Below are 140,751 nucleotides of genomic sequence, written 5' to 3' on the forward strand. Positions count from 1 at the left end.
CCCCGCCCCGCCCCGGCCATTCCAATGCCCCCCACCTCTGGAAAAGCCGAATTGGGATTCGATCCCCAGCCAGTTGCCGGAGTTCCGGAGTTCCGGAGCAGCTGTCCCAGACTTGGGGGGGAGGGGGCCAGGAATGCTGGGGCTGAGGCCTGGTCCGCCCCAGACAGAGCCGGCTCTGAATTCTGGGAATGTTTGTGCAGCTGGAGCCCATTAGGGGAGGGAGCTGGGCCGCTTATTAATCCCAGCCTTGTTCCCCGGGAGGGGCCAGGGCCCCCGCACACGAGTGGTGGGGTAGGAGGCTCTGCTACAAGCAGGGGTTGGGGAGGGAGCCTAGGCCAGCCCCCAGTCCTCAGCCCCCTGCTCGATTGAGTCTCAGACAAGAACTTGGAGATCTGGACCCCCACACCTCCCTTGCGAGGTGTCCATGTGCGTGTGTGGATGGAGTGTGGGCACTTAGAGGGGGACCCGTGGGGGCCATGGTGAGGTTTGACAGAAGTGCTCCTACCTGGGGAGGTGGAAGGCACCCAGGGGTCCTGGGATGGGGTGCTGTGTCCTCCTCAGAAATCCTCACACAGCCCTGCAGGAACTCCCGCTGGCTGGCACCCTGGCAACGAGAGAGGAGGAGGAGGAGTGGATGAATTGCTGTTGCCCCAACTGCTTAAATGTATGCACAGAGTGGGCTGAGGTGAGAGTGTAGAGACAGCCACATGGGTCACAACCTGCCACAACTCCAGGGGGTGCCATCTACCAAGGAGACAGAGGTCCCCAGGGAGGAATTCGGCCCTGTGTGACCCGCTTAACTACTGTAGGGAGCCTGGGTCCTGGTTTTGATTAGCTAGCACTGCTATAGGTTTACAGTACCCCAAAGGCCTGGCACAATGTTCCATCTCCACTGATTAGCTGTGGGGCCTTGGATGCATTTCTTACCTTTCTGAGCCTTACTTTCTTTACCCTCAGGTTGGGATAGGGTCTGTCCTAAACACCTTGTTATTATTGTTGCTTAGTCACTAAATCATGTCTGACTCTGCAACTGCATGGACTGTGGCCTGCCAGGCTCCTCCATCCATGAGATTTCCCAGGCAAGAATACTGGAGTGGGTTACCATCTCCTTCTCCGGGGGATCTTCCCCACCCAGGGATCGAACCTGAGTCTCCTGTATTGGCAGGTGGATTCTTTACCACTAGGGTTATCTGTATAGGTCATGTTCCTTTACTTGTCCGTGTATCCACCCATTCATCCCACAGACTTGATGACTACTATATGTCACGTGCTCTGCTGGTTACCAGGGCCACAAAAGTGAATAAGGACCCTGACCGTTAGGAGCTCATCCTTTGGGCTTCCCAGGTGGCTCAGTGGTAAAGAATCTGCCTGCCAACACAGGAGGCACAGGTTCAATCCCTGATCTGGGATGATCACACATGCCATGGTGTAAGCCTGTGCACCACTCCACAACTACTTAGGCTGTGCTCTAGAGCCCAGGAGCTGCAACTTCTGAGCCCTCAGGCCGCAACTACTAAAGCCCGAGAGCCCTAGAGCCTGTGCTCTGTAATAAGAGAAGTCACCTGAACGAGAAGCCCAAGCACTGCCACTAGAGACTAGCCTTCACTTCCCACAACTAGAGAAGTCTTCACAGCACTGAAGACCCAGCACAACCAATAAATAAACGAATATTTTTTAAAAATAGAAATGAAAGGATTTAAAAAAGCTCATCCTTAATAGTATGGAGTGGGGTGGGGTTAGTCACACACACACACACACACAGTGTGAATGTGGACAGTGCTCTAACTCTGTGCAGAAGGGAGTGGAGGAAGAGGCACTCCTAGCCAGCCTGTCACCTGTATGTTCTTAGGATGACATCTGTGGAGGCGCCCAGTACGCTGTGAGGGCCAGCACAGTGTGGAAAGAGACTGTGGCAGGATCCTCTGCAAGAGGACCGAGGTATCCTGTATTGACTGCTGTCACTCAGATCCCACCACATCGCTGGCTGGGGGCTTGGGGTCACTAGATGCACAGGATGATAATACCAGAAAGATTCCGGAACGAACTCTACTCGAACTTTGGTAGGGAGCTGTGACAAAAATTTCAGCACCCTCTTTAGCGAGCAGAGAGGAAGTTTCTGTGACTGATTCCTTAGAGGGTGGGTTAGCTTTGATGTCTTTACTGAACTATCATTGCAACTTGTCATGGGAGATGGTGGGGAGGGGCTGGAACAGATGAGTGAGGGAAGGTCACTGGGGGACAGCGGCCTGGGGAGCTTTGGGGAGGGGTCATCTGCCTTAGAAAATCCCCAGGCCTCGGCCAAGGGAGGAAGGTAGGCCTCTCCTCTCCCTCTTCTTCCCCACAGGACTTGCTCGGTTCACAGGGTCTGCAGCTTAGGGAGGGAGAGCTCACTTCAAAACTGAGAGAATTTCTCGGGAGGGCTGGTGGGACAGGAACCACCCAACATCAAGGCTGGTTTATGAGTGTGACAAAAATTTGGAATCTGGGGATGGGCAAGGAGTGGAAACAGCTGTCACAATTCCCGAGTCCCAAAGCCATGGCCCAGTGACTCCAAATGCCACCAGCCATTCAGGGCAGAGATAGTCTCCAAACTGAGTGCTCCTTATTCAAGGGCCTCTGTGCTCTTAGGTCCCAGACCACATAGCAGAGGGACTAATACCAGGCTGTGTCTGCTGAAGAGAATCATGAAGGTGAAAGGAGGCCCACAGAATTCTGGAGAATCATTTCCTGTTTTCAGGAAACCCCAGTCTCATAGGGGAAATGGCCCCTGCCCTTGGGGAACTTCTATTCTCATGAAAGGGAGACATCATTTGTCCCCTGGGAACGCCTAGACCGATGGTAGAGACAGATCATCTGTCCTTGGGAAACCCCCAGTCTGATGGTGGAGGCAGTTTATATATACATATATTGCCTGGAAAATTCCATAGACAGAGGAGCAAGTCAGGAGCAAGTCCATGGGGCTGCAGTGTTGGACACGACTGAGGACACACACACACACTCCTCAGACACAAAAAGTTATAAACATGGAGTGAATAGGAGATGACCTAATGAACTTTGCATCATTCATGGGCAGTTAGGAGTAGTAGAATGAGTGATGGGGGAGAAGAAATGTGCCATTAATTCAAGGAAGACCCTGTGGAATGAAGTGCTCTTGGGTCGCTTAGGGGATGGTGCTTTTCGATGCACAGTTGCCTGGACTCTCTCTCTGCTTCTGGGAGAGGGTTGTAAATTGTCCAGACTGAACCGGTTGATCCCTGAGATCCCTTCCAGCTCTAACAGCCTAGGCTTCCTGACCCCAGCCCTCTCACCCCAGCTTCCTCTCCCTCAGAGCCTCCCACGCCCCTGCCCTTCTTCCCCGCCTTCCATTTGGTCTCTCCTGAGGCAGGTGGCCCAGCCAGCTGCTTGGCCTGTGTGGAGATGCGATCCCACCCACAGTGTGGGGTGGCTTTCAGTGGGGGTGGGCTGTGACCTGAGGGGCTGACAGCTGGGTCTAGGGCTCAGGCTGGAGGCACAGCGGGCGAGGACGTGGCTCCTGACAGTTTTCCCCAATACCCTCAAGAAGGGGAGGTCTGTGGGGAAGGAGAGGAGGGTTTGGGAGATGTCATGGGTCCAGGCTGTGGTAGGTCCGGGAGCATCATTGGGGAAGAACAGGTTGAACTCCACTTCCCCGGAGCTGGGGGACGGTGGGGGAGAGTTGGGCCAGGCTGGGCGGTTGCTGCAGCTGCTGGGTGTGCTTGCTGTGAGGGAGCTGGGGTGTGGGGGTGCGGTGTGGATTGGAAAGGACAGCTGGGTCTGCCAGGAAGCCCCGCCTGACACCCCTCTGGAGACACTTCCCCTCCCCCACCCCACCCCCACACGGACCAGGATGGGGCCCCCACCCAGAACAAGAGGCCAGACAGGGGCTGGGGAGAGACTGGGGGTAGGGTTGGGCCTAAAACAGCCATGTTATTTCCATCTCTGTGCCTTTCCTTCAGAAAGGCTTCCATGAAGAGTACCCAGCCGTAGGTGATGGCTGGATGGCTGACTGGATGGTCAAATGAGGATTTAACTCCTCACTTCCTGCCCCTCTACACCGCTGGTTCCTAAACTTCAGCCTGAGTGTCACCTGATGGGCCTGTTAAAATACAAGGCCATAGTGGTCATTCCCTGGTGAACCAGTGGCTGAAACTGCATGCTCCCAATTCAGGGGATCTGAGGTTCAATCCCTGGTCAGGGATCTAGATCTGGCATGCCGCAACTAAGAGTTCGAATGCCACAACTAAGACCTGGTGCAGCCAAATAAATAAATATTAAAAACAAAATGAAACATGATGCTGGAGAGGCCACCTCACCTCAAGATTTTGATTCACGAGGTCAGGAGGTCGAGGGTGGGGGCTGGGAATTCCCAACAAGTCCCTGGACCCTGCTTTGGGAAGCACTCTGTTCTTTCTCCCCCCACCCCCCACCCCTGCCCCCCAGCTGCTCAGCTGTCTCATCCCTTTCCCAGCCCTGCCGGCTGGCCCCGCCCACCCCCAGCACACCCACCCCCAGCACACGCCATCCCAGCTGTTAGGGGCTAAGCACAGGGCTGGGGTGGCAGAGGGCCAGAGTCAGAGCTTGTGGGAGGAGAGTGGATAGAGCTGAGCTCAGCCTGGCCTTTTCCTTCTGACCCAGACCCTAGCAACACTCAGAGGGGATTCTCTATCCCCTCCTTTCTGCTCTTCCCCAGCGCAGTGACCTTCCACCTGTGGGGGCCCTGGACCAAACATCACCTCTAGATTGCACAGTTTCCACTGTCTCCCAGATCCCTGCACTCAGTTCAGTTCAGTTGCTCAGCTGTGTCTGGCTCTTTGCGACCTCATGGAGTGCAGCACGCCAGTCCTCCCTGTCCATCACCAACTCTCAGAGTTTACTCAAACTCATGTCCACTGAGTCGGTGATACCATCCAACCATCTCATCCTCTGTCGTCCCCTTCTCCTCCTGCCTTCAATCTTTCCCAGCATCAGGGTCTTTTCAAATGAGTCAGTTCTTTGCATCCAGTGGCCAAAGTACTGGAGTTTCAGCTTCAGCATCATTCCTTCCAATGAATATTCAGGATTGATTTCCTTTAGGATGGACTGGTTGGATCTCCTTGCAGTCCAAGGGACTCTCAAGAGTCTTCTCCAACACCACAGTTCAAAAGCATCAATTCTTCGGCGCTCAGCTTTCTTTACGGTTCAACTCTCACATCCATACATGACCACTGGAAAAACCATAGCTTTGACTAGATGGACCTTTGTTGGCAAATCCATGCACTATTGTTCTTCAAATATGTGTGGTTGCTGTCGTGGTGAAAAAAACATAAAATCATTTAAGAGTCTTAATGAATTTTCGTTTTCTTAAATTAAAAAAAATTATTCATATTTATAAACCATGTTGGCATTTTGTCAAGATGAATGATCCTTAACACAGTCTAGGAGAGCATGCCCAGCTTGCTCCAGCCTCATCTAAGTTCCCTCTTTCTCCTCACCATTCAAGAGTTTCTTCAAATATAGGAAAGGACCTCCCTCCCTCTGGCCCCAGGGCCTTTGCCTACACTGTTCCCTATGCCTACAACAATACAATAATGTCTTACAGCACACCCTCTCCCTCTGCTCCTTGATCTGGTTAACTCTTACTTTTCCTTCAAACCTAGACTAAGCACTTTCTTAGTGAATCTTTCCCATCACCGACCAAGTAAATTCCCCCATTAGAGGCTCTCACCATACGTATGTATATTCCTTTGTCTGAAGCCCTCAATGATGTTTTTCTTTTTTTGCCACGTGGCTTGTAGGATCTTAGTTCTCCTACCAGGAATTGAACCTGGGCCACGGCAGGGAAAGCACCAAGTCCTAATGACTGGACCTCCAGGGAACTCCCTTGTTTTAATTTTACATTATGTATGTGATTTTTATTTTTTTTTATTAGTTGGAGGCTAATTACTTCACAACATTTCAGTGGGTTTTGTCATACATTGATATGAATCAGCTATAGAGTTACACGTATGTATGTGATTTTGATTAATTTCTGACTCGCCTATCAGTCTGGAATTTTCATGAGGAAGAGCCTGTTTATTGTAGTTCTAGAGCCAACCATGGTGCCTGGCACAACACACTGACACTGAAGTCGCTCAGTCGTGTCCGACTCTTTGCGACCCCATGGACTGTAGCCTACCAGGCTCCTCCGTCCATGGAATTTTCCAGGCAAGAGTACTGGAGTGGTTGCCATTTCCTTCCAGGTGTTTAATAAGCATCTGATAAGTGATAGTCAGTTATCAACAGATGAAAAGCCCCTCCATCGCTGGAGGCACCAGCCAGGGGCTTCTTAAGAACAACCGGTACACCTGTACTACTGCTTATCAGGATTTTCTGACCACCTGTTCTCATAGGTGGACCCTGGTCCTGACTTCTGCAGTGGAGGTGAAAGAATAGCAGAGGTGATTGGCAGGCAGCCAGAGTAGTAAGAGTGGGGAGGAAAAGAGGAAGTTGGAGGGAGAAGGGCAGAGTGGGGAGAGAAGAGAGATGGAAAGGAGAAAAAAGATCTGAAGAGAAGCAAGAGGACAAAGCCCTCTTAGGACAAAGTGAAAGGAACAGAATTTCCAGAGATCAGGATGGGGTCACGAGGTGGGGTCAAAGGGGTGTCATTTGACTGCCTGGCTCTGTGACCTCCTCCACCCTGCTCAGTCACCCTCTCTCTTTCCTCATCCCCTGCTCCCTCCCCCTTTGCCCCAGGAGCTGAGCTAGTTTATTTTGCTTGGGAAGGCTTCCTGAAAGGGGAGCCTGGTTTTCCTGACACATGAAAAGTGTCTCAGACTGCCATCTGACCCTTCCTGCAGAGTTTCAGCTCCGGGGAGTTTGTCTGACATGCAGTCACACACGTGGACACACACATATATCCTGGCACACGGTATGCACAGGCACCCAGGGATCCCAGGGTAAGTCTGGAAGTTGTGTGACCACAAATGTGTATGCACACAGGCACCCACTCGCATATAGGTAAGAAGTAACGTACATAAATCCAAAGCATATCCCCTACATGGGTGCCTGATGTCTGTGTTTGCATGCTCAGCTTGTAACCTCACTCGTGCATGTGTGCATGCGTACTCAGTCGTTTCAGCCGTGTCTGACTCTTTGCGGCCCTCTGGACTGGAGCCCACCAGGCTCCTCTGTCCATGGGATTCTCCAGGCAAGAATACTGGAGTGGGTTGCCATGCCCTCCTCCAGGGGATCTTCCTGACCCAGGGATCAAACTTGTGTTTGCTGCAACTCCTGTATTGCAGGCAGATTCTTTACCACTGAGCCACCAGGGAACTGTTAGCCCAGATACCCAGTGTGCCCATTTCCACTCTTTGCTGTACTATTGGTGGTGAGAAGAGTTAGAGTGATGGACACATGTGGTGTGGCTGGCAGCATGAGTGGCTGGTGTGGCCCGGGGCCAGCTGCTGCCTCTCCCTGAGTCAGAGGAGGAGCTGACCCAAGAGACCACCCACTGTGTTGGCATGGGTCTGTCCTCTGCCTGTGGGTGGGAGGGAGGATGTTTGTGTCCTCAGGGTTCCCTGACTTCAGGCTCTTTTGGTGTCCTTACACCATCTGTACTTCCATAGAGGGTCCCTGGGGATTGGAAGGGAGTTCTCTCTGGTGTGTGTGTGGACACACACACACTTACGCTTGCTGCCTCTCCCTAGCCTCATTCTCCCCTCCTTCTCTGGGCACCTAGCCCCAGGGCTCTTGGCATCTGAGAAGAGCCTTTTCTGGGAGTGGAAAGCTGAGGGACTGCTCTGCCCTCTACCAGATAGAGGACATTGCAAAAATAACCTCAGCATCTACTACATCCCACTTGCTAGGTATTAATATTTCATGCACCATATCTCATTTAATACTTCCAAAAAGCCCATGAAGAGTCTTATCTTCTTCCTATAGGGACGGGAAACTGAGGTTTCGGGGGGTAAAAGTTACAGCTCAGGAGGCCAAGAGCAGGGATTGTTCCCAGGTCTGTCTGCCACCCAAATCCCTGGTCTTGAACCCTGGGCCATACTGCCCCCAACTTTGCTTGCCTCACCCTGTCTTTGGCTGAGAAATACCTACTTCAAAGGCTTTTCAGGAAGGAACTGAGATGACTTCTGTAAAATGGGCTAGCACACTGCCTGGCACTTGAAAACTCAGTTTTCTTTCTCCTTTGGGTTCCTATTTGGAGGAAAGGGGGACGTGAAACACTCCCCTGACCTGTGGGAGGGGACTTTGGCAGCAAGGAGTGAGGTGGACAGAGTAAGTAAAGAGGTAAATTAGAAGCGAAGTCCTCCCACCCGCCTCTCTGAGCTCTGGAACCTGGCCCTCGTAGGAAGCTAAAGAAACCAGGTTTTTGTTTTTGTTTTATTGACTGCACCCTGCCGAATGTGGGATCTTGGTTCCCTGACCAGGGATCAAACCTGCAGCCTTTGGATTAGAAGTGCAGAGTCTTAACCACTGGTCTACCAGGAAGGTCCCCAAAGAAACCAGTGATCACCATCCCACGGCCCCAGCACTCATCCACACCTACCCACCCTCCACGGGGTGGGGGGACACAGCTAGAGAGGGCGGGGAACCTCCCCACCCACAGCTGGTCCACCTTCTCTCTGACACCCAGGGGAAAAGGAGGCATTCCCAGACTCTCAGACAGAAGGAGGAAGGGGAGGGGCTGCGGGGAGGGGAGGAGGGGCCGCCACACAGTGAAGCCTTTGTGGGATTCCCAAGCGTCGAGGTGGAAACACTTCATCTATCAAGTGTGTTTGTCCCTCCCTGGGGAAGGTGGAAGCAAGAGGGAGGGAGGAGGGGGTGGAGGCCAGGAATCGCCTAGGGCTTAGGGCCTGAAATAGGAAACACCAGTGTGTAACTCGAGTCGGTGGGGAGGGGTCGGCCCAGAATCTTTCTGGAGGAATGGACCTGTTCTTGGCTCCTGGGATTCCCATTGGAGGCTTTCCCTCCCTTTCTCCAGGCCTCTACTCTTAACTGAGCAGAAACTCACACACCCGTCACTCCGTCCGGATCCAGTGCTCTGTGCTCGCCCTGCCAGGCTCTGTAGCTCCCTTCCCTGCATCCCATCCCTGGCCTGTCCCTTGGTCCTCCCAGAACTAGCTCCACCCTCCCTTCCCCATTTCCCACTACCCTAAGCCGGGATCCCCTCCCGCTTCCTCTGGTAGTCCAACCCCTGCTCTGCTTGAGCCTCTGAGACCCCTGTCCATGTCACCTGGATCTCCCTCACCCGCTCTTCAAACACAGCCTGACCTCCCTCCACCCCAAACCGGTCCAGGACTCCTCACTCAGTCTCCTCTCTAACTCTTGGCACATTCCCTGCCTCTGTGCCTCGACTCATGGCCCTGACCCACAAGGTGATGATAACAAGGATGCTGGGGCTGCACGGAGAGTCTCTGCCCCGGGAGCCTTGTGATGAGTCTGTGATGATTGTGGAAGTCAGTGCTATTCATCTGCTTATTCAAGAAGTATTTATTGAGCACCTGCTACATGCTAGATCCTCTGCTAGATGCTGGACATCCTTCAAGGACCTCACAGTTAGTATGCGTCACTCCTCAGCTCTAGACAAGGGGGTCCTTTGTTCTGGGAGCCTCCAGGTGCTCCCACTCCACAGAGCAAAGAGTCCATGAGATGCACATACCCAGAGTCTACACGGCCCCCTTTACTCTCTCTTCTAGACCATTCTCTGGGTTCCTAGCCAAACACGGTGTGGAACCGTATTGAAATCTGAGTCAAAAAGAAATCAGTAATACTGAACTCATCTCTTCTAAAATGTTTGATGTTTTGTTTATTTTGGGTCATTTATATTAATTTTTTAAAATATTGCCTTAATAAAATAAAATAAAATATTGCCTTAAAATATTTTAAAAATGTATCCTCAGGGGCTTCCCTTTTATAATTTTATTAATTAACTTTTGGCTGCGCTGGGTCTTCATTGCTGCACGTGGGCTTTCCCTAGTTGCATTGAGTGGGGGCTACTCTTCCTTGAGGTGAACAGGGCTTCTAACTGTGGTGGTTTCTCTTCTTGCGGAGCACAGGTTCTGGGCGCACGGGCTTCAGTAGTTGCAGCACACAGGCTCCGCAGTCGTGGGGCACAGGCTTAGTTGCTCCACGGCATGTGCAATCTTCCCGGATCAGGGATCGAACCCGTGTTCCCTGCATTGGCAGGCGGATTCTTATCCACTGCACCAGCAAGGAAGTCCATATTAAAATATTATTTATTATTAATGAGTTTTATGTCATCCCTTAAATTTTGTACCTGAGCTGAGGGCCTCACTGATCCTCAGAATTTCCTATCTAAGTGACCCCAGACTGTTTCCAAAGCCTGTGGACCTCTTTCTCCATCCATCCTACTCACTGAAGACAGGCCAAGTGCAAGTGCATATACGCTCAGGGCTGACAGTGGTCAAGGGCAGGCTGGCTTTGGGAGTGGACAGGGTTTGCACATGGGGGCTGGGTAGGTGTCCTCACCTGAGTGGAGCAGAAAGGAACTGCTGGCGGGAAGAGAAAGTGGGTAGATGTGGAGGGGGTGGTGCTACCACATTCTAGCCCTGAACTCCAGTGATTCTGAAAGCAGATTTGTCAAAGTAAGAGATAGATCTTTTTAAACATTTGATGTATAACTTTTCTTTATTAATTTTATTTAATTAATTTCTAATTATATAATTATAATGATATATACTATCAGTTCAGTTCAGTCACTCAGTCGTGTCTGACTCTTTGTGACCCAATGGACTGCAGCACGCCAGGCCTCCCTGTCCATCACCAACTCCCGGAGTCCACCCAAACTTATCTCCATTGAGTTGATGATGCCATCCAACCATCTCATCCTCTGTTATCCCCTTCTCCTCCTGCTTTCAATCTTTGCCAGCATCAGGGTCTTTTCAAATGAGTCGGCTCTTCGCATCAGGTGGCCAAAGTATTGGAGTTTCAGCTTCAAAAATCAGTCCTTCCAATGAACACTCAGGACTGATCTCCTTTAGGATGGACTGGTTGGATATCCTTGCAGTCCAAGGAAGTCTCAAGAGTTTTCTCCAACACCACAGTTCAAAAGCATCAGTTCTTCAGCACTCAGTTTTCTTTATAGTCCAACTCTCACATCCATACATGACTGCTGGAAAAACCATAGCCTTGACTAGATGGACCTTTGTTGACAAAGTAATGTCTCTGCTTTTTAATATGCTGTCTAGGTTGGTGATAACTTTCCTTCCAAGGAGTAAGCGTCTTATAATTTCATGGCTGCAGTCACCACCTGCAGTGATTTTGGAGCCAAAAAAATTAAGTCAGCCACTGTTTCCACTGTTTCCCCATCTATTTGCCATGAAGTGATGGGACTGGATGCCATGATCTTAGTTTTCTGAATGTCGAGCTACTATAATTATACATATAATATAAATTATAATTATATAATTTATAATTTACAATGTGTTAGTTTCAGATGTACAGCAAAGTGCTTCAGCTACACACCTACATCTATCTGTTCTTTTTCCAGTTCTTTTCTTATTTAGGTTACATAATATTGAGCAGAGTTCCCTGTTTTACAGTGGGTCCTCAATATAACTTTTAAATATTTAGAAATGTTTTGTTCATGGCTTTTAAAAAAATTATTTATTTACTTATTTTTGGCTGTGCTGTATCTTTGTTACTGTTCGGGCTTTTCGCTAGTTGCGGTGAGCAGGGGCAACTCTCTAGCCGTGGGGCATGGGTTTCTCGTTTTGGTGGCTTCCCTTATCGCAGAGCAGGGGCTCTAGGGCACATGGGCTCAGTAGTTGTGGTTCCCGGGCTCAAGAGCAGTGATACACCTGCTTAGTTGCTCCGCTGCACGTGGGATCCTCCCGGATCAGGGATCAAACCCGTGTCTCCTGCATTGGCAGGTGGACTCTTTACCACTGAGACATGAGGGAAGCCCCTGTTCTTGACTTTTTATTGGTTCTCTTGCCCTCAGCCCCACAGATGTTAAGGGCAGGCCTGCTTACAGGGAGGGCAAGTGGGCAGACAAAAGTTATCGGGATGAAGTAGACCAGCCTGATCTCACTTCTGCTCAATGCCCACCTGTGTACCTTTACTCCTGTCCATCCCACCACCAACTTCCTGCCCACCCTTCAAATCCCTCTCCTCCCTCTGCAAAGTCTTCAGCGATTCCTGCTGTCCTTGGTGCCTTCCCTCTCCTTCCAGCTGTGTTATTTACTCCCCATACCACTCCCCGAGTCCTCCTTGCCCATCCTGCCTGATATCAGTCCTCCAGAAGCTATTTTGTGCTGTCATCTAACTGTTAGTGTACGTGTGTGTGTATGATGTCCTGGGTTATCAGTGTTTTAATGGTGCTGAGGATGTACTATTTTACTCTTTAAGTTCCCTACAGTGTTAGGCTTTGGAAAGAATGAGTTTGGAATTAACCAGAGACCTAGGGTTGATGCTGGCCTTACCCTTTATTAGCTATATGACCTTGAGCAAGTTAACCTTCCTGAGTCTCATATTTCTCCATATAAAAACAGGATAATAAAACTTGCTTGGCAGGGTGTTATGAATACAAGAGGTAATCTATATAAAGGGCCTGATAAAGTAAGCAGTCAATAAAACGTTAACCATAATAATTATACTATTACACTTAATATATTATTATATAGTTTACATGTATTATATGCCTGCTATTATATTGTTCATAGGACAATTATAATGATATATTATTAAAGGCCTTACATAAACTCGATGACTGAATGGGACGATCGGGAGATGCAAGAAACCTAAGTGAACGGAAAGGGAGCTCGTCTAGCTTGAGGCTTTCCTGCCTCCGAGAGACTGAGGATGTCATCTGGAACTGGGTTCCTTTGGTAAGGGGATCCTTGGGACCCATGATTGCTCTCTGGGCATCTGGCATAGAAGTGAGACATCTAGGGCTCAGAATTAATCCTTCCACGCGGCTAAAGCCTCTTGACCCCACACTTCATTTAGTTACACAAGCCACACCCTTGGCACAAGCCTGTCCCTGCCCTGTTAGCAGAGGCAGCTGAGTACCAGGCACCACCTCCATCTGCCACGGAGTTGGCCAGTCTTCCCAAGTGAGTCCTCTGCCCCAACACACCCCAGAGCGCCTGCCTAGGAGTAACCACAGGAACCAAGGAGTAGGGGGAGCAGGAGACGTTGGATCCCAACGCCCAGGACCACCCACCCTGACCTCCTCCCCTGTGATTATTAAAAACATATTTCCAAGGGATTAGCAACTATGCCAGGGATGCTGATCGCTAACCCTCAGTCCAACCAATGGTTTTAATCACTAACTGCAGCCACATTAACATTACTACCTAATGAGAAGTCTGCAAGGCGGGGTGGGCAGAGAGTGGGTTGGAGAGGGAGACACCTGCTAGATGGCTGAGCCAAGGGGCCACCCTGGAAGAGAGTGGCTCAAAATGGCATTCCGCCCCCCGCCCCAAGTCAGAAGACCAGCTCCTTAGGACATTAAAGACACTGGTTTGGGGATGGGGCGCCTATCTCCAGGCATTCTGTATTACCACATCTCGGGGGAATCACGATTTAGGCTCCCTGTGGGAGCGTCCACAGGGCAGGGCACTCACCTGTGGTCAGCCAAGTTCTTAACTGGGGCCCCTGTGAAGACCTAGCTCTTGGCTCACAAGTGTGTGCAGAACGCGGGAGATTCAGACCCAGAGACTTTGCCATTGTCCCATGACAGGGATCCTAGTCCACTCCTAATGTTACCTCCACCCCTCCCAGAGCTGGGATCCCATTTTTAGCTTGTGATTGTGATGGTAAAGAATTTGTCTAGTGTGGGGGTGGGGGTGGGGTGTGGGGGGATGGTGGGGGTGGGGTGTGGGGGGGGTGGGGGTGTGTGTGAGGGTGGTGGTGATGGCTAAAGGTGACCATTGGTGCACTCAAGATAGTTCCTTTTGTGACAGCAGAGAGGAAGTTAAGAAGGAAGAAGGGCATAGCCTGGGTTGATGAAAGGAGAAAAAAGCAGCATTCAATGAGGAGGTGGAGGGGGAGTAGACAGGTTAAGGAGGGTGTGGAGATGCCTCCGGCTCTTAGGAACACCCTAGGAAGAAGGTATTTGACTCAGAGAGGACTGTCCTTGTAGCTCATGGTTGTAATTTTTTTTTTTTTAATAGAGGTAGTTTCTTTTAATTACTTTTTTGGCTATGAAAACATCTTACTTCTCTCTCTCTTTTTCCTGTGGGATGTAGAATCTTAGTTCCCCAACCAAGGATTGAACCTAAGCCCTCCAAAGTGAGAGTTCAGAACCCTAACCATTGGACCGGCCAGGGAATACCCCTTGTTGGAAACTTTTATGTTCAACAACTGCTTACCAAAAAGTTGGCCCCCTTACTGTCTGTCTTCTTTTCTTCCTCTCTCTGTCTCTCATCTTTGTTCATGATCTAGCAAACAGCTAAGGCCTGGAGTTGGCTTCCTCTTCACTGGGTGCAGATTTTTCCGCAGGGTCAGTCCTCGGAGCTCTACCTCCATCCCTTGCATCCTTTGCTATCAGCTTCCCTGAAGGCAGCGCCTCCATCCACCACCCAGACAGAGCATCCCTCTTCTGTGTGCACACACCACGCCAGGCACTGGAGAATGGACCCCAGGAAGGAGGGGTCCTACTAGAACTGGCAGGAACTCAGAAGGAAGGAAGGTGCAGATTCCAGAGCCCAATGGAGCCAAGTGTCAGTCAAACTGCTGAGCACACGTTCAACCAATCAGATTAAAAGAAAAACTGGAGGGATTCTTTAGAAGATGGCAAGGAGGTGTAGAGGGAGCTGGGGTCCAGGCCCAGGCCCAGAGGGACTAAGATGGGGAGGCGCAGAGTGGAGAACTATTGGCTTGGAGAGAGTCCGTGGGTTCTTGAGGTGAGGGCAGGGCTGGGATGGGGGTTGTGGGAGGTGGCATAGACTTGATGCCTAGAAGGCCAGACTCAAATGTCTGGCATAAATTTGAAGGGAATGGAGGCTTCTCTGTGGGCCCCTGGGCAGGTGAGAAGGCAGCTTGCCTTTGTGCTCTCCCCAGGCAGAGGCAGGCGTATGGGGGGATAGCGTCTGGGGTACCGTTGTTGTGGACACCGTCCGGTAGCCCTCCACCCAGGCCAACCTGCTGTGTCTATAATCAAGAGCCCCAGCAAGCCCTCCTGTGCCGCCACACACAGCCAGTAACAGAAGACCCATCTCTGAAATAAACACCATATAAGAACAACAACCCCCAGAAACTCCAAAGGGGCTTTGATGTTGGGGCCAAGGGTTTTGACTAAACAAACTGGAAGCGATTTAGGCCAGAGAATGCTGGCGGCAGCTCTGAGGCGGCAGCACTAGGGTATTGAGTCAGGTCGCCAGGAGCTAGTAGAGGACTCTACCCTCCCCACCCCCAACCAGCCACGCTGGAACCTCAGAGACCAGTGCAGAAAGGCGAGGGTGTGTGCTGTCTCCCATCTTCCCTCCTTCCTACTGCCTGAGGGGCTGGACCATTTAAGAACATCATCTCCACCCAGCAAATGCTGGGCTGTGAAGCTGACCCCGTGAAGTCCTCCCCTCCTCACACTCCAGCCCCAGCACACACAGTCACTGCCCTCCACTTCCCCCGCATCCTCTCCTCCTCAGCCAGTCCTTATCTTACATGTCTTTATAAGGAACAACTGATTCCAGGAACAAATCTTGTCCCAGTCTGAAAAGTCCCTGATTCCATAACAGCCACATTGCTCTGGCACTGAGGAGGGTTGAATCCCAAAGAGTTGGCAGTTCAATCCTTGGACAATCAGCAATCCCCTAGAGGGCAGAAACTGCAGGAGGGCAGAAACTGCATCTGGTTCATCTCTGTGTCCCCCATGCCTAAGAAAAGAGAGGGGTTCAATCCCTGTTTGTTGAATGAACAAATGAACGATCCCTTGGGGGAACCACAGAGGGTTAAAGTCCTGGTTCTATTATAAGCTTCAGTGTCCTCTGCCAAGAGGTATTACCCAGCTCATAAGTGGTTTTATGAAACCATACATGCACACACACACATCCATATACATATACATACAGACAGACAGACATACTATTGATACAAGAACTATGTAAAATGTGCAGCCCAGAGTCCAACATGCAGCATGTACACAATGGCGGGGTGTAAATGTTTCACAATTCAGGTTACTTCCTTACCGGTCTGTATCTCATTTGTAGCCAACAGAACCTACATTTGTGAATCTGCACAGAAGGGCTCAGAAGACTGGAGCTGGTAAACTTTTCAGGGTGGTGATTCCAGCAGGAAGGCAATGCTAGCTCCCTCCCCTGCCCAACCACGGAAACGTGGAGAAAGCTGAACCTTTTTGGACTTGTGTGGTGACTTTCTCTATTAGAGAGGTGAGGGGGAGGGGCTGGGGTTTCATCTGTACCCCTTAAATGAGACCCTCTGCTCCGTAAGATGGTCCCCCTCTGGCCTCCCCTCTGACTTTACTCTGGCTGTTTCTCTCCCTCATATCCTCTCCCTGAAGGCCATCTGCCTTCCTGCCTTTTTTTTTTTAATCTTAATTATTGTTTTACATTTAATCACCAAGTCTTGAGTAATAGGATCCTAAAGAGCTAGTGAGATATCCCCAGGCTGGATTGACTCTCACAAAGGAAAAAAACAAAACAAGGGAGCCACTCACAGAGAGCCAGACACGTGCTTACACACTTTCTCTCTCTCACACACACATACACAGAGAGTCCTATACACGAAAACAAAAAAGTACAGGGAACATGGGCGTGCCACACAAATACACAGGCACACACACTTAGATATGTACACACACTGTCTCAAACACACGCCTACACACGTACATTCGCTACTAACAAAGAAACTCCAAAAAGCAGCGCATGCACATGCACACACACACACGGACTTACAGGAGGCCCGATGACTGTACTTCAAGCTTCACCTCCCAACCCAAGCCCAAAAATCTGTCTCCAATTATCTGGCCCGTGTTGGGAGCAACAGGAAATCCAGAGCTGCCTCTGTCTTCTGGGGGAGATGCCGGGATTTCAGCCATTTCTCCATCTTTGGAAAACAAAAGCCTTCTGGTCTTGCCTCCTTCTCCCTGCTTCCAAGGCAGCTGGGGCTAGAAGGGTGTGCATGTGGGTGGGAGGGAGGGTGTAAAACTGAGCCTAAGAACCTTTTGGGGAAGAACAGCCTGGGAAAGTGGCCAGGGGTCTCTGAGCTCTGAACACGAGCCTTTCCAACTTCCCCCAAAACACTGAACAGGGCAGTTGCTTGGCTCAAGGATAAGGGTCTACAGTGAGGACCCTGGAATCAGCAGTGACCCCAGGCACCAGCCTCCTGCAGTGACCAGCACAAGAGTGCAACAACCACCAGACTTCCAATCAGAAGACCTGGGCTCGAGTCCCAGATCTGCAGCGAGCCAGCTGCCAGTGACTTCACGCCTCAGAATCTCACTTAGAAAATGGGGGTAAGACAGCGGCATGCCTTACGGGGTGGTTGCGAGCAACGTGAGCTGGTCCAAGTGCTTGTGTGGCTGTTGGCTATGAGACGGTGCCCCAACCTGTGTGAGTGGCATCTCCTCCCCAAATAGAAAGCTGTCCTTGTCTTCCCCAGATACATTTGGCCATTCCCACAGAAGAGAAAATACGTTTTCAAGAAACCAAAGATTGAGACTTCCCTGGTGGTCCAGTGGCTAAGACTCTGTGTTCCCAAAGCAGGGGCCTGAGTTCTATCCCTGGTGGGGGAAATAGATCCCACATGCCACAACTAAGAGTTTGCATGCCTCAACGAAAGATCCCGAATGCTGCAACAAAAATCTAAGGTCCCACTTGCTGCAGTCAAATAAATAAAATTAAATATTGAAAAAAACACATTGGATCGGCTTCTTTATCTCTCTTCCCTTATTAGTCTCCCCATCTTGCAACTTTCTTACTTGACTGCACAACCCACCCCATTGGATTTGGATATCTTGTTTTTAAAGACACCTAATCCAGGGGCCCCTGGAGGAAAGCGTGGCAGCCCACTCCAGTGTTCTTACCTGGAGAATTCCCATGGACAGAGGAGGTTGGCAGGCTACAGTCCATGGAGTCGCAAAGATTTGGACAAGACTGGGCACAATCCAGCAGCACCTTCCCCTAATTCAGCCCAGGGTTAATTTCCCCAAATAATGGACACTCTACCTAGCTTTGCTTAGGGAAGGGTTAGAAATCATTACTACATAAAGGCGATAGTTCCCTCAATGGCTCTAATGAAGGAACGTTTGAAACTGTTTGTTTATTTGGTTGTGCCAGGTCTCAGTCGCAGCATGCCGGATCTTTTGTTTTGGCATGCAAACTCTTAGTTGCAGCATGTGCCATCTAGTTGCCTGACCAGGGATCGAACCCAGGCCCCCCTCATTGAGAGCATAGAGTCTTAACCACTGGACCACCAGGGAAGCCCCAGGAAGGGACTTTTGAAGGACTCTTGCCACCATCCCAACCACTCTCTGGAACTTCAGGGCTTTGTAGGATTTATACTGCTTTGTAGGATTTAAACATACTGCTCTGGGAAATACGATTTCATTGTTTTCATCTAAGTTTCTCCACCAGACAGGGAGCTCTGGGTCACCTTCTCAACACTCCAAGCATGCCAGGAGAGTGGATGTGTGATGTGCTAGACTTGCAAAGGGAAACGGTTCAGCGGCCCCTTCCCAGGCCCCTGGGATGGGACAATCTTGTTAGAGACCCAGACTCCAATGGGTGCTCAAATAGAGGGAATCCGAAGCCAATAGAGTAAGGTATAAAAGGAAGACTTTTCTCACCTCTCTTCTTTATAGCGTGAACAATCTTCCCTGGTAGCTCAGCTGGTAAAGAATTTACCTGAAATGCAGGAGATCCTGGTTCGAGTCCTGGTTTGGGAAGATCCCTTGGTGAAAGGATAAGCTACCCACTCCAGGATTCTTGGGCTTCTCTCGTGGCACAGCAGTTAAAGAATCTGCCCGCAGTGTGGGAGACCTGGGTTTGATCTCTGGGTTGGGAAGATCCCCTGGAGGAGGGCATGGCAACCCACTCCAGTATTCTTACCAGAAGAATCCCATGGACAGAGGAGCCCAGTGGGCTACAGTCCATGGGGTCACAAAGAGTCAGACATGACTGGGTGACTTTCACTTTCTTTCTCCTCTCTCTTTTTTATATCATGAACAATCTAATGGGCTGATTCAGTATTTAAGAAACAGTCTGATGATGGGAAAGAGAATGTGGGGGGAAAAGAGAGGAGTGAGAAGAAAGGTATGTGAGTACCACAAGGTCAAGGAACAGTCTTGAACATGGAGAAGAAAATTATGAGAGTGTCCCTTGGGGGGCTGGGGTGGAGCCGCTTGATTCTCACTAACTCCAGAGCTGGGGTTTGGGTCCCCCTAGCCAGGCAACAGAGCCCAAATCTTTGGGGGAGGAGGGGTCAGGAGCTCAGATATGCCCCCCTCCTCTCTTGAAAAGCACAAGAGGACACCTTTCCTTGCCTCCTGCAGGCTCCCAACACATGACCTTTGACTGTGTAGGGTCAAGGGGCGTGAAATAGTCCAGCTCAGGAATGAGAAGATCCCAACCCTGCCTGCCCAGCCTGGCCCTCAGAGGCTGGCTCAGGGGGTCCACCCACAGTCCGAGCGGCCCTCCTTTGAAGGCCGGGCTGAGAGGTTCAGCTTTCCAGACTCTGGCGGCGGGAGTGAGTCACGGTCTAACAATGTGATCTGTCAAGTGCTGCAGCTCCCTGGGCTGCTTGTACCCACAGCCTCCCGCCGCCCGGATCCTCACGGGGCGTTCCTCAGTCTGAAAAACTCAAAGATCGTGTCTTGGCTTTTCTGTGCCCCCCACCCTCCCCCATCCCAGCTCCAGTTATTACTTTCCAGAGAGCCCATCTGATGGGGACACCAGCCAAAGAGATGGGTCAGAGGTGGAAAATGCTGGAAATATGGGGCAACTTTTCCAGAATTTGAGTCCAGACTCTTAGGGAGTTAAGAATTAGGATAATGGACTTAGAGTCTGTCATCCAGAGTGAAGTAAGTCAGAAAGAGAAAAATCAACATCATAGATTAATGCCTATATATGGAATCTAGAAAAATGGTACCCACGAACCTGTTTGAAGGGCAGGAATAGAGATGCAGATGTAGAGAATGGACTTGTGGACACAGAGGGGCATGCGGAGGGTGGGACACATTGGGAGATTAGAATTGACATATACACACGACCATGTGTAAAATGGTGCACATTTTATCTAATGGCTAATGGGAAGCTGCTGAATAGCACAGGGAGCTCAACCCAGTGCGGGTGGGATGGAGTGAGGAGGCGGGTCCAAGAGTGAGGGGAGGAGCCTGGTGGGCTACAGTCCATGGGGTCGCAAAGAGTCACATGACTGAGCGACTTCACTTTCATAGCTGATTCACGTTGCTGTGTAGCAGAAATTGAGACAACACTGTAGAGCAATCATACTCAAAAAAAAAGAAAGAAGAAGAAGAAGAATTAGGGTGAGGGGAGTGCAAAGAAAAAGGAACTGAGTTAGTCTGGGTGGCAAAGAAGGCCCAATTAGTCTGCTGCTTGATAGGAGAGGTTGAGTGTCTTGTATACCAAAGCCCACTGAACGGTACACTTTGAAAAGGGTGAACTCATGGTATGTATCAATATTTTACATATATCAACAAAGCTGGTTTGTTGTTGTTTCCAAAGAGTGTCTGAGTGGGAGGCAGGTGAGTCTGTCTCCAGAAAGAGGTAATGCTGTCTGTGCAGGGTAGGTAGGTGGGGGGGAGTGGATGAGAAGGTTAGGAGGACGTGGCTGCCTCTGGCTTCAAGTGGATCTGGGCTGGACTAAAGCAGTAGCATCTATGCCGAGGGGATAGTTGGGACCAGTCCCTGCTCATGGGGATCCAGGGCCCATCCAGAATGTGTCACCCCTACTATGAGCCTTCAGTCTCCATGCTGAACACCCTGAAACACCACCTCCCCAGTGACCCCTTCCACAGACTCAGATAACACTTTAGTTTCCCAGCAAACCTTGAGCTCCATCTGTAGCAAACAAGGGGTGCCTTTTTACCTCTTTGGGGGCTCATTATGTTGTTACTTTTTTTTCATCTGCTTTATTCTCACTTTTCATTTATGCTAGCTTACATCTTCTGTATCATTTTTAAAAAGTTATTTATTTTTGACAGCACTGCATGGCTGGTGGGATTTTTAGTTCCCTGACCAAGTATGGAACCCAGGCCCTGAGAGCACAGAGTCCCAAACACTAGTCCACCAGAGAAGTCCCTTCTGTATCTTTTAAGCCTCTTGGAAATCCATTACCCCCAACAAGGCAGAGCATACATACCATTTTTAAGAGTACAACTTGCAAAACACCCTCAGGTACATTTTCTGTTTTAGGGTTAAGAATAGCCTATGTGGAAGGCATTAATAGAGAAGGTGAAGCTATTTCTATTTTTAGGTTAAGAGAGATGAAGAGACTTGGTCAGGGGCATCTGGCTTTTGGATGTGGAGTGAGAGCTGAAACTGGGGTCCTGGAACTCCAAGGTACCACTCTTTCTTCTGTGGAAGGCACCAGAAGAAGCCGTGGAGAAGGCCAAGTTGTCTTCCTCCAGCCTGGCCAAGGCACACACCTCCTCCAAGGCACGCTGACAGGACTTTTAGCAGAAAGTGCCCTGGCCCATGGGATTTCTCCAGTTGGTGCACCGGCTTAGTTGCCTCAGGGCATGTGGGATCTCAGTTTCCAGACCTGGGATCGAAACCATGACCCCCGCATTGGCAGGCGGATTCTTAATTCACTGGACCTCCAAGGAAGTTCTGCATGGAGTCTTTTAGTTTAGACATGCTGGATCTCCCATCCTTGGGGCATGCAGGATCTTTAGCTGTGGCATGTGGGATCTAGTTTCCAGACCAGGGATTGAACCCAGGCACCCTGCATTGGGAGCAAAGAGTCTTAGCCATTGGACCACCAGGGAAGTCCTGAGACCCCTTTTAGAGGAGAGTCTGAAGGAATGACTGAAGATAACCGGGACAGGAGCCAAACTCTTCCCATTTCTCATACTCAAAGTGGAAAAGAGAACCTGCAGCCTCGAGAAGGGGCTCCTCCCATTTCAGCACAACTCAGCATACTTGGGGGTTCACAAAAAGGGCTACACCTAGCTCTGCTTTCCAGCACTTGCTCTGAGGTGGGGTGGGAATGAGGGTGCAAGATAGAGCATCATCAGAGACACATAAACAGTCTGACTGGGGAGCAAAGGGAAGGAGAGAATAGCCTATTACGGATTTGAACGGGAGTCTTTGGGGGCAATTACATCTGAGAGGGAACTGGGTGGTTATGTAAGCTTTATTTTCTTTCAACTTTTCAAAACTTGATAACTTCTACTTTTTGTTTGTTCATTTAAGTTTGAAAATATTCTTTCTTTTTATGTTATTGAGGTAAAATTGATATGTAACATTATATAAGCTTCAGGTGTGAAAGTGCAAGTCACTCAGTTGTGTCTGACTCTTTGTGACCCAATGGACTGTAGTCCACCAGGTTCCTCTGTCCATGGGATTCTCCAGGCAAGAATACTGGAGTGGGTTGCCATTCCCTTCTCCAGGGGATCCTCCCAATGCAGGGAGCAAACACTGATTTTCCTCATTGCAGGCAGATTCTTTACTGTTTGAGCTACCAGGGAAGCCCCTTCAGGTGTACAACAAAAATAATTTGACATCAGTATGTACTACAAAGCAATCAACGCCAAAGGTCTAGTTACCCCTCCCCCCATCACCATCATACAGTTGACCTGCTTCACTCATTTCACCTTCCCCCAACTCCATTCCCCTTGAGCAACTACCAATCTACTTTTGTATCTCTGAGTTTGGTGTTTTCATTTTTTGTGCATTTGGGTTTTTATTTGTTTGTTTTTTGGGTTTTGCTTTGGCCACACTGTAGCACATGGGATCTTAGTTCCCCAACCAATGATTGAACACCTGCCCTTTGGGTTGGAAGAGTGGAGTCCTAATCCCTGGGCCACCAGAGAATTTCCTGTTCATTTGTTTTGTTTTTTCTGATTCCTTGTAGGAGTGACATCATGTTGAATTTGTCTCTCTTCATCTGACATACCTCACTTAACATAATACCGTTAAGGTCCACCCATGTTTTCACAAACGGCAGGATTTTGTTCTTTTTTATGGCCAAGTAGTATTCCATTGTGTGCGTATGTGTGTGATGACCTCCTTGTCTATTCATCCATCCATAGACACTTCAGATGTTTCCATATCTTGGCTATTGTAAATAGTGCTACAGTGAACATAGGGGTGCATATGTCTTTTCAAATTAGTGTTTTTGTGCTCTTTGAATGAATACCCAGAAGTGGAATACTAGATCATATAGTAGTTCTATCTCTAATTTTAATTTTTTGAGGAATCTCCATGCTGTTTTCCATAGTTGCTGCACCAATTTATAATTCAGCCAACAGTGCATAAAGGTTCTCTTTTCTCTACATCCTCTCAAAAACATGTCATATCTTGTCTTTTTAAAATAATAGTCATTCTGACAAGTGTGAGGTGATATCTCACTATGGATTTGATTTGCATTTCTCTAATAATTAATAATTAATGATGTTTTCATGCATATTGTTGGCTATGTATATTTCTTCTTTGGAAAAATGTTTATTAGATTCTCTGCCCATTTTTTAAATCAGTTTGTTTAGGTTTCTTTCTTTTTTTTTTTTTTTTTGCTATTGTTGAGGTGTATGAATGGCAACCCACTCCAGTACTCTTGCCTGGAAAATTCTATGGACGGAGGAGCCTGGTGGGCTGCAGTCCATGGGGTCGCGAAGAGTCGAATATGACTGAGCGACTTCACTTTCACTTTTCGCTTTCATGCATTGGAGAAGGAAATGGCAACCCACTCCAGTGTTCTTGCCTGGAGAATCCCAGGGACGGCGGAGTCTAGTGGGCTGCCATCTATGGGGTCGCACAGAGTCGGACACAACTGATGCAACTTAGCAGCAGCAGCAGCATGAGTTCTTTATATATTTTAGATAGTAATCTTTTATCAGATATATGATTTGCAAATATATTCTACCATTCAGTAGGATGCCTTCTGTTTTTTTGATGGTTTCCTTTATTGCACAGTTTTTACTTCAATGTAGTCCAGTTATTAAGGTTATGGTTTTTCCAGTAGTCATGGATGTGAGAGTTGGATGGTGAAGAAAGCTGAGCGCCAAAGAATCGATACTTTTGAACTGTGGTGTTGGAGAAGACTCTTGAGAGTCCCTTGGACTACAAGAAGATCCAACCAGTCCATCCTAAAGAAGATCAGTCCTGGGTGTTCATTGGAAGGACTGATGTTGAAGCTGAAACTCCAATACTTTGGCCACCTCATGCGAAGAGTTGACTTATTGGAAAAGAACCTAATGCTGGGAAGGATTGGGGGCAGGGGGAGAAGGGGACCACAGAGAATGAGATGGCTGGCTGTCATCACTCAATGGACATGGGTTTGGGTAGACTCCAGGAGTTGGTGATGGAAGGGAGGCCTGGCGTGCTGCGATTCCTGGGGTCACAAAGAGTCGGACATGACTGAGCAACTGAACTGAACTGAACTGAGTCCAGTTATTTAACTTTATGTTTGTTTTCCCTTGCCTTTGTAGTCCATGAATATATTGCTAAGATCAACATCAAGAAGCTCCACTTCTGTTTTCTTCTAGGAATTTTGTGGTTTCAGGTCTTACATTCAAGTTTTTAATCCATGTTGAGTTGATTTTTGTGTATGGTGTAAGATAGTGGTCTAGTTTCATTCTTTTGCATATGTCTGGCCAGTTTCCCCAACATCATTAATTAAAGAGACTGTCCTTTCTCAATAATACGTTCTTTGCTCTTTCATTATAAATTCATTGATCATATATGCATGGGTTTCTTTCTGAGCTCTCCGTTCATTTCCATTGATCTGTATGTCTGTTTTTAATGCCAGTACTATACCATTTTGATGACTATAGCTTTGTAGTATAGTTTGAAATCAGGGAGTGTGATACCTCCAGCTTTCTTCTTCTTTCTCAAGATTACCATGGCCATTTGGGATCCTTTGTGGTTCCATACAAATCTGAGAATTATTTGTTCTAGTTCTGTAAAAAATGCCATTGGAATTTTGATAATGATGACTTATACTTTTTTAAACAAAGGGTGGAGTGCGCAGAGAGAGAGAAGAGGGCATCAGTGATGGAAGGAAAACAAAGAGGAAAGTGTTCTAGGCAGAGGAGGACTGCCAAGGGCACAGGCAATGCAGTGGAATGTGGGCACACTTGAGAAACATTGAGTAATTCTGCTTGATTGGAGCATGAGGTAGTGGAAAAAAGGACTGGAAAGGTAGACTGGAGCCGTATCAAAACAGAGGCCCTTAAATTCCAAGCTAAGGAATTTGCATTTCATTTAGTAGGCCATAGGGAACCCCTACAAGTGACTGGCTTAGAGAATGGTTTGGGAGGAAAACTCTGGCAGCTAAACGTCTCTGGAGGTCTCTCTCGTTAAGTTACTAGAGAATGATTCAGGTTTTTGTGAGGTTGCTGTTCTTGGGAACTGGAAGGCTGGAAGATATTCGTTTTAAATGCCTATGTGATGATTCTGCCTTTATTCTAATGAGAGATACAAAGATGAACAAAGACACAGACTCTAGCTGATTCCTAGCCTTGTGGAGAAAGCCGACAGAGGAGCAGTTACCCTGCAATGAGGTCGAGTGTGCTGGGACCCCAACAGAAGGAGGATGTGGGAAACAGCTCAGAGGTTTCTCTCCAAGATGAGAACAGTGATCCTAATGTCTTATCTTCCCACTTTAGTCTAAATAGTCCTATTCCTGGGCTTCCCTGGTGACTCAATGGTAAAGAATTCGCCTGCCAGTACAGGAGACACGGGTTCCGTCCCTGGTCCAAGAAGATCCCACATGCCGTGGAGCAACTAAGCCTGTGAGACACAACCACTGAGCCTGTGCTCTGGACCCCGGGAGCCCCCACGACTAAGCCCATGTGCCGAAACTACTGAAGCCCACGGGCCCTAGAGCCCAAGCTCTGCAACAAGAGAAGCCACCACGGTGAGAAGCCTGCACACAACTTAGACAGTAGCCCCACTTGCCACAACAAGAGGAAGCCCATGCGCAGCAATAAAGACCCAGTATAGCCAAAAATAAATAAATAAAATTATAAAAATAAGGAACTAAATAGTCCTGCTCCTAAACATATTTTACATTTAGGGGGCACCTAGTCTGAGTCATGAAGCAAATAACATCTGCTGAACGAACCCAGACAAGTGTCCAGGTGCCTGCTCCCTGTCTTCCTTTCTAACACCCCAAAGTGTTAGGCATTGACGAACCCACTAGACTGGGTGGGTCTGAGAAGCCCAAGGACTCAGGGTTAACTCTGACCTCAAGACACATGTCCCCCACCTCTCAGCTTTGCTTAATTGGGTTACAGGAATTAGTCTCGAGAAACAGAGAAACTACATTCTCCTCACTCCTAAGCCTCTAAAGAAGAGGTCAAGCGAGGTCGCCCCTGCTTGACCTGGTGAGGATGGCCAAGCAAGGAAAATAGCTTCTTGGAGGATATGGTAGGGCAGGCCAGTGCAGGGCAGGCAGGAGAAAACAGTGGAAGTTGGACCAGGGAGAGCTGGAGGAGGATGCTCCAACTCCAGGCCTAGCACACAGGAGGCACCCGCTAATTTTTTATGGATTGCATGAATGAATCTCAGAAGTCAGAAGGCACTCATTTTCAGAGAAATGCAATTAAATTGCAGTGAGAAACCATCTTTCACCTATGGGACAGGCAAAGATCAGAAAGCTTGAGAAAATCCTGTGTTAGTAAGAGTGTAGGCAACAGACCTTTGCATGGCCTGCCCATGCAGCCATAAATGGGTAGTTTCTGTGCAAGGTGAGCTAACAATATAGATCAACATCACAAATGTGTGTAATTTGCAAGCAGGCAATTTCACTTCTGGAGATTTATCCTGCAGACATACAAAGTGTGCAAAGTGATCTGGGAACAGTTGCTTCTAATTGCATAAGATAAAAAATAACAAGGAGCTGACAAAACTGATGATGGCTTACCCATCCAATTAAGTACTGTGAATGATGATATGGACTGATTTGCAAGATAAATTACTGCAAAAAACTAGAGGATGAATAGCAGATGTAGCAGGGTAACATTTGTGTGAACAATAAAAAACAATGTGTGAATGTTTGTATGCTCTCATTTGTGTGGGAAGAAAAATACATATTTGGTTATATAAAAATAGAATACTTTGAGAAGGGAACAGGAGAAAACTTCCTGGGTTTGCCTCCAGCATGGTTGTCTGGGTAGCTGGGGAGCAGGTACATCGTACACATACTCATCTGTACCTTTAAAATTTTATACTATGTGCAAGTAGTACTTACGAAAACATTTTTAATATAAACAAATTAAAAAGAAGAGAGGGAGGCTTGCGGCTGTTTCCTTCAACAGGGTCTCCCGGGGCGGCACCGTCCCTGTGAGTTGGTCTACAGCGCCGCCTGCTGTTGTTTGCAAGCAATGCAAAGTGGGTGTGGGGATGACCCGCAGGGAATTCTGAGGGAACACTGGGATCTCTTTAGAGAAACACAAAGAAGAATAGATATTGAAGCTGCCAGAGGTGAGAAAGGACAGGCTATGCCCTTTGGCATCTGACGTATAATAGGAGGGGCACCGGGAATGAGCAGTACTGGGTTCAAGTCCTGAAGCTGCCCTCGCTGGCTGTGTGCCCTGGGACACCTGACCTTTTTAAGAAGTCTTAGCTCTTGCCCCATAAATTGGGCTAATAATGTCTACCCCTAGGGTTATTGTGAAGATCAAATAGTTACGGAATGTGAGCAGTGGTTTAGAATTGGAAAAGTGCTATAAACATGCTAAGGGATTATATTTAATTAGCCCTATTGGTTTTATGAGAAAATAGAGGCAGTTTAGGGCAGTGGTCAAGACAAAGGACTCTGGAGCTAGAACTGCCTGAGTTGTAAGCCCGGCTCCACCATCCCCCAACTGGGATGATCTAGGATAAATTACTAACTTTGAAAACCTCCTGATTTTCCATCTGTGAAATAGTGTTAAAATAATATTTTCGGATGGTTATTGTGACAAGTGGATAGGTGTTTCATTTGGTACCATGCCCGGCACACAGTAAGTGCTAGCTAGGCATCTGCTGTTATTGATTGCTTATAAACTTTCAGTTGTTGTTTATAGTCGCTAAGTTGTGTTCAACTCTTTTGTGACCCCATGGACTCTAGCCCACCAGTCTCCTCTATCCATGAGATTTTCAGGCAAGAATACTGGAGTGGGTTGCCATTTCTTCCTCCAGGGAAATCTTCCCCACCCAGGAATCGAGCCTGTGTCTCCTGCATTGGCAGGCAGATTCTTTACCATTGAGCCACCAAGGAAGCCCATGTACTTTATGTAGGTGCTTTATAAATGCTAGCTAGTCTTACCACTTTTTTATGTGAAGAGCCTGAGGCTTGGAGAGGGAATGTGACTTGCCCAAGCTGCTCAACTAATGAATAGTAATGATTCCAGAACCTTCCGGGCATAAGTACTCTAGAGGGCATTTTCAGGTGGGGCTGTATTTAATCCCAGCAACCTGAGTTAGAGCCAGACTGGAGAGGGGATGGAGGTTGGGGGGACCTTGAAGAAGAGAAGCTTTAGTGGGAGGAAAATGTGGAGAAGAGGAGGACTTGTGGGGAGACCCAGGGACATGTTGTGGCAGGGTCTGTAAGAATTCAGCAAAGAGATGTAGCACTAATAGAAAACCGAGTGGGAATTAGGAGTACAGAACACTGGAAGGACTTCAGAGGAGAGGATCAAGGATGAGGGATTTTAAGCTAAGTTCCTGGGGGTGGGATGGGAACTGAGAACATGATGATAATCATCCTCACTGGGAATAAATATTTCTGAGAAAGGCAACACGATGCAGTAGAAAGAGCGCTAACAAGTATTTGTTCCTCATCTACTCTGCCGTGCTATCAACCAGAGAGTAAAAAGACTGCTGTTTGCTAACTGGGTGCCCTTAAGCAGATTATTAAGCCTTCTGAGCCTCTGTTCTCACAACAGGCATCATGACTTGACTGGTAGGATTCTCATGAAAAATGAAGCTAACAAAAAATAGAGTTCTCTATGATCCAGCAGTCCCACTCCTGTGCACATATCCAGACAAAATTATAACTCAAAAAATTACTTGCACCCCTATGTTCATAACAGCACTATTCACAAAAGCCAAGGCATGGAAACAGCCTAAATGTCCATCAACAGATGAAGGGATAAAGAAGATGTGGTACATACATAATACAATGGAATACTACTCAGTCATAAAAAGGATGAGATAGTGCCATTTGCAACAACATAAATGGACCTAAAGATTATCATACTAACTGAAGTAAGTCAGAAAGAGAAAGATAAATAGCATATGATATCACTCATGTGGAATCTAAAATAGGACACAAATGAACTGAAACAGAAACAGACTCAGACATAGAAAGCAGTCTTGTGGTTGCCAAAGTGAGCAGAGGAGGTGAGGGAGGGGTGGACTGGGAGTCTGGAATAAGCAGATGCAAACTATTATATAAACAACAAGGTTTATATAAGGAGGAAGCCTGGCGTGCTGCAGTTTATGGGGTTGCAAAGAGTCGGACATGACTTAGCTACTGAACAACAGCAACAACTGTGTAGGAACTCTATTCAATATCCTGAGATAGACCATAATGGAAAAGATTATGAAAAAGAATGTGTATATACATATAGCTGAAGCACTGTGCTGTAAGCAGAAATTAACACACCATTGTAAATCAACTATACTTCAACAAAATTAATTTTTTAAAATATTAAGTTAGGCAATAATGAGCATGAAAGTCACTCACAGTGCCTGGTAGCCTGTGGGTACTCACAGGTGTTACCTGTATTTGAGTTGAGCCACGCTATGCAGGAGACTGAGCCAGGCCCTGTGAGGTGCACAAGAAACCTGAGGTGGGAACTTTGTGGCCAAAGGGCTTAGAGTCCAGTTGGAGAAACAGGACAGATGCATTAAAGATTTTAAAACAGAAAAACAGTCAGCATCATACATTTCAAGGACTGGAAAGGAGCAGCCTCCACCACGGGTAGGGCCATTGAAGGGGGCTCCCTGAAGACGTGTAAGGGAGACCTTGAGGGACCTAGACAAGTGGAGAAGGAGGTGGGACAGCTGAGATGGAGGAGAGCAGGGGAAGGTGTGGGACAGGCGAGCAGTGAGCGGACATAAGTGTTTCCTGAGCATCTGCTCCATCAGGGGCTTTCCTGGATCTAATCTTGCGGGATTCTCACAGCAACTTGTGAGATACTTATCTCTCTCATTTCATAAATGAGAAATGCTGAGAGTCAACAATAACATCACTTGCTAATGGTCACCCTTAGTATATGGAAGAATCAACACTCAAAGTCAGACCCTGACCACAAAATCCACATAAAGGGATAAAAGCTAGACTATATCAAGGGACTTCCCTGGTGGTCCAATGCCTACGACTCCACTCTCCCAATGCAGGAGGCCTGTTTTTGATCCCTGGTCAGAGAACTAAAGATCTTGTATGCTGCAACTAAAAAAGATCTTGCATGCTCCAACTAAGACCTTGTACAGCCAAATAAATAATTTTATTTTTAATTTTTTAAAAAAGAATCAAAGATTGGTGTATGTATGAGGGAGACAGAGTCTTGAGCAAGGGCGGGGCGGGGGGCACTCCAGGTAAAATTGAAAGCACCCAGGACCTAAGGAAGAAACATAAGATCACATAAGGGAGCCTTGTGAAGGCAAGAGGGTGCCAAGATGAGGCTGGAGAAGTAGAACAACCCTGCCATGCACACCCTTGTATATCACGTTCAGAACTGGAGCTTGATCCTAACTTAAGGAGAAGCCAGTTTAAGCAGGGGAGTTACATGATTCAGCTGATTTCTCAGAAATTTCATTCTGGGGTGTTGTATGGAACAGGGTTGAAGTGCCCAGGATGGAGCAAATTGCAATTGTCTTAGAAGGCTGGTGACGATTTGGATGGGGCTGGAAGTGTGCCTTCCCTGGAGGAGGGCATGACAGCCCATTCCACTATTCCTTCACGGAGAATCCTCATGGAGAGAGGAGTCGGGCGGGCTGCAGTCCATGGGGTTGCACAGAATCAGACACAACTGAGTCGACTTAGCACAAAAGCCCACAGAAGTGTGTCTTAGGAGTAGCAGAATGGGGTCAGTCTTGATGACCAATTGGCTATGAGAAGGGTAAGGAGAACATGTTGTCAAGGTTGACAGGAAATGTCATTTCTGAGATGGAAGGACTGAAGGAGGAGGAGATTTGGGGCAACAGGGGATAGATTGGGGTTTACAACAATGTGGGCCAAGAGAAGGCTCTAATGTCAATTTGCTTTGAGACTGTTCAATCCTGTTATGAAAGATAAGTGTGTAGTATGTAAAACACGAGTGAAATATCTTAAGATGTTTTAAGGATCGATAATTAGCTAGTAAGCAAAATGTTTGTTAGAGGGATGTAGGCGTCATCATTAGCACATAGTTAAACAGCAAGTAAAACGTGTGTGTGTGCGCGTGTGAAATGTAGATAGGAATTAGTTCATATTCATTTATTCTTTCTTTGAATTACTAAACTATAAGAACCTGAGGGCAGAACCATGTCCCTTTAGCGTATCAGTTTTTTAGACTTTTGAAAACCATAACCCGGACTTCCCTGACAGTCTAGTGGTTAAGACTCCATGCTTCCATTGCAGTGGGTGTGGATTCAATCCCTGGTTGGAGAACTAAGATCCCACATGCTGCATGGCAAGGCAAAAAATAAATAAAATAGATAAACAAAAGCCATAACCCACAGCAAGAAATATATCTTATGTATGTTCCAGGTAACATACATTTATAAAAATATATAAGTGCATTGGGCTTCCCTGGAGGCTCAGACAGTAAAAATATATAAGTGCATCAAAAGTTTCTCAAGGCAATATGTACTTACTCTTCCTACTGGTTATGCACTCTGATCTTTCCTATTTGATTCTCTTCTATTTTTTTTCCCAACAGAAGATCTCACGTATTTATTACTAAGCCAAAGTGCTAGTGCAGAAACACTAACACAAAGAGAAAACTCATTTTCCCAATAAAACATGTCCAGCTGTTCAGAAAGTAGTGATGTTCTCAGAGTAATATGGTAAGATCTAAGTGACCTCGTGTGTGCTCAGACACTCAGTCGTGTCCGATTCTTTGCAGCCCTGTGGACTGTAGCCCGCCAGGCTCCTCTGTCCATGGGATTTCCCAGGCAAGAATACTGGAGTGGGTTCCCATGTCCTCCTCCAGGGGATCTTCCCAACCCCAGGATCAAACCCACATCTCTTACCTCTCCTGCATAGGCAGGCAGATTCTTTACCCCTAGTGCCACCTGGGAAGCCCCAAGTGACCTTGACACAAGCATAAATATGCATGCCACCTCATGTGCAAGGCTCCTTGGAGACCCAGCTTGGTTCTTCTCCAATGTCTTCCCTTGGAGTTGTACCTGATTCTGTTACCAGTTTTGATTCCAATTCATTGGGGAAAGCGACGACTTTGCTTTTATTTCTTGGACAGGAATCACTTGATCCTGAACGTCTTGTGAGAAGACATGGTGAGGAGCAAATTCAACCACACATAGGATGGCAAGGAAGAGAGGAGGAAGCAGGTAGGAGGACGTGTGTAGAACCCATTTTCTTTTTCAGTGCTGATTACATCTCTAACTGATTCTACAACTCACTAATGGGTTGTGACTTGTGGTTTGGGAAACTGCTAACAAGTGTGTAGGGCTTCCCTCGTGGCTCAGTGGTAAAGAATCCGCCTGCCAATGCAGGAGATGAAGGTTTGATCCCTGGGTTGGGAAGATCCCCTGGAGAAGGAAGTGACAACCCACTCCAGTATTCTTGCCTGGGAAATCCCAGGGTCAGAGGAGTCTGGCAGGCTATAGTCCATGGGGTCGCAAAAGAGTCAGTTGCAACTTAGCAACTAAACAATAACAAGTGTGTGAAAAGAGTGAAAAGCTGAGTCTGAACCCTACTTCAGCCATTTGCTGTATGACCTCAGGCAAATTACTTTGTCTCTCTGGGCTTCATTTTTCTGACCTGGAAAATGAGAACATTGGACCTAATGGTTTTTTATCTTCCTTCCAGCATTAAGGTCTTTTAGCTCATTACTACTCCCAATACTACACACATATTCCCACCCACCAAATACACTCATACATGGCCCCCAGGATTGGGTTCCTGTTATTACTGACAGAGTATGTCACCTAGGAAGCCAGTATGATGAAGGGTCATCTAATAAAAATAGTTATTGAAATTAGTGTCTGTCTAAATTATCCATGAAGGAAAAATCTTATAGCCATTTTACAAATTGTCAGCACATTTTTTTTCTTATTTTTTGGCCATGCTGCTTCCCTGACCAGGAATTGAATCCATGCTCTCTGAAATGGAGGTGTGATCGGTGTCTTAACCAATGAACCATCAGAGAAGTCTCAAATCGTCAGTGCATTTGACCAAATTTGGTCATTATCATTACTCATTATCTCTCCAAAGTCTTTATCATGCAGCTAAATAATAATGACTTAATAATTTACAGCAAACTGTAACCTTTGCTGACAAAGATCTGTCTAGTCAAAGGTATGGTTTTTCCAGTAGTCGTGTATGGATGTGAGAATTGGACTATAAAGAAAGCTGAGCGCTGAAAAATTGATGTTTTTGAACTGTAGTGTTGGAGAAGTCTCTTGAGAGTCCCTGGGACTGCAAGAAGATCAAACCAGTCAATCCTAAAGGAAATCAGTTGGAAGGACTGATGCTGAAGCTGAAACTCCGATACTTTGGCCACCTGATTCAAACAACTGACTCACTGGAGTAGACCCTGATGCTGGGAAAGACTGAAGGCAGGAGGAGAAGGGGATGAGATGGTTGGATGGCATCACCGACGCAATGGACATGAGTTTGAGCAAGTTCCAGGATTTGGAGATGGACAGGGAATTGGCGTGCTGCAGTCCATGGGGTGGCAAAGAGTAGGACACGACTGAGCAACGAAACTGAACTGAACTGTAACCATGATATCATAAAAAACTTCATCAGGTAAGAAAGATCGTACCATCATAAATCTCCTTTGTTGAACAGACGAGGAAATGTACTAGGACCAGGTGTATTGCAGGTCTCAAATTTCACATGGGTTGCTGAGCGGTGTTGCTTCGCCGTGAACCCATGCCTCCTGCTTTCACATCTGGGGCCTCTGTCTCCTGAGAACACAGATCCAGGACCACACCAGCCCAGAGGTGGGCTGTCTTTCTGCACCTGTCGGGGTGGGGGGCCCGGGGCCGTGTGGTTAAGATTTGCTGATGTACTATAACTCTGCCTTGCAGTACTCTAAGCCCAGCTGATTGTTATCCCATTTATTTTTCTTTCCACTTTAAAATGTGAATTTCTTCTGAGGGAAAGCCAGTCCACATGTTTCTGATTTGTTTACACTTAATTTCTCCAAATAGTGCTCTCTGGCATCCTGGAGCTTCACACCTTTCTTAGACAATGCTGGGTGAGCAGATGGAGAAGAGATGGCACTCCCAAACATCCCGTTAGGCAAATGATGTCTCCTGGGCTTGCAGCTGAGGCTGTACCTGGCTTCAGCTGCAGATATCAGCTCCAGCTCTAGCCAAGGAGACAGTTAAAACAGCTGGGCCAGGGACTTTCTGGTGGTGCAGTGGCTAAGACTCTGCGCTCCCAATGCAGGGGCCTGAGTTCCAACCCTGGTAAGGGAAGTAGATCCCACATGCTGTTCCCAAGGTCCCCCGTGCCACAACCAAGACCCAGCACAGCCAAATAAATAGAAAACAAAGCAAGCAAGCAAAAAACAGCTGGGTCAGCCAGCATGGGACTCCATTCAGAACACAGAATATTATGAAGCAAGGGTGACATTGATCCCTGATAGCTTGGCCAGGGCATGAAGTAAAGTCCTGTATGAAGAAGAGGTATTTCTTTGGTACTCCTTGGCGGTCCTAATCATATACCTCAGGAGGAGTGCTCAGATGTTTCCTCTAAGCAAACTTGACTGTAACAGTGGAAGTGAACTGGGATGGGTAGCCATTCCCCCGAAGGAGGGTTGATCTGTGGGGACAACACAGCATGCTAGAAAGTGCTAAATAGTCAGGGAAACCTGATTTCCAAGCTTGAATCTGACGTTCAACCCAGGGACTTTAGGTGAGTTACTTTACCTCTGTGGATGTATGTCATCAGTAAACCCCCACTGCAGATTGTTGTAAGCATTAAATGAGACAATGTGTATAACAGGATAGTAAATAGGCACCTAATAAATGGCAGCTAATGGTTTCATATTATCTGAAAGTAAAAGACTGTATGTTTAATTCCCTCTTAATTCTCATTTAAATCATGCTCCGGACAGCCTCCAGGCACCCTACTGAGGCCAATATGGAAAATTTTATAACAATCAATCAACAATAATTTAATGAGAATGTGACTGTAAATCCAGGGCTGGATGCTCTGAGGGTGAACTGGAGAAGAGAAAAAAAAGTGGGTTTACAAGGTTATTGAGGAGTTGCTTGAGAAAAATGTCACAGATGCTTGAGAAAAATCACAAAGCAGTTTAATAGATCAACAGAATCCAAGTTGAGTTTGGGAGGCTGGGGATGAAGAGGCAAGCTGGGGGGATGCAGAAGCATGCTGGAATAAGGCCTTAATCGGGGAAGTCTTCTCCATGATCCTGAACTTGGGCTTGAATTTTAAGCTTCCTTAATACACAGTAGACAGGAAATCTGAGGTTGTATAATAAAAGATCAATTTTTTTGTGTTAAGAATTTATGGATGGGGGAAGGAGGGAAAACTGCTTAGTAGGATGGGGTTTCCTTTCAGGGTGATGAAAATGTTTGGGAACTATTTAGAAGTGGTATTTACTCAACAATGGGAATCTACTAAATGCCACTGAATTTTTCACTTTTCATTGGTTAGTTTTATGTCATATGAATTTCACTTCAATTAAAAACATATGGAGTTATAACCTAAATGAGAAAAGAATTTGAAAAAGAATAGAAACGTGTGTGTATATATATATATATAGCTGAATCACTCTGCTGTACATCTAAAACTAACACAACATTGTTAATCAACTATACTCCAACATAAAATAAATTTTTTAAAACTTGCAGAAATAAAAACTAGTATTTTTAAAGGTGTAGCCCTACCAGATGCTAGAATTTTTTTTTTTTTTTTTTTTTTTTGCCACACCACACAGCTTGTGACATCTTATTGCCCCTACTATGCTCCTGGAAGTGGAAGCCTGGAGACCTAACCATTGGACTGCCTGGAAATCCCCTAGAAAATATTTTTAAGCTATAGAAATTAAAACAGTGTGTTATTGGCATGGGAATTAAACAGTAGATAAAACAAGGGAACAGAACAGAGTCCAAAGTAGACTCAAATGGCTCCCCTGTCCATGGAACCCTCCAGGCAAGAATACTGGAGTGGGTTGCCATTTCCTTCTCCAGGGGATCTTCCCAACCCAGGGATCAAAACTGGGTCTCCTATTTTGCAGGCAGATTCTTTACCATCTGAGCCACCAGTGAAGCCTATTTGGGAAATTAATATTTGCTAAATAAGACAGTAAAAATGAGGGCAGAAAATATGGATTATTCAACTGTTCAATAAATGTTGTTGGGACAAGTGCTAACCATTTGGGAAAAAAATTAAAGCTAGACTCATACCTCACAGTTTATACCAAAATGAATGCCAGATGGATTAAAAGATTAAATGCAGAAGAATGGAAGTGTGAGAGTTCTGGAAGGAAAATACGGTAGCACTTTGTATAATCCTAGGGTGATGGGTCTCTTTTTATAGGCTTGACATGAAGCCCTGGAACAACAACAAAAAAAGGATTGATCAATTTGACCAAACACAAAAAAACACAGAAATGAATATAGAAATTTCTGTATGTTCTATATGGCAAAAATTACTATAAACAAATTTGAAAGACAAATGACAAATTGGAAGAACATTTGCAGCTCATATGATAGGTAACTAATTTCTCTGATATAGAAAAAACTTTTACAAGTTAATAAGAGAAAGCCAATCATTTCTATTGAAATGAGTGTAAGAGAGAAATGAGTGTAAGAAAAACTGAATGGTCACAACATATGAGAATATGTTTAACCTTATTAGTAATCACAGAAATAGAAATAAACTCAACAAGGAAAGTATATTTATTGCTGACCAAATTGATGAAGAAAAAAATTATTCCCAGGCAATAGATCATCTCGGCATTTTTGTAAAGATATGAAATAGTATATAAAACTTTCCTGGAGGGCGTTTTGACTTGTTTATCAGTATATTAAATGAACTTGCTCTTCAACCCAGAAATTCCACTATTATGACTTTACCATTGAGTTAATAAGCCAAGTGAACAAAAATAAAACATGAAAATTGGAGGGAAACCTAAATGTTAAATCAACAGAAGGCTGACCCATACTACTGGAATAACATGAAGTCATTTAAAAAGACTATGTTGGGAGAGGGGTAAAAAAAAATAAAAAGACTATGTACCTTGATATAAGTTGTACCATGATATTGGCTGGAAAAAGTAAGCTGCAGAATCATCTTACACCTTACAATGACCTTATTTTTGTAAAAATAAATTAAAAACTGTATATTGCTTGCTTTTTTTTGTTGTTGTTGTTATCAAAAGTAAAAAGTCTGAAAGGATACATACCAAACTATTAACAGTGGATACTCCTAGAAGGGAGTGGGAAAGATTGGGGGAAGAAACTTACCTTGTATATTTCTATAGTGTCTCAAAATGTTTTACTTTTATAATCAAACAAATATGAGGGTTAATTATAAATTATAGAATATTTGTATAAGGGAATGCTTCAAAGGACTATAGATATTTAAGGGTAACTAGATAGAGACATAGGAAGATAGATAGATACCCTTCTAAGTCTATAGAGAGAAAGATATCCATAAACTATTGTCTGATGAAAATGGGATGCATGCTCAGTCACTAAGTTGTGTCCGACTCTTTTTGATCCCACGGATTATAGCCCACCAGGCTCCTCTGTCCATGAGATTTTCCAAGCAAGAATACTGAAGTGGGCTGTCATTTAGATAACAATGTGACCTGATCTCTTAAAATATTTTTCAAAGAAACAATATAGTAACCAAAATCCCCAAAGGGAGGATAAAATTTTTATAAATTCTGAATCTAATGAAACACATGTACACAAAGATGTACATGAATGTGATAGCATATGAACTCGCCTACATAAATTGTGAATTGTAATTTCACAATTGTCAGAACAGAAACTAAAAATAAAAATAATCTTTAAGCACCACCTCATGGAGATAGTATCACTACCGTTTTCAAATATGCCCCCAGTGTTTCTATTTTTGTGATCTGGGGAAGACAATTAGCATGCATGCTTGTGTATGTGTGTATTCGTGTATGTGTACACATATGCATAGAAGACAAAGATTGACGGCTTTGACAGTATGATGGAATTTCTAGGGATATTTTTCCTTTTTCTTTAACCTATTTGTCTAACTTCTTTACACCAAGCAGTGTTATCTTTGTAAACCAAAAATAAACATTTCTAAGAAAGAAGTGAAAATTAAGGTAAAATGTATATATTTCTTCAGTTTTTTTAGTAACTACTCCTAGCATGGGCAATTCCTGTAAATGTTTTCTAATAGTGCACTGGTCAAAGAATACATCAAGGTCATGATCCATACAACTCCCTTCTCCCTGCCCAGTGTTTGATATTTCCCTAGAGCCAAAAAGAAAGCTCAACAAACAAAAATAAATAATCAAGATGGGGGGTATGTGAGGCTGGGCGTACTGGGTAAACAAAAGAAGTTGAACTCTCCAGGCGCGGTTTGATCTTAATATCCAGTGGGGGTGACCTGCAAACCACATCACCACAATCCGCCTAATTCCCTTTGAAGATCATTGAGCAGTGCTCACTAGTACAGAAAATAGCTTCCCACTGGGGCTAATCACCGGGAGCCCTCCTTTCTCCTAAATCAGGACAGATGACCAGACAAAACCACATCACACGTGGGCAAGTCCCACCCAAGTACTGTTAATTTGAGGATTTTATCTGTACACCAAAACTGCTCCAAAATTGGTGGAATTTATTCCACTCACAAAAATAAAGTTAGTTAGGCATAAAGTTAGTAACTAAAATATCAAGATGATCCATTAAAAAGTGGGAAATTTTCAGGAACAATGGAGAGGGGGAAAGAGAGAATTTTTTTTAAATTTAACATTTATTTGGCTGTGTCATCTTAGTTGTGGCATGCAGGGTCTTCCTTGCATCTTGTAGCACATCGACTTTAGTTGTGGTACACAGGCCTAGCTGCTCTGAGGCATATGGGATCTTGGTTCCCTGACCATGGATTGAACTTGTGTTCCCTGCGTTGCAAGACAGGTTCTTTTTTTTTTGCAAGACAGATTCTTAACCACTCGACCACTAGGGAAGTCCCTAAGGTAGAAATTTTTTTTACCAGTCTTGATTTTTTTTTTTTTAAGATGGAAAAAATTTTTAAGGTGGAAATCTTTTATACCAGTCTTGATTTACTCTACATAATACCAAATAATTGACTTTGATTTTCAGTTCAAGAGATCATTACTTCTCTTTTCTTCTAGTAACTATAACTAGGTTTCCTAAATCAATCAGCTGTTTTTATATTGTATGCACGTTAATTTAGTGGGCAAAAAAGCCCCCCAAAATTATAGTTTGTAGGAAAAATTATTGTCTCAGAGTCATACTTATGTTAGCAATTGCAACTGGTCTTGTGAGCATTGGTGTAAAATCCCTACCATTGATCTGTACCACATTAAAAATTATGATCTTCAGCAAATCTTTTTTTTTAAATAATTTATTCATTTATCTGGGGCTTCCCAGGTGGCGCTAGTGGTAAAGCATCTGCCTGCTGAAGCAGAGATGCTTGAGACATGGGTTCCATCCTTGTGTCAGGAAGATTCCCTGGAGGAGGTCATGGCAATCCACTCCAGTGTTCTTGCCTGGAGAGAGGAGCCTGATGGGCTATAGTCCAGAGGGTCAAAAATAGTCAGACACAACTGAAGTGACAACACTCACACTTTCCCTTACTTATCTTAGGTTGCTGTTCGTGGGCCCTCTCCAGCTGGGGCTAGTTGGGGGTTACCCTTGGCTGCAGTGCACTGTAGTAGCGCCTCCTGGTGTGGAGGGGCACAGGCTCCAGGGAGTACTGGGCTCAGCAGTCGCCTCCCAGGGGTTCACTAATTGTGGCTCGCAGGCCCTAGAGCACGGGCTCAGCAGTTGTGGCCTATGGACTTTAGTTGCCCACAGCATGTAGAATCCTCTTGGATCAGGGACCAAACCCATGTCCTCCATTTTAGCAGGCAGACTCTTGTCCTCGGTACCACCAGGGTAGTCCAAACCTTTTTTTAAAAAAATTATTTTTACTTGTTTATTTGGCTGTGTTAGGTCTTAGTCGCAGTTGTGGCAAGTGGGATCTAGTTCCCCGATCATGGATTGAACGCAGGACCCCTGCACTCTGAGCGAGGAGTCATAATCACTGGACCCCCAGTGATTTGGAAGTTCCTCCAGCAAATCTTCAAGAAAGAAAAAAAAAAACCCATGGAAGATTTCATTCTTAACCACATTGTCTCCACATATGAAGTCTTTACTTTCCATCCTTATTCCACACCCAGTTTCATGCAGCCTCAAAGCTATGCTATCTTTTTTCAGGAGTGGAGAAATTGCAGAAAGGGCTGCTAAAACATTTATTTCACAGCACAGTTATTATGAGTAAGTTAAGTTTCTGGTTATATAGTTACCGTGACTACTCTCAGAATGGCCATGATCTCTCCCTCTTACCTGAAAGGTTGCAGGAAGCCAGGCTTGTCTGTCTTTAAAATGCAGAAGCTAAGAAGTATGGGGTTTTATTTCCAACTAGGAATCTTGCAAAACTGAAGTGAGATCTGTGGTGGGATCAAAGTCATAATTATCTCAACTATTAGGTGAGCAACTCCCATCAGGATATTTCCTAGTTTTTCATCCTTAGACCAGAAGAGGTAAAATTGCATAACGGGTAGCCTTTTGTATATGATGATAGTGTTTAGTGTAATAGACACTTGTTTTCTAAAAGTGTAGACAGACTTGCATTACTCTGTCCACATTCTCTCATCTACTAACACTTTGAATATATTTTAAAAACAGCTGGCTGGCATTATGAAGACACGTTGTGGTTGAAGAGCAGTGATGTTAAGGGAAAGTTCTAGTCCTCTCAGCCAAATGAACACTGAAGAATATCCATCATTTGAAATCAAGCAGACTTTTGCTGAGAAGATTGTTCTAAGAGCAAGAAGGATACAGTCACTAGCAAACCATGTTGATTTCATTATCAAGGAAAGCATTGGGAGGCTGGAGGTCAAAGTTCTGGTCCTGGGACTGCTGTTAACTGCTATGTGGTCATGGACAAAGCAAATCACCTCTCTGAGCCTTGGAATAAGAGGAGAATAATACCTTTTCTGATCTCAAAATTCCCTGACCAAAGCTCTGGGAAGCCCTGGTCTCAGCTGAGGTAGTGTTTACTGTGATAATAGGATGGTGAAATTCTTCTTGATCTGGCTTACAGGGAGCAAAAATAACAGCAATCAAATACATCCCATCTGTAGAGAAAAGGGAATTCTCTTACACTGTTGGTGGGAATGTAAATTGGTGCAGCCACTATGGAAAACAGTATGGCGGTTTCTCAGAAAACTAAAAAAAGAACTTCCATATGATCCAGCAATCCCACTCCTGAGCATATATCCAGGGGAAAAAAAATGTACCCCTATATTCATATCAGCACTATTCACAATAGCCAAGATGTGAAAACAACCTAAATGTCCATCAACAGATGAATGGATAAAGAAGACGTGGTACATATGTACAATGGAATATTTCTCATCCATAAGAAAGAACAAAATAATGCCATTTGCAGCAACATGGATGGGCCTAGAGATTATCATGCTAAGGGAAGTAAGTCAGAAAGAGAAAAACAAATACCATATGATATCACTTATATGTGAAATCTAAACTATTACCCAGGAACTTCCCTGGTGGTCCAGTGGTTAACACTCCATGCTTCCACTGCAGAGGGCACAGGTTCCATCCCTGGGCAGGGAACTCTGATCCTGCACGCTATCAGTGTGGCTAATAAATAAATAAATAGTAAAGTAAATAAATAAACAAAATATGACACAAATGAACTTATCTATGATACAGAAACAGACTTTTGGTTGTGGGAGGATGGTAGGCATGGACTGGGAATTTGAGGTTAATAGATGCAAACTTTTGCATATAGAATGAATAAACAATAAAGTCCTACTATATAGCATGGGGAACTATATCCAATATCCTGGGATAAACCATAATGGAAAGGGATCTATATGATGCTAAAACATCTAGGTAAAAGATGAAATTGTATGCAAATGAAATATTTGGTACGATGTATGCTTTAAAATTTTGGTTTCAAAAACTTAAATTTTATCTCTTAAAACAAAAAAAAAGTACTGTGAATTCCCTGGTGGCCTAGTGATTACGGTTCCGGGCTTTCACTCCTGTGGCCTGGATTCAACTTCTGTCTGGCCAGGGAACTGAGATCTTGCAAGCCTTGAGGCACAGTCAAATAAATAAACACATTTCAAAAAATAACAACAACAACAACAAAAACTGTACTAATGTAGTCCCATCTGACCCACATTTTACTGATGACTTCCAAAGAGATAGCAGCACTCTGCTCCATCAGTTCAGTTCAGTAGCTCTTTGAGACCCCATGGACTGCAGCACGCCAGGCCTCCCTGTCCATCACCAACTCCCGGAGTTTACTCAAACTCATGTCCATTGAGTCGGTGATGCCATCCAACCATCTCATCCTCTGTCGTCCGCTTCTCCTCCTGCCTTCAATCTTTCCCAGCATAAGGGTCTTTTCTCAAATAAGTCTGTTCTTCGTATCAGGTGACAAAAGTGTTGGAGTTTCAGCTTCAACATCAGCCCTTCCAATGAATATTCAGGACTGATTTCCTTTAGAGGAAAACTACTACGTTGCATAGTAGGAAATTATCTCAGGGATCAATGATGATGATTACATGAATAGAAAATTATGAGATTATTAAGAGGCTTAACTACAGACTGAGAGTTAAAGTGACTGTGATCTTATAAACATCCCTTTCTTCAGGAGGCAATCTTTGTGGGAAACGTGAGTTTTGTCTTTTGGGGTTTTTTGGTCCCCCTCCACCCCACACCCACCACACATGTGGGATTTTACCCTGACCAAGGATCAAACACCTCTGCTGCAGAAGCGTGGCGTCTTAACCACTACACCACCAGGGAAGTTCAAATAAACGTGAGCTCTAGAGGTAGCTCTGGTACCACGCACTCTGTGATTTGGACTTCTCACCCATACACGTGCTGCTGGAGAAGATTCTTGAGAGTCCCTTGGACTGCAGGGAGATCAAACCAGTCAATCCTAAAGGAAATCAACCCTGAATATTCATTGGAAGGACTGATGCTGAAGCTGAAGCTCTAATACTTTGGCCACCTGATGTGAAGAGCCAACTTATTGGAAAAGACCCTGATGTTGGGAAAGTTTGAAGGAAACAGTAGAAGGGGATGGCAGAGGATGAGATGGTTGGATGACATCACTGACTCAATGGACATGAATTTGTGCAAGCTCCAGTAGTTGGTGATGGACAGGGAAGCCTGGTGTGCTGCAGTCCATAGGGTGGCAAAGAGGTGGACACGACTGAGTGACTGAACAACTTGTACATTTGAGGATTTAGTGAAATGATCTTCAAGGGCCCTTACAGACCTAAAATTCTGTAATTCTATGGTTCTAGTAAGTTGAATTGTTCTATATTCTAATTCTGTGAAAAATAAAAATTGTTAACAAAGCTTTCAAGAAGTAATTTTAATTATATATTCTTAACTCTCCTCAATCTTATCTATAACTCCAGTGCTGTACAATGATTATAAGAATTTAGAATCTATTCTGAAGGCATTATAAGAGGGCAAACCTTATTTTATGGTTATCATAATTCCATTGTTGGGTATTTTAATTGCATAAATATTTGCTAATGCATAAATGGTATATAACTATTTCCATTTAACTACCATATGGAAATAAGTGTAATACTCCATTACCTACTCACTCTGATTAAATGAATCTCCCCTGGGGAATTCAACAAGTTTTTATTTCTGGCAGTTCATTAACATTATTCAATCTTTGAATGATGAGGACAAAGATTTACTGTTTCTAGGTTAGAGAGGGGGATGTGGAGTCAGGATAACTCAAGAGTTGGAAGGAAGTTTAAAGGTTATCTAACTAGACCCTTTATTTTACAGATGAGAAAAGTGAAACCAAGAGAAGATAAAAGCCAGAAATTTGGTGATCATCTTGGACAAGAGCTAGATTAGGAACTTCCCTGGTGATCTGGTAGTTAAGAATCCACTTTGTGATGCAGGGGATGTGGGTTCCATCCTTTGTCAGGGAACTAACATCCCACGTGTTGTGGAGCAACTAAGTCCAAGCGCCACAACTAAAGAATCCATGCACCACAACGAAAGATCCCAAGTCCCACACCGAAGACCAGACACAGCCTGATAAATAATAAATAAATAAATAAATAAAATCAAACACCAGATCACTTGATCCCTCAGCTTATTTTCCAACAGAAGCCCTTGATAGATTTCCCTCTTGGTGCCCAATATTTAAGATAAATTAGATAAGAAACGCCAGGTTTTTTTAGGGTTCATCTCACACACTAGTAAAGTAATGCTCAAAATTCTCCAAGCCAGGCTTCAGCAATATGTGAACCGTGAACTTCCAGATGTTCAAGCTGGTTTTAGAAAAGGCAGAGGAACCTTGCAGTCCAAGGGACTTTCAGCTTTCATTACTTTGTTGGCAAAGTAATGTCTCTGCTTTTAATCAAATTGCCAACATCTGCTGAATCATCAAAAAAGCAGGAGAGTTCCAGAAAAACATCTGTTTCTGCTTTATTGACTATGCCAAAGCCTTTGACTGTGTGGATCACAGTAAACTGTGGAAAATTCTGAAAGAGATGGGAATACCAGACAACCTGACCTGCCTCTTGAGAAACCTATATACAGGTCAGGAAGCAACAGTTAGAACTGGACATGGAACAACAGACTGGTTCCAAATAGGAAAAGGAGTACGTCAAGGCTGTATATTGTCACCCTGCTTATTTAACTTATATGCAGAGTACATCATGAGAAATGCTGGGCTGGAGGAAGCACAAGCTGGAATCAAGATTTCTGGGAGAAATATCAATAACCTCAGATATGCAGATGACACCACCCTTATGGCATAAAGTGAAGAAGAACTAAAGAGCCTCTTGATGAAAGTGAAAGAAGAGAGTGAAAACGTTGGCTTAAAGCTCAACATTCAGAAAACTAAGATCATGGCATCTGGTCCCATCACTTCGAAATAGATGGGGAAACAGTGGAAACAGGGCTGACTTTATTTTTCTGGGCTCCAAAATCACTGTGGATGGTGATTGCAGTCATGAAATTAAAAGACGCTTGCTCCTTGGAAGGAAAGCTATGACCAACCTATACAGCATATTAAAAAGCAGAGACATTACTTTGCCAACAAAGGTCTGTCTAGTCAAGGCTATGGTTTTTCCAGTAGTCATGTATGGATGTGAGAGCTGGACCATAAAGAAAGCTGAGAGCTGAAGAATTGATGCTTTTGAACTGTGGTGTTGGAGAAGACTCTTGAGAGTCCCTTGGACTGCAAGGAGATCCAACCGGTCCATCCTAAAGGAGATCAGTCCTGGGTGTTCATTGGAGGGACTGATGTTGAAGCTGAAACTCCAATACTTTGGCCACCTGATGCGGAGAGCTGACTCATTTGAAAAGACCCTGATGCTGGGAAAGATTGAGGGCAGGAGCAGAAGGGGACGACAGAGGATGAGATGGTTGGATGGCATCACCGACACAATGGACATGGGTTTGGGTGGACTCTGGGAGTTGGTGATGGACAGGGAGGCCTGGCGTACTGCGATTCATGAGGTCCTGAATATGGAAAGGATTCCTACCTCTTCTTATCCATATCCAAGGGCCTCAGTTCAGCTCAACTACAGAATCTAAGACACTTGTCTAGAAGAGAGAGTTCTTTTCTTTTTCCTTAAAATTTTTTTTTAGATGTGGACCATTTTTTTAAAGTCTTTATTGAATTTATTATGATATTGCTTCTGATTTATATTTTGGTTTTTCCCCCCAAGGCATGTGGAATCTTAGCTCCTTGACCAGGGATAAACCTGCAGCCCCTGCATTGGAAGGCACAGTCTTAACCACTGGACCACCACAGAAGTCCTGAGAGAGTTCTTAAGTGAACAAAGATATAAGACTCCTTCTTAACTTTGAAAATGACCTGTGGTTGAAATGGGGAGCAATACCTCTCAGTGAGGCCCCTTTTAGTCATTGATATTCACTTCATTACAACATCCAGGGAGCTTGCTTACAAACTAGCTCATATTGGAAAGTTAAACAGTCATAGGTGTAATCCATAGAGCAAAGAAAAAAGGAATGAAGGACGAGTGAGAGAGAGACATACACAGAAAGAGAGAGATACTTGGCATTATACATTTGTCAAAACCCACAGGATGCACAACACCAAGGATGAATCCTCATGGAAACTGTGGACTTTGGTTGACAATGACGTGTCAGTGTAGACCCATTGATTGTAACAAATGTTCCACTTTGGTATGGATGCTGATAGGGAGAACATTGTGCATGTATGGGGACAGGGAATATTTGGGAACTCTCTATACTTTACATGCAATTTTGCTGTGAACCTCAAACTGTTTTTTAAAAAATAATGTCTAGGACCTCCCTGGTGGTCCAGTGGTTAAGAATCACTGTAAAAGCAGTGCTAAGGGGAAGGTTCATAGCATTACAGGCTTTCCTCAAGAAACAAGAAAAAAGTCAAATAAATAACCTAACTCTACACCTAAAGAAATTAGAGAAGGAAGAAATGAAGAACCCCAGGGTTAGTAGAAGGAAAGAAATCTTAAAAATTAGGGCAGAAATAAATGTAAAAGAAACTAAAGATACCATAGCAAAAATCAACAAAGCTAAAAGCTGGTTTTTTGAAAAAATAAACAAAATTGACGAACCATTAGCAAGACTCATTAAGAAACAAAGAGAGAAGAACCAAATTAACAAAATTAGAAATGAAAATGGAGAGATCACAACAGACAACACTGAAATACAAAGGATCATAAGAGACTACTACCAGCAGCTCTATGCCAATAAAATGGACAACTTGGAAGAAATGGACAAATTCTTAGAAAAGTATAACTTTCCAAAACTGAACCAGGAAGAAATAGAAGATCTTAACAGAGCCATCACAAGAAAGGAAATCGAAACTGTAATCAGAAATCTTCCAGCAAACAAAAGCCCAGGACCAGATGGCTTCACAGCTGAATTCTACCAAAAATTTAGAGAAGAGCTAACACCTATCTTACTCAAACTCTTCCAGAAAATTGCAGAAGAAGGTAAACTTCCAAACTCATTCTATGAGGCCACCATCATCCTAATTCCAAAACCAGACAAAGATGCCACAAAAAAAGAAAACTACAGGCCAATATCACTGATGAACATAGATGCAAAAATCCTTAACAAAATTCTAGCAAACAGAATCCAACAACATATTAAAAAAATCATACACCATGACCAAGTGGGCTTTATCCCAGGAATGCAAGGATTCTTTAATATCTGCAAATCAATCAATGTAATACACCACATTAACAAATTGAAAGATAGAAACTGTATGATTATCTCAATAGATGCAGAGTAAGCCTTTGACAAAATTCAACATCCGTTTATGATTAAAACTCTCCAGAAAGCAGGAATAGAAGGAACATACCTCAACATAATAAAAGCTATATATGACAAACCCACAGCAAGCATCACCCTCAATGGTGAAAAATTGAAAGCATTTCCCCTGAAATCAGGAACAAGACAAGGGTGCCCACTCTCACCACTACTATTCAACATAGTGTTGGAAGTTTTGGCCACAGCAATCAGAGCAGAAAAAGAAGTAAAAGGAATCCAGATAGGAAAAGAAGAAGTGAAACTCTCACTGTTTGCAGATGACATGATCCTCTACATAGAAAACCCTAAAGACTCTTCCAGAAAATTACTAGAGCTAATCAACGAATATAGTAAAGTTGCAGGATATAAAATTAACACACAGAAATCCCTTGCATTCCTATACACTAACAGTGAGAATGCAGAAAGAGAAATTAAGGAAACAATACCATTCACCATTGCAACAAAAAGAATAAAATACTTAGGAGTATATCTACCTAACGAAACAAAAGACCTATACATAGAAAACTATAAAACACTGATGAAAGAAATCAAAGAGGACACAAACAGATGGAGAAACATACCGTGTTCATGGATTGGAAGGATCAATATTGTCAAAATGGCTATACTACCCAAAGCAATCTATAGATTCAATGCAATCCCTATCAAGCTACCAATGGTATTTTTCACAGAACTAGAACAAATAATTTCACAATTTGTATGGAAATACAAAAAACCTCAAATAGCCAAAGTAATCTTGAGAAAGAAGAATGGAACTGGAGGAATCAACCTGCCTGACTTCAGGCTCTACTACAAAGCCACAGTCATCAAGACAGTATGGTACTGGCACAAAGACAGAAATATAGATCAATGGAACAGAATAGAAAGCCCAGAGATAAATCCACGAACCTATGGACACCTTATCTTCAACAAAGGAGGCAAGGATATACAATGGAAAAAAGACAACCTCTTTAACAAGTGGTGCTGGGAAAACTGGTCAACCACTTGTAAAAGAATGAAACTAGAACACTTTCTAACACCATACACAAAAATAAACTCAAAATGGATTAAAGATCTAAATGTAAGGCCAGAAACTATAAAACTCCTAGAGGAGAACATAGGCAAAACACTCTCCGACATGAATCACAGCAGGATCCTCTATGACCCACCTCCCAGAATATTGGAAATAAAAGCAAAACTAAACAAATGGGACCTAATGAAACTTAAAAGCTTTTGCACAACAAAGGAAACTATAAGCAAGGTGAAAAGAGAGCCCTCAGATTGGGAGAAAATAATAGCAAATGAAGCAACAGACAAAGGATTAATCTCAAAAACATACAAGCAACTCCTGAAGCCCAATTCCAGAAAAATAAATGACCCAATCAAAAAATGGGCCAAAGAACTAAACAGACATTTCTCCAAAGAAGACATACAGAGGGCTAACAAACACATGAAAAGATGCTCAACATCACTCATTATCAGAGAAATGCAAATCAAAACCACAATGAGGTACCATTACATGCCAGTCAGGATGGCTGCTATCCAAAAGTCTACAAGCAATAAATGCTGGAGAGGGTGTGGAGAAAAGGGAACCCTCTTACACTGTTGGTAGGAATGCAAACTAGTACAGCCACTATGGAGAACAATGTGGAGATTTCTTAAAAAAAACTGGAAATAGAACCGCCATATGACCCAGCAATCCCACCTCTGGGCATACACACCGAGGAAACCAGATCTGAAAGAGACACGTGCACCCCAATGTTCATCGCAGCACTGTTTATAATAGCCAGGACATGGAAGCAACCTAGATGCCCATCAGCAGACGAATGGATAAGGAAGCTGTGGTACATATACACCATGGAATATTACTCAGCCGTTAAAAATAATTCATTTGAATCAGTTCTAATGAGATGGATGAAACTGGAGCCCATTATACAGAGTGAAGTAAGCCAGAAAGATAAAGAACATTACAGCATACTAACACATATATATGGAATTTAGAAAGATGGTAATGATAACCCTATATGCAAAACAGAAAAAGAGACACAGATGTACAGAACAGACTTTTGGACTCTGTGGGAGAAGGTGAGGGTGGGATGTTTCCAGAGAACAGCATGTATATTATCTATAGTGAAACAGATCACCAGCCCAGGTGGGATGCATGAGACAAGTGCTCGGGCCTGGTGCACTGGGAAGACCCAGAGGAATCAGGTGGAGAGGGAGGTGGGAGGGGGGATTGGGATGGGGAATACATGTAACTCCATGGCTGATTCATGTCAATGTATGACAAAACCCACTGCAATGTTGTGAAGTAATTAGCCTCCAACTAATAAAAATAAATGGAAAAAAAAAAAAAAAGAATCTGCCTGTCAGTGCAGGCGGCACAGGTTTGATCTCCAGTCCCAGAAGATCCCACATGCGGCAGGGCAATGAAGCCCAGGCACAACAGCTACTGAATCCAAGGGCCCTAGAGCAACAAGACAAGCTGCCATGAGAAGCCCGAGTACTGCGACTGGAGAATGCCCCCCACTTGCCGCACCTAGAGAAAAGCCTGTGTGCAGCAATGAAACCCAGCACAGCCAATAAATAAATAAATAAAAATTTAAGAATAATGTCTATTAAAAAGAGAGAGGAAGGGAGAGAATCAAGTCATCAAGCCAGATAAGCAGTGGGACTCCAAATTGGAGGTAAAAACCTTGAAACAGAGGTAGAGCTTTACAAGTGGGGAACCTCCCTTACTCCGCCCTCCAAAGCAGGAGTCAAGGAAGTAGCTTGTCTATGTTTGAATTTTGTAGGTCCCCTACGAAAGGACAGGCTAGAGAACTCTACCTACTTAGGGATCAGTTCAGAACCTGAACAGAATTTAAAAGCTTTTGCAATAAAGCAACTGTTGAATATTTCCCGGCTCTGACAGGTTTTGATAAGGACCCTCAACATTATTTAAGACAATGGTTTGCAAAATATCCAGCTTTCAGGTTGACCTGTCAGTAAGTATGTCCTCTCATGGTATTTTAGACTGCACAAATAGAAAGCAAGACAGATAAAATAATATAGGAAATTCAGCTGCTGAAAAATTGCAACAAGGAGGTGGGCTATGTGTTTTCAGAAAGATTCTATATATTCAGAATCTATTTCCCACCTCAATGGTATATAATCATCCAATTTGAAAACCACGTCTTTCAGGAATGTTTTTTAATTTTTTACCTTTTGGAAGGAAGCTTGCTTGCAGCAGTATATCACAACGCAAAGCTTTAATGGATTTTTAAATGCCCAGATTAAGAGAGAATGACCTAGAACCCTATCTAACTGAAAGGGGAAAGGCAGAAACAATGAATCTTTTTAAAGTTCTCAAACTCTGTGGTCTAAATTAAAACTGCGGGTCTTAATTAAAAAAAAAAAAAAGAAGAAGAAGAAGAAGAAGCTGTTTTCCAGTCCATTGGTGTCAAGAGATCCTTCATTCTATATCTGGGGATCCCTCAAATTTGGGAGTTTCCATGTTACAGAAAAACATCTACATCTGCTTTATTGACTGCACCAAAGCCTTTGACTGTGTGGATCACAACAAAATGTAAAAGCAGAGAAGACATAAAACAATTATTTGAGTATTTCTAACTTCTTACTGTAGTCTGAGGTTTGTATCTATATTTAGGCAGTTGTGAAAACAATCCCATCTACCTCTCAACACACCCATTCAGAATGAGATCTTCCAAAAAAGAAATGCAAGAGATGAAAGAAAGAACTAACTATACACTAAATACTTGTTTTTAATCCATAACCAAAATGATCCCTTTTCTAATGTATTCACTTGAGTTCAATGGGGTGTTTCACTTTCCTGTAACCTTCATTTCCAAAACAAACCATATCAATACTAAATAAGACAATACAATCTCAAAAAAATGAGCAAAGGATTTAAATAAATATTTTTCCAAAGAACATACACAAATGGTCAATAAGCACATGAAAAGATGCTTAACATCATTAGTCATAAGGGAAATGAAAATCAAAACCACAGTGATATGCCATATCACAACTTCTTGAAAGGTTATTAAAAAAAAAACGGAAGGAAAAATAACAACTGTTGGCAAGGATGTAAATAAACTGGAACCCTGGTGTATTGCTCTGGGGGTGCAAAATGGTGCAGCTTCAGTAGGATAGTTTGGTGTGGAAAATGTTGAATGGAATTACCATATGACAGCAATTCCACTCTTAAACATATATCCAAAATAATTGAAAAGGGAAATCAAATAGACATTTGTACACTAATGCTCTTTACACCATTCTTCATTACAAAGAAAAGGTGAACACAAGCCAAGTGTCCATCAATTGATTAATATTATTCAGCCATAAAATGGAGTGAAATTCTGACACGCACAACATGAATCTTGACATTGTGCTAATGAAATGAGTCACGAAAGGACCAATATTGTATGATTCCACTTATATGAAGTAATTAGAATAGGTGAGTTCACAGTAACATAAAGTGGAACAGTGGTTCCCAGAGAGTGGAAGGAAGGGGAAATCGGAGTTATGTCTTTTATTGGGTACAAAATTTGTTTGGGATAATGAAATATTTCTAGATATGGATGGTTGCATAACATTGAGTATAATGTCATTGAATTAAACATTCAAAGGTGCTTAAAATGGCAAATCTTATGTCTATCTTATTACAATAAAAAAGATACATAAGAGGATTCATAGTTTTGCAAAATCATTCTGGGTGTTATGGGAGAGAGACAAAACAGTATGCTCTAAATGTAAGGAGGGAGTAAACTCCAGGTTAGCAACTTTAAGGGTGAGGTAGGGAAATAAATATAATGAATTGGTACAGCCAGGTCAACTAACAAGCTTTCTTAACTCAAAGCTGAGTTGGGATCCAAAATAACCATCAGGGCAATATGGGCCAAAAAGACATGTCCCCCTATCCTATTTCCATTTATGCTTGAGTTAAAAAAAACACCTTCCACTTTATTGCTTCTCAAATTTTGATTTTAAATATACATGCCCTAAAGGTGGTAACTGTGCGTACTTTGATCATCTTCAATATTTCAATGCACACAAAATTGTTTAGCATTTTCTGGGGACAAAATCTTGAGATACCACATCCTCGAATGGGACCATCTATGTGAACGGCTTATTTGGTACAGGTCAGAGTGAAATTTGTTCAGGGGTTCCATAAGCATCAAAATGCCTTCACCCCCATCGAAGCGTGGGGCCTAGGACAGAGAACAGCTCTCTTCCTTCTCAGAAGGGACTTTTCCAACAACCCCCAACTCCTTAACGGGTTCCTCACGCTCCGTAAACGAGCCCAAGCCTATCATTCTCTGAGGCTGCTCCAAAGGATTCTGGGAGTTAGGGGCAGGACCAGGGGCAAAATGAAATGTTGGAGCAAGGTGAACAGCCGGTAAGTTTAGGATTATCCGCCGGTTGCTGAGCGACTTCTCAAATCTTCCTGACCACTTCCATCACTTCTCCCACCTGGTAGGCCCGAGCTCCTAATCCTCCTTCCACGCCCCGCCCCTCAGCTGCTCTACTAGCCAATCATCAGGCGGGTGCTTGACAGACTGGGCCAATCCCGAACACGTTCACTTTGAGCGGGAAAGGCTCAGAAACGCAGAGAGAGCGAGGTCGCCGTAACGGCTGGTTCTTGGCCTTGTCTCTAGTGGGTAACAGGTCTCGGAGGCCGCCGCCCATTGGCCGGGCAGCGGGCCAATGAGGGGTGCGAAGCCGAAGACGGGCCTCCCAGGAGGGGGCGGGGCGGGCCCGTGCCGGGTCGCGTGCTGGGTCGCGAGCCCCTGGTGGGCAAAGTAACGGCCTCTCCCCAGCCTCTCCCTCCCAGCTCCTGCCCCCGCACCCACAGACCTGCTCCAGGCAGCGCCCGGGGCGGAGGCAGCAGCGGCGGGGTGCGGGTTGAGGGAGCTGGGCCTCGACGCCCCCCCCTCATCCCCGTACCCCAGGAGCTGTGCCTAGTCCAGGAGGGGCTGGGAGGCCCATGGAGGTGAGCTGCGGAGACCCCCGCCCGCCCCCTCACCCCCCAGGCCTGAGGGAGGGACTTGAGGTAACTGGCGGGGACTGTCGGGGTCTGGGTGGCGGCCGGGCTAGGAGGACGGCGACCGTGAGGAGAGACAGAACGGGCGCGTCCCCGGACGCGTGTCTCTGAAGCGGCGGGGCTGGAGAGGCCTGGTCGCAGGCGAGGAGCCCCGACGGGGCGCCCGGGCTGAGCCGCGGGGTGAGCCTGGGGCTCGGCGGCCGATGGGGTCAGGGCCTGGGGACGCGCTGCGGGCTGACAGAACTGGCGGCGAGGCGGAGCAGGTGACTGACCGCGACGCGCAGGCTACCGCTGCCTCCCCAACGTCGGGCCGCGGCGGCGCTGAGGCGGAGGCCGACAGGGAGGGCCCGTCAGGCGCGCCTCGGGGTCCGGCCGGAAAAAGGAGAGGGAAACCCGGGGGCGGAAGCGCGGGGTCCCCAAATGAATGTTCTGGGAACGGATTCCGGGTGGAGTTAGGCGCACAGCCGACGTAGAACCGTAGAAGCCGTCGTCCGGCCGTATCGGTCCGGCTCTGCCCTGCGTGACATGTCTCTCCTGTTTCCTATCCCCGTTTCGTGCAGCCGAAAGTCGCGTTCCGTGGAGGTGCGAATCGCTGCTGGAACCTCAGTGCGGACGCCAGCAGTCGACTAACAGATGTCTTCAACAGCGTCATGCTGACGGGCTCCCCTTCCTTCTATGATTGCTACAAATCGCAGGTCCGTTTCTCCGCTCTGCCCTTTGTTAGAGGATTTATTCTCCTTCAAATGCAACCCTACGCCCTGCCCATTCACGTTGGCGTTTAAATTGCTCCACGTTTAGGACCAGACAATATTTTAAATAGAGTTTGTAGAATACAAACTGGTTTTGAAAGCAAGTTGAGGAATAGATTTTTCATTGGTTCTTGCTTTTGCCTTGTCCTCAGCGTGACATGATGACAGAAATGTAAGAAAATCCGTATTTGCTTAGACCGTAAGATAATTTTCCCTTCCAGCATTTATTGGAAGTCGGTGCAAACATACGTTTGATCATTTAAAGGGGAAATTTTTCTATACTTTTTTATTCTCGGGCTCTGATAATGTCTTAGATGACGTGGTACCTTTTACCTCACCTAAAACATTTAGTTTTGTTAATCGTGTTAAATTAGCTTAGGATAATATGTCATTTTCATTTGAAATTATTTAACCAGCACATCGCTGTTGATATTGTTATATTTTGAATTACAACAGTGTCCTGAAATAAATAATTTTATTTAATTCACATGACAGCCTTGTATAGTATTATACCCATTGTACAGATTGAGAAACTGAGGCCCAAAGAATTTGACTTGTGCTGTAAGTGACAAAACCAAGTTGACTCCAGGTCTTTTCACTGCAAAGATCAACATTCCATTGCTCTCTATAATGTTTACCTGACTACTAAAATTTACTTGGATTTAATTTCAGTTGATTAAGCATAGCAAGAATAAAGTGAGACATTTTGCAATTAGCTAGACTAATTAGTGTACCAACCCTAAGCATTCACATATTTAACTGCCAGAAATGTTTTGACTGAAGAGTATCTAGATAGCCACCACATTACTTTAGTTGCTTGTTTTATCCTAGAATATTAAATTTAAATCAATCTTTTAAAAGGATTTAATTTTTCTAATACTCAAATATTTAAAATATAAAGTATACTTGAAATAATACTTTCTCAATATATTTTGTTTCAAATACTGTTTACCTCATTTGATATTATATAATCTGAAAATGCATCATGTCCATGAAGAACAAAAATTTAGGAATGTTTTGATCTAAACATGCTTCATCTCTTTTCACATCAATTTTGATTGTGAATAAAAGCAATTAGAAAATATTTTTAACCAGGATTATATACCTTCTATATTTATAAGAAAATACCTTTTCTACTGTGTTTTTGTCTGGATATTTATAGCTATTACATCTTGGGTTTTAGTAGCTCCTTATTTGGAGAGTTAAAAATTGTGAATCTATATTTTCAGACTATTTTAAGTATTTAAAATTTGAGGTGCAGTATTTTCATTGTACTTGAATCCCTTTTTTGGAAGAAGACAGGACTTCAGATAATTCATTAAAATCTTAAAACTCAAACCTTTTACCTTATTTACTCAAAATTCATTATAGAAGTATAAAGAAAAAAAATGAACTCGTTTTTTCTTCTAACTATAATATCTTTAAATTTCTTAAGATAAAATATTTTTTGTATTGTCTCATTTTTATACTTCCTCTTGGAAATAAACTAAGCTGAAAATTAAAGATATTGTTTTCAAAGGCCCTAGTGTAGGAGTAAGACGGCCTTGAGTTTGGGTTTTAGTTTTGTCACCTCTTAGCTCAATAATTTGTAGCCTCATTTTTAAACCCATTATAAAACACCCATTTTCTCATTTTTAAAATACAGAGAATATCCATGTCGTAAGGTGACTGAATACACTGTGTGGAATTTCTTTGAAAATTCGATGTAAATGTACATTCACTTGTTTTTCACAGATTGGGGACATTAAGACTGAATTTTGTAAATGATTTATTAAAAATAATACTAAAAATAACACAGCTATGGTCCACATAGTGCTCATCTGCTCAAAAAATTAAAACAGCAATAATTATAGGTGTTCATGTCCTTTCTCAGGGATAAGCAACAGCTATTGGACAGGGGCCATATCTGCTGAGTGGCTGTTTTTGTAAACAAAATTTTATTGGAATAGCCACAGCCTCTAATTTACACATTGTCTATAGTTGCTTTGGTGCTAGGAGTTTCAACAGAGACCTTAACACAGTAAACCATAAAATATTTATTATCTGACACTTTATAGGAAAAAATTGCCAACTCCTACTGTTAAAGTAAGCTTAAGTGGCTAAGTCTATATTTGTCTCCCAACTTTTACACATGTATTATTTCCTCAGATTTCTTATTATTTCACTAATATTCTGTAATAAATGTAGTTTTGATTATATCTGATATACAAACATGCCTTTAAAATTTCAGAATGAAGATAGTGTTGACCTAAGGCAGACCTATGCTCCACTTTCTTCATCAACGGAATATGCAACTTCTGTAGATTCTTCACTTTTCTATGCACCATGGTCTACATATGGAGATGATATTAAACAGCCCTCTAATTCTCAGATCAATGTAAAGAACAGGTAAATTAATAAATTAGATTTCTCAGGCTAAACAAAGTGTTCTTAAGTTTGATTATGTGGGGACCTAGTTGTATTAGCTCTTTGTTCCCTATATCAGTATTTTTATGTTATGACATTATAATTTTATTTAACCAAACTTCTAGGAAATCATAAAAGTTATGTGTCTATAATTTTTTCTTGCTACTTTCTTTCATTAATTAGAAGCAACCCTGAGTACATCTTAAGTTCCTCTTTCTAAAGATAGCATATAAATGAGTTAGAATTTTTCAATCTATTTTTTAATCCAGTTCTAAATGTTCAGTAATTCTTGCCTTACAAGTATACAACAAACAGGATTTTATCAAATGTAAGATACTTATTTTCTATTCAGTTCCACTAATAATGAGGGCTAACTCTATGTCAGATTCTCTCCTATTGGGGATATTAGAATTAACATGGCAAATATTATTCCTGCCTTTATAGATCTTATAGTAATGGTGATGATTATGATAACTTGCCAGGTAAGGTCTAATGAAGAAGTATAAAATATTATGGGAGCTTATTGCAAAGAGAAGCTTAAGGGAGTGACACTACCTTTATATTAATTATAATAAGGAAACAGTTAAAAGAGACTGATGTGTCTTTACTAGGAAATAATTATTTTTAAAATCTACTAATTAAATGTTAAAAATTTAGAAATTAGTTTTAAGTTCTCTAAAATAGATTTTATTAGGTGGACTACATAACTCCACACAAAAAAAGCATTTTTTTAGTTAATACATGTTCATTGAAAAACTTCAGACTTTATAGAAATACATAAAGGCAAGCAGAAGTTTACCTTTACCCTGCCTTTCTACCTTCCAGTAAAAACTATTAACAGTTTGATATATATTACATTGAATATTTTTCTAGATATATATTAACATTATTATACAAAAAGTTTATATCAAATATTTTTGAAATAACAAAATGTAGTGGGAAAAGTATTAGACTTGTAGGTAGACCATTTATTCAACAAGTATATAGTAAAGCATGGCAAATGATAAACCTTTGCAAAATTCAAGTTTTTTAATATCATGATTGTTTATTCAGTTTAGTGATTACTGATACCTACCTTTCCTTTGTTATGAAGATCAATGAAATATTTGAATGTTACACAAGTATAAGGTATTTTTATTTCTGAAATGTCCTAACACTATGAAATGTTAGACATAAAATATTAAAAAACAAGAAGTTACAATTTAAAAACAACATATTACTTCTAGGAACAAATTACCCAAAACCCATAAGAGGTAAAAAGGGACCAGTACATTCCATCTCGTTGTTTTTTACATTTTGTTTTGTTTAGATAGTGTTGGTCACTAGGTAGGATTTGATCTAGATGGAGCACCAGTCACTTCTTTGGCAAAGACTTGGGGATATCCCCCAAATCTTTTACATTTAAGGGCAACTGCCGCATTCTTGTGATATTTAGGATGACCATATCACTGTACTTTTTAATCCAACTTTTAGTATAAGAGTCACAAAAATAGAGTAGCAGGTTCATATGGTTTTCAAATCACAAATGAAAAAACTTAGCAAGTGTCCATGTAATTATGTATAACAGGACTAGACATGCTTTCAGAAGCAGCCATGGTACCAATCATGTCTATAACATCATAGATTAGAGATTTATATCTTGGTCACCTAAAATGAATAGCATGTGTTTTGGAGAAGTAAGAGGTAAGCATTCATTGAGAACTAGACATAAGATTTGGAATGAAGGAGAAATATTTATGTAGGATAAACACTATGCTAAAGTGGAAAATATTCTTGAGTTCCTATTCCCTCTTTAGTTGAAATGAAGGTATAGAGTTAATCCAGATATTTTATAGAAAAATAAGTCAGAATAAGTCTGGAAAAAGAAATCAATATATTATGTTTCAATAGGAGCAAAAGAATTTACATGTGATATTCATTTATTTTTAGGATTCAAACAGAAAGAAATGACTATGGTAGTGAAACAGACTTATATGGACTTGTGTCTAACATTTTGGAAGAACAAGATAAATCACAGCCATACTTTGCTGAGGGGTTAGTATATTATATAACCTATATAGTGTGTAATAAACTTTTGAATTTCCAGGTACTAGGTCTTTAACTTTTATTTTTACTTAAGAGAGGATCATCTGACATTCGACATCGTAATTCAGATATTTGTTTCTAGGAGCCTTAATTTTCCTGAGGTGCTTGCCATACAATTGAAAGTTTAATTTGCTATTAAGAACTTTCATTTGAAAAATCATTCTTCCATAATTCAAAGCTATTTCCCTTGAGTTCATGAGCTAAAATTTGGCTTAAAGAGTATAAATTCCAACAACTTTTATACTTATACCTCCAAAAATAAAACTATCATTGCTTCTGAGTAGAAATATGTATGGATTTTATTCATATAGTAAAAACTTTTAAAGTACGCATTAATTGTTTTGCTTGGGTGTAGAAGCCATATTATCCAGATTCCCTATTTCATAAATAGGGAAATATGTAGCATACATCTAACCAATGAAAATGTTTTCATTTCAATGAGAGTACATCTTTTTTAATTACAAAAATTGTGGTCAACAACACTTTTGTATTAACCTTATATAATAATGTAAAAAAAAACTTATCTGGTTTCTACTTACTATATGTAAACCGTTCATGTAAGACTATGCAATCACCAGCCTCAGGCTTTAGTTTATGTCTCCTCGAAAAGTATACTGAAGACATATTAAGACTAAAATGCATATTTATGCAGCATATAGCACATTTTAAGTGACAGAAGGTTATTTGGATGTAATGGCAGCTTATAAGCCAAAGTTGGAAAGGATTAGAGAATAGTGAATGGGGCAATATAAATGTTTTGAAAGCCTTTCCTCCCTTCTCCACTAAGGAAATAAAGACTTTTAAAATCTGAATTGTAATTAAATATATTTGCTTGTTCTAGGACCTGTTCCTCCAATTTAAAGTCAGTTTGGCCAATGAACACAAGCAGATTTGCAGATCACCATGACCTCTTAACAGAAACCAAAAGGCCAGTAGATACAGCCATCTCTCAGCAAGCTTTTTATACTGGTGAATCTGTGTCAACAGTGGAAAAGCAGTACCTACATAACAGTAATCTCATACCACAACAAAAAATAGATGAACTTTATCATGGATTTACTGGTTTAGACCTTGAAGAACAATGGATGTACCCCTCACGAAGTGATCATTCCAGCTGTTACAATATTCAGACAAATGAAACAGCTAAGACAGCATTTCAAGAATATCCATTTATCAAAAATTGTTTTACACCACAAACTGGTCTGTCTGACATCATGAAAGAATCAGGAGTTGATACTTACTCTTATGGAAGAGAGAAAATATGTGCTAAAGGTCTTGAAGCACCATTACAGCAAAAGAGGGCAGAGATATTTCTTTCCCAATTTAATAGGTACAGTGAAAATCCAGATTATTGTAGATACCCAGAATATGCTCATCCTAATAAGGCTAAGCTGAGTAAGTGTTCAAATTTTAGTGTCCAAGATGGTAAAAAATTAGCTAGTGCCACACCTGAAGCACCAACTGTAGAAGCAGACACCTACACCAAGTTATTTCAGGTAAAACCAACAAATCAGAAAAAAATGGAGGAGACAATACCTGACCAGCAGAATTTCACATTTCCAAAAACTACACCACATCTGACAGAAAAACAGTTTGGAAAGGAAGCAGCATTTACTGCTGATTTTGGCTTAAAATCAGAATATGGACTAAAACCTCATACAACTTGTCCAGCTAATAATGATTTTGCTAATGTCACAGAAAAACAACAGTTTACTAAACCTGACCCCCCAAATTCTGAGTATTTTAAATCAGTGAATTTACTAGCAAATTCAGCAACATCTTCAGGAGGTATCAACTTAAACAGACCAACATGGATGAATGTCCAAACAAAAAATAACACTCCTATTCTTTATCGAAATCAAGGTAACTTGATGAAATTAAATTCTCATTTAAGTGCAGCTTCAAAAGGTTCCAACCATTCTTCAGATTTCCCCCAACTATCATCTACAAATTTAACCCCAAATAGCAATTTATTTCAGAAGTATTGCCAAGAAAACCCTTCAGCATTTTCTAGTTTTGATTTTGGTTACAATGGTGCAGAAAGAATCCAATCTGTCAATCACATGGAAGGACTGACAAAGACTGGAGAAGAAAATCTCTTTGAATCTGTTACCGATAAAAAAATAAAGCAGCCAAATGGATTTTGTGATAACTATTCAGCTCAGCAGTATGGGATCATTGAAAATGTAAACAAACATAATTTTCAAGCTAAGCCCCAAAGTGGACATTATGATCCTGAGGAAGGGCCAAAGCATTTAGATGGCTTATCTCAAAATACATATCAAGATCTATTGGAGTCACAGGGTCATTTTAATAGCCACAGACAAGGAAGTGGAGACAGCAATATTAATAGCCGTGTGAATCGCACACAGGTGTCATGCTTTTCTAATAATTATATGATGGGAGATTTAAGGCATAATCAGAGTTTTCAACAACTTGGTTCAAGTGGGTTTCCGCTAAGATCCACTCATCCATTTGGCCATTCAGTTGTTCCACTGTTGGATTCATATGATTTGTTTTCTTATGATGACTTAAGCCATTTATACCCATATTTTAATGATATGATGTATGGTGATAATTCCTTTTCTGGTTTCGTGCCAACTTTTGGATTTCAAAGACCAATTAAAACCCGCAGTGGACCAGCCAGTGAACTTCATATTCGTCTAGAAGAGTGCTATGAACAATGGAGAGCATTAGAAAAGGAGAGAAAAAAGGTAACACAAAACTATCCATTTAGGCATAACTTAGTATATCCCCTTTGCCTATTTTCATTTTGTTTACCCTAGTGTAGTTTAAGAAAGAGTACTTATTTTTAAGTTGAATTCTTCTATAATGTGTAGTATTTGTTAAGTCCATGACTATACAGAATTAATTAGGTGACTTAAAGAGACTAAAAATGCTTGGGGCTTAAAAATTTTTTTAAGTTTATTTTGCCTGTTAGGTAGACTTTTTCCTTAATGGGTTGAAAGTTTATTTATTTGAATTTTCTAAGTATTAAACTATTGGAGTGTTCAGGTATTTTATGCATTAAGTGTGACAGAAAAGTACATGGTACTGTGGTTTATATTTATTGCCTTTTGATACCAAAACAGAATTTTTATCTAAAGGAGTAATTTTCAATTTTCTTTTTAGGCCTATGAGAAATATTATTCATGATTGAGTAATATTTAGAAAATTTAGTATCTAAAAGTTATATAATTTTTTTACAGACTGAATTGGCCCTTGCGAAGAATTATCCAGGGAAAAAAGTATCCAGTACTAACAATACTCCAATTCCACGGCTGACCTCCAACCCATCTAGAGTTGATCGGTTAATTGTGGATGAACTTCGAGAACAAGCCAGAGTAAGCTGTGAAAATATCCAATAGCAGATTTTTTTTAACTGTTTGATAAAATTTTTAAGTGCCTTAGCAAGTTAGAGTTCTGAAGGATTCTTAAATCACATTTATGTGTAACTCTCTGAAATGTATTCTTTCCCATGTTTGGACCTAGAACTATTAGTTATTTCGGAAGGGGAAAATAGCCCCACTCAGTCATTAAAATAGTAAGTTTAGTAATCTAAGAGATTCCTCTTCAAGAAATCCAGATTAGCAGTGGAACTAATCCACAAAAGAAAAAAAAATTTTAAAGCAAAAACCATTTTGAATATTATTTATAATATATAAAATATATAAAATAATATAATAAAGTGTCCCATTTCTTAATCACAAACATTTGTTTTCTAGCTTCACGAAAAAGCTTTGCTTATATTATACAAGGTAGTAAATTAATAGGAAATTACCTTATTTCATTTTCTTGACCCTGTTCTCTTGAGTTATTTAACAAACATTAAGTATATCTAGCAATGTATTAATTACTAATAAACTGAAGTATGTAAGTATATGCATAATTTTATAAAATAGCCTTATTTTGGAAAAGTAGTATATCACTTCAGATCAAATGTAAAGAATCTTGATGTTAATTAAAAATTATTTTCCTATTATCTCCTTTGTAATTTCAGAATTTTCTAAGCAACTGTAATAGAATAGGGTAGTTTTTTCTTTCTGACCTTCCTCTTTTAAAAACTTCTGTTTTCTGGTACTTCCCTGTGGTCCAGTGGCTAAGACTCCATGTTCCCAATGTAGGGGGTCCTGGTTCCATCCCTGGTCAGGGAACTAGATCCCACATGCTGCAACTAAGAGTTCTCATGCTGCTCTGAGGATTCAATATGCTGAGTGCTGCAACTATGACCTAGTGCAGCCAAATAAATAAACAAAATAATTTTTAAAAACTTCTGTTTTCCAGGTAAAATCTGATAACAATTCCTAGGAAAAGGCATGCAGTGAAACAGATTGCATCTATGATTGAATAAAAGCCATTTAAGGAATTAGAAAAAATCAGCACAATAGAGTCTTATTTTATTGATCATTGGTTTCTTACCTATACCATGCTGTCTTTAAAATACAGACATGAAATATTTCAATGGAAAAGTATTGATTTTTACCTAGCTTTCAGCCTTGATTAGTTGTAATTTTTAATCAAATTCATAAATTTGTACAATGGAATTTTATCAGTGGTGTGGTCAGATATAGCCAAATGTTATAAAAACTTAAGTCTTTTTTTTAAACTTCCAAGTTAAAATTTTTCTCAGTAATGCATTTCTAGGCAATAAATCAAAGAATTTCTAATGTATTAAGAAATATACTTTTTCCAGCCCTACTTAGGCTTCACCCTGGTTTAGCATATTTATAGCTGTTACAATAATTTTGTTTATATTTAGCAACATTAGACTAGTAATATACAAAAGGCAAAAATATTTTTATGTGTACTACTTCTAGTTTGCTGGTTTTATAGAATTCTGAAAAAAATCTTTTAAGTTTATTAAAAATCACTTGTGTAAATTTTTTCTTTACACTTATTCAAAATGACTATCTTATTTTAAAAATATATAATTTGTAGTTCACTGGAGTTTTTACTGTGGTATTTTTTTCTTGTGTTGTCTTATTTTCCCCCTCAAGAACTGGCTGGTTGTACAGTTGGGAGGAAAATATTTATTTATTCATTTATTTTTGGGTGGGGTAGGAAAATATTTAATACCTGTACTCTTGTGTTTTCTCCATGGGCTTGAACTGGCATGGACTTATACCAAAGAAATTTGGTAGGAGTGTGAGGTTAGAGGCAGTCATTCAGGTGCTTATTAATTGAGAGATGTTTTTCTGCTCTTTCCAGTTACTGAATTATGTGAGTTTTAAATCATTTGGCTCCCAAAGTCAGTTACTGTATTTATTAGATGTTCAAATCCTATCTACTCAAAAGTTCTCCTTCCTTACTCCTTCCAAGTTTAGAATTTGAAATTTTAGGCATATACAGCTATGAAACATACTCCCCTTACAGATCTAAGATATATAGTGCCCTTTTTAAAGCTTAATTAACCAGAAGATTCTTCTACCACCAGAAGATTAAGACCTCCTAATTTTCCCTCGCAATTTTGACACATATAGAATTTATTTTGTTACTTCAGCATAAATTTAAGTCAGTATTTTCTGGATTATGGACTCCTTAAAACTAACACTAGCCAATATTATTTCTGACTTCCAAAAGAGAGAATATTGAAGGCCCAGAAGGGAATTGTTGAGGTCAAGATTAATCAGATCTAGAGACTGATTAACCCTTTTTAGCTCAGTTTTTTTTCTTTTAACTACAGTAACTCCTAATAATGCTCTTTTGGCAGGCTATTCTGTTTACCAAAAAGAATGTCAGATTTTATATTGGCACTTACTGTTAATAATATGGATATATTTGAATGTTTGACTTTTTCATTGTTGCTTATTCTCAGTAATTGACTACTTTTAAACCGTCTAGAATTAACATATGTACAAAAGACGGACCTTCCATCCTTGTTTCCCCCAGCATGGTGTCAGGATATAGTAAGCTAGTGAAGTGAAAGTTGCTCAGTCGCGTCCAACTCCTTGCAACTCTATGGACCATAATAGTCCATGGGATTTTCCAAGCCAGAATGGGATGGGTAGCCTTTCCCTTCTCCAGGGGATCTTCCCAACCCACGGATGGAGCAGGGGTCTCCTGCATTGCAGGCAGATTGTTTACCAACTGAGCTATGAGGGAAGCCTAAACATTTACTTATTGCTGAATGAACATTATTCCTCTCATCTCTATTCTGCTTCATTGAAGATTTAAGTTAATGACAGGGCAATGTAGTTAAATGCCTCATCAAAATTTAAAATGTTTCCCTCAGGTTGTGACTCTACTGGGCAAAATGGAACGTCTTCGAAGCTCTCCCCTTCATGCTAATATCTCTACAGCTCTTGATAGGCACTTGGAGTCCATTCACATTGTACAGTCACGTAGAAAGGATGAAATTGTTAATGCTTCAAATCGGCAAAGGCAAGGAGTTCCTAGATGCCAAGATGACAGAGGTACAAACATTAATGCATATCCTTTTGATAAGGCAGAGTTAATTTGAATTTAACAAAATCAGATTCTGAAGTTAAAATGGTTGGATTTCTAACATTTACACTTATCTAAAGAATAAATTGTTACATGGTGCCTACATAATGTACTCCAAAAGTGAAAATGAAAATACTTTTATCTATTTTGCTAATTTTACCCATTTAATTGTAATAACTCTGTCAAAGTCTGTTCTACCCAAAGCATAGTCATGGTCATATAAGTCAGAAATAAAATACAAGTGTAACACTTTTTTTTACATAAGTATTTATATTTAAGGTATAACACTTTTAAATATTAAGTACTTTGATTAGCTCAGTCAATAGCCATCTTTCTTATATAAAAAATAATGTTTGATCATTTAGAAGCACAGACTGGGTTTTATAAAAGTTAAGGAGTACTTAAATGATATTTAATTTGAACTGACCACAAATGTTTCTTTTTTTTTTTTTTCAAATATTTCTTTTACAGATGTTTTTGCGCTTGCTTCAGCAATTAAAGAGATGTGTGTAGCTACTCGGAAAGCGCGTACTACCCTGTGGTGTGCACTGCAGATGACCTTGCCAAAAACAGCCAGTACAGCTGGCCAAACAGATGTAGAAAAGGCTTTACAAGATATAGTAAACTGTGAAGATAAAGTCCATGAAAGCCTAAATAGTAGCAATCCAACGAACCAGAGAGGTGAAGCAAACAAACATTAAGGAGATGGCAGCAGAAAGAAGATTAAAAAGCTGATAAGTAAATGTATCAAGACATGCTAAAAAATTTTAATGAACTTGTCAGACTTGAAAATTTCATTACATTAATTGTCTTTCAGATTTAAAGTTAGTAATACCTTAATGAAGTCTAACTTCTATTTAAAAATCTATTTGGAATGAATCAGATGTAGTTGAAAGTGAGTCGAACGTAAAGTTGACTATTCTAGGGCAACTAGGAATTCCCAGGTAGTCAAAGATAACAAGTTTAAATTAAATTTTTCCTAACAGCTGAAATATTGCTGAAACTCATTCTGCAGTGCAGGGAAATGCAAATATGAAATTCTTCTAGAAGATAAGTTTCATTTAGGTCTGCCTTAATAAGTATAATTCCAAATAATGAATCTTAAGTGACTGTAACCCAATTATGGCTACAGTCTAGTAACCAAAACAAGTTTTGATTGTGATATAAGAATGTTTTCCTCACAAAACTGGATAATACCTAGGGAACATAGGAAAGAAGGATGAACCCAATATTCATGTAAAAATTTAATATTTAAAATACTACCATATTTATAAATTTGAAATCTTAGTGCCTAAGTATTTGGAGGGAAGTGCATCTGATTCTCCTAAATTAGTGATAAAAGTGCCAGTGTAAAAACCATGCAAGTTACTGAATATAAAACCTGTTCAAATCATTTGTGTATATTATTTAAATTTTAATTACACTATCAATTATTAAATATTTCCAGTTTTAAAGTATTTTAATTGAATCAAAAAACAAAACATTTCTTTTACCTGGATCTTTTAGACTTGATGCATAACTAAAATAATGACTATTGTTTTAATACCCTTAGTTTGCTGCCTTTTTGAGGGTATCACGAAGTTCTAAAATGTATTTTTTAAGGTTAATCTTTAGTTTAGTTTGCAATTGGTTCGTGTATATTTTGTGTAGTTGTGTTCATTAGTTTGCTTCTGAATTTTTTTAAAAGAGCTCTTGAAAGCTTGGCTTTTTCTGTTTCTCATCACTTAATATCTTTGTATGGAACCCAAGTAATTTATTCAGTAATATGAAATGTTGGTATTATGTGACTCAGAAGATCTTGGGTTTTAACATTTCTAGCATGAGTTAAACTATAATATAATGTACTGATGAAATTTAATTGAACTACCCTTGACTAGAAACACTAATGTTTTAAATGTTGGTGTTTTTCTTAGTTTTAGAAATCCTGGTATTAAAAAAAAAAAAAAAAAAAAGAGTGTAATCACACCACATAAATTTTCTTTAGATGACGTGCGGAAGAAACTGATTGAGAATGCAGGAGTAACTGTAGGGAGAAACATTTTGATCACTGAAATGCCTTAAAACTACCCAAATGAATTACATTGAGGGTAGTCAAATAAAATAGATCATCCCACCACAGTCACTGCATAGAAAGTGGTTAAGTTTGATATAAGACATGTTGGATGTTATGGAAACAAACATTGTACTGAATTTAGTCTCTCAAGAAAAATAAATTGCTTTGTTGAAAATAGTTTTTTTTATGAGTTTGTATTAGTTTCCAACATTGAGTCACTTGTCAGAAAACCAATTAAGTTTCATTTAACTGATAAGAACTGGTGCTAAGTTTTAAACTTCATTATTAACACAAAAATGTTGGTAGATAATAAACCAACACCATTCAGATTTCCTTGGATTTAACCTGACCTCCTTCAAATAAGAAATTTTTGTTCTGCCTTTGTGTTAATCCAGGAAAACCATAGTAAAACTTCCAGGGAAACTTTTACATACAGTGGTCAGAAATGAAACACTATTAACAAAAAAACACACAAAAATTATTTGAAATTTTGTTAATCAAGTCACACTGCAGATAACTCTCAAATTAGTTGGTTGTCCCTTTCTACTGAATACCCTCTAATGGATGGTTCTTACATATTATACTTCTGAATTACAACTTATGAAAGTGTTCTAAAAGTTATAACAAGATTTAGTTTGATCAAACTGATGCTTCCATCATTTCTAATCCAAAGAATTTGGAATACTCAATTTTATTTTTAATAGAAAAAGCAGTTTTTTATAAAGGTGGTTGAAAATTTAGGTACCTTGAATTATACCACTGTCTTTCCCACTTGAATAGTCTGGTACTGTAAGGTTTTAGAAGGTTGGGGAATTAATGACTGAAATTTCAAATTTGGCCTAACATGTCCATCATATTGTAGAAAACACAGTTGTTTAAAATTTGCCTTTTGCCTTTTTCAATATTGAACGTTTTAGACATAAAAGGTTTATGCACCTGAGTTATGTGGATAACCTTGAGTGAGTGAGTGAAGTCGCCCAGTCGTGTCTGACTGTTTGCGACCCCATGGACTGTAGCCTACCAGGCTACTTCGTCCATGGAATTTTCCAGGCAAGAGTACTGGAGTGGGTTGCCGTTTCCTTCTCCAGGGGATCTTCCCAACCCAGGGATCGAACCTGGGTCTCCCGCATTGCAGGCAGACGCATTACCATCTGAGCCACCAGGGAAGCCCGTGGATAACCTTACTCAAATCCTAATAAGTTGATCTTTTTCTTCTGTTTAGTTCAGGTGTACATTTAACTGTGACCTAGTTAATCGAGTCCTGGAAGAATGAACTGACTACTCTTAAAACAGATTGAAACTACTACCCTTCAGGGTCTATGGATATAACCTGACTCTGCTTCAGAGACCAAAATCAAGGTGAAAACAAACCAAAAATCCCAAATAAGGGTTATTAAAACAGGCTCTCTCACATGCCATCTCTAGCCACAGCCACATATAAAAGTAAAATGCCAGCAGTACTCAGATTTCAAAGCCAACCTACTGTCCAAAAAAGAAGGTAATCTTTCTGATCTCCTAATATCCAACCTCACAGAAAGGAAAACTGAGGCAGAGAACTTATGGATTCCAGGAAGAGGGTCTACTAGCAGAAGAGATTATTGGGCTAATCAAAACGTAAGTAAAATTCAAACACATTCCTAAGGGACTATCCACACAGAAGTCACTTCCAGCTGGAAGGAATCAGAATAAATCAAGATACTGATTTAAATAGTTTATTTTTTAAAAAGCTGGTTATTTTTTTTAAAAATTTTACAATGACACGGTTATAGGAGTGTATAGAGGTGACACGTCATTTCCTTAACCATGTTTTTTACCTTCTGTGGAACAGTAAAAATTTTTGTTAATCTCATAGTTAATGGTATAAAACAGAGGTCAGCAGACATTTTCTCTGAAGGGCCAGGTAGTAAGTATTTTATACTTTATAGGTCACATAAGGTCTCTGTCGCATGTTGTTTCTTTTACAACCCTTTAAAAATGTGCGATCCAATGTGCTCAAACCATACAAAAACAAACGACCAAATTTGGCAGTAGTTTGCCCACCCCTGGTATAATGTATCGACTTTCTGTCTTGACAGAGAAATTGCTCTCTTCAGGCTTCTTGACAGTCTGCTTCCTGAAGTAGAGAAAGGGCTACTTACAACCAAATGTGGTTTGTGACAAAAGTAGAAATGGAGGAGAGTTCCTACTCACTTTCAACTCTCCCAAGCAGTTTTTCCATTCACTCAGTCATTCAATACATTTTGTTGAGCACCTACTATGTACACTCTTAAATATCTTTGTGTTAGCAGAGATTTTCAGTGTTTTTCCTTCAAAGGGTTTCTCTAAACCTGTAATTATCAGGTCCTTGTATTAGGGCAGATCAGGGTTAAAATCTCTACTAGCACTCAAGAGGATTCATGATTATAAAAAAATGAATCTAGCTAATGATGATTCCCTGCACTCAATACTGACACATCCTTCTTAAAATCACAGCCTAGATGAGGAAAAATATATAACTATCTCTTACTAAAAGAAACTTTGTTTCCTATCATAGGCTGAAACTTAAAAAAAAAATCTCATATGCAGAACATCCACCAAATAACCTTTTCTTATTTTCCTATTTTGTTGCCATGTAACATAAAAGTCGATCCGGGCAGGGCTCTTCATTAGCTTCCTATTTCAGCCATAAAACCATTTATTTAGATGTGAATAATACTTCTGAAGCAATTGACACTCCTACAATTCATCTCAGGGAAGGAGTGGTCATGATTCAGCTCTTTCAGGACAAAAACTCAGCTTTCTGAATATTCCTGCTGTTTATCCAAGGTAAGGGAAGACTTTTTTTTTTTTTTTTCTTTTTTTTTTCTTTCGAGGGGAAGACTTTTTAAAGTGGTCAAAAGGAGTACAGGACTTCAGTATTAAAATACAGAGGCTGTCCCCATCCCAGATCTTTGGTTCAGACATCAGCTACAATAACATGATTACCCACACCACACAGAGACATGGCACATTTCGTAATTAGCTAGAATTGTGATTTTCCTTGTGACCATGTAAACAAAAGGGGAAATGCCTTGGGAAACTACCTGGCAATGTTCTCTCATTTCTCTTAAATACACAAATGCACAACCAGGTCTCCCTTTGACCAAGTTCATTAGGAGAAATAGAGTGGACCAAGGTTATCGCTTTCGCTCCCCTCTTTGTGTCCTTTTCTTTTCCTTTTCCTTGCGTTCCTGCTTGGCTAGTTTGTCTCTCTCCCTCTGCAGCTTGTCCTGTTCCTTCTTCCTCTGGGACTCATCCCGAAGCGTGTCTCGCTCCAGTTTTCGGGCATTGAGGACATCTTCCACATTGGTGTTTCGGAACAGAGCTACAGGTGAGTTAAGGGATAAGGGTTCAAGTCACACAGGTCTCAACTCCTGCTCTCCTCATTCAGGCCAAGTTTCAAATACTCTCTATCTATCCCGCATCTTTAAAAACAAACAAACAAACCAACTTTATGTTTATCTTTAGTCCAATGGAAAATCCTACAACTGCCATTAGTAAAAAAAAAAAAAAAAATGAATAAAAATTTCATTCAGACTTGCCTAAATCTGAGTATAAATATTTTATAAAAATGAAATTTCATTCTAGAATAAGTACTCATATCATTCACTGGCAGAATATTGTTGGAATTTCCAGGCTAGTTTTAGTGCCTAGAGTATTAAAGTAACTGGCAAAATTTTCCTTTACTCAGCACTATTAAATGCTTGAAAAGAGTTAAGAAAGTTGTTTAACCTTACTAAACTTTACCAATTTGCTTCTTTTCCCAGACCACTAAAGCTTAAGTGAAAATCATGTTCTAAAGAAGTAACTTTAACCACAGTTAGAAAATAGCCAAAAAATTTGCCTCATTTCTTGTGACTTTAAAACATAACCTGTTACTACCAGACAAGCTCCTTTTTACTCTTTCCACATAATTTTTTTCTGCTTTAGTGCTTTAAAACGAATAAGTTTCCCTGAAATAACCCCTTTCTCAGAAAATAACCTCCCTTTCTGAAAATCCACCTTACTCCTCACCTTGAAGAAGGTGGATTTCTAAATCCACCTTCTCAATAAGCTTCTTATAAGTGCTTATAAGGTAGGGACTTTCTATAGCATGTTTCAATTTGTCCATATTTTCACTTAAAGTATTCAGTGCTTTTATTCTCTTCCAGTGAGTTCCCCAGGTCTTTGAGGACAAGGACCAAAATGGCAATATTATTCTAACTGCTTGCACATTGCTGGGAAACTCAACACTATACACAAGGAGTACAGATTCTCATTTTCCCTTAGAAATCCTTTCTCTAAACTAACCCCTTCACAGTTCATGTCAACATATTTTCTTTGGGGGGAAATTACTGCTAAATTGACTATTTAGCAGTGCAAGGACTGGGGCTCATAATGTTGACCTAACATGTGTTCTTGGAGGTAGAGGGAGCCCCCAGCAATGACAGCGAAATACAAACTGACCCACAAGAAGATCCTATGGAGCAACACCTGGAGATGGACACAGAGAAGGATACATTTGTCAGAACCAATGCTCATCGTGGTGGCGCCCGAGTCATCCTTCTCATCCGCTTCGGTGAGTGGCGTTAAGGAAAGTCAGATATAAAACAAAGGTTAGCAAATCCCATCACAACATCAGAAAACAGTGATTAAGCTGACGGGAAGGAAAGCAGGCTTCATGGAAGGACTCTGACAGGGATGTGATGGTAAATCCAGGAAAGTCACCTTTAGAAGTCTCAACTTGGGAAAGACTGCTCAGAGCTCCTGTAAGATCCTTATCTGTTAGGGTCTGAAAAGAAACTGAAGCTGGTCTGGGTGGACTGCCACATTACCTGGGAGCCAGGGGGTGGTGAGATGACCTCTGAAACAATGGTTCTCTAAGTGTGGTTCCCAGAACTCCCTCAGAGCTTTTGAGAAATGCACACCGTTGGGCCCCCCTCTGTATCTACAAAATCCAAAACTCTGGGGCACAGGGCCCAGCAATTTGTGATTTAACAAGTCCTCCAGGAGAACTACTGCTTAAAATGTTTTTTCTAGCCCAGGAAATGAGATTTCTGTCATTGGAACCCCAGTTCTGCCAAACCTAGCAAGAAAAATCACGAGAGAAAACAAGTTGACCCCAAAGAGCCTAAGAATTCTTTCCTAACCTAGTGATTAAATAGCAAACATTTCTGATACAACAGCCACTCCATTCAAGCAGGCTCAGTAAGCTAAGTATTCCCTAAACAAATTTCAGATCCAGGGTTAGAACCAAACCTGGTTTCAGGGAACCAAACCTGTTCCTACCAGCAACACTTTCTTTTTACATAGTCCTCACTCAAATTCCAGGTTTATTTTCGTGTCACTTTTATTAATTACATAGTCACTGGAATATCACTCATTCATCTCTTATTGCCTCCATTCCCTTATCAACTGTGATAAAAATTACAAAGATGTATTTATACACATAACACTGTACTTCATAGAAAGGTATTATACAAATACGAAGAATCATAATTGTAAATCAACTATTTCAATTTTTTTAAAAAAGAATCATAGCTAGATCTTATTTTCTGAAAACACAATAAGAAATGGTCCATTCAGGCATTATTTGTTTCACACTCAAGTTTTCAAGAACATATACATTGCAATAGTCCAGTATCAACCATTCTAGCATCATTCCTCATGCCCACAAAGGGCTACAATCTCTGCCATTTCAGAGGAGAATATTAAGCTCTGGTGGGGTGGGAGTGGAGGGTGTACTTCCCTTGTGGTCCAGTGGCTAATAATCTGTGTTCCCAATGCAGGGGGCTGGGGTTCAATGCCTGGTCAGGGAACTAGATCCCACATGCTGCAACTAAGAATTTGCATGGTGCAACTAAACAAATCTCACATGCAGCAACTAAGACCTGATGTAGCCAAAGAAATAAATATATATATATATATTTTTTTAATAAAGCTATAGAGGGGGATTGGCAACTTCCCAGAGTTCAGTGAAAATCAGCAAAGGCTTTTGACTTGAGCCTCAGGGAATGGCGCCGAGACTCCAGAAAGGATATTCCTCTTCATCTGTCACATCAGCATACTGGGCCAGAAGGGCAGCTTTCCTCTGCTTCTCCTCTTCTGACACCATTCTGGGCTTCACCACGATTTGTGCCTGCTTCTCAATGAGGGTGGCAATGGCCTGGACCTCATCTGGGAGGTGGTGGGAGGGAAGAGGGGGACAAGGTTGTATGTGAGAGGAAACATGCTTCCAAACCACCAGTCCACCCAGGCAGTGCTTGGAGCAAAGGCAACGGCAGCTGCTGACTCCTGAGAGCCCTGGGGTGCAAAGGAGGTGCCTCGGGGGCCAATGAGAAAGGCAAGGAAAGGCCATGCAGGCCAGGCTTTAGGTCTCATATCCATCTTCAATCAGAGCAGCCCTGCTTTTACTTTTATTATATACTGAAGTTCTGCTGCTTTAAGGAAGAAAAAAAAAAGTTGAAAAGTACTGCATTAGAACCAGAGAAAATCAAGCCTCCAAACATGCAACTTTCTCTAGTCTCAAACCAGAAGCCTAAGGAGGAATCTAGCATTAACTTAGGCTGGTCTATCCCATATTGATAATTATGCCAGGTGAAACTTAGATTATTTTAAAAACAAAATTATCTTTTGACTTCTCCATGCTCAAAGAAAGGAGGCAATGATATCAAGCAGTGACTCTCATGCCTGGTTGCATATTAGAATCATCCGGAGGAGCTTTTGAAAAAATAACAATGCCTGGGTCCGCACCCCAAAGAGGTTTATATAACTGGCCCATGGTGCGGCCTGGGCACTGGCACTTTTAAACATACAGCAAGCGTTTCCAGTGTACAGCCACGATTGAGAACCAGCATGTGAGTAGCTCAGAATAGATTCTATTCAAGTTTGGATTTCTGTTTTGAGCTGTCTGTCGCTGATTTTTCATCCTAATGGGATCATCTCTTTCATTTGAAAGGATGGAGGGTTTAGCTGAATAAAGCAAAAGACCAATCACAGTCTGTGTTATGAAATGAGATTATGAAAAGGGTGGGAAAATATAGTTGACCCCACACCTGCAGAGCAAATATACATGGGGGAGTGTAAAAAGGAAAGAGAAAGAAAAAGGCAAGAACCACAGTGAAGATACCCATGGTGAGCTGAAGTGGTAAAATATAAAAGAAAAGAAAACCAACCTTCAGTTAAAAAGTTAAACTAAGCTGCCAAGTGTTTACCGGTTTAGCTCACCTGAGGAAAGCTAAAGACTCTTAACAACTGTACAGAAAAACTGGTTGGAGGTTAGACATAAAAACTCCAACTCTACCTTCTTTTTTCACTTTGGTGACAACATTCTGAGTTTCTGACCATCGTTCCACAATCTCCTTGCAGATATTAAGGAGGGAATCTTCTTCCTGGTTGAAAAAGTAGACCAATTAATTTCCTGAGAGCCCTCAACCTAATGCAGAAGGAAATGGCAACTCACTCCAGTACCCTTGCCTGGAAAATCCCATGGACAGGGGAGCCTGGTAGGCTACAGTCTATGGGGCCCGCAGAGAGTCCCACACTGAGGGACTTCACTTGCACTGTCTCAACCTCATCAAATCTACACAAAGGGCAGAGCTCCCCCAGTTGGTGATGGGAATAAATCACGGGGCAGGTTTGGGACCCACAGAATAGAAATGAGGATTCTCTGCTGAGGCTCCCAACACAGGGAAATCCTATGAGTCACAGAAGCCACACCTGCTAGAGCACCCACTCCATCCTGCCAAACTCCAAAGGAGAGAATTCCCACCAAAATTCAGGGCAGTCCTTCTGCTTTTGGAGCAAAAACTTGCTGAGTCAAAATGCTCCTCTATGAAATCTTCCTTGGCCAATATACTCAATTCAGTACATTCTCCAATGTACTCACTGATCCATCATAAAGAGAAGTTAAGTGAGTAGATGGTCTCCTATCCAGCCATCACTCTGTCCATTTTACATAAGCAGACATACTCTGCACACCAATCTTCCTCTTTAGCATGGTATGACAAAAAGGATGTTGGCTTTTGTGTCAGACTTAGTTAAATTCAAATCCAGATCTACGAGAAAGTTTCTTTTTGTAGAAAAAGGCTGGTATATGAAAAGCTGCCACAAAATATAACACCCTGCTCACTAAGCTCATTGTGATAATAATTTCGTGAGGTATGTAAATCAAATCATTATAATGTACACCTTAAACTTATGTAGTGCTGCATGTCAATTATATCTTAATACAACTGGAAGAAAAAAAATGTAACATCCTACTTAATGTAATGACCCTACTTAAAATTGCTCACCCTCCATTCTACTCCCAATTCTCTCACAATGCTTCTTTTTATCCTAGCACTAATCATTTTCAAATACCCTAGATAATTTACTAATTATGTTTTTCTTTACTGGAATATAACCCCTCGAGGACAGGGATTTCTGTCTGTGTTGTTCCCTGAAGTACCCTCCAAGCACTTAGGGCAGTGCCTGGCAGAAGAGTAATCCATCAATAAAAATTTGAAGAATCAATCAATCAGCATAAGTGCAATCAGAAGGAATATAGAGGATGACAGGAAGCTTTTCTTTACTGTCATTTTCCCCCAACCATATATTACTGTTCTTAAGTCTTACCTCAAATTGTTGCTGATAAGCTTCGAAATTCCTAGTAATGAATCCTAGCCCAAAACAGTGACTAATTTGGCTATCTTTTGTTTTCCCTAAAATGGGATTCAGTATACTAGTTGGGAGCTTTTATACCCAGCCCAACTGACTAACAGTAAGTAGCGCTATAAATGATGTTTGGTGTCTACCATATTCATTGGCCTTGCTACTCTATAAGGTTTGCTCCCAAGTTGTTTCATGAACAGGACCCCTGTCTCACCATATTGTTCCTGGCCAATTTTTTTCAAAGTTATTTTCTACACAGGAGGGGCTGGGGAAATTACAAGAAAATTAAGTAGGGTTTGTGAACTGGGTGGGGGGGTGGGGGGACAGGAGAAGGAAAGTCACCTTAAAAGTGAGTTTGTCTTGGAACTTCCCTGCTGGTCCAGTGGCTAAGACTCTGTGCTCCCAGTGCAGGGGGCTTAATTTCTGTCCCTGGTTAGGGAACTAGATCCCACAAGCTGCAACTAAGAGTTCACATGCCACAATTAAAATGATACCCAAGCCTCAACTAAAAGTCCCATATGCTGCAATGAAGATCAAAGATTCTGTGTGCCCCAATTAAGACTCAGAGCAGTCAAACATATATATATATTTATATTTATATATATATTTATATTATTTTAAGATGCAATTATTGGGAGGGGGGATCGGGATGGGGAATACGTGTAACTCTATGGCTGATTCATATCAATGTATGACAAAACCCACTGAAATGTTGTGAAGTAATTAGCTTCCAACTAAAAAAAAAAAAAAAAAAAGATGCAATTATTTTAAAAAGTCTCTGCAGTTTATGCAAACAAGAGATACAAAAAACAAAACAAAAACATATCTGGTCTAGATAACTCTTCTACTAAGAGACTGTTAATAGTCTCAGGCAAAATTCAGGTCCACCTTTATTGGCAGACATACAGTTCTAAGTAATGATACAATAAAAAGAACAAGTCAAGGAGCTGTACCAATGAGTACCCAAGTTACTTGAACTTCTTTTTCATGGACTCTTTAGGAACTTCCCAGTGGGAAATTTTTTTAAGCTAACTTAATTTGTTTGCCTCCTATTCTTTCCAATTACAACCTGCAATGTAAGGATTCAGGAAAAGAATTTATTCCTCTGTGTTGTATTTCCAGCAAACTTATGAGTTGCATCACAAACTGTGTTAAGGCTTTCCCATTTATAGGTCAGTCTCATCAGAGCAAGTTCTGGAATTAAAAAGGGGGCCCTTGCCAGGAGGCCCTAGGACAGCTGCACAAGTGTTAGATTTCAACCATGTTGAAATCAATGAACTGTATTTTCACCAAATAGTGTAAGTAGAGATGAAGGCAGCAGAAACGGTCAGGTTGGAAAAGTGTGGACATCTTGGTGACTTACTACTTAAACACAGTTTAAAGCACACATTTCTGAAAGCCTGGATCTGCTTCTAGGAGGCTAAGTATCATGTTTATTTCTCTTAATTAAAACTCTGATCTCTCTTATTCCTCCACCCACTCCCCCCAATGATTACTGCATTTCTAAATATAGTAAAGGATCGAGCCCAAATTTGCTTCCATTCTGCCTAGGCATGAAAAGACCTCTACTGCCTAAACTGATCTTTTTTGGAATCCTACCTCCAAAGTAGGAAACCAAGAGGGTACTTCCTGCGGGCTTTTGTCAGGGGCTCTGCCTCCTAAGGGTCGCAGACATCCCAGAGCACTTAATATCCCCCTCTCAACACTGTCAACGGACGGTAACGAAATTGGTTGGTAGGCGTTTATGATACAACTCATTTCAATGCCTTTGGAAGAATACTCACCCAGCTGACCTACAGGCACCTACGAGGGCCTTGTCCTCAGAAATAAGAGAAAGCCTTTCCTCTCTCTGCACCTGCAACCTTCTGGCTCCCAAAACCCTGGATGAAAAGGAGCTCCCTGTCCCCGAGGCCCAGGGCTCAGAAAATTATTCCTCTTCCAGGTGAGACCACTAGTCCTCTGGGACACTAGGTAGGGGAAAGGTGATACGAAGTACTAACAGGAAACGGTTTAAGAAGCTAAAGGAATGTGTCTGGGCTTCTCACCAGGAAAGCAGAGAGAATACCCTGCAGAGCATCCAGCTTCTCTTCTTCCTCCTCCTCCTGCAGGACACCCAAGATGTAGGCGCCATAAACGGCTCGGTCCACTCCCAGCGCCTCCAACCGTCCATCTAGCCACGATTCAAAGCCGCTGCCCCCTCCATCTCTCTCGCTGGAGGCAGCAGCAGCCACTGCGCTGGGCGCCGCCATCTTGGGGCCAGGGACCTGCCAGCCCCCAGGGCGCCTACCGCAGTGCCTGTCGGGCCGCGCCGCGGGCCCACTGCGCATGCTCAGAAAGGAAATCCACGCCCACGGCACGCCGGGCTTGGAGCCCAGTTGACCCGTAGTAACCTGCTGGTGCGTTTTGTACCTTCTAAATAGAGCGCATCCTGGCTTATGCACGATCATGCGGTCTCTCTGGAATCCTGGCAGGTGAGTATTCTTAACAGACTCTTTTTTACAGTTGGGGAAGTTCAGTGACTTGGCCAAAGTCACGCGGCTACTAACTAAACAGGACTGGAACTCAGCTTCGATTCCAGCGCTTTGACAGGCCTCACCAAGCCGCCCTTTCTCGCCAATCGTAGAAAGCTAAGCCTCCCGCTCCCACACAGCTTTCAAGGAGGAAACCGCCGGCTCTGTGGAATATGCACTATGGCTATCAACTGCCACCTGGGCCTTTCCAAATTCCCCCCGTCCCCCCCCCCCCCCCCGCCCCATCCAAACTCAAGCTGCAGAAACCTTCCCTGATTCCCAGCAATCTGTGTTAAATTAAGGCCTCTCCAAAGTGCTGCGGTTGCTTCTCTGCACCTAGCATGCTTGCTTAACGCAGTACCGGACACATAGTGGGTGCTCAATAAATGAACTGGCAACCTCCAGTCGTTTCTTTCATTCACCCAGTCAACACTCACATAGAAATATCTTCGAAGAGCCTTCTTTACCCATTTTCAAGCGTTATCTAAGAACTTTTGAGGCATTGCTGCAGCTGTTGCTAAGTCGCTTCAGTCGTGTCCGACTCTGTGCGACCCTATAGAGGGCAGCCCACCAGGCTCCCCTGTCCCTGGGATTCTCCACTCAAGAATACTGGAGGGACTTCCCTGGTGGTCCAGTGGTTAAGACTCCGTGCTCCCAATGCAGAGGGTCCAGGTTTGATCCCTGGTCAGGGAACTAGATCCCACATGCTGCAACTAAAGAACTCTTACACCACAATGAAGATTGAAGATCCCACATACTGGAACTAAGACCTGGTGCAGCCAAATAAAAATTCTTTAAAAAATAAATAAAATACGCAAATTAAACCTGTAGTGAGATACCATGTTTTCTTCTCAAAGTCTGATAATACACAGCATTGGTCTATGACTGGGTGATATAGGCACTAGGAAATGTTGCTGCAGCAGATAAACTGGTAGAGTTTTGCTGGAGGGCAGTCTGAAAAGATCCAACATTTCTCCTTCTGGGAATTGATTATAATATATGCATCTGTGCAGAATGACATTTATAATAGGATATGGGTTGCAGTGACGCTTATTGTAGTGAAAGAACAGAAATAGTTTACATTCTGTCTACAGAAGACTGACTCAAGCCACAGAAACAGGGATTGTGCAGCCATAAAGGTGGAGGAAGCTCTTGATGTACTGACAACAAACTTTAGGATACATTGTTAAAGAAAAAACGTGAGGCACAGAATAATATGTATTGTTTGCTACCATTTGTGTTTAAAAAGAGGAAGGATGGGGAGAAATACATACACATATGTGACCTGGCATGTGCATAAAATATCTGGAAAGTTACACAAGGGAATGTGAAGATGGTTGTCACTGAGGAGAACTCAGGGAGACTTGTTCTAAAAGTATGAGCTATTGGGATTTCCCTGGTGGTTCAGTGGTTAAGACTCCATGCTCCCAATGCATGGGACACAGATTTTATGCCTGGTCAGGGGACTACAAACCCACATGCTGCCCAATGTGGCTGAAAATTTTTTTTTTTTTTTTTTTTTTTGTGGCTGAAAATTTTAAAAAAATAAAGTAATATAAAAAATAATGTTATTTCTTACATTAATTTACCTTGCATCTTTTGTTTTAAATCTCCTTTGCTTCCTTCCCTACCCAGAGGTAACTTCTGTTCCTGAACTTGGCATTTGTCTTCCTCTTGAATGTTTTTAAACATAGTACGTATTACTGCATATGCATATGTAATATGTGTGTATCCACGGGTATGTATCCATAAACAATATATCACATTGTTTTACATGTTGGACATTTCTTTCTGCAGTATGCTTTTTCCATTTAAGATCTTGAAAATATTTTCCTGTATTGATACCTGTAGCTCTTATCCATTCATTTAAACCACTGTGTAATATTCCATTGCTTGAATATAGCCCAGCTGATTCATTCGTCTGCTGATGGGCATTTAGATTATTTCCCAGTTCTTCAAACAGTGCTTCAAGTCCCATTCTTATATGTAATTCCTTGCCTGCCTGTGAAAAAATTTCTCTGGGCCAATGAGCATCAAACATTTTTGCTACATACTTTTAGCAGTAAAAATATTTTTGCTTTGCATACCTAGCATATGAATATATATTTATGAATTACATAATAGTGTAAACCACTATACAAAATTAGTATGTCCATCATAAGATATATAAAAGGGAAACTTAGAAAGGGTGGTTAAGGACTTCCCTGGCAGTCCAGTGATGAAGACTCCACGCTTCCAATGCAGGCAGCCCAGGTTAGATCTCTGGTCAGGGAACCAAGATCCTACATGCCATACGGCACAGCCAAAAAATAAATAACAAAAGGTTGACTTAAAAGAGAAATAATATGTTATAAATATTTATTTGTTTGTAGTACCAAAATACTTAGTGAAAATAATGTGGCTGAATATGCTTCATTCCTTTCCTACCTTATTACTATTTAAAATTTTTGATTGTAAATGCTCATAGCATAAAATTTACCATCTGAACTACATTCAAGTGTACACTTGAATAGGGCAAAGGATTCATTACTGGCAAGAGTTCCTCTTGAACTTCAGTGATTTTTCTCAACCATTGGCCAGCTGACTCCTCACTGAACCTGAAAGTTTGTACCTGGAGTGTTCACTTGTGTGTGTCATTCGGACTATTTGTAATCTTAACTTTGCTTCTTTGGACAAATCTTATTAAGCCTCTTATTCACTTCTGGGAGTTAGGAAAATCCAGATAGCATAATCTGGAAATTTATCTGGGGATGTGTAAATTGTGGAGAATATTGTAAAACCGACTCACACCGAACTCTGCAGAGAAGACACAGACAACCTGTCTAGGTAGGAAGCTCCCTTACCCTTTACCCAGATAGCTCAGTTGCTTTACTGTAAGCCGGAATCTCTGACAAGAGCACGGGAGGACACCAGTGTTAGCCTGCTTACTAAAGATTATTAAGCTTACTTGTTTTTCTCTTAAATAAAAAAATATATTCAGGATTTCCCCGGTGATACAGTGGATAAGACTCCGCCTACCAATGCAGGGGACACAGCTTCGATCCCTGGTCCAGGTAGATTCCACATTTTTGTTGTTTAGTGGCTAGGTTGTATCCTCTGACTCTTGTGACCCCATGGACGGTCCATGGGACTTCCCAGGCAAGAATACTGGAATGGGTAGCCATTTCCTTCTTCAGGGGATCTTCCCAACCCAGGGCTCGAACCTGCATCTCCTCCTTTGCAGGCAGATTCCTTACCACTGAGCCAGCCAGAAAGTCCAGATATCACAGGCAGCTAAAGCCTGAGAGCCACAACTACTGAGTCCATGCTCCAGGGCCCAAGAGCCGAAACTACTGAAACTCCTGAAGCCGAACTAGAGCCTGTGCTCTGCAACGAGAGAGGCCACTGCAATGAGAAGCCTGTGCATAGCAACCGAGACCCAGCACAGCCAAAAGTAAATAAATATGTAAATACTAATGCTTTCTTTTGGCACCTCTGTGAATATCTTGTGTCTGAGGGGTGCACACCCCTTTCAGAGACCAGGATATATCAAGAAACAGAATTGCTGGGTTGAAGGGCATGAGCCTTGCTGGCTACCACCATATTGCTCTCCCAAGTGCTTGTCCCAGTTTACATTCCCTTGCCTTCATGTTTTTACTAAAACTTGCTTTTAATATAGTTTAAATTTTGCCAGTGAAAAGGGTGTGAAAGAGCTTCTAATTGTTTAATTTGCATTACTAGCTTAGGCTTAATTTGCATTTAATTACAATTGAGTCTGAGCACTTTTTATATGTTTATCAGCCATTAAAATTTCCTCTTTTTTTTTTTTGTTTCTTTTGTTTATCTGTTTGTTTGTTGGCTGCACCAGGTAGAATCCGAGATCTTAATGACCAGGGATCAAACCTGTGTCCCGTGCGTTGGGAGCTTGGAGTCTTAACCACCGGACTGCCAGGGAGGTCCAAAATTACCTCGTCTTTAAATTGCCTGTTTATATCCCTTGTGGGTTTTTCTATTAGATTATTTGTCTTTGTCATGCTCATTTGTAGGAATCTACTTTTTCTTTCCTTTTTTCTTAATTTTTTCATTGATCTTATTAATTTTTCTTAATTTCATTAATTCCTATCTTTTATTATTTCTGACTATCCATAATCTTTGGGCTTACTTTTCATTTTCTGACCTCTCAAGGTGAACACTTAGCTAATTCATTTTCACTCTGATTTTCTAATATAGCATCCACATTTAAGGTCATACTTTATCTCTACTTTCTTTAGCTGAATTTTACAGCTTTTAAAACGGAATTTAACAGCTTTTGATCTATAGTTTTTCATTGGTGAGGTTCTAAATTTACTGCAATTTCCATTGTTTTATCTTTCTATCATGACTTATTTAGAAATGTGGTTTTTAAAATTCCAGAGTAATGTGTTTTGTTTTACTCTTTAAAAAAACTTAACTTTTTGTTATTGATTTCTAACTTCGTTTTGTGGTCATAGGATGTGTTCTGTATGACACTGGTATTTTGGCATTGGTTGATACTGTAGTGGCATAGTTCAAGTCAATTTTTTTAACGTTCCATGTACTTGAGAATATTTTCTAATATTTATATATTAAAATTTGTTAGTTATATCATTGAATCTTTTATTTATTTTTTAATTTATTATTTTTTTTTTGTCCTCCTGGATGGTGCATGGGATCTTAGTTCCTCAACCAGGGATCAAACCCTGCATTGGAAGATGAAGTGTTTACCACTGGACCACCAGGGAATTCTCCTCATTGAATCTTTTATATGTTACTAGTCTTATTTTATTTTTGTTTCATCTATCATCTATTTTTAGGAGAAAAGTATCTTAAAATTTCCTTGTATATTGTAGATTTTATAGTTTTCCCTTCCCTTTCTGGCATATTTTGATGTTGTTAGAGTCATATAAGGATTAGGTTATTTAGTCCCTGGTAAACTGTTTATCATCAAAAATGACATCTGTATTCCTAATAATCCTTTATCTCTCAAAATCTATTCTGTCAGATTTTAATATCACTGTATCAGATTTCCATTTACCCTACATTGAGAAGCAGCAGAAAACAACATGAAGAACATGGATTCTGAAGTCAGGTTGCTAGGGTTCAAATTCCAGCACTAACACCTTTTAGGTATGTGACCTCAAGCCAATTTTTAACCTCAATATGAAATGGGTTTAGTTACTACCTACCTCAGAGGATTGTTATGAAGATTAATTACTATTTTTAAAGCACTTTGAATGTTATAGTATGCATTCCATATGTATTTGTAGCATTAAATAAATAGATATATGTGCATCCCTTTTCTGTGTCATTATTTTATAGATATTTGTCTAATAAACATCATATAGCTTCTAGATATGGTAATGCTTCAGTAAATACCTCTATTACAGAAGTCATATCCTGTATGTATGAGTGTATCTGTAGAAGAACTCCTAGACACAGGACTGCTGGGTGGAAAGATACCTGCATTTATAATTTTCCTACAGCTTGCCAAATTGCCTTACACAGGAGTCTGGTACAAACCCTATGTAAGGCAATTTGGCACTCTCTTGAGAAATTGATCTTCACCAGTCTGTTAAGTGAAAAATGGTATTTTGATATAGATGTCATTTGCATTTATCTTATTTTAAGTGAGGTTGAGCATATTTGAATGCCCTTTGTATTTCCTTTACTGTGATTGTTCCCATACCCATTTTTCAATTGGGTGGTTGATCTTTTCTGGATCTATCTGTACAAGTTTTTTAGATATTGAAAAATCAATCCTTGCTCTATGGTATGAGCTGATTTTTCTTCTAAGCACTTCCCCTCAGGAATCAAAAACAACCAGAAAGAACAATTTGAATTACTATCTCAAAATATTTTCTGCCAAGTTGTAAATATTCTTTCCTAGTGGCTCTGATGGTAAAGAGTCTGCTTGCAATACAGGAGACCCAGGTTCAATTCCTGGGTGGGGAACATCCTCTGGAGAAGGGAATGGCAACCCACTCCAGTATTCTTGCCTGGAGAATTCCATGGACAGAGGAGCCTGGCAGGCTATAGTCCATGGGGTCACAAGGAATCGGACACAACTGAGTGACTTACACACACAGTAAAAGCTACCTTTTTCTGTTCACAGACTTTGCTAAACACATCTTTAATCTTTAAAACCTCACTGCCTGGTAATTATTATCTTCACTTTACAAATGAAAAAAAAAAATGAAGATCAGAGAGATTAATTTTTTTTCACTCATTTAACAACATTCATTAAGAATGTACTACATCTTGGGACTTCCTTGTTCATCTACTGGCTAAGACCCCATGCTCCCAATGCAGCAGGCCAGAGTTCGATCCCTGGTCAGGGAACTAGCTCCCACATGCCACAGATAAAGACCCTGAAGATCTTGTGTGCTGTAATTAAAACCCAGCACAGCCAGATAAATAAGTTAAAAAAAAAAAAGAATCTACTACATTCTTACTTTGGGGATATAGCAGTGAGTAAAACAGAAAAGGTCCTTGTTCTATAAACTTAACCTTCTAGGGGGGAAATATAGACCACAAACAAGTAAACTACCTTTAGGTTGGGCAGTCTCAGAAGTCCTATCTGAAAAAAATGAGATTTGATCTGATGCCTAAAAGGACAGAGAAGATCTGGGAAATGGAACCATTAATGCAAAGGTCCTAAGGCAGGAATGAGCTAGGTTTGTTCAAGACTCAGAGAAGTTTGGTCTGAGGAGCAAACTGGGAAAGCCGCTGGCCACTGGGAATTTTTTAAAAAGGAATTTGATCTGATTTTGTCAGTGAAGATAAGGTTAAGTTCTGGTTTTAGGCCCTTTTCGTTTTTGTTTTTTGGCTGCACAGCTTTTGAGATCTGAACCCGGGCCCTGGGCAGCGGCAGGCCGGAATTCTAACTACTGGACAGCCAGGGAATTCCCTCCCTTTTACATTGTTTAAAATGGAGAATCCCAAACAGCTTTTTTGTTTATGTGTACATTTGTTAATCTATTGCTGTGTAACAAATCACCTCAAAATTTAGGGACTTAAAACAACATTAATCATTTATTTTCTCAGTTTCTGTGGGCCTGCAACTTAGGAGCAGCTTGGCTGGAATTTTTCTGACTTGGGGTCTCTTGTGAGGTTGCAGTCATCTGAAAGCTAGGCTGAGACTGAAGGATCTACCTGCCAGATGGCTCGGTCACAGACGGGGAGGTCAGGACCAGCTGTTGGCAGGAAGCCTCGGTTCCTCTCCACGAGGAGCCTCTCCACAGGCACACTTGAGTGCCCTCATGTTACGGCAGCTGGCTTCCCCCACAGCAGGCATCCAAGAAAGAGCAATGAAGATATTGAGATGTCTTTAATGACCTTGCCTCCAGAGTCACACATTATTATTTCCCCAATACTCCATTGGTACAGGGGCTCCCCAGTGGTCCAGTGGTTAAGAATCCATCTGCCAATGTAGGGTAGATGGGCTCAATCCCTGGTCTGGAAAGATTCCACTTGCTGCAGGGCAACTAGGCCTGAATGCCACAACCACTGAGCCTGTGCTCTGAGCTTGTGCTTTATAAAACAAACCTCCACAGTGAGAAGCCTGCACATCGGAACTAGTGAGTAGCCCCTACTCACTGCAACTTGAGAAAGTGTGTGCAACAGTGAAGACCCAGCACAGTCTAACATAAATAAATAAATATTTTAAAAAATACTCTATTGGTATATAGCCTCACTGGATGTGAGTATGACTAGCGGGGGGCTTCCCTGGTGGTTCAGTGGTCAAGAATCCACCTGCCAATGCAGGAGACTTGCAGGAGACTTGAGTTGGATCCCTGGGTCAGGAAGATCCCCTGGAGAAGGAAATGGCAACCCACTCAAGTATTCTTGCCTAGGAGATCCCATGGACAGAGGAGCCTGGTGGGCTACATTCCATGGGGTGGCAAAAGAATCAGACAAAATTTAGTGACTAAACAATGACTATCCGTAGTCAAGGATAGTCATTGCAGGCCATCTTTGAGACCAACTACCACCATGTGGGTATCTTTAAATTTGTACTAATAAATATATTTTATGTATTTCTGTATATACTTATAAAATCATATTTGATGTTTACCATATTAGAAAGTAAAACAAGTTTAAAATGCACTTATTCATTTAAAAATAAGCCCACTGTGTGTTAAGATAAATAATGCATTTTCTTAAGCACTTAAAAAAAAATTTTTTTTGACAGGTACACACTACGATATTTTTGAATTTATTTTTGGCTGTGCTGGATCTTTGTCGTTGCATGTTAGTCTTCTCTAGTTGCGGAGAGCGGCGGCTACTCTCTAGTTTCAGTGCACGGGCTGCTCACTGAGGCGGCTCCTCTTGTGGAGCACAGGCTTTAGGCACACGGTTTCAGCAGTTGCGGTGCTCAGGCACAGTAGTTGTGGTGCAAGGACTTAGTTGCTCTGAGGCACATGGGCTCTTCCCGGATCAGGGATCAAACCCACGTCCTCTGCCTTGGCAGGTGAATTCTTATCCAGTGCACCACCAGGGAAGTCCCAATGATGCATTTTTGATGGAATTAAAAGAGTGGCATTATTTTACATTTCTGCAAATGTTTTAAATATCTGCTATAATGAAAAAGTGCTAGATTCTCATTTTTGCTTTTGCATACTCTATTGAACATTCATGACACAATGAGAGCAAAAATGTATAATGATGTTAGCATCATTGTAAAAAGAGTTTCGACCTCATGGAACCTTCTGAAAGGGCTGAACCACACTTTGAGAAACTTGAGCTAGATTCTGGTTGTTGTTGTTTAGTCACTAAGTTGTGTCTGACTCTTTGCGACCCCGTGAGCTGTAACCCACCAGGCTCTTCCATGGGATTTCTCAGGCAAGAAATAGCTGGAGTAGATTGCCATCTCCTGCAGGGGATCTTCCCGACCCAGGGATCAAACCCTGCATGTCTACTGCAATGTCTACTGCATTGGCAGGCAGATGCTTTACCACTGAATCACCTGGGAAGCCCCAGGTAATAAATGATGCCCAAATATCAGTAGCTTACAACAACAAAGGTTTATTTCTTGCTCATGCTACGTGGAGAAGGAAATGGCAACCCACTCCAGTACTCTTGCCTGGAGAATTCCATGGACAGAGGAGTCTGACAGGCTACAGTTCATGGGGTCGCAAAGAGTCGGACACGACTGAGCAACTATCACTCATGCTACATGTCAGTTATGGCTTGCCCACGGTTCTGTTGCAAGTCTTCTTCACCAAGGAACCCATGTTGACAGGGTACTCTCTGACTGGACATTGCTAGATAAGGGAAAAGAGAACTTGATAAACCAGCCTGGCTTTTAAACTTATTCTTAGAAGTGATGTGTCACTTGTTTTCTTTTTTTTTCATCAGCCAAAGCAAGTAACATGCCCAAGCTTGGGTTCCCCAGGAACTCAAATCTTCTGCAGGGAGAGGCCCCACTGGAAGGGAGACAAGGTGTTTGTGGTACATACACTTCTACCATGGGTTTAATGAACAATGCTGGTTGCTCATGGAAAATGGATTATATTGGGAAGAGGTAGGAAGCTATTTAAGCATAGAAATATGTTAGGAATTAACTGCAGTACTTAGGGCAAGAAATTAGTGGCTGGGTCTGATTTAAGAGGTACTTCGGAATTGGTAGAATTTGTTTTGGGAGCAGGGTGGGCGTAAAGGAAAGTTCTGAAAGCTAACTTAAAAGTTTTTTTTTAATTTTTTTTTTTTTTACAACATAGGTTTGAACTGAGTGGATAACGAGTTGGGATAAGGATAGGTGAGGAGGTTTTTTTTTGGGGGGGGGGCAGTGGAACAAATGTTGAACTTGTTAAGCCTGAAGTGCATGGTCTTCACCTAAATGGAAATATCCAGTAGATACTTGGCCCTATGTCTGGAGATCTGGGGAGAAGTCAGAACTCAGGCTTTAACACAGAGCTGAATTGTAAAGTTATGGAGTTGGAAGAGATCTCCTTGGGAGACAGTGTTAATAGGGAAGAGAAGAGGGCTAAAAGCTAAAGCCTTGGTGCACACCAACATTTATAAGTGGAAGTGGCATCGGATCCAGCAAACGAGATGGAGAAGGAGCCCATTGAGGTAAGGTGAAAATGGGTAGAAATGGAAGCAAAAGGAAGAAAGTGTTTAAAGAAGGAGGAAGTAGTCTGTTTCAATGTTCTAGAAGTCAGCTAGGGGAAAATGGAAGTCACAGTTGGCTGGGTAAGTACGGTTTTGATGGAGAGGTGAGAATCAAGCTCTAATCAGGAGAACTGGAGAAAACATGCAAGTGAGGAATGGAGCCACCACTTTTGATTTTTTTTTTTGTTTTTTGGGTGGGTGGATAAGTGGAAAATAAGGGGAGAGAAAAGATGTGAAGATGAAATTCTATGTATGTGAAATCTTTATGTAAACTGTAAACGCTCTATCTATAAGCGTTAGGTTTATTTTGTTATTATTGAACCCCTAGGAATTTCAAACTAGCACAATGTGAAGAATCACTAAGACGCTACTGCTAGTCCCCAGCTCGCTGGCTATTAAACCCCAAAAGATCTCAAGCCTATGAAAAGTGGACAGATGAAGAGACAGAAAGAGCAGAGTGAAAATTGAAGGGGAAGAGAGAGGTTGGCCTAGCTAATATTGTCCTCCGAGGGCCTCCGTATGGCAGTCTCACAGCTCTTACGTAATTTTAGGGGCGGGGCAAACAGGAAATTTAAACCGAACCCGCGGTCGAGGGCGCCTAGAGAATATGCTGTAGTTGCAGAGAAGCAGTCGGTGCACGGGAGCCTGAAAGAGCCCATGGAGCCCGCGATTGGGATACGGTGGCCTTGAAGGAGTACGCAGGCCGGGAAAGAGCAGAGAATTGGAGGAGGGATCCGGGAAAGGGTACGGATGCCGAAAAGCGGAAGAGGGGATAAGAAGGAAGGTGGAACGGGTCAAAGGAGTTGGAGAGGGGTTCGGGTTTGGAAAGTGGGCACAGGAATTGGGAAGCAGATAGGTTACGGGAGCTGGGGAGGGTAGAGGGACCGGGGAGGGGTCGTAGGAATTGAGGAGACATAGGTCTAAAGGCGCGGAGGATCTGGGGGAACAAGAACCTGGAAGGAGGCGCGAGAGTTGAGAGGGGGTGTGGGTTGGGATGGAGTTGAGTCTTGGGGTTCCCGGGAGCCTCGATGGAAATTGTGTGCAGGATTTGGGAGGTTGGAGGAGGGGATGATGGAAGGTCGAAGATTAGTGGAGGTGGTTCACCTGATGTTTTGTCTTTTTTCAGGCAACGATCGCCTTCAACTGGAGAGTTCAATGGATGAGAGTAAGCTATGGGCTCCGGACCCAGGTAGGTAACAGGGCCAAAATGAGGGTTTCGAGGTCACAGTTGGTACTCCTGCCACAGAGTCTTTTGGGAAGAAAAGGCCGAGAAATGTTAGCTCTCTTGGGGTTTTCTAGTTTGTGTGTGTGTGTGTGTGTGTGTGTGTCTGTGTGTGTGTGTTGGGAGGGGGTTGTTTGTGTTGAGGGATGTCATGATAAAGGTCAAACAAGAGTTTTCCCTCTGATATTATGAACAGATGGGGAGTCAGGATGGAGTAACTTATTAAACCTATATTCATGGTTAGTTTTACCATAAAATTCTTAAATTTATTGATAAACTTAAAGAGCCCCACCCAATTAGATAAGTATTTTAGCACTAGTCACTTCTCTCAATGCTCCCTTCTGCCCTCTTAGTATCGTCTAGTTTGAGTTCTGGATTTTTACAGATATGCCATTTCATTGTTGCCTTTTAAATGGTGATATATTTCACTAAATTATTTACTCTCCCTTCCCATGTGGTGTTGCTTTCTTCTGGCTCTAGTTCTCTTTTTGCTGATGAACTTCCTCCAAGCATATTTTCAAAAGGGGGCTTTATGTGATAAACTTTTTGAGGCTTGTATGCCTGAGAACATCTTTATTTCACTCTTGTATTAAAGTTCTTGAGTCAGTTTTTTTCTGTTCAACACATTGAAAAGTGGCAGTGGTCTCTTCTTGCTAAAAAGTAGATGTTGTTGAGAATTGATGTCAATCTGATTCTTGTTCCTTAGTGTATGACCTGCTTTTCCCTGTAGAAGATTTTAGATTATTCTCTTTGTATTTGTTCTTAACATTCACAATAACATAACTGTGTTAATTTCAGAGGGTTTTAGTTTTGATAAAAATGAAAATACAAGAATTGAAAACATGCAGGTCAAGAAGCAACAGTTAGAACCAGACATGGAACAACTGACTGGTTCCAAATTGGGAAAGGAATATGACAAGGCTGTATATACAGAGAACAGCGTGCAAAATGCCAGACTGGATGAATCACAAGCTGGAATCAAGATTGCCAGGAGAAATATCAACCTCAGATATGCAGATGACAACCCTCTAATGGCAGAAAATGAAGAAGACTAAAGAATCTCTTGATGATGGTGAAAGAGGAGAGTGAAAAAGATGGCTTAAAACTCAGCATTCAAAATACTAAGATCATGGCATCTGGTCCCTTACTTCATGCCAAATAGAAGGAGAAAAAGTGGAAACAATGACAAATTTTATTTTCTTGGGCTCCAAAATCACTATGGACGGTGACTACAGCCATGAAATTAAAAGATACTTGCTCCTTGGAAGAAAAGCTATGACAAACCTAGAGAGCATATTAAAAAGCAGAGGCATTACTTTGCCAACAAAGGTCTGCATAGTCAAAGCTATGGTTTTTCCAGTAGTCATGTAAAGATTTGAGCGTTGAACTGTAAAAAAGGCTGAGCACCAAAGAATTGATGCCTTCAAACTGTGGTGCTAGAGAAGACTCTTGATAATCTCTTGGACTGCAAGGAGATCAAACCAGGCAATCCTAAAGGAAATTAACCCTGAATATTCATTGGAAGGACTGATAAGTGAAGCTGAAGCTCCAATATTTTGGCTACTTGATGCAAAGAGCTGACTCATTGGAAAAGACCCTGATGCTAGGAAAGATTGAAGGCAAAAGGAGAAGGGGGTGGCAGAGATGAGACAGTTAGATAGCATCACTGACTCAATGGACATAAATTGAGTAAACTCCATGAGATAGTGGAGGACAGAGGAGCCTGGCATGCTGCAGTTTATGGGGCTGCAGAGTCAGACACAACTTAGCAACTGAACATCGACCATTCATCTGCAAGTGATTGTGCACATTGCTCTGTTTTTTAAAAATTCTTATTTATATATTTTTGACTGCACTGGGTCTTCTTTTCTACTCAGGCTCTTTCTAGTTGCGTCCAGGAGGGTCACTCTAGTTGCCGTGCACAAGCTTCTCATTGCAGTGGCCTCTCCTGTTGCAGAGCACGGTCTCTAGGGCATGCGGCCTCTAGAGCACAGGCTCCATAATTGTGTCTCGGGCTCAGCTGCTCCAAGGCATATGGGATCTTCCTGGATCAGGGGTCGAACCCATGTCTCCCGCATTGGCAGGTGGATTCTTTACCACTGAGCCACCAGGGAAACCCTAGCAGGGATTACTTTTTAATGTTAATCTCTGTTGGGTGATGGGGATAGTGGGTTCTTAATCCACATGACTAGTATGAATTTGAACTCCAGTCTCTTGGGAGGCTTGTACTTTGGATTTTCAGTGAAGATTTTCCTTTCATGTGGAGCCCAGGCTAAGGTAGGCAGTATTCCTTTTTTGTCTTTTCTAGTGGATGGATTCTTTTCTGGCTTCCCTTTTCTCCTAGATTCATGCAGGAGTTCCCAGTCCTCACTCCCCACTTGAGGCTTGCATAAGACCTCATCTCTAGGGCTCTTGTGGCTCTTCAGTCCCAAGCTGTTTGCTTTTAAGTCCACAGACTCCCTCAGGGCAGTCAGCATTCACTTTCACCACTGTGGTTTTCAACTTTCTCATCATTTGGGGCACTTTTGTTGTCTTCTTACTAATTTTGTGGACTTAGCAGTTAGATAGGATTGGTATTTCTATTTCAGCTGGTATTTTTAGATACTTGTGTTAGGAGGGCTTTTAGGTAACCTGCTCTCCAGTATTACCTGAAATGAAGCCAAACTCCTCTCTTTGTCTGCAGCGTCCTGAAATTTCATGAATAGCGTGCCATGGGACTTCTTTCATTCATGGAGCTAGCACCTGGTGGAAACTTTCAACCTGGAGGCTCATGTTCTTTAGTTTCTTTGTGTGGATTACCACATTTTATCCATTCATTAGTTGATGGACAGAAGAGTTTTCTGTTTCCTGGCTATTATGAATAATACTGTTGTAAATATTTGTTTCCGGGTTATCATTTTTTTCTTTGAATGTATACCTAGAAGTATAATTGCTGGGTCCTATGGCAAGTCTCTGTTTAACTTTTTGAGGAACTGGCAGACTTTCCCCATTGGCTACACCATTTACATTCCCACCAACAAAGTATGAGGGTTCCAGTTCTGTGGGTCCTCACCAACACTTGTTATTGTCTGTCTTTTTTTGTTAAAGCCATCCTAGTGGGTTTGGCATAAGATCCCATAGTTCAGAGTTTAGAGCACTGGTCTTATAAACCAGGTGTCGGGAGTTCATATCTCGCTGGGGCCTGCTAAGCAGTTCTCTTATTGGGCTTGCCTCGTGGCTCAGATGGTAAAGAATCTGCCTGCAATGCAAGAGACCTGGGTGGGATCCCTAGGTTGGGAAGATCCCCTGGAGGAAGGCATGGCAACCCACTCCAATATTCCTGTCTGGAGAATCCCCATGGACAGAGGAACCTGGCAGGCTAAAGTCCATGGAGTCGCAAAGAGATGGACACGACTGAGGGACTCAGCATATGGACAGTGGGTTTCAAGTGGTATCTCTTTGTGGTTTCAATTTACATTTTCCTAACAAGGCTAATGACCTTGTGTATCTTTTCATGTGCTTATTGGTCATTTGTATACCTTTGGAGAAATGTCTATCTGTTGCTTATTTTTAAACTGAATTTTTTTTTTATTATTTGAGGTGTTTTTTTAACTATTGTGTTTTTTTATATCCCTTATCTTCAATTAATTATTTTATTTACCTGCTGTTCTTCTTTTATGTTTCTGGTATGCTCCTTGCCTTCTTGAGATATTTATTATGCTTTAAAACTCTTCCTTCTGTCTGGTCCATTACTTATGACAGAAGGACAACCTATGCCAGAGAAAGCTTCTTTTATAGTACTTGCTTTCTTCGGTTGCCTCATACTTTCTTAGAAGCTAATGTTCCCTCGAGACTGCTAGCCACTCTAATTGATAATGTGCTCCTGGAAGGAAGATGTAAAAGCTTAGGTTCTATGTTATGCTCCTCCTTTGAGTTCAGGGGTTGGGGTTTGGTTAGAGGAGGAAAACCACCCTAAGGTGGGGAGCCCCTGGTTCCAATGTGGGCTCAGTCACCACCACCCCCCTCAATACATGTCTTTGCATGTCTTGCAAATACTTATTTGCAAGAGCTGCTGTTTTCCTTGAGTTGTAATTTCCTAATTCACCAAATGAATAGTGAGAAGGGAGGAAAGTTCATTTGTGCCAACCAGCTCACTGACCTCCTTGACTTCACAACTCCCCTTGACCCTGACCTTTTGTTAACTGCTTCTCACACACACACACACACACACACACTCACTCACACTCACACTCCACCACTGCCCTGATATTACCCTACTGTCTCTGGTTGGTGCTGGACTGCTTACCTGCACTGGCTACAGGCAGGCAGGGACCCGCTGAGCACAACTAGAAGCTATTCTCCAGTCTCACCCTCCTGCGAGTCCCGGCACTCTTCCGCTCCAGGTGTGCTGTTCACCCAGCTCAGCGCCGCCCGCACCCGCACGCCAGTGTCTGACTCTGCCGTTCATCTCATCTAATTCCTTCTTTCTTCAGAGATTTCCCTAGGATTAGGTCCTGTGGAGAAAGTTGTAGGCCTGTGTGAATGTCAAAAGGGCTTACTCTGAGAAAGCCCTCTATACAAATATTGAATCATTATGTTGTATCCCCTGGAACTAATATAATGTTGTATGTCAGTTAGACTGCTCAATCAAAGGAAAAAGAGGACCTTCCCTGGCGGTTCAGTGGTTTAGACTTCACCTCCCAATGCAGGGGTTACCGGTTCAGTCCCTGGTTGGGGAGCTACGACCCTTCATGGCTCACCTTCTGGAGAAGATGGCCTTGGGGAGGGACCCAAAATGGCTACAGTTAGAATAATGCCCTGGCCTGACATCCAGCTGGTATTCCTGGTATGGCTGGATCAGATGTTTCTGGCCAGTCTCCATCCTGAGTGCTTATTAAGTATTTGAATAGCTCCTAAATACCATTACCTGACACCATTTATGATATTTTACTTATCCCATATCGACTGCCCATGAGAGTGGGTGTTTATTATTACCACTATTTCAGAAATGAGGAAATAGAGACTGAGACATCCTAAGTGAGATTACTGTGACTTCAGGGTTGCACAGCTAGTAAGAAATGGAGGCAGGACTCAGAACAAAGGCCCTTTCTGTTAAATGCCAAGCTGACTTTCCAGTTTTCGGTCTCTATATACCTAGGACTTTTAGGAAAGGGGAGGTTTACAGGACCAGAGGGTGAATGCTTGAAGGTCAGATGCTAGCTGAGGATGGGAAAGCAGGATCTAGTTTAAGCATTATGGGAATGGTAATCACATGTAAGTCAAACATCTCTTCCCAGGGACTCCTTGGTGGTGCCGTGGCTAATACTCCAAGCTTCCAATGCAGGGGGCCTGGGTTCAGTCAGTGGTCGGGGAACTAGATCCCACATGCCACAGCTAAAGATCCCACCTGATGAAACTAAGACCCAGTGCAACCAAATTAAAAAAAAAAAAATCTCTTTCCCAAGTAGTTTTCTGTCTAATGGAGACCCAAAGGAGTGAGTAAACAAGAATGTGAAGCTGAAAATACTACAAGGACAGATAATAAGTAATTTGTAACTCAGAAAAAGAAAAATAGTATCTCATCAGGGCAAGCAGGGTTTAACTAAAGAGGTCCAATTAAAAGCCTGGCTGGATGGTAGATAGAAGAGTTGCAGGAATTTATAGAATCAAAGAGTTTTAGAAAATTTTTTAAAATATCAGGTCCCGGGGCTTCCCTGGTGGCTCAGTGGTAAAGAATCCACCTGCCAATGCAGGAGACACAAGTGTGATCCCTGATCTGGGAAGATCTCACAGGCCTCAGAGCAGCTAAGTCCGTGCTGCACAAATATTGAGCCTGTGCTCTGGAGCCCAGGAACTGCAACTGTTGAGCGCATGTACCACAACTATTGAAGTCCACATGCCCTAGAGCCCGTGTTCCACAACAAGAGAAGCCACCGCAGTCAGTGTCTGTCCTCTTAGTTTTGTCAGGCTCGTATTCTTATTTACTCTTTCCTTTGAGTCCACCTCTGACTTCATTAGACCAGGAACCATTTTGGGAAGAGATTTTTTTTTCATTCAGTTCAGTCGCTCAGTCATGTCCGACTCTTTTCGACCCCATGGACTGCTGCACACCAGGCTTCCCTGTCCATCACCCACTCCTGGAGCTTGCTCAAACTCATGTCCGTCAAGTCAATGATGCCATCCAACCATCTCATCCTCTGTTGTCCCCCTCTCCTCCCGCCTTCAATCTTTCCCAGCATCAGGGTCTTTTCCAATGAGTCAGTTCTTCACATCAGGTGGCCAAAGTATTGGAGCTTCAGCTTTAGCATCAGTCCTTCCAATGAATATTCAGGACTGATTTCTTTCAGGATTGACTGGTTTGATCTCCTTGCAATCCAAGAGACTCTCAAGAGTGTTCTCCAACACCACAGTTTAAGGTTCAAAAGCATCAATTCTTTGGCGCTTAACTTTCTTTATGGTCCAAATCTCGCGTCCATATATAACTACTGGAAAAACCATAGCTTTGACTAGATGGACTTTTGCTGGCAAGGTAATGTCTCTGCTTTTTAATATGCTGTCCAGGTTAGTCATAGCGTTTCTTCCAAGGAGCAAGCATTTAATTTCATGGCTGCAGTTACCATCTGCAGTGATTTTGGAGCCCAAGAAAATAAAGTCTGACTGTTGCCTTTGTTTCCCCATCTATTTGCCGAGAAGTGATGGGACCAGATTCTATGATCTTAGTTTTCTGAATGTTGAGTTTTAAGCCAGCTTTTCATTCTCCTCTTTCACTTTCTTTCTTTTTTTTTCTTTCACTTTCATCAAGAGTTTCTTTAGTTCTTCTTTGTTTTCTGCCATAAGGGTGGTGTCATCTGCATACCTGAGGTTATTGATATTTCTCCCTGCCCTCTTGATTCCAGCTTATGCTTCATCCAGCCCAGCATTTCTCATGATGTACTCTGTGTATAAGTTAAATAAGCAGGGTGACAATATACAGCCTTGATATACTCCTTTCCCAATTTGGAACCAGTCGGTTGTTCCATGTCTGGTTTTAACCGTTGCTTCTTGACCTGCATACAGATTTCTCAGGAGGCAGATCAGGTGGTCTGGTATTCCCATCTCTTTAAGGATTTTCCACAGTTTGTTGTGATGCAGGAGACCCTGGTTCGTTTCTTGGGTTGGAAAGATCCACTGGAGAATGGAAAGGCTACCCACTCCAGTATTCTGGCCTGGACAGTTCCATGGACTGTATAGTCCATGGGGTTGCAAAGAGTCGGGCACGACTGAGTGACTTTCACTTTCACTTTTTTCATTAATTAATTAATTTGGCTGCCACTGGATCCCTATGGCATGTAGGATCTTAGTTCCCCAACCAGGGATTGAACTGGTGGCCCTTGCATTGGCAGGCAGACTCTTAATTACTGGACCACCAGGGAAGTCCTGATAGTTCATTGGTTTTTATTGCCAAATAGTATTCCATCATATGAATATACTGCATTTTGCTTACTGTTTTATTCACGTTTGAATTGTTTCCACTTTGGGGCTACAGTGAATAATGCTGCTATGAACTTTATCTGGATGTATGTTTTCATTTCTCCTGGGAGTATGCCTAAGAATCCAGTTGCTTATGTTAACTCTATACTTAACCTTTTGAGAAACAGCTGCACTGTTGTCTAAAGTGGCTGCACCATTTTACCTTCCGAACATCCATGTATGAGGATTGGGTTTCTCTGCACCTGGGCCTCCCAAGGGCAGGAACCTCGTGTCCACCTTGGTGCCCAGGGCCTGGCCAGGCACCACACAGGGGCTGTCAGCAGTGAAGGCTCCTTGACCCCCAGGGCTCTCTCTTACCTCAAGCTTTTCACTGTCTTCCCCTTTACTGCTGTTTTCTAGGAGCTCAGCTCGGAGTTTCCAGTTGTCTGGGAAAATGCCAGGAGAGCTCACCAGATGCCAGGAGGCAGCCCTTTTCTGGAAAGTCCTTCTACTTGGATCTGCCTGCCGGCAAGAACCTCCAGTTTTTGACAGGGGCCATTCAGCAGCTGGGTGGGGTAGGTAACCTGCTTCTCCCACGTGCCTTCGTGGATTATAGGGCCGGAGCTGGAGAGGGGTTCTGCCTGTGACTTCCAGGTATTTTCAGGGGTATCACTGCATTTTCCAAAGCAGCTTAGATGTAAACCATTTTTTAAAAGTAAAGTTAATTTTTTTTCCTAATTAAAAAAGTAATTTCTGTTCATTCTAGAATTCTGGAGAACTGGAACAGCAGAGTGGCACTGCTAAGGAGTGGACTTGTGGGGATAGGAGAAATGTGTGGCCATGAAATCATTTATCTTTTTGCCATATTACAGAAGGTAGACAGACATACTCCTTCAACCTATAGCTTTAAAGATTTTTTTAAATTGTAATAAAATTTATATGAGATAAAATATGCCTTTGTAACTGTTTATAGGTTCATTCTTCTTAATTTAAAAAATGTTTTATTTTATTTTTTTAAAATTTTTTCTGCCATGGGTCTTTATTGTGGCACACAGGCTCAGTAATTGCAGCGTGTGGATTTAGTTCCCCAACAAGAGATGGAACCCATGTCCCCTGCATTGTAAGGCAGATTCTTAATCACTGGACTACCAGAGAAGTCCCTGTAAATTAATTATTTTTAAATTCATGGACATTAATTACATTCACCCTGTTGTATAACCATCACTCTCTGTTTCCCAAACTTTTATCACCCCAAACAGAAGCTCTGTAACCTTTAAGCAAGAACTTCCCATTTCACCTCCCCCTACCTCCCCAGAATTCACATCTACATTATGTTTCTGAATTTGCCCATTCTAGATACCTTGTATCAGTGGGATCACTGATGTTGGTCCTTTTGTTTCTGGTTTATTACACTTTAAGGTAAAGGTTTCAAGGCTCACCCATGCTGTACAGTAGATCAGAGTTTCCTTTCTCTCTCATGACTGAACAGTGCTCCACTGTATGGACAGACCACATTTTGCTTATCCATTCATATGTTAATGGACACTCAGTTTGTTTCTGCTTCTTAGCTATTATGAATAAGGCTGCTGTGAACATGGGTAGACAAGTGTCCATTCGAGTCCCTATTTTCAGTTCTGTTGGATGTATACCTCGGAGAGGAATTGCTGGGTCATGTGGTAATCCGTGTTTAGCTTTTGAGGGACCTCAGCTTCTTTTTTAAACCTAAGTGCCAGGTTTCTCCAGTCATACTCAGAGAGATCATCCATCCTTCCTTTCACAGGTGTGCTGGAGCTGGCTGGTCCTGGCCCATGAGAACCAATTGTTAGCATCTCTTTCCAGTTCCACATTCAGTGATGTCATATGGCTACCTTGAAGTCAGCCCCAGTAGTGTTTTACCCCACAGAAACCAGCAAACACTACAAAGCAGGGTTTTGGGGTTTTTTCCCCTTTCACCCCGAGTCCGGCATTAAGTGTTTGCAGCTCGCTGCTGCTTATTTCCATCTTTTCTTCCCCCAGACATGAGGTGTGTCATTGTGTTTCCAGCCCTGTTTTGGGTTTCTTAGGATGAGTCAGACCCTCTCAGTGTCATAAAGGGCTTGCAGGTAAGATGAGTGGATACTTATGCAGCTGAGTAATATCCAGAACCCAATTTTATTTCAGGCTCCTCTTGGTAGTGTGGTCAAGATGACAGATGCAGCATCTGGATGGCCTGGTGCATCGTCACAGCAAAATCACGGCTTAGGCAAGCTCTTGATCCTCCAGTCCCATCAGTGTGCTGTCTCTCTGGGCAAAGCCTAACTAGTCAAATATCAGAGCCCACGAGGCTCTGCTGGGAGGAGCTACAGTTCTGGAGTCAAGAACCTCTGTCCTGTACATAAGCCTTATTATATTTTGGAATGAGGTCTTCTCCGGGGCCCAGCACAGGATTGCATCTGGTCTATTTAAGGACTTTGATTCTGGAGCTTCTGTGAGCCAACCTGATTTCCTTCCTCGACCTGTCAATATTGATGATTCTACTTCTGCCTTTTAGGTTTCAGCCACCTCTGTGATCTGGTTTCAGGTAATTGAGGGTTTTCTGAGCAAAGAAGTAAGTTACATCGTGTCCAGCCGCAGGGAGGCGAAGGCCGAGAGCAGCAGGACAAGTCCCAGAGGCTGCCCCAGCCCCAGCGAGGTCACAGTGGACACACCGCCGAAAGGCAGCCGTGCCAGGCCCGCACAGAAGGCCATGGACCCAGTAAGAACCTCGTGGGGCGGGAAGGGTGTGTCTAATAAACAAAGGAAGTAGGCCTTTGTGAGCCCGCTCTGACAGTTTCTGGTTTTAGTTTCATCTGGTTTATTTTAATCTCTCATTTGAATTCAGGGGCTGAAACTATCTTATCACAGCTCTGGATCCACACACCTCAGCAACATGCTGTCCCGATGCCCTCCCTTCTGCGATAAATATTCACTTTTTCTGGGACTCCAGAGTCTGAGATACAGAAACAGTAGGGGAGGACTTTCCTGGTGGTTCAATGGTTAAGAATCCACCTGCCATTGCAGGGGACATGGGTTTGATCCCTGGTCCAGGAAGATCCCACATATGACGGGGCAACTAAGCCCATGCACCACAACTACTGAATCTGTTTTCTCTAGAGCTTGTGCTCTGCAACAAGAGAAGCCCACACACCACAACTCGAGTAGCCCCTGCTTACCACAACTAGAAAAAGCCCACGTGCAGCATTGAAGACCCAGCGCAACCAAAAATAAATAAACATTTTTTTTAAAAAATAAGAAAAAGAAAGAAACAGGAGGGGAATAAACCAGAGAGGGCTTGTTAGGCTTGACCGACACTTGTCTGCTGGGGAGTGCGAGCTTTTAAAGAGAGATCTAAAAAAATAACAAAGAAGAGAGGTCTCAGGACCTTTGCAACACTTGACCTCGGGTGAATTCAAAATGCCGCTGCCCAGGCTGCAGCTCCCTGTGAGTGACTCAAACCTGAGGTTGGCTTTGCCTTTACCTCTGGAAGCTGCTCCCAGCTTTCCAAGGGACATGACTCCCAGACGTCCTGGCCAACCCCTGTGGAAAAGTGTTTGTGCGCAGGTGGTCTCCACAGCTCCCCCATCGCTCCTTTCTTCCACCAGGTGCCTCTGAGCAGAGGGAAGGAGCTCCTGCAGAAGGCCATCAGAAACCAGGTGAGCCGAGGGGGCCGGGCTGGAGGCCGGTGTGTCTGATGCAGGGAGAGAATGAGCCCCGCCTCTGAAGGTTCTTCTGAAGCTCTGACACAAAGGCACCCCCGGCCCGACGTGTAGCACTGTCATGATTTCCTCCTTTCTGACGAGGAAGTGGGGCTCAGAGGAGTTCAGTCATCTGTCCAGAGTCACCCGGGCTGGAGGTGGAAGAACCAGGTTTTGACTCCATGATCTTAAGATCCTGGGAGAAATGCAGCGGGGCGTCTTTCGCACGTAGCTATTTATCCCTTCTGTGAGGACCCAGGGCCATCACAGTTGAGTGGCAGCAGGAGGAGTTAAGCTGATCTTGCAGAGGAGTAGTTCCAGTGCCGTCAGGCGGGTGCCCCGGCCGTGGGGTGGGACGCAGGAGGGTGGTGTGGCCAGCGTAGCTTCCTGTTCAATGAGGATGACTGTCACTGGTGTTTATTGTATCCCTCCTGTGGGCTCAGAGCATTCCTCGCAGAGGCTCTCCTGACAGGCTGCTCACATGAACACACATATCCCTTCCTGGTCCCGAGGTGGCCGGAGCAGAGCCACCAGCCAGATCAGCCGTCCATCCCCTCCCAAGGTGGCCAGCCCGTGCGGAAGGACAGGGTCTTCCCAGGGGTTGGAGTCGACTCTCCAGGCTCTGTGCTTGCCCTCCTGCCCACCTTCTCGCAACAGCCCCTCACATGGATGACCCGGAGCTCCCAGAAGCCAGGCCGGCCTGTCCCCAGGTGGTCGAGCCTCGGGCGGGAGTCTCGTGCTCCCGCCTGACTCCGCTTGTCTTTCCAGGGCAGCAGCAGCGGAGGTGGCAGTGGGCACAGCAGCAGCCTCCTGAGCAACGCCCGCTCCTGGGGGGTGCAGATTCTCCACGTGGACGGTACCCTTCCTGCCTGGGGCCGCAGAGGGGAGGGTTGGCAACTTTGCCTGGGAACCTGGGCTGTGAGAGGGGTCCGAGGCATGTACTGGCTGAAGCCAGATGTACTCAGTCACGTAACTGTGTTGGTCCTCAGAGGTGGAGAGCAGCCGCAGCAATAGCAGAGCGCAGGTGCTGGGAAGGGCTGTTTCCTTTAACCCCGGTGCCAGCTCTCCTCAGCAGGATTGAATAAGAACCGATCCTAATATCCATTACCCCTTATCAGGTATTTGCTCTGTGCTAGGAAGCACCTCATTTAATCCTCACCACAGTCTCTGCCCATTGTACAGATGAGGATGTTGAGCCTCAGGGAATAGATTGAGTAAATGACCCATAGTCTCACCAGGCCCACATTCCCCCTTAGTTTGGCTTAACTACATTTCCTGTTCTTTCTTTCCTCTAGGGTTTGCCACACATTATAACCACCGGTGTGCTGGCTGTAATACATTTACATGAGAGTAGCTGTTTTGGGTCTGCTGGCAGTGGTCAGCCCTCCCACCCAGCTCCACTTTGAGTCTGGCGTTTTCTTTGACGCGTTAAAGGGAGCAGGTCTAGATCCAGCCTGAGATCTGCCGGAGGGCCGGGGGCTGTGCCAGGGCAGGTCCTGGTCTGGGATGATGGGAGGTTCCATCGTCTCTGGAAAACCAGCCATTTCTGACTTGATCTAATTTCCTGCCTTTCTATGTATTAGAGAAGCTCCAGCATGTATAGCTCCTGCTGGGTCTCCCACCTAAGGATATAACTGAGTAAATGCCATGGCTTGGTCTCCCCCACAAAACAGCTCTTCAGTAGCACCTTAAAGCCCTTTATGGGTCATCAGGTACCTCCTGTTCAAGACTTGTATTCAGTGCTTCAAAGGAGCATGCAGCCAGCATAGGGTACTTTTCCAGGGATAGAGGGCCCTGCGCTCTCTTTTATTATCAGCAGGTGCAGAGATGACACGTAGCCAGAAGGTGGCAGGCAAGGCTGGTGTGATCCAGTGAGCCAGGCCAGGTGGGACCTTCAGTCCCCCAGCCCCAGGACAGGGCTGTGCTGGGGAAACGAGAAGAGGAAGCCTTTGGCCACAGCCCTCTGTTTCCTCCCCAGAAATGCTGATACGGGTGCAGCAACTGTCTCTTGATGCTCCACGTGTGAAGAAACAAGGGCTGAAGAAGCCAGAGGTAGGTCATCCCCTCCCAAACTGAAGGGAAACGGGAAAGTCTGTGACGGCATTGGCAAATCCATGACCTGCCCCAGCCACCTCCTCCTGGCCTTGCTGGGAAAGGTGAGAGGAACACAGCCTCTCAGCTCAGCCCTGGTGCCCGAAGCCCTGTGTGGGGCCAAGGACTGCCTGCAGGTAGTCTTCATGGCCTACTGGCCAGGCTGCCATTCTGGGAATAGTTCTTGGCCTGGAAACGAGCCTACCGATTGCATGGGTGGTGGCTGCGGGGTGGTGGCGTTTGAAATAGCTGCTATATTCCAAATTCTTGTTTGGCTTTTCCTTCTTTTGCTGGGGTTAGAACTGTGTACCACCTCAAGAGAGCCCAGGCTGATTTAAAGCCGCAGGGTCTTCACCCAGCCCAGAATTCAAGGAAGAATCAGGCCCTACAAGTCCGTCCAGGGCCTGGCACCCAGGAGAGGGACCACATCCAAACCAGGTGGAACACTCAGCCTCACCACCCCTCACCCCACCCCCTCTGGTCTGGGCATCTTTAAGGTTTTGCTGTAATGTATACAAGGCTTCTCTGATGGCCCAAGCATTAAAGAATCAGTCTGCAATGCAAGAGACCTGAGTTCAATCCGTGGGTTGGGAAGATCCCCTGGAGGAGGAAATGGCAACCCTCTGCAGTATCCTTGCCTGAGAAATCCCATAGACAGAGGAGCCCAGCAGGCTACAGTCCATGGGGTCGCATATATTGAAAGTCTCTTTCCCCTCCGACTTCTGCTTCCCAACCACCAAGCTCCCTCCCTGAGGTCAACAGTGTGAACAGTTGTGCAAATGTCCTTCCAGGACTCCCAAGCATCTACAATCAAATACATCGAAATTCCTCCCTTTTACGCAAATGTGTGATATTATTACTTTGCTTTGTTCACTTAATAATCTCTTTTGTAGCTACTTGGGACTCTTTTGGGGCAAGTTTTGGGTGCAGTCTGCTGATGGGGGAGGGCCTGTTGAAGGCTTCTTTGGGCTGTATTGGCCCTGGTGGCATGGCCTGGAAGAGAATCTGGAATCCCCTTGGGCCCAGAGGCCCAGACAGTTACGTAGCCACTGGATCTCTCATTCTGTCCACACCCTCCCAACTCTTTAGCTGATTTTTTAAAAATTGTTTCATTTGGTTTGTAACATTAGCTTTGTTTGACCTTGGCCTGAAAGCCAATTTTGACAAACACAGTCAGGGTGTGTAAGATAGGGTACTGAAAACCAAAAGGCACTGTCTTCACCCTCATCCTGTCGGCTGCCCTGGAATGCCAGCGCGCCCAGAATATAAGGGCTGCCGTCAGTGAGCCCCTCCCCCGCGTCAGGTGTGTCCCCGGCTGCAATTTCATCTGTGCCACATCCGAGGTGTTAGGTGGGAACCCCGAACATCATGGGCGGCACGGGCCCCGTTCCCACGGTGGTGGGGGGTGCTCCCCAGCCCTTGCTTGCTCTTTGCTCTGCCCTGCATTCCCTTCACAAAGTCAGGGCCCTTGAGATTCACACATAGAGCTCACCATGCAGGGAGCATGGTGCTCAGGTCTGCTCCAGCTCAGGGTCCAGCCGTGGGCAGAAAGCTAAAGTGGGGCAGAAAGCTAAAGCAGAGCAGCAGCTCGGATCTCCGGGCCCAGTTCCTCGACCCCCCTAGCTCCCTCACATCCTTAACCTATTTTTCCTTTCCATTCAGGGAACATGTCCAGCAGAGTCAAGAACACGGAAAGGTCAGTGCAAGAGCTCTTCCTCATTTAATTGCCATCCCTCCCTCCCTAAATGCTTCCCCATGACTCCCTCTGTGCAGCATCTGCTCACTTTTCTGCAGCAGGAAGCAAGTCCAGGTTGTGTACAGCCTCATCCTGTTGCCAGGGCTCTGCCTGTTGCCAGAGCTTCAGAGAGGAGGGTGGTGGGAGAGGGACGTCTGTGAGCAAGTCCGGGGCTGCCGGGCCGGGCCTTCTCTGTAGAGCCAAGACCTCCTGCAGTCGCTCTGGCTCCTGCAGCCTCTGGCTGTTCCTGGGCATCGATGGAAGTTCAGCATCCTTTGCTTTCTGATTCAGGAGCAGTTTGGGGTGGGCAGTTTGACAGCTGCCTACTACTTTCAGAAATGCCAAACTCCCTGAAACTGACAAATAGGCAGATTGACGGACCCAGCTCCTGGCTCCTCTTGGACAGCAGGGGAGTTTCTCCCCCTGGATATTTCTCCCAAAGATGCTCTGTCGGTGGCATTTATTCGTGCACAAGCGGGAACTAATAAGGAAAGTCACTTGGCACCTCTCACGCTTGCAAATCAAGGAAGTCTGTGGGAGAATTGATTTTAATCACTGTGTCAGTTAATTAGAAAGACGAGGAGTCACCCCAAAAAAGTAATTAAGGAAGAAAGGCTGCTTCTGCTTAAGCACTGGGAGCTGAGAAGTGCCAGCTTCTTGGGGATTTGGTGGCAGCTAGCTGTGCCCAGCCTTTCGGTGCCTCAACTGCCCCTTTGACAGGACTTCTGATCGGTGCCTCAACTGCCCCTTTGACAGGACTTCTGATCGTCGTGGGAGGGCAGAAGGGGTTTATAATGCCTCAGAGAATCTGTAAACTGTGCAGATAGCCAGCTAGTAGGGGACAAATCTCTTGATTAACTGACTCCAAATCTGTTTTCCCAGCACCGCTTTGCCCTATTTTTTTCAAGAACCAGATTTCACTTTTGTTTTTTTTTAACTGTCCTTCTGCCAAGACCTCAACACTCTTCAGTTCTCCTCCTTGCTGTTCTTCCCCTCCAAAACCCCAGGCTCCTCATGGAGAATTCTGTCTGAGAACCATCCTCAGGCCCCCTTGGGATTCTGAGACACCAGGAGTTAAGGTCTGGGAAGGAGCTGAGGCTGTTAGCAGAAACCAGCAGGGGCCAGGTTTCTGCTACCAGCCAGGTTCCTGACTCTCAAGGTTGACAGCCTTTAGCACCCATATGCAGGAGGCTGAGGGTGGGTGCATTTAGGACCCTGGGGCACCCTGTAGCCTCTCCCCCCGAGGGTGGTAGAGGTTAGAGGAGATGGGAGCAGGGGCCTCACTCAGCCAAAGGAAAGGCACACCTTGGGGCCACGAGGGCTCTGGCTCTGAGAGCCTCTTGGGCTTTGGCAGAGCCTCGTCTCTCTGAGCATTTCCTGCAGGCGGAGCTCAGGCTCTGCACCAGGGCAGACAGATGGCTGATGGGCGCACTCTTCCTTCCAGTGGCCAGACTGAAGGCACCGTTCCTCAAAGTCGAAGATGAGAGCAGGTGAGTGGACCGCCAGACCTACATGGAGAAGAGGTACTCATGGGCCCCCGGCTGCCTTGGGGAGGTCTCATATAGATCAGAGGAGCCATACCCAGCTGGCACTCCTCTCGGTCATGAGTCAGAGGTTAATAATCCTGTGTGTGAATTCCTTCCTTATTTTTTTTAGATATTTATTCATTTGGCTGTGCCAGGTCTTAGTTGCAGCATGTGGGATCCAGTCCCCTGACCAGGGATCGAACCCCAGGCCCCCTGCACTGGGAGCTCAGAGTCTTAGCCACTGGACCACCAAGGAAGTCCCTTAATTCATTCCTTTCAAAGCTCTGCTTTTTTGAGCCTGTGATGTTGCATCCAGGTTGTTTGACTCCCCATCTCCCCCATGTGTACGCTGACACTCAATACCAAATCATTGCTGGTATTAGTGCTGGTACAGTCTTTGCTAAAGTGAGGGTCTCTGCGGTGCTACTGGGGTTCCCTTGTCGGACCATGTTGTCTCAACACTTGACCAAGCCTTTCCATTTGCTGTGTAAAACCCTTTCCTGGTATGTGTTATCTCCTCATAGCCGTGGCTAAAACTGCCATGAGAAGAGTCCATCCTCTTCCCAGTGGGGAAACTGAGGTCAGAGACGTTAAGGGACATGAACACAGCCACTTTGCTCGTGACCCTTAGTTTGAGGCTAGAGTCCACATCCAGCCTGGGACCCTCTCCCCTCTGCCCCGTCTGTCCCCGTGAGGGCCCTTTCTTACCTACAGGCAGGAGGGTCACATCAATGATAACCTGACGAGCTGTTAGCCATCTGGGTTGTCCCTGACTCTTTGGTAAGTACCGGAAAATCTAGAATTAACCCCAGAAGTTTTTTTAAAGCCCATGTGTCCCCAGCAGAAACTCCTGGGCCAGAATGCTCTGTGTCCCTCAGCTTTGGGCTGGCTACCGACAGACCCAGCCCCAGGAGCCTGGCAGGTCTGCCCATCCTTCACATGACGGCGGCACACAGGACAGAGTTGGTGCTGGTGGCCCAAAAGCCAGTAGAAAGAGTCCAGGGCTGGAAGGAGGCCCTCTCCTCTTCCCTTCCAGGCGGGTAGGGTGGAGGGGCATGTCCTTCACAGTCTGCCCTTCACAACCAGCTGAGTACAAGTAGTCACGACTGGGACGCTGTGGCTGAGACACCCCAGGGCCTTAGTATCTCTGCACATGGAGCTGAACTTTCTCTCGATCCTTCTTTACGTGCTGTCCTAAAGCAGGCGCTCTTCAAAGCCCAACTTAGCCTCACCAGCCTCAACTTTTCAACCTTCTCAGCAGAAACAAAATAACACGGAGGAGGGCGAAAGGCGGGGTACCAGGGCTGTGAAGGGCGCCTGCTTCTCCTTCAGGATCCAAGAAGACTTTTTATTTTGGCTGTGCCATGCACCCTGTGGGATCTTAGTTCCCAACCAGGAGTCAAACCTGGGCCCCCTGCAGTGGAAGCTCGGAGTCCTAGCCACTGGACTGCCAGATAAGTCCCCAAGAAGACTCATTGGTTAATTTACTCCTGAGGCTGCAGGGTCTCAATATGCCCCTGGAACCCAGGGCCTGCTTTCCCCTGGAGCACCGTCCACTGCACCCCAACATGGTGTGGTCAGGGGCTGCCAAGTACCCACAGATCACTATCCCTGGCTCCAAAAGTCTCCTGAATGTGAGCCATTTAAGGCAAATGACTCAGTGTATGTCTGACTGCCCAGAACCTTCACTGCGCCTCTCTTTTCCATTCAGAGCACCACCCCTTAGATAGTACAAAGGCCCAGCCCGTAGCAAAAATATTCCTCTTCATGGAACAGGAAGATCACTGATCTGGTCTTAACACCCTTGCGTTTAGATTCTGCCAGGCTAGAGTTCTCAGAGGTCACTTGAGGGTCGAGAAACAAAATGGAAAGGTGGGAGGAACTAGATCAGGAGTTGGGAGACGTGGTTTCCATCTGGACTTGGCCGCATATAGGTCATGAGCCCTCGGGCAAGCCACAGAACCTTTAGGGCTTCGTTTCCTCTTCTATGATATAAAACATGAAAACACTGTTGTTCTGCTCAGCTCAGAGGTTGCAGGATATGGGGGAGGCAGTGATTGTAAACAGGCTTGGAAAGTGGACATTAAGAGTGTTAATTTAAAATATTAATCTAACCTGGTAAGGCAGATAAGAATGTTGTTCTAGTATTTAAAAGCTGGGCAAGTGAGGGACTTCCCTGGTGGTCCAGTGGTTGAGATTCTGAGCTTCTAATACAGGGGGCATGAGTTTGACCCCTGGTCAGGGAACTAAGATCCCACATGCTGTGTGACATGGCCCAAAAAAGATGGGCAGGTGAGAGTCTGCTTTATCAAGATGGGAATTCTCAGGAGTTGGGCTGGCCCCTCTTCCTCACCTTTTCCCTTCCCCGCTGGAGTCAAAATGGAAGTTTTGTGTGTTTCAGGAAGTTTCGTCCTTTCCACCTTCAGTTTAAATCCTTTCCTGAAATTTCTTTTCTGGGACCCAAAGCCGCCAGTCCTTTTGAGGCCCCGATGACTCCCAGCAGCTCGCACCATACCAGGTGGGTCTTTCTGGTTCCTGAGTACAAGGGCTGGTTCCAGGCCAAAGTCCTCCCCCCTGGGGGCCTGCTGGTCAGACTGGGGAATGGCCATGTGTTAGCTCCTTAGGCAAAGTCTATTCTGGGAACTTAGCCCAGAGAAGAGGGACACCGGGAGTGTTCATCCGTTTTATCTGGTGTTCTCCATCCGTACTGAAGAACTTGACTTGTGTCCAGAGGGCACGAGGCTGGTTTCTGAACCTCGGATTATAGATCTCCTTTCTTAGAGTCTCCTCGTGAAAGTGAGGTCGCTCAGTCATGTCTGACTCTTTGCAACCCCATGGACTGTCGCTTAAGGGAGTCTCCCTGGGGGGCCGTTAAAAATGCAGGTTCCTGGACTCCACCCCTGCAGAATCACAGTCTCTGGTGATGAGACTGAGCTCCGTGTTCCCAGGCTCCCCATGTGGTTTCAATGCACGTCCAAATCTGAGGCCTTTGAAGCTAAACATAGCAGGCAGAGGGTCTGGGGGACCTGCCACACTGTGTGGCCTGAAATGACTTGTAGGCTGCTTTTTACTCCTACTCTGCAGATAGGTGAGTTTGACCCTTCATTGACCAACGTGCAGAAGGCATGCGGTTCAGAGGATGACCTGGACACCTTCCCAGACCTTTCTAACTCATGGGCCTGGAGAATAGAGGGCAGATGCCCAGCCCAAGGGTCCCCAGTACCAGGGAGGACCTGTGGTTTCCACCAGCAGACAGGGGCTAAGGGGTCAGGAAATAGTGCGAATGGAGGAAAAACAGAAAGGGACTGTCGCAGTAGATAGAGAGCAGAGGAAGGCGAGAACAAGCCAGGGTGAAGTCCGGGGGCCCTTCATCCCTTTCCCAGAAGATACAAGGGACACAAGAGGGGCAGCCCGGAGGCTGCCTGGGCTGGGGCTGCAGGGGGTGCTTGGCCTGGGAAGGCCTGGGGATGGCACAGGAGCTGATAAAGGGAAGATGAAGGGTTTACAGTGAAACGTCTGTATTCTGTGCCCATCCTCCAACCTCTAGACCATGAGTCTCTCCAGAGAGAGTTTATGGACAGTACATCGTGTACCCTTTGTTCTCTCTTCTCACAAAGAGTAGCAAGATATTCACTGTGCTGAATCTTGCTTTTTTTTCCCACTGAATATTTCTTAATTTCCTATTAGTACCTGAAGAGCATCTTCATTCCCTTTAATGACTGCAGGGTATTCCATGGTATGGATTTACCGTATTTTATTTAACATATGTGTGGATGATTTCCAGTCTTTTGTGGTGAATAGTCTTGTTCAGAGTAAATTTATGATTGTTCAAGTATATTTGCAGGACAAATTCCTAAAAGTGGAAATGCTGGGTCAAAGGGTGCCTACATTTATAATTTTGAGAAGTGCAGCCAAATTGCTTTTCATGGAGGTAATGCCAGGATACACTTTCACCCACAGTGGACCAGAGCCCATTTCCCCATCCCCATGGCTAAGATAGTGAGCTGTCAGACTTGTGACTTCAGCCAGGCTGATAGATCAAAAACCATATCTCAGTGTAATATAATTTTCATTTTTCTCTTTATGAATGAGCTTAAGTATGTTTTCCTATGTTGGATCATTTGAATCTCTCTTTTTTAAAATCTCTTTTTGTGTGAACCTTTTTCATACCCTTTGCCAGTTTTTCTATTCAGTTATTGATCACTTATTGATTTATAAGGAGCCCTTTGCTATGTTACTAGTTATAAATATCCTCCCCGGTTTCTGGTGTGTTTTTTTTGAGTTTGCCTCTATTTTCTACAATGCATATATGTTTTTTAATGGTTTGTCGTTGAACTTACCAGCTTTTTTACTGTTTCCTGGGTTTTGTGTCATACTTAGAAAGTCCTTAGGGCAATATTTTGGACCCACTGAATTTGCTCAGTCAAATACCAGTACCCTACAGGCCGTTTAAAAATGCAGGACTGACTACAAATAATAAAGGCTGGAGAGGATGTGGAGGAAAGGGAACCCTCCTACACTGTTGGTGGGAATGGAAATTGGTGTAGCCACTGTGGAAAACAGTATGGGTTTCCTTAAAAAATTAAAACTAGAGTTGCCATATGACCCAGCAATCCCACTCATGGGCATATATCTGGAGAAAATGCTAATTCAAAAAGATACTTGCACCCCAGTGTTGATAGCAGCAGTATTTACGATAGCCAAGACATGGAACCAACCTAAATGTCCATCAGCAGATAAATGGATAAAGAAGATGTGGTGTGTGTGTATATATATATATATATATGTATATATATACACACGCACACACACACACACAGAGTGAAATACTGCTCTGCTCAGGCATAAACAAGGAAACAATGCCATTTGTAGCAACATGGGTGGATTTAATAGAAATTATGAGTGAAGCAAATCAGAGAAAGAGAGATATCATATGATATCACTTATATGTGGAACATAAAAAATAATACAAATGAATTTATTTACAAAATAGACTCACAGACATAAAAAACAAATTTATGGTTACCAAAGGGGAAAGCAGATGGAGGAGGGAATCAGTTCAGTTCAGTTCAGTCACTCAGTCGTGTCCGACTCTTTGCAACCCCATGGACTGCAGCACGCCAGGTTTCCCTGTCTATCACCCACTCCCAGAGCTTGCTCAAACTCGCATCCATTAAGTCAGTGATACCATCCAACCATCTCATTCTCTGTCATCCCCTTCACCTGCTTTCAATCTTTCCCAGCATCAGGGGCTTATAAGTCAGTTCTTTGTATCAGGTGGTCAAAGTATTGGAGCTTCAACTTCAAGCACAAGTCCTTCCAATGAATATTCAGGACTGATTTCTTTCAGGATTGACTGGTTTGATCTCCTTGCAGTCCAAGGGACTCTCAAGAGTCTTCTCCAACACCACAGTTCAAAAGCATCAATTCTTCAGCATTCAGCTTTCTTTATGGTCCAACTCTCACATCCATACATGACTACTGGAAAAACCATAGATAGCTTTGACTGGACAGATCCTTGTCAGTAAAGTAATGTCTCTGCTTTTTAATATGCTGTCCAGGTTGGTCATAGCTTTTCTTCCAAGGACCAAGTGTCTTTTAATTTCATGGCTGCATTCACCATCTGCAGTGATTTTGGAGCCCAAGAAAATAAAGTCTGTCACTGTTTCCATTGTTTCCCCATCTATTTGCCATGAAGTGATGGGACCGGATGCCATGATCTTAGTTTTCTGAATGTTGAGTTTTAAGCCAGCTTTTTCATTCTCCTCTTTCACATTCATCAAGAGGCTCTTTAGTTCCTCTTCACTTTATGCCATAAGGGTGGTATCATCTGTGTATGTGAGGTTATTGATATTTCTCCCTGCCATCTTGATTCCAGCTTGTGCTTCATCCAGCCCAGCATTTCTCATGATGTACTCTGCATATAAGTTAAATAAGCAAGGTGACAATATACACCCTTGATATACACCTTTCCCAATTTGGAACCAGTCCATTGTTCCATGTCCAGTTCTAACTGTTGCTTCTTGACCTGCATACAGGTTTCTCAGGAGGCAGGTCAGGTGGTCTGGTATTCCCATCTCTTTAAGAATTTTCCACAGTTTGTTGTGATCCACACAGTCAAAGGCTTATGGCGTAGTCAATGAAGCAGATGTTTTTCTGGACTTCTCTTACTTTTTCTATGATCCAACAGATGTTGGCAATTTGATCTCTGGTTCCTCTGCCTTTTCTAAATCCAGCTTGAACATCTGGAAGTTCTCGGTTCACGTACTGTTGAAGCCTAGCTTGGAGAATTTTGAGCATTATTTTGCTAGCGTGTAAGATGAGTGCAATTGTATGGTAGTTTGAACATTCTCTGGCATTGCCTTTCTTTGGGATTGGAATGAAAACTGACCTTTTCCAGTCTGTGGCCAGTGCTGTTTTCCAAATTTGCTGGCATATTGACAGCATCATCTTTTAGGATTTGAAATAGCTCAGCTGGAATTCCATCACCTCCACTAGCTTTGTTCATAGTGATGCTTCCTAAGGCCCACTTGACTTCACACTTCAGGATGTCTGGCTCTAGATGAGTGATCACACCATCGTGGTTATCCAGGTCATTAAGATCTTTTTTGTATAGTTCTTCTGTGTATTCTTGCCACCTCTTCTTAATATTTTCTGCTTCTTTTAGGTCCATACTGTTTCTGTCCTTTATTGTGCCCATCTTTGCGAGAAGTGTTCCCTTGGTATCTAATTCTCTTGTAGGGATCTCTAGTCTTTCCCATTCTATTGTTTTCCTCTATTTCTTTGCATTGATCATTTAGGAAGGCTTTCTTATTTTTCCTTGCTATATCAGATAGATATATCAGATGGAGGAAGGATAAATCAGGATTAACAGATTGGGATTAACAGATACAAACTACTATATATAAAATAAACAAGAAGGTCCTACTGGATAGCACAGGGAAGCATATTCACTATCCTGTAATAAGCCATAATGGAAAAGAATATGAGAAAGAAAAATATATATATATAGAATTAAATCACTTTGCTGCATACCAGAAACGAACACAACACTGCAAATCAACTATACTTCAGTTAACAAATCAAAACTCATGCAGGACTGAAAGTCAAAGAAGTCAGGCTTGAGAAAGATGTGAAAGTCCTCAGGGAAGGTACAGCTGTGTGGGTCAAATGACCCTGGGTTTGGGTATGAGCATGGAGCTGGAACATCGTCAGGGATTCTTGCCTGTGGTTTGAGGTGTGTGGGTGGGGTCAGGATGGAGCTAAGACGGGGTACTCACAGAGAGGCCTCTCCTTCCTTGCTGCCTCTCCTGCCCCCCTTGTACGAGTGGTGCCAACTGTAGGCAGGCCAGCCCGTGCCTGTCCTGCTCTGGCCATTTTGGTCCCTCCTCCCCCACTGGCCTGGACTCCAGGCCGCAGGGCCACAGTTCGCTCTAAGGGCTCCAGCGGTGACCACTTTCCCCCACCCTGTATTCTCCGCAGAGAAGCCAAGGACCAGGAGCCAAGCCGGCGATCCGCCGCCTGCACTGTGCCCAGGAGGAGGAAAGGGTACTGTGAGTGCTGCCAAGAAGCCTTCGAGGAGCTGCACAGGGTGAGCTCCTTCCCCACCACGCAGCTGCTCCCAGACGGTCTCTCCACCCTGGTGAGGCTGGGTGGTCTGCTTGTGTCCCATCCCAGCCTAGTCTAATGCCCCCTGCCTCCTCTCACCCTGAGCAGCATCTCCAGAGCCCCCAGCACCAGGACTTTGCCCTGGAAGCCCACCTGTATGCCGAAGTCGATCGGATCATCGCCCAGCTGAGCCATAGCTTTGCAGACGTGCCCTTCCAGGCCAGCCTCCCCGGGTAAGCACCGCTGTGCCACCCCACTGTGGGTGGCAGGCACGACTGGCTTCTCACCTCTCCTGCTGCTGCCCTGAGGTGGAGAGGAACCCTCAGGTTGGCGACAGCAGAGACCAGGCTGTGGTGCCTCACCTTTCTTACTTCTTCCTTCCCTTTCTTTCCTGCCATCTTCTGTTCTGTTCTTTTGGGGGGGCAGTCAAGGGAAGGCCTCCATTTGGGGCCTCAGCCCATCAGATCAGGACAGACCCCGACCAGAGCTCCCTTCCTAACACCACAGTTGGGGGCGCAGGGGGAGCAATCCAGCTGTCGCTGCTCCTGGCATGTGTCTGGTCACGTGCCTGTCTGGCCTTCTAGAAATAGGGAGGGGAATTTCTGGGTCTTTCCTGTGTAGGTGAAGAGGAGGGTCTTCCTGCTTCTCTAGAAGTTTACCCCAGAAAGGATGGCAGAGGATTTGGCAGAACCCCAGGGCCCTCTGAGCACCGCCCCCTCTTGCTGCCCACCAAGGAGCTGTAGCTTCATCCCCCGCACCCCAAAGCCTCCACCTCAGGCAGCCTCACTGGGCTCGGGGTGCACAGCCAGGACCTGTGCTGCTTTCTCTAGCCACCGAAGGGCAGCCTCCTCCATGACTGCCTTATTAAACAGAGCGGCCTCTAACCTGTTCCTCTGGCCAGCCCCAACCGCAGGTCGCAGAGCCAAGAACAGGCCTTTCACCTGGGACCCAGAATGGCAGCTCTTTTCTGCACAACAAAGCCCAGAAGGGTAGCACCATACAGGCCTCCACTGTGCCCCCGGCCCAGGAGGACCCCCACTTGCTCTGGAGTTGAACTCTGTGACCCACTGGGTGTTTCTGTCCCCACAGGCAGCCAGGCTCCCTGACTTCCGACTGTGACCCTCTGTGTCCTGAGCCTCTGCCTCCCCTCTGGCCCTCCCCTCTCAAGGCAGCGTCTCCCTGGAGGAGGAAAGACGATCATCACCAGGCCCCAGGTGCCTCCGGGCATGGTGGGACAGTGGGCGGCGTGAAGGCAGCGGCAGAACCTGTGGAGGCTGGCGAGATTCCTGGACCGATAGCAAGCTGCCAGGAGCTGAAGGGGTCAGCTGACAGCTTTGTGGACCCCCCAGAGACCCCAGGGTCTGGGAGCCCTGCTCACCAGGGCCTCCTAACCAGCTCTGGACTTGCTGAACTCTCCTCTGGCCCAGAGCTGCCTCTTTTTGGCCACAAGCGGAAGGTTCAGTTCCCCAGTGGCAATGCCGAGAAGAGGCCGGGTGCATCCTGGCCACAAGCCTCACTCTTTATCCCGAGAGCCCCCAGCCCCTGTGGCACCCCCAGCTCCCATGGCATCAGGACAACCAGCAGCAAGCACCTTCCCCTTCCAGGCCATGAGCCCAGGTCTCTGGCCTCCCTCCAGCCTGTGCACCACCCACAGGAAGAGACCTGCCTCTCCCTCCCAGGCAGCCCCCCAGTAGGTTGGCAGAGTGCTGGGCCACACAGGCCCCCTGGCCTGGGGGAGGAAGGCCTCCAGGATCTAAGGGCTCTGAGGATGCCGCCCCTGGCCCTGTCTCCCAGTAGGCTGAGCAGCTCCAGGCCAGCTGCCAGCCCACCTGCCCTCAGCTGCAGGCATGGAGCCCCCAGGAGGACCTGCAGAGAGCCCGGCTGCCTCTCCCCACCACACTCTGCCAGCCAGCGGGGAGACCAGCTGCTCCCAATGGTTCTGGACCTCCCAGCCTCTTCCAGGCCCCTGACTCCCAACCCCAGCCCACTGCCAACAGAGAACTACTTCTATGAGTCCCCACCCACCCCTGGGTATGCAGCTCGGGAGCCTGACAGCTCCCAACTCGAGGGCAAGTTATATGTCAGCTGAGGGCTGCACACCCAGCCCAGGCCGACCAGACACAAGGAGGAGCCAACGCGGAGTCTGGCCCTGGACAATCATGGCCGAGCTCTAGGTGCATTAGATGGAGCCAGTCCTCCCGGCCACCAGGTCTTCGGGGCTGGGGGCTGCCCTCTCCAGCGGTGGATTGTGCAGCCGCGGCCAGCTGCTCAGGCCAGGAGGCAGGGGCAAGGTTGGCATAGGGAGGGCCCACAGAGAAGCCAGAGCAGCAGGAGCCCTGGCCTGGCTTCCTGTCCCTCTGCAGGCACTTGCTCAGCCAGAGGGTTAGTTGTCGGTGTTCCCCACCCCCACCCCCGCCTCCTTTCCCACAAGCGTGTGGCTCTCCTGCTTTCCGAGATGCCTGCGTGTTGTCCCCTCCCCCAGCCCCCCACGCTGGTGCACCCAGATCCTCAGGAACATATGAAGCAGAGGAGGGGCTCGGCTGCGCCACTTCCAAAGCTCCCTCCCCGCTGCACTTAGTGGGGGCCCAGCACTGACCCCTCCCCTGAGCCCAGGACGTGGCCTGAGCCCCCTCTGGGGACCCCTCTCAGCTCTTCCCTGCCGCCTCAGCTCCGGCTGCCCACCCAGAGTCTGTTCCAGGGTGAGTTGCTCACCTGCCAACTTCTGCATCCCCCTCCTTCCCCAAGGACCTCCCCCCATTTCTTTCAGCTGAGCCATTAATCTGGAGACAGAGATGAGTTTGCTATCGATTCTTTGGCCACTTTTTTTTTTTTATTATTACATCTTGTACTGTGGTTCTTCTCACCCTTCTCTGCCTCTGTGTTTGTGTCTTTAAATGTTGAAGCTACCAGAAGCCTGATGCTATTCTGTATCTCATTTTGGAGGAAGAAAGGGAGGGGGGGCCCTAGATGCAGGTGAGGACCTGAGTTGTTAGTTTGGAAATAGAATGGCTATGTGTACAACGCTCACAGAAATCAGGTTTGGCCTTTTCATGCCATCCCGTTAAATTTCACAATTAATCTTGGTTCAGGAGATGTAAAATAAATTTATTAATAACAAATAGCAAAGAAATGGGGCTGGCATGTGATGTGTCTTGATCTGCCCTTCAGGGCCTTGATCTGCCCTCCAGGGACCTACGCAGGCTGACAGCCCAGCAGATACAGACAGAACGACGGGGTAGCAAGCTGGTGCCACCTGCTAGTGGGGGAGCGTGTGTGGGTGCCACCACCCTCCGCGGGCCTAGCTCCAGAGGTCTCGGGAGGTGGGGGTATGCCTGTCCAGTCTGCAAGTCACTCCCTGGCCCTGCTGCCCACCTCGTAGCTGCCTGAAGGGGGCGCACTTGCCACCCACTCCCAAGGAAAATGCCTTTGCTCTAATGAACCAGGGCTCCAGGTCCTCCTCTCCGCCTGGAGCTCAGAGAGTAGCTTCTTTCCAGGCCCTGTGGGTGCATCTCTTCTTCTGCAATACAGGGGCATGCCTCGTCTACCACGGCCTTTCCCACGACACTGCCACTTGAGTAGGGAGCTCCTCCGCCCCTTCCTCAGACCTCTGAGAGCTTCATGTGCTATTCACTCAAAGACCGACACACCAGGTCTTGACGCCCTCGTCACCGTCTGCCCAGGACCTCGCATCCAACTATAGAGCCTTCCCCTCCCATTTCAACAACTTGATGTGACATCTGGACATCACATCGCTACCATGTCAAGCCCCAGTGTTACATCTCCCTGCCTCCAGGTCTCTGTCCCATCTTCTAGGATGTCAGCTGAGAGAGGAACCCAGGCCACCTGAGCCCAGAGCCAGGACAGCGAGGTGCTGCTTGACGCAAGCCCCTCGGTGGCTCCTCCACACGGGGACTGTTTACACCTCCTTCCCCTCCCTTCGTCTCAGAGGATGCTGTGTGCCGCCGTCTGCTCTCCGGCCCACCCCACCAGCCTTGGCAGTGTCCTCCTCCGGCTCGTCACCTCTCCTTCCTTCTGCCCGAAAACTCCAGCCTGGAGAACACTTGCATTGATTCAGCGGCTTAAAGAGAGTTCCCTTCTGTTCTCTGGCTACATCCTGCGGTCTACAGCCACTGCCTCCGTGCCCGAACCTCCTGCCCTGTCCAAACCTCCGCGGTGGCTCTATCCAAAGCACTCCACCGGGATCGTCCCTCCCAAGGTCACCGGAGAACCTGATAATGACCAAAATTGGCATCCTTTTCTTTTTTTCCACCTTGCTGGAACCTGGCTCCCCTGCTCCCGCTGACCTCAGGTTCCCCAGCCTCTGCCCTCTCTACCACAGGCACGGGTTCCCTCAGCAGCCCCAGCCCCCAGCCCCCCAGCCCTCACTGCCTCTCCAGATGTGAGTCTGCGCCCTTGTGCTCACCTCCCAGCTCTGGTTCTTTCAGTGAATTGGTAGCTCCACCCCTGACTCCCTTCTGAGTTCCAGTCTTCACCCATGCTGGGTGAGAAGGCAGGAGATTTAGCTGCACTCAACACAAGGCCCTTTACTACCCTGGGTCTTGGTTTCCTCATCTTTAAGTGAGGGGCTCGTGTGAGATGACTTCAAGGGTCCTTTCTCCAATAATTAAAAAAACCACCACCTCCTGGGAATCCCTTGTATGCCTCCTGTCCTACTTGCCTCAGAGGGACTCACCGAGAACTCAGTCCCTGTGCGAGAACCACTCCCCAGCCCGCCCCGTCTTACATCTCTCCCAATTTCTCTAGCAGCCCCAGGCCCTCCTGTTCTCTCTCCCTGTTGACCCTCCTCCCCTTAACCCACCCTGCCTCCCTGTCCTCTCCGCCACCTCCTGCCAGACCACCCTGGGCCATCCAGCCCCCGTGTCCTTGCTCTTAGGCCCTGACCTGACCCTTGACAACAGCCAGGAATGTTCTTCAAGGCACAGCCTCCATATTCTCCATGAATCCTATAGACTTCAAGTCATGCAGGCCTGAGTTCAAACCCAGGTCCTGCCACTCTGTGACCCAGGGCAAACTCCTGAAAGTCAGCTTTCTAAATCTAAAGAATGGAAGTAAGAGTTGTTGCCACCTTACTAGGGAGTCAGAATGAAATCTTGGTCTTCCCCTGGTGGCTCAGTGGTAAAGACTCCACCTGCCAGTACAGGAGACATGCGAAGCTCCTACAGTCCTCAGAGCAACTAAGCCTGTGGGCCACAGCTGTTGAGCACACGCTCTATCGCCCGGGAGCTGCAAGCACTGAGCCCATGTGTCACAACTACTGAAACCCACGTGCCCTATAGTCTGTGCTGCAACAGGAGAAGCCACCGCAACGAAAAGGCTGCACACCACAACTAGAGAGTAGCCCCCGCTTGCTGCAACTAGATAAAGTCCACGCAGCAACAAAGACCCAAGCACAGTCAAAAATAAATAATAAATAAAAATATATTTTAAAAGAATTAAATATTATGTTGGCGAGGTGCGTGGCACGTTGTAAACACTCAACAAACTATTATTTCAACCCCTACCAACACACAGACCTGCGAGTCCTCTCTTCTAGAAATTTCAGTGGAGCTGATTTTCACTCATTTCCCTCTTGTTAATGGCTTGCTGACCCAAAGCCCCATCTCCAGTGTAAATTTGTGGATGAAGCCGCTAAAGGATTCTATGAGACACCCCATCCCTGAGCTCCCCCCACTTTCTAACAGCTGGTTCCCCACAACTCCAGGAGGACCCCTTGCATTGGGCAGAAGTGGCAGTGGGGCACTGTGCTTTTGGGCCTTTGGGTGCATGACCACAATGCATGACTCCAACGCAAGAGATACTGCTTTAATCCCTGGTCCAGGAAGATTCCACATGCCTCAGAGCACCTAAGCCCATGGGCCACAACTATTGAGCCTGTGCTCAATAGCCTGTGCTTCTGAGCCCAGGAGCCACAACAACTGAAACCCGAGTACCTGACGGCCTGTGCTTCACAAGAGAAGCCACCGCAACGAGAAGTCCAAGCACCACAACTAGAGAGTAGCTCCCACTCGCAGCAACTAGGGAAAAGCCCACACAGCAACCTAAGACTCAGTAGCCATAAGTAAATAAATAAGTAAATCAAAAGGAGGAGGCCATCCAGACAGCTAGGAGGGAGGAGACTGAGGCTCCCCTCCAAGAGATACTCGGATGACAATAGCAGTCCTCTCCTGGTTGAAAAGGACGGTGCTGGATGAGACGTGGGAGGCGGCAGAAGGAACTCCTTGTTCTAGTGCTGTGGGCATTTCCCTACTTCCCAACCCCTCAGAATCATGTCATCAGTCTCCCTATGTGCTGGGTAGAGGGGACGCTGAGGCCCCCAAGCCATAAAGGAGTCCCTTGGGTCTTGGACAACGGCCAGGAGCTAGCTTCTTCCTTGGCACTGTAAGGGTGACATGAACAGCGCAAGCTCAGGGTGAGTGAACCCTTCTGTCACCAGGCGCTGTTCTGAGCTCCAGAGGCTTGTCCACACATTTATCCCTCTGCAGCACTGTTGGGGAGGCACTTTTGAAGCCCCATTTCCCAGGTGAAGACACGGAGGCTCAGAGAGATTGGGGGACTTGCTCAAGGTCACACAGCTGTGAACCAGGATTGGGACCCCAGTGGGTTTCCTGGAGTCCTTTCCCACCTCACACCCTGCCTCCTTGCCGGACACGGCCTCTGCTGCAGGCCTCTCAGACTAGGCGGGGGTCTGGGGGGTCTCTGTCAGCAGGATCCCTGCCCCCTGAGCCACCCCAGGGCCAGGGCAGCAGACTCCCCTCCCTTACCTGCAGCTGCTGCTGGGTGGGACTAGGACTTTGCCCCACCTCAGCCCAGCTCGGCCCCTTTGCAGAAAAATCTGAAGGAAAAATTGGCTGAAGGGCAGGAAGAACTGCACAGGGGAAGGAGGCCCCAGCCTCCTGACGGTCGGGGGCTCCTGAGGGAGGGCTTCAGGGGGGAACCAGAGCCTAACAGCTCCCCCAGAGGGTGGCCCAAGGGTGGTGTCAAGACGACAATGGCCACCAACCTCTGGTTTCTTCCCAGCGGGGGAGACAAGCCATGGGCAGAGTCCAAAGGAGCCACCACAGCTGTGAGGTTGGGGGGGGGGCACTCCCCCAGGAAGACTAACCTCTCTTTGAGGGGGAGGCACACAGGCCCTCCCTGCCCTCAGGGCCCCCAGGCTAAGGAGAAAACCCGTCCTTGGCAACAATCCCCACCCCACCTCTTCTCTCCCAGCCTGAGGAAAGGCCACCTACAGCCCCCGACCTCAGCAGGGAAATTGGGTGAGGGATTTGAAACAAGCCTTCTGCTTGGCGAGGTGGGCAGCTGGCAGCAGAGCCAACCCCGAGGACAAGATTCAGGGAGGGGCCTCGGGGCAGGGAGTGGGATATGGTCAAGGGAAGGTCAAGATGTCCAGCTGGGCTTGTTCAGAGCTGGGAATCCAGGGAGATAAGGGGCTATTGGAGGCCAACGGGCCGTACACTTGAGCACCAGTGGAGCCGGTCCAGAAAGCTGCCAAAGATGTGTCACTCAGGGTCAGCAAGTTCCCCGCAACAAACAGTCCCAGGAACCACGGCCACACAGTTAAGAATGTGCCTCAGCCTGGGAGGTCAGGGCCACAGACTGGGGAGGGGATCCAGACTCCCACAGGCCCAAGGCCCTCCAGTGTGAAATGACAAACCCCACCTCTCCAGGCAGGCCCCGTAGCATGGCTAGGGTAGGGTATGACAGGCTCACCCTGGTGAGTGGGGGTGGAGGGAGGGCTAAATGGAGTAGATGGGCCAGTCCCTTCTAAGTCCCAGACAGAAGGCAGAGGTGAGGATACAGGGACCTTGGAGAATGGGATGTGCCTCTCACCACCCAGCTGTTTGGGAAACTCTCGTAGCCTCTTGGAGCCTTAGTTTACCCACCTGTAAAGTGAGAAGCATGGTCTCCCCATCCTGGATAATTGTAGGTTTCCAGGGAATATCACAGTAGGTCCTAATTCCCCAGAGCCCCTACATCCTGGAGGAGGTTTCCAAGATGTCTCCAGGATGAAGGAACAATCAACTCAGGCTTGCTGAACATCTGGGTCTGGAATGGCAGGTGGTTAGATGGGGGGAAGGGGAGTCTCCCTGTTCCCAGCATTGATGTCAGAGCCTCCTGGGAAATCGCCTTCTCACTTCTCCTGGGCCTAAAATAGAGCTGGGGGGGGGGGGGGGGCTGTCACAAGCTAAAGGCAGCACCCTCCCTGACAGAGGCCCTGGGTCCTCAGGGAAGCAGAGGACCCAGCAAGGGGTCCCTGTCCACTCCTGTTCCTTCCTCAGTGACCTGTGGTCGCCCATTGTGGGTGCAAGGATGCTCTGGCCTGGGGCACAAAGTCAAGGTGAGGCCTCACTAGCGGAGCTCATGTCTTACCTCACCTTACCCCATCTTTGGCTCCCGGGACCCCGTAGCAGGGGTCAGACATCCCGAGCCCCCGTGGGAACCCATCTTGCTTGGGAGTCTGGGAGCTGAGCTTGGGGCCCAGCTGGGGAGGTAGGCAGGAAGGCCAGATGGTCTGTAGCCAGGGCAACCTAGTCTGGCAGAGAGGGGAGGCTGCGGGCTCCAGAGGTATCTTCTGCTCCTCAAAGATGTGGACTGCCAAAAGGGAGGGACAGAAATGGGACATGCTACCCTCATGTAAATTACCTGGCTAGTTTATGTATTTTGGGGAAGGGGAAAATATCAGGTATGTGTGAGGCACTCAGCCCAGAGAGGGGAAGCCAACCTCCTCGGAGGACAGCAGCAAAGCCAGAAGCCCCTGGGGTATCACCCACCCAGAGAAGGAAACTGCTGGAGAGAAAGGGGTCTGGTTTGAGAAGACCCACAGTGCCCTGCTCGGCCACCGGAGATCCCAAAGGCCTGAGCCGGCTGTGGGCCACAAGAATCCCTGCCCCTCACTTCTGTCCCTGGCTCCCCAGCCTTCGGTGGAGCAGGGTGCTTGGGGCTGGTTCCAAGGAAGCCCCCTCCTGGGTTCGAAGCCAGAGCGGGGAGCACCGAGGGGGGGCAGCCATGGATCTGCCCCAGAGGGGCCATCTCCGGCTCAGAGGCCGGGGGTCCCTCTGTACCCTGCCTCCCGCCCCTTACTAACCAACGGGTCCTCGCAGCTCCCCAAGCAAGGGCGACTGAGGAGGGGACCACGAGGTGGACATCGGCGCGCCCCGCCCTGCACCTGCCGAGGGGGCCGAGGAGGGGCGGGAAGGCCGGTCCCGGGCGGGCGGCGCCTCTTTTGTCCTCGCGCCGCGGCGGCCCCGGCCCTGCCGGGCTGGGGGGGCCCGCGGGGGGCGGGGGCGGGCCCTCGGCTCACGTGCTCGCCGCTCGGCTCTTAACCCGGCCCGCCGCCCCGCCGGGATGGCCGCGGCCGGAGCGCGCTGAGCCGGGCACCCTCCCCGCCGCCTCCCCCCGGCCCGCGCCCCCAGCCCGGCCGCCCGGCGCCCCCGCCCGCGCCGCCCGCAGCCCGCGCCTCCCCGCCCTCCGCTCCTCCCGCCCGCCCGCGTCGCGCGCCGCCGCAGCCCCCGGACCCCAAGGATTATGAGCGAGCCATGAGGCGGCTGCGGCGCTGGGCGTTCGCGGCGCTGCTGCTGCTGCTGCTCCCCTCGCCGGGTGAGTGACCCCCGCCCGGCCCGGCCCCGGCGCCCCCTCCCTGCCCCCGCCCCGGGTTTTGCGGCAGTTTCTGCTGCAGCCACCTTTTCTGCAGTGCTTGGGGTGACAGCCGGTCCAGAGCGCGGGGGGCGGGGGACGGGGGGCGGGGGAGGAGGGAGGGTGCAGGCACCCACCTGTCCCCATCTGGCCCCCACCGCTGCCAGCCCCCTGTCGCCGGCCGTGGAGTCTGCAGGTCTCTGCGGCTTTGCGGGGAGATGGGGTGGGGGGGCAGTCGTGACGGCCGGGCTGGAGTGCAGCAGCTCCTGGCCCCTCTCCCCTTCTGCAGGGCAGCAGGTCCTCCCACCCAGAACCGCCCCCCCCCACCGGGCTCCAAGGCCACAGCAGAGTGGGGGAGGGGCGTGCCGTACCCACCCCTGCCCTGGTCTCTTGCCCCACCGGTGGGCATCCGTCTGCAGCCATGGCCTTCTCTCCCCAGGTGTGGGCACTTGGGGTCCTGCTGGAGCGCTGCGCTGGAGGGTCTCTCCACACTTGGGGGGTCCGGAAGCCCCGGAGGTCACAGAGCCCAGCCGTCTGGTGGGGGAGAGCTCCGGGGGAGAGGTCAGAAAGCAGCAGTTGGATACCAGGGTCCGCCAGGAGCCTCCGGGCGGCCCGGTGAGTGGGGCGGGTGGTGAGGGCAGGGGGCTGGGGCAGGCCTTAGAGCCCAGGGGCCACCATGGGGCAGCCTGGGCTTGGGCGCCTCCCCTTCCGTGCAGTGGGCTACCCAGAGGGTGCTGGAACCTGCTAGTGGGAGCACCCGCCTGCCCCTCTCCAGGCCCCCTCCCATCAGGGTGGGGATTCCCTGCCTTCAGAGGACCCAGAAGGCCCAGGACTCAGTCCAGCCTTGGTCAGCCTTCCACCAGCCCCCTCTCCTGTCCAAAGTGGTCCTACACCACATGGAGCTCGGGGAGGGCGGTGAGAAGCAGGAAGAAGCAGCTAAGAACCAAGTCAGGGGTTAGGGCTCCTGGGTTTCCGCCACAGCCACTCTCAATGGGCTTTTGGAGGGACCAACTTAATGCTTGCTTCTGCCTCAGTTTCCCCCTGTGCACTGATAGAACTGCTGTTCTCCTCTCCGTTCTCACTGTGGGTGGGGCCTTGGGAAAAGGTTCCAGGCCCCAGGCTCACTCACAAATGCCAACTCCCCTCACCCCTTGTCCCTTTCAGCTGCCAGGCCCCTCCTGCCTCCCTGAGGAAGGTTAGAAATGAAGGAGATTAATTGCAATTAATAATTAATTAATATCATGTGAATAATAATCACCCAGATGGAATATTCATTCAGCACGCCTCGGCTCTCCAGGAGCTCAAAGCTGAAAGTTAGCCAGGCCACTGGGGGAGGCGAGGGCGGGATGGCGAGGCCTGGCAGAAACAGGAGGAGTAGAGAGACTCAGAGGAAGGGTACCACTAAGGTCTGGGAAGTTTTGGCAGCTGGGAGTGGTGGGAGGTGAATCGAGCTGGGCAGAGAGAGGAAGGAGGGAAACGGAGGCTAGCGTTATGGACATCTGTCAGACTGGCATCTGGCCCTGCCTAATGTACTTGGTTAAAAGCCCTTAGGGGGGGTGGAGGGGGCCGTGGGGGTGCAGGGGGAGCTACTCGGGAAATGGAATGGAGCAGGAAGGCAGCATGCATAATAGATGGACCACCACTCAGGGCAGTGCCTGAGAGAGCAGGGGAGGGGGTGTTTAATGGTCCTGAGCAGGGAGGCCTGGGAGAGGGGGAGAGGGGAGGGGGAGAGGAAGGTGGGTTAGGAGGGAGGGTAAGGGGATGGAAGCTGCCCAGGCTCCCTGGAAGGTGGTAGATGGGCAGTAGGGATGGTCCCAGGGCCAAGGATGGGGTCATCCTGGCTGGGTTTGGTCCTCAGGCCGACTTTCTCCCTTGGTGCCCCCCTGCCTGTGAACCATGACTGGGAGCTGACTTCCATTGCAGGCTTCTGGGTCTCCTGATTGGTATCCTAGGGGATGTCCAGATTGTAGGATGGGGTGTTGCCACAGTGGGATCAGAGGACAGGATGAGGGAAAGCTGGGGGGCCAGGGAGGAATGAAAAGTGGGTGCTCCTTCAGCTTAATCCTTCCTGAGGAAGAGAGTCATGGGCAGGATTCTGAGGTATGGTGGTGCCTGTGATGGAGAGGAGATCAAGACGGGTGCAACTAGACTGGATGGGATACACAGAGGATGGGGGAATTTCTTTGGGTGTCACTCTGCTGGGCGAATGGCTGGCATGTGTGCATGACCAAGTCTGAATAAGCCAAACAGGGTGTCTGGAGGGCAGGAGTGGAGGGTTCTGTGGATCTGCGGGGCAGTGGTCACAGTCACCTCCAGGGGGGACCTCCGTCCCCTTGGACCTCACCTCCGCCTCCCTAGGAGACCGACTCCTTGCCCTGCGTTGCGTGCTCTTGTTTCCCCTGAGGTGGACTTCTCACAGCTCTGCAAGGCGGGTAACTCGTGTCTGCCCATTTTGCAGATGTGCAAACTGTGGCTCAGAGATGTTAAGTAACTTGCCCAAAGACAATGAGATCTTTAAATATATATATATATATATATTGATCTGGCTACACCAGGTCTTAGTTACAGCGTGAGAACTATTAGTGCCGGCATGTGGGATCCAGTTCCCTGACCAGGGATCGAAGCCAGGACCCCCTGCTTTAGGAGCACAGAGTCTTGGCCACTGGACCACCAGGGAAGTCCCAGTCAATGAGACCTTTATCAGTGGAGTGATTTCCTCCAAGACTAGGGCTTGTCCCATGGTGCCATTCTGCACTCGCTGGATTTAGGCACAGGTGGCACTTTCCAACCCCACCCAGCACAAGGTGGAGGAGGACCAAGGAAGACAAGATGAGATGTCGGGAATATTCCCTCCTCACCGGAAGGAGCCCCTCCCACTCCCGCTGGACATCTCTCCCTGGAGCACTTTTGGCCTCAGAACCTCAGGGGCTCTTGGTGGAGCCTGTGCAGCCCTAAGCCCAGTGTCCCAAAGGAAGTGCCCCCCAACCCCCGCCACTTGCACCCGTTTGGGACCTCAAGCCAAGCAAGTTGTTGGGGCAGCAGCAAGATCTCCATCTGCTGTGGGTCACATGGTGAGTTTGGGGACACATGCTGGCTGGCAAGGTGGGATAGGGGGATCCGGGGTGCTCACCTGCTCCAGCCTTGGGCTGGCCACGGCATCTTTCTGAGCCCTAGCTTCTGGATCCCTCAAATCATGATGATGACAACATTCATCTCAGACCCACCCACTGCCAGCAGGTGGTGATGGGGAAAGATGCCTGACTTTTGTGAGCGGGGACCAGGGAGAGGGAAGCTGACCAGGGAGAGGAAAGCTGGCCAGGAAGGAATTAGAAGCTAGAGAAATTAAAGCTTACATTTACTGGGCTCTTGATGGAATAGACACTGTTCTGCCTTTGTGTCTTATTCATTTATTACATCCTCAACCCAGTTCCAGGAGGTGAGGATATTATTATTCCCATTTCACAGATGAGGAAACAGGCACAGAGAGGTGAAGTACTCCAGGTCCCCCAGCACTTAAGTAGCATGGTCCAGACTGATTCTCAGGGCACCCCTCTTAGCCAGTGCATGCTGGCCTCTCCTCAGGGGTGCAGCAAAGAGGGAGCCAGGGGACTCTGCCCTCTTTGCCACAGCTCTCTTCAACACCTCACTTCTGTCCAGTTTGCAAGCAGGCTGGGCCTCAGGCCAAGAGGTGGGGGAACTTCTGGAAGTGCAGAAACTTGTGATCAGTGGGAGGCTGCAGCTGGGAGTGAGGTGAAAGAGTGATCTGGGCCACAGTGTACAGTCGAGCTGGTTGTTCACTGCACAAGGGTACCTGGGTCAGTGGGCTGAATGAATTGAAGGCTATATGTGTTCTGAAGGGATCAAGCTGCTATGTGGGCTGTGCCTCCCCCTGGAAAAACCCAGCCCCCTTCAGAACAAAACAGAAGGCAGGATGTGAGTTAGTGAACAGAGGGGTGAAGGGTCCCAGGGCCCTGAGTCAGCTGGGGGAGGGGACCTCAGTCACTGGGTTTCGCTCCTGTGAGGGCTGTCCCAACCAACAGTTGCCACCTGGAAGCCCTTGGCCAAGGGTGTGTGCCGCGGTGTTCATGCTGTGTTGCTACAGAGGGTTGGGGGGCAATTAGGCAAGCCTTAGTTCCCCCACCCTTGCAAGATGGCAGTCACAGGCAGGGAGCCACAGGATCTGTGCCTGGAGCCCTAGTACCCGTCCTGGGCCAAGGCTGTGCTGTGGTTTCGGCCAAGGTCACAGCTCTGCTCTGGGGTCAGAGGCAGGAGGGGGTTCCTGGAGGAGGCTGGTGGCTGGAAGCCAGGGCTAGGATCTGCGCTGAGTCCAGCTTGCTCCAGGGAGGGCCATGAACCAGCCCTGCCTTGAGGTTGGGCAGAGAGAGAATTCATTCAGGAAGCTCAGTTTCCCTTTGAAAGGCTGTGCCTGTGGCTTGAGGCAGGACACCTTCAGTGGGTCCTGGCTCCCCTGCTTCTGACTGAGTGACCTGGACAAGCCTTCTGAACCCTACCTTCCCCATCCATGAGATGGGGGTAACAGTGGTCCCTGCTTTGCCAGACTGCTGGGAGGATTAGAGGAGCTGATGGGTGTCAGGTGTCCTGCCTGGGATCCGGCAAGAGCAGATGTTCAACATCTGTCAGGCCTGCCCTCCCTCCAGGGCCAGGCGTGGCAGGAGCACTGGGTGTCAGAAACAGGAGCTAGGGCGTTTAGCTTTACCTGTCAGACTCCGGGCAGGTTTGCGGGGTGGGGGGGGAGGGGAGGGGCGCAACATGGCAGGCGTCTTGAGTCCTCCCCAGCCAGACTAGCCTGTGGACTTGGCCTCACCTAAGCACCCCTCCTGATTGCCTAGAGGGACCCAGCTGCCCAGACTCTGTCCCCAGAGAGACTAATGACCCGTAAGGAAGTGACTCTGTCTTCAAGCATTTAGGTCAAATTCCATTATCGGATATTGGTCCAACTGGGCTCATTCCCTGGGACTCCCATGGTCCTGCTGAAAAGTGGAGCCTCACTACATCTTGAGGGACCAGGGCAGGGAACGGGGGGCGGGGGGATTTCTCCCAGGTTGGGGCTCCTGCCTCTCTGGCTCCTCCCCATCTACCACCACCAGCCCACATGGTTTATCCACTTCCTCAAAGCTCAGTTCCACTGGAACATTTACACTTCTTTCTTCATTTATTATTACTAACCCTTGTGAGGTGGCTCAGATGGTAAAGAATCCACCTGCAATGCGGGAGACCTGGGTTCGATCCTGGGTTGGAAAGATCCTCTGGAGAAGGGAACAGCTACCTACTGCAGTATTCTTGCCTGGAGAATCCCATGGACAGAGGAGCCTGGAGGGCTGCAGTCCGTGGAGTCGCAAAGAGTCGGACATGAATGAGCGACTAAGCACAACCTTTGTGAGAATAACACGTTAAAGAGGGCTTTCCTTTAGTCCTCATGACAACATCATTTTACCAGTGGAGAGACTGAGGCTCAGAGAGGGTAAGCAGCTCACTCATTCTTTCTGATGCCTTTCCTACAACATAAGTGTAGGGGCTCCTAGGCAGGAACAAGGGCAGGTGCAGCTGGAGCCCCAGGGACCTATGCACCACCCCTGTGAAAAGTTGAATCAGTGACCAAAGAAATCAGTGTGCCCGAGGGCCCAGGAATAGAGGGGAGCCAGAGCCCTGTCAGGAAGATCCGCTGGGGAAGGGATAGGCTACCCACTTCAGTATTCTTGGGCTTCCCTTGTGGCTCATCTGGTAAAGAATTCACCTGCAATGTGGGAGACCTGGGTTCAATCCCTGGGTTGGGAAAATCCCCTGGAGAAAGGAAAGGCTACCCACTCCAGTATTCTGGCCTGAAGAATTCCATGGACTGTACAGTCCATGGGATCACAAACAGTCAGACACAACTGAGCCACTTTCACTTCACTTCAGAGCCCTGTTGGGTGGGTGGGTGGAGGCTTGTGGTCACAGACAAGCGTGAGGAAGAGGAGGTCCTGGAAGAGATGGAGGTTCGGAGGGAGGGGTTCAGGGTGCTCTGTGAGGAGTAGTGCCTCAATGTTCGAATTTTGGGGCATTTGGTTAAAGAAAGGTCTTTAACCTCCTCCTCTCCAAGACTCCCCAGGACTCCTCCCCGACTCTGCACCTCCCCATAGGTATAGAGAGGAGCCCTGGCACTAGTATTGTCATTCTAGAACTTCAGCAGGGTCTTTATCTCCTGACCTCTGCATCCTATCTGGTGGTGGGCAAGCAGATGCCTGGAGAGTGGACCAACTGGTGACAGGGAAACCTTGGGGTGGGCAAGGTGACCGCAGCCAGGTGGTCACAGCGGCCGTGAGAGACAGGAAGGCCAGCCTGAGGGTGAGCCTTGACCCAGCGCCTCCCCAGCGTGGCCCTGGGCCAGTCACCTCCAAGTGTCCCTCCCTGGCACTTATAAAATGAGCACCAGACGGCCTGGGCGGGCTGAGATCAAATGAGCCTGAGCACATGGGAGCCGGTGGCCGGGGAGCAAGAGGCAAGCTCAGGGCATGGGGTGGAGGCCCGGTCGGCTGTCACCAGCAGCTGGGTGCAGGGGAGGACGGCAGTCAGGGACACTAGGGGCTCCCAAGGGAGGGACCGAGGGATCACAGGAGAGGTCAGGGCCGGGCCGGGCCAGGGCAGGAGGCCAGCCACGCCAGGAACAGTTGGGTTAATAGAACATGAGCTGAAAGCTTAACTGGGGGTGGGGTGGGAGGGTTAGGACTCTGGTGCCAGCAGAAGCCTCCTTCCAGCCACCTGGGGTACAGAGGTCCTGGGGACTGAGGTGGGTTTGCCTGATTTTTCCCTTCCTGCAGACAAGGGGTGTCCCCATTGTGTACCCCACATCGGGCCAGGTCAGGGAGACCTACACAGCTATGCACTTTCCCTCCCCTTTCTCCTGGGCCTGCCTCCCAGCCCCCACAGCAGCCCCTGCACTGCCCCAGGACCCCTCCTGGCCTGAGCCCTGTGTCCTGCTGGGGAGGCGCCCAGTCCCCAGTTAGGCCCTGCCAGGTCGGGAGGGAGCCAAGGCCTCGGCAGGCTGCAGAAGGGCTGGGGACAGGGGACCTGGGGTCTGCTCCCCCACTGATCTGACTTTCTCCAGAAGGGGTGGTCAGCTTGGTCCGCACAGAGAGCGGGGAGCCTGGTGGGTTAGCTCACTGACTTCCTAAGTGGGGGAGATTTTGCAAGCACCAGGGTCGCCCCTTCCAGAATCTTCCAAGCCCAGACAGCTTCTGCCACACAAGCCAACCTCACAGGCTTGCATCTAGGCTCCTCTTAACCATTTTCAGGGGGAAAAAAATCTGAACTCAGAGAGATTGCTGGATTATCCCTGAGGCCACCAGCTTTCCAGAGCGGAATCAAGGCAAGGGGCCTGAACAGGTTGCTCACCTGGGTGGCCAGCATAGGGGCAGGGACGGAGGCTTGTCCCTGGGGCCAGAACGAACAAGTAGAAACAGACCCAAGGGCAAGAGAGAAAAGAGGTGGTCCAGACAGGGAAGGGTGGGGAAGGCAGAGATAGTCTAAGTCTCACAAGAGGAGAGGGAGGGCAGGGATGGGCCAGACCAAGGAGGTAGGGTATTGGGGACAGAGCTGGTCAGGGCCCAGGGGCAGGGGAAAGCAGAGATGATCCAGGCCAAGGTGGGGAGGAGGAAGCTCCTCCTTGTCCTTGACTTTCTATTTCAAGTCTAATCGATGCTCTAGGGGCTCAGGGTGGAGCTTGGAGCTTCAGTCAATGTGGGATGGGGTGAGTCCGTGTCCTTGGGGCTCAGAGGGCTGCCGACCCGGGCTCTGGCCCTTCTGCACTCTCACCCTGATTCCCAGGGCCTCTTATGGACACTGGGCCATTTCCACCTTACTTCACCTTCCGGGTAAAAAGGCCCCAGAAGCTGATTCCTGAGGCTTGTGTCCCAGCTCTACCACTTATTATTCTTATGACCATGGGCAAGTTAGTTAGCCTCTCTGTGCCTCAGTTTCCCCATATGTCAGATGAGGATAACAGTAGTATCTGTTCCGTTGGGTTGTTTGTTGAGAAGATCAAATATGATATTTAAAGTAGTTTGAGCTTCCCAGGTGGCAAAGAGGTAAAGAATCTGCCTGCCAATCCAGGAGATTCAGGAGGCGCAGGTTCGATCCCCGGGTTGGAGAGATCCATTGAAAGAGGAAATGGCAACCCACTCCAGTATTCTTGCCTGGAAAATTCCATGAACAGGGGAGACTGGTGGGCTATGGTCTATGGGGCTGCAAAGAGTTGGACATGACTTAGCGACTGAGCACGCACGCACGTAAAGTATTCAGAACAGTGCCTGGCATATACTAAGGGCTCATGAAGAGTAGTAGTCTAGGCAGTTGACCAGGAAGCTGCCTTGCTCCAGGCTACGGGATTTTGTGACATTGGGGCTCCCCTCCTTCTTGTAACCTACTCCCGCCAAAAAAAGACAGCCAACAAACTTCCTCACATCTGTACAGCTTGGTGGTGGGCCCCTCATCTGGGGATCTGGATTTTAGCCTTCTTGAATGGACAGGGGTGAGATGGCTCCGGCCCCGAGTAGGCCCTTCTCCTGCTTCCAGATCTTTTGTAAGACTTAAGGCTTGCGGTGGGCGTGGAAGCTGAGAAGGCCGACTCCCACTCAACCCAGACTCTCCTGCCCCTTATCTCAGGGTCACTTTCCTTCCAGGCTCACTAGCTTCAGCTCTGGAGTCCCCACCCCCTACAGTAGCTGGGCGCCCAGGCCTGGGAGGGCAGCCATCTTGCTCAGGCCTGGTACGTTGCCATGACAACCCGGAGCCTCCCAGCCCCACTGCAAAGGCCCCTCTGAAAAATTTATCGGGAAAACTTCCGTGTTTAAAAATTAACCATGGGATTGAAATATTAAAGATGAGCTGCTTTGGGCGAGGCAGAGGGCAATGGACTTGAGGGTAGAGGAGCCAAGTTCTTTCCTCCTGACGGGCTGGTATTCGCCCATCACCGCAGCTTCCAGGGGCCTTTCAATCAATTCTAACCCTGTCTGCAGCGTACAAGGCCTCTTCCATAAGTTGAGGCTGGGGCCAACGTAGGGAGGGGGACAGGAAGTGGGGGGCCTGCTTCATAGGGCCCCGGGATCACGCTGCACCGCATCTCCTGTTTGCCTCTTCCCCATGATACTTCTAGGGGCCTCCCTTTAGTCCACCTGGGAGTCGGGGTGGCCCTGCCAACAGCAGGGACGGTCTGCTGTGAGGCAGCAGGCAGGCTGAGCTGCCTTGGTCCTTCCTTGCTGCTCCTATAGAGTGGCCCCAGGGAGGCACCTACACCAGAGAGGGTGGGCTGGCACCCAGAGCAGGGAGGTCAGTGCCCAGGGATGCCCACGCCTGCCCCTCCACCTCAGGAAAGGAACAGGGTCTTGGAGGAAGATGAGCTTGGAGGAAAACATCTTCCCTCCTAATCAATGGTCCCCACAGCGGCTGGGGCTGGGCCATCCCCTCCCCAGGGCTGCTCCCGGTACCCGGGCTTCCCTGGCACCCCAGTTCCCACTTCTAGGCCTCCCCAGGTCAACTCCCCTTCTGCCTTCCCTCCTTTCTCCCAGCCTGTCCATCTGGCCCAGGTGAGCTTCGTCATCCCAGCCTTCAACTCCAACTTCACTCTGGATCTGGAGTTGAACCAGTGAGTGTGGCCTGGAGTCCAGGGGCTGAGCACCCTGCGGGCAGGCAAGACATGGCCTGGGCTTGTCTGGCTGTCGGGGCTGGGGGCTGGGCTGGGGCGGGGCCCGGATCTGAGTGGGGTTGGGTCCCAAGCAGGACCCAGCCCCACCTTGACCCCCTTCTTCCTCCTGCCCACTCTGTTCCAGTCACCTTCTCTCTTCACAATACGTGGAGCGCCACTTCAGCCGGGAGGGGCCGACCCAGCACAGCACCGTGAGTGCCTTTGGAAGGGGCCAGGGAGGTAGAATGAAGGGGGAGGTGGTCGCTGGAGGTGGGCTTGGGGGTATACTCTGCACTGGGGATGGGCCTGGCCCCTCCAGGATCAGAGTCAGGGCGGCTTGTCAAATGGTGTGGAGCTCTGAGCTCCCCTTGCCCAACTCCAGGGGACAGACCCCCAGCTGGTCTGTCTGCCAGCTTGAAGACATTTTAGGACCCCCCAGTGCTCAATGGCCAGAATCTTGCTCAGCACCAAGGCCCCAGGAATTCCTGGCTCCCTGGGACCCCAGGGTCCCAGGCCCGAAGTCCCAGGGGTGTGAGCAAAGATGAATGAGTGTCTATAAATAGCCTCGGCCCTCCCCCTCCAGCTTGTTCAGTAACTGGAGCACAAGTAATTCTGCAGGAAGCAGAGGCGAGGGGGTGTCAATCCCCTCTGACCCACGAGCCAGGAGGGGAGGGCACGCGCTGCTCAGTTCCTCAGCCGCAGACCACGTGACCAGGGGTGGTCCACAGAGGCTGTGGCATCTGTGAACACACTATGTGTGAAATGGTGTGTGCATGTAGGGGGTAAGCCCATAGCTTTCATCTGATTAAGCAAGCTGATCCATGGTAAGTGCTTAGAACACTGCCTGGCACACAGTAGGTGCTATGTGAATGTCAGTTAGTCTTCTCAAAGAAGTCTGTGACCCCTGTACCAGCCCCAGTTTCATGGTTAAGAGGCACTGATGTGGGGGCCTCATGTTGTAGATAAGGTAAGGGAGGCCCAGAGAGGGCTAGGAACTTGCCCAGGGTGAAACAGCCAATTAGGAGCACAGCCAGAGCAGAGCCAGGCTCCAGGTCCCCAGATTTCCAGATACCCCGGGATTTCCAGGTCCCCAGATTTCCAGCCACCTGCGCACCACACGGGGCAGCTTCAGTAGCCCTCACACGTCCTCCTGCCTTCATGCTGGGAAGGGGGCACGTCCATCATGCTCTCTGCTCCTCTAGGGTGCTGGAGACCACTGCTACTACCAGGGGAAGCTCCGAGGGAACCCCCACTCCTTTGCTGCCCTCTCCACCTGCCAGGGGCTGCAGTGAGTGTGTGCGGGGGAGCTGGGTGAGGGGAGGAGCCTCCAGGCCTGGGAACGGTGGGGACAGTGGGGAGCTGCGTTTCTCTCACTGCAGTGGGGTCTTCTCTGACGGGAACTTCACCTACATCGTGGAGCCCCGAGAGATGGCCGGGCCTCGGGAAAACGCCCAGGTGAGCCCCTCCCCATCCCCCCCCGAAGGCCCTCCCCGCTCGTCATCCCAGTGGCTGTCATCTCAGTGGCTGCGGCTGCCTCATCCCCCGCTCCCACCCCCCTCTGCCTTGGTAACCTCAGCCTCACTGCCCTCTGCAGCGACCCCAGCTCTGGTTCCCTCCTCCTATGCCCCCCAGCTCCAATGTCCCCTCTGTCCTCCAAGTAACCTCCCACCAGGCTCCAGTGTCCTTTGCCCCTGTCTCTCAGGGCACCCCCAGGTCTTGACCCCGGAATCTGAGCATCTGGGAGACCAGATCCGACATGGGAGCTCCGGCCAGTGCTGGGTCACCCTGGGGTGGGCTGGGGTGAAGGGCTGGAGATGTCTCCCCACACTGGGGCTCAGAGCAGACCTGGCCGGCCCCCCCAAGAACTCATTTCCCCTCATTGCAGGGACCCCTTCCCCACCTCATTTACCGGACCCCTCTCCTCCCAGCCCCCCTCGGATGCAGGGAACCAGGTAAGGGAGGGAAAGCAGGGCTAGGGAGGGGACCGGCTGTGCCCCCCTCACCGGCACCCTCCCCCAGGCTGCCTGTTTGCTGCGCTGGACCATGCTGCTCCTCCGGACAGGCCAAGGCTGAGAAGGAAAAGGCAGGTACGGGGGCCCGTACAGACCTCCCACTGCAGAGACCCCAGGCAGTGGTCCAGACAGGACATCCCCTTCTATAGCCGGGGCAAAGGAGGGCTCTGACTGATGTGGTTGGAGGTCAGAGAACACCCCTGGGAGGAAGCCCCCCACCCCACTCCCTAAGGCTAGTGTCTACACACGTCCCCAGCCTGGGCAAACTGAGGCTGCCTGCCTCGTACCAAGGCTGGATGGGACCCCCACCAGTGGGGAGCTGGTACTGTTCCTGGTTGGAGCCCAGCCCCTCTCGAGTCTGTCTATGGCTTGACCAGACATGGAGGGAACTGATTCCAAGTGCCCACCCACCCCCTAGGTCCGCCGGGGCCACCCCACAGTGCACAGTGAGACCAAGTACGTGGAGCTGATCGTGATCAATGACCACCAGCTGGTACGTTCCCAGGCAGGGTGGGGTTGTGACTTTGGGAGGAGGGACTGGAAGCAGCCTTGCCCCTCTGCCCACTCTCTTCTCTCCCAGTTTGAGCAGATGCGGCAATCAGTGGTCCTCACCAGCAACTTTGCCAAGTCCGTGGTGAACCTGGCAGATGTGGTGAGCAGCCCTCCCTCCCCTTCCCTTTCCTCCCACACCCCACACTAATGCACACATCCTTGGGGTGGGCGCTCAATGGCATAGTCATCCTCTGACCCCCACTTCCTGGAGGGACAGATTGACCTCCAGCCCCCTCCTCATCTTCTCTCTTCCTGGCACAGATGTACAAGGAGCAGCTCAACACCCGCATCGTGCTGGTTGCCATGGAAACGTGGGCAGATGGGGACAAGATCCAGGTGCAGGATGACCTCCTGGAGACCCTGGCCAGGCTCATGGTCTACCGGCGGGAGGGCCTGCTGGAGCCCAGTGATGCCACCCACCTCTTCTCGTGAGTCCCCCACTCCATGGACCCTGCCAGCTTCTGTTAGTCATTGCAGATCACAGAGTTACTGAACATGGCTCTGGGCCAATTGCTCTTGCAGGAGGAGGGGACTGGGATCCCCTTGTACCTGCCCTTGCAACAGTGGCTGGTCATCTTCCCCTGCCTCTTAGGCTGAGGCCCCTTTTCCCTACCCTGGTGACCTTCCTCTGCCCATCATCTCCCCTTCACCCAGCTCCCTCTTTCAAATGGTCCCAGCATCCCTTTCTCAGGGACCGGATGCCCTGGTACAGGAGAAAAATCTGATAAAAGGTCCTTGCAATTAGAGATGACCTATTAGAAATCCTTCATGTGGCTTATGGGCAAATGAACCCAAAAGGGGAAAGGGGCTTGCTTGAGTTACACAGGCTGACATAAAGGGCACTGCTCATCACCTCCCCATGGGGAGGCTCTGGTATGGAGGTTCGCCTACCTCCCCTCATGGCCCAGGCTAGCCATCAGGGAGAACAGGCTAGCCTGGCAACCCTCTCTCTTCCAGGGGCAGAACTTTCCAGAGCACCAGCAGCGGGGCTGCCTACGTGGGGGGCATCTGCTCGCTGTCAAGGGGAGGGGGCGTGAACGAGGTAAGCTGGGGGAGGGTGTGGCTGGGGTTGGGGCTGGAGGGAGGGGGCTGCAAAAGGCATGAGCATTGTGCCTTTTGGAGGGATGTAGACATCTTTGTGCTCCATTTTCTTCACCCCAAGTATGACAACATGGGGGCCATGGCGGTGACCTTGGCCCAGACGCTGGGGCAGAACCTGGGCATGATGTGGAATAAACACCGGAGCTCGGCAGGTATCAGTGAAGACCCCCACCCGCAGCCCAGACCCACATTCTAGAAATGAAGAGGGTGTCCACACAAGGGGGACCGTCTTTCACCCTCCCTTACATTCACCTGGCTCAACTTGCAGGGGACTGCAAATGTCCGGACAACTGGCTGGGTTGCATCATGGAGGACACTGGGTGAGTTCTTGGGCAAAGGGAGCCGCAGGGTGAGCATTGGGTGACATTCTGGACCTGGCTGCTTCAAGAGACCCCGCTCTCGGGACCACTCAGAATGCCAAGAAACGCAGTTGTCTGTGGACACTGTATAGGGAGACACACATTCCCTAACCGGACGCCAGAATTGTCCAGACCGCAGTGCGCAGAGTCGCCACTGGGCGCCGCCAAAGCCTCGTTTGGAGGCCTCTCCCCTCCTCGGCTCACAAACCTCGCTCCGACTCTCGGAGTCCTGAGGTTTCGGCGAGTCAACTGGAGCGGCGTCCCTAGCCCACTGCCCTTTGATGGGCAGGCGGGAGGATTTTCGTGCAGTGTCCACGCACATAGATCTTCAGCCTCCTCGAGACAGTGACCGAGTCCTCCGGTGCACCCCATCCCAGTCTTGAGAAGGGGCGAGAGGGTGCGCCAGCGGGCACTCAGCAGCACGGTCCCCTCACCCCTGCCCAGGTTCTACCTGCCCCGCAAGTTCTCGCGCTGCAGCATCGACGAGTACAACCAGTTTCTTCAGGAGGGCGGCGGGAGCTGCCTCTTCAACAAGCCCCTCAAGGTATAATACCAGCCGCAGGGCGAGGAACGTGGGAGCGGGGCTCGGGCAGGGTCCCGGCCAGACTCGCGACACGACACCCCTTCCCCCCAGCTCCTGGACCCGCCTGAGTGCGGGAACGGCTTCGTGGAGGCGGGGGAGGAGTGCGACTGCGGCTCGGTGCAGGTGCGAGACGGGTGCGGGCGCCAGATGGGAGGTGGGGGACGCGGGGGTGGGTGCGAGGGAGGTCTGGGTGGGGAGGGTCAGGGCTCGCCTTCTCTCTGTGTCCCTCAGGAGTGCAGCCGCGCGGGAGGGAACTGTTGCAAGAAATGCACCCTGACTCACGACGCCATGTGTAGCGACGGTCTCTGCTGTCGCCGCTGCAAGGTGAGCGGTACCCGCCGCAGGGGCGGAAAGGCGGCGGGACCGGGAGGTACTGGGCAGAGTACATGTAGGGGGCGGGACTTAGGGAGGTGGGGCCGTAGGGGCGGCGGGGCTTAACGCGAAGAAAGCGCCAATGGGAAAGGAGAGGGGCGGAGTGTGCGGCACCCTACGTTTTATTGAAGGCGGGGCTACGGGGACTGGGGCGGAGCACCTACTGATAAGTGGTGGTGTGGGCGGAACCGTGAGCGGACTTGGGGACGGTGCGAGTGGGCTGGAGAGGTCCGGGGCGAAGCCGAGGAGAGGGTGGGGCCGAGGAGGCGCGAAGACGCGGGAGTGCGTGGTTCTTGCTTGAACCCCGCAATGCATGCCTTCTCTAGTACGAGCCGCGGGGTGTGTCCTGTCGAGAAGCTGTGAACGAGTGCGACATCGCGGAGACCTGCACCGGGGATTCGAGCCAGGTCCGCCCGTCCCGGCTGCCCTGCGGACCCCCGAACAAGGCAGCCACTATCCCTCTCCTGGGTGACTGTTCTCCGCGCCCGTCCTTTCGGCTGCTGGCGTCGCCACCGCTGATTAGGCTGTTTCTCATCTGAGATAGGAGTTTTTCATGCCTCCTGGCTTTGCTCTTCCAATCATTCGACCAGTATTTATAGTCTGGCTAGGTGCCTGGTGTGTACTAGGGATAACAGTGGGTAATAATATTATTTAATGTCTAAATCCTTATTACCTTCCAGTCATCAAGTACTCCCAGTCCTGTGAAGTAGGTGCAGAAAACTGATGGAGACTGGAGAGGTTTTGGGACCTGCTAAGCCATGTGATCTGAGTTCTCTGCTCTTGTCTTTGACATGGAGGGGCCCTGGGGCCAGAGCCCCCACCTGGCAGGCCTTTATTCTTCCCTGGAGCCGAACTTGGCCCCCAGTCCTGGGGCAGCTCTGTTCAGTCCAGTGCCTCTCTCCACAGTGTCCACCTAACCTGCACAAGCTGGACGGTTACTACTGTGATCATGAACAGGTATGAAAGGATGGAGGTTCCGCCTCGTCTCGGTCTCTGGCTCAGTTCAGTGTCCTGTTTGTCCTCAGTGTCTCTGTCCCCTGTCTCCTGATTGTCCCTCAGGGCCGCTGCTACGGAGGTCGCTGCAAAACCCGGGACCGGCAGTGCCAGGCCCTTTGGGGCCATGGTGAGTCTTTTTTTTTTTTTTCATGGTGAGTCTTTTGTTGGAGATGGGAGAAGGTATCTGGAAGACTGGAATTGAGAGGCTGGAGGGGGGGCAGGCTCTGGCTGAAAACCCCTCCAGCAGACATGCAGCTCCCCAGGATCTCAGCGACTCAGCTGGACTTGGAGTCAGGCCATTGTTGGAGATGCAGGCCTGAAGTCCCAGGTGGGTTCTGGAGTGGCTAGGGTGACGCTGGCCTCTTCTCCCTACAGCGGCTGCTGATCGCTTCTGCTATGAGAAGCTGAATGTGGAGGGGACAGAACGTGGCAACTGTGGGCGCAAGGGGTCAGGCTGGGTCCAGTGCAATAAACAGTGAGTTGTCAAAGCTTCTGGTTGGGCCATCCCAGTTTGGGGGCTGGGGCTCTGGGGCAGGGCAGGGTTTTTTCAGAGATGGGACAGGCTGTTGAGTCCTAATGGGAGACTCTGAAAAATCGGGGGATGGGGAGAGGGCAGACATGAGGTCTGTAGTTGGGTCTGAGGTCAAACTTGGGGCCCACTGTCTCCACATGAACAGGGATGTGCTGTGTGGCTTCCTCCTCTGTGTCAACATCTCTGGAGCTCCTCGGCTGGGGGATCTAGGGGGAGACATCAGCAGCGTCACTTTCTACCATCAGGGCAAGGAGCTGGATTGCAGGTGTGGCTGGGACCATGGTTGGGGAAGAGGAGGTTGCAACTGTGTGGGGGGTGGATGGCAAGCACGGAGGTTGGCTGTGCCATCTCCACAGGGGCGGTCATGTGCAGCTGGCTGATGGCTCAGACCTGAGCTATGTGGAGGACGGCACAGCCTGTGGGCCCAACATGTTGTGCCTGGACCATCGCTGCCTGCCAGCCTCTGCCTTCAACTTCAGCACCTGCCCGGGCAGCGGCGAGCGCCGGATCTGCTCCCACCATGGGGTGGGTGCCTGGAGGCCAGGGATCTCGGGAGGGGCTTCTAAGAGGGTACTGAGCCCTGCTCACCTGTACCGGCCCCACCCCACCTCTAGGTCTGCAGCAACGAAGGGAAGTGCATCTGTCAGCCAGATTGGACAGGCAAAGACTGCAGTATCCACAACCCCCTGC

At 46.2% G+C, this 140,751-nt stretch overlaps 4 protein-coding genes, 2 long non-coding RNA genes and 1 other non-coding gene across 13 annotated transcripts in view; 6 read left to right on the plus strand and 1 right to left on the minus strand.

The window, feature by feature from the left end:
- The first annotated feature begins 15,864 nt into the window (after positions 1–15,864).
- LOC122695220 lies at positions 15,865–17,779 on the plus strand. 2 transcript variants are annotated; one of them, XR_006341323.1, is made up of 3 exons: positions 15,865–16,340; positions 17,221–17,425; positions 17,572–17,779. It is a non-coding gene; the product is annotated as an uncharacterized LOC122695220 (long non-coding RNA). The 2 variants fall into 2 exon arrangements; XR_006341324.1 differs by lacking the exon at positions 15,865–16,340 and adding an exon at positions 16,958–17,039.
- Positions 17,780–53,223: 35,444 nt separating this feature from the next.
- On the plus strand, positions 53,224–67,801 carry MEIOC (meiosis specific with coiled-coil domain). The gene is made up of 10 exons (XM_043900789.1): positions 53,224–53,247; positions 53,507–53,791; positions 53,946–54,338; positions 54,453–54,587; positions 56,872–57,029; positions 58,977–59,081; positions 59,974–61,846; positions 62,342–62,476; positions 65,365–65,545; positions 66,048–67,801. Exons 1-10 carry the CDS (start codon positions 53,224–53,226, stop codon positions 66,275–66,277), a joined length of 3,519 nt encoding a protein of 1,172 aa, XP_043756724.1. The 3' UTR covers positions 66,278–67,801.
- Positions 67,802–70,489: 2,688 nt separating this feature from the next.
- Positions 70,490–78,582, minus strand: CCDC43 (coiled-coil domain containing 43). Of its 3 annotated transcripts, none has more exons than XM_043904843.1 (5): positions 78,324–78,582; positions 74,930–75,017; positions 73,668–73,803; positions 72,147–72,205; positions 70,490–70,972 (listed from the first exon to the last, which is right to left on the minus strand). In XM_043904843.1, exons 1-5 carry the CDS (start codon positions 78,525–78,527, stop codon positions 70,785–70,787), a joined length of 675 nt encoding a protein of 224 aa, XP_043760778.1. In that variant the 5' UTR covers positions 78,528–78,582; the 3' UTR covers positions 70,490–70,784. The 3 variants fall into 3 exon arrangements, with proteins under 3 accessions (XP_043760778.1, XP_043760779.1, XP_043760780.1); XM_043904844.1 differs by having other exon boundaries at positions 70,662–70,972; positions 72,094–72,205; XM_043904845.1 differs by having other exon boundaries at positions 70,968–71,072; positions 72,094–72,205.
- A 47-nt stretch (positions 78,583–78,629) lies between these two features.
- LOC122695219 lies at positions 78,630–84,077 on the plus strand. Of its 2 annotated transcripts, XR_006341322.1 has the most exons (3): positions 78,630–78,749; positions 82,012–82,221; positions 82,636–84,077. It is a non-coding gene; the product is annotated as an uncharacterized LOC122695219 (long non-coding RNA). The 2 variants fall into 2 exon arrangements; XR_006341321.1 differs by having other exon boundaries at positions 82,012–84,077.
- Positions 79,409–79,481, plus strand: TRNAG-CCC. Its single transcript has one exon. It is a non-coding gene; the product is annotated as a tRNA-Gly (tRNA).
- Positions 84,078–88,838: 4,761 nt separating the features above from the next.
- Positions 88,839–117,347, plus strand: DBF4B (DBF4 zinc finger B). Its single transcript, XM_043900791.1, has 14 exons — positions 88,839–88,859; positions 89,501–89,642; positions 90,025–90,087; positions 97,969–98,123; positions 100,109–100,282; positions 101,169–101,219; positions 102,030–102,117; positions 103,240–103,313; positions 105,015–105,048; positions 106,532–106,577; positions 109,015–109,131; positions 114,096–114,204; positions 114,330–114,454; positions 115,311–117,347. Exons 1-14 carry the CDS (start codon positions 88,839–88,841, stop codon positions 116,308–116,310), a joined length of 2,199 nt encoding a protein of 732 aa, XP_043756726.1. The 3' UTR covers positions 116,311–117,347.
- A 6,297-nt stretch (positions 117,348–123,644) lies between these two features.
- ADAM11 (ADAM metallopeptidase domain 11) overlaps positions 123,645–140,751 on the plus strand; it is a 20,674-nt gene continuing 3,567 nt past the window's right edge. For 2 of the 3 annotated variants that reach the window (XM_043904846.1, XM_043904847.1), the window contains exons 1-24: positions 123,645–123,839; positions 124,315–124,490; positions 133,439–133,515; positions 133,700–133,766; positions 134,757–134,842; positions 134,934–135,009; positions 135,440–135,506; positions 135,574–135,641; positions 135,985–136,059; positions 136,147–136,218; positions 136,380–136,546; positions 137,076–137,160; positions 137,281–137,371; positions 137,488–137,539; positions 138,023–138,122; positions 138,213–138,284; positions 138,393–138,485; positions 138,860–138,940; positions 139,440–139,490; positions 139,593–139,656; positions 139,905–140,004; positions 140,207–140,326; positions 140,418–140,586; positions 140,676–140,751. The exon at positions 140,676–140,751 is cut by the window's right edge and continues 39 nt beyond it. In XM_043904846.1, coding sequence (XP_043760781.1) covers positions 123,779–123,839; positions 124,315–124,490; positions 133,439–133,515; positions 133,700–133,766; positions 134,757–134,842; positions 134,934–135,009; positions 135,440–135,506; positions 135,574–135,641; positions 135,985–136,059; positions 136,147–136,218; positions 136,380–136,546; positions 137,076–137,160; positions 137,281–137,371; positions 137,488–137,539; positions 138,023–138,122; positions 138,213–138,284; positions 138,393–138,485; positions 138,860–138,940; positions 139,440–139,490; positions 139,593–139,656; positions 139,905–140,004; positions 140,207–140,326; positions 140,418–140,586; positions 140,676–140,751 — 2,146 coding nt within the window. In that variant the 5' untranslated portion in view covers positions 123,645–123,778. Of the gene's footprint in view, positions 123,840–124,314; positions 124,491–133,438; positions 133,516–133,699; positions 133,767–134,756; positions 134,843–134,933; positions 135,010–135,439; positions 135,507–135,573; positions 135,642–135,984; positions 136,060–136,146; positions 136,219–136,379; positions 136,547–137,075; positions 137,161–137,280; positions 137,372–137,487; positions 137,540–138,022; positions 138,123–138,212; positions 138,285–138,392; positions 138,486–138,859; positions 138,941–139,439; positions 139,491–139,592; positions 139,657–139,904; positions 140,005–140,206; positions 140,327–140,417; positions 140,587–140,675 lie in introns of those variants that run through there. The other variant, XM_043904848.1, reaches the window with a different exon arrangement.

This window comes from Cervus elaphus, chromosome 5 (genome assembly GCF_910594005.1).
Source record: "Cervus elaphus chromosome 5, mCerEla1.1, whole genome shotgun sequence".
Lineage (NCBI taxonomy): Eukaryota > Metazoa > Chordata > Mammalia > Artiodactyla > Cervidae > Cervus > Cervus elaphus.

What these genes read in the sequence shown, in the direction of transcription:
- MEIOC (XM_043900789.1), top strand. Translation starts at nt 53,224, where the DNA reads ATGTTGGAGCAAGGTGAACAGCCG. An exon ending in ATGATTGCTACAAATCGCAG is followed by an intron (nt 54,588 to 56,871) that starts GTCCGTTTCTCC and finishes TTAAAATTTCAG; the next exon opens with AATGAAGATAGTGTTGACCT. An exon ending in CAGCCATACTTTGCTGAGGG is followed by an intron (nt 59,082 to 59,973) that starts GTTAGTATATTA and finishes TGCTTGTTCTAG; the next exon opens with GACCTGTTCCTCCAATTTAA.
- CCDC43 (XM_043904843.1), bottom strand. Translation starts at nt 78,527, where the DNA reads ATGGCGGCGCCCAGCGCAGTGGCTGCTGCTGCCTCCAGCGAGAGAGAT. An exon ending in CACCAAAGTGAAAAAAGAAG is followed by an intron (nt 73,804 to 74,929) that starts GTAGAGTTGGAG and finishes ACCACCTCCCAG; the next exon opens with ATGAGGTCCAGGCCATTGCC. An exon ending in GAGCATTGGTTCTGACAAAT is followed by an intron (nt 70,973 to 72,146) that starts GTATCCTTCTCT and finishes ACTCACCTGTAG; the next exon opens with CTCTGTTCCGAAACACCAAT.
- DBF4B (XM_043900791.1), top strand. Translation starts at nt 88,839, where the DNA reads ATGGAGAAGGAGCCCATTGAG. An exon ending in TGGAGAAGGAGCCCATTGAG is followed by an intron (nt 88,860 to 89,500) that starts GTAAGGTGAAAA and finishes GAGGGCGCCTAG; the next exon opens with AGAATATGCTGTAGTTGCAG. An exon ending in AGCAGCTCGCACCATACCAG is followed by an intron (nt 109,132 to 114,095) that starts GTGGGTCTTTCT and finishes TATTCTCCGCAG; the next exon opens with AGAAGCCAAGGACCAGGAGC.